The sequence below is a fragment of the Moschus berezovskii genome, chromosome 9 (genome assembly GCF_049115385.1).
Source record: "Moschus berezovskii isolate FMDL1 chromosome 9, NW_MosBer_1.0, whole genome shotgun sequence".
Lineage (NCBI taxonomy): Eukaryota > Metazoa > Chordata > Mammalia > Artiodactyla > Moschidae > Moschus > Moschus berezovskii.
The window spans coordinates 108,960,729-109,104,907 of NC_142468.1; the positions used below are offsets into that span (position 1 = coordinate 108,960,729).

Here is a 144,179-nt window from a genome sequence, read left to right on the forward strand (position 1 = left end):
AACAGCAGTTGCCAGAGTACTTGCATTTTCTTGTGTCAGCTCCCTGAGCCCTGGTTCCTGGAAGGCAATGCAAGAGAGTCGGGACACCTATACACAGCAGGGTGTGTTGCAGGAACCTTAGCTTTTTTACAAGGATAGTAAGCTTGCCTCTCGTTTGTTCCAGAGGGAGACACTGTCTCTGTCTTCCAAGGCTGTTTGCTATACAAATGTGAACAAAGAACGAAGTGTGCTGTTCACCACCCTAGTTCCATTCGGGTTAAGTGATAACCCGCTGCTGACCCACAGTGCACTCTGAGAGGAACCTGAGATAACGGGATGAGGCCTTCTGTGCTTTGGACAAGGAGGTCCCTTATACAGTTAGATGTGTATCTGACCCCAGGTTCTTGCATCTTCTCATACATAGAAAAGCACAAAAGTCATTCACTTGAGATATCTGTTTTTGGTGATTAGCAATAATCTTTTGTCAAGATGCATCCTTGACTATATGTATTCCCTAGCCAAAAGTCAGGTATAAACTGGTTTCTCCCCTACCTTCTCAGAGCAGTTTCCTCAGAGCTAAGTGATCGCCTCTTGGGCTACAGTCTTCAGGAAGACCTTGAATAAAATTTAAAATTCACAACACTTAGGCTGTGTATTTTCCTTTGGGTCAAGACAAACACTGAAAACAAAACAAAGTCACTCAGTGCCTCTGCTCACAAGAAATACAGAAGTGCTTGAGACACAAGGAGAACTGTCTGCTAACATATACAGTTTTTGTTTTTCAGGTCATTCTTCTCAAGAAGTATACTGAGTACCACTTCGGTCAGTTCAGTCGCTCAGTCATGTCCCAATCTTTGTGACCCCATGGACTGCAGCACGCCAGGCCTCCCTGTCCATCACCAACTCCCAGAGTTTACTCAAACTCATGTTCATTGAGTTGGTGATGCCAACCAACCATCTCATCTTCTGTCGTCCCCTTCTCCTTCTGCCTTCACCCTTTCCCAACATCAGGGTCTTTTCCAGTAAGTCAGTTCATATGCAACCACTCGATTCAAAACTGCTAGTCATCTGGAACTTGTTTCCCTAATTTCCCAGTGAAAAGTAAGGACCAGTATATCCACATTATATGCCATACTTAACAAGGACTCAGAAATGCCTAGAATCCTCACTGAGAAATTTGGTCCAAGACAACAGTCCCCAAATTCTAACACCTGGGAGAGGGCTTTGGATTTCACAGTGATAGCACACAGCCATTTTAAGAAATCATCTGTTTTTTACTCGTGTGTAAAGAACTGTGGTGTTGGAGAAGACTCTTGAGAGTCCCTTGGACTGCAAGGAGATCCAACCAGTCCATTCTAAAGGAGATCAATCCTGGGTGTTCATTGGAAGGACTGATGCTAAAGCTGAAGCTCCAATACTTTGGCCACCTCATGCGATGAGTTGACTCACTGGAAAAGACTCTGATGCTGGGAAAGGTTGGGGGCGGGAGGAGAAGGGGACGACAGAGAATGAGATGGCTGGATGGCGTCACTGACTCTGTGGACATGAGTTTGAGTGAACTCCGGGAGTTGGTGATGGACAGGGAGGCCTGGCGTGCTGTGATTCATGGGGTTGTGGAGAGTTGGACACGACTGAGCAACTGAACTGAACCGAACTGAACTGAACTGGAAGAACAATGTCTTCTGAACTTTGGTAAATAATCTCAGTTGCCAGTCTACTTTCAAACTAACTCATTTCAAAGATTAGTATGCATCATGAAATCAAAAACAACAGTTTCCTCATTCCTTTTGTCTGAAAACAAAGTGAAACATTTCTGTTTGAGAGAGGTGGTTTAATTACAAATAAAAGGAATTTCTACACAGTGGGGGAGAAAACTGAGGGAGCTCATCCCCTTTAAAAAAGTATGTCAGTGAATATTTTCAGATTAGAAAAACCCATGGGTAAGAAACACGAAATAAGTTATGCATGCTAATTCACTTCAGTCGTGTCTGACTCTTTGCGACCCCATGGACTGTAGCCCACCAGACTTCTCTGTCCATGGGATTCTCCAGGCAAGAACACTGGAGTGGGTTGCCATTTCCTTCTCCAGGGTATCTCCCTGACCCAGGGGTCGAACCTGGGTCTCTTATGTCTCCTGCATTGGCAGATGAGTTCTTTACCACTGTGCCACCTGGGAAGCCCAAAATAAGTTATACAGAACACTTAAATATTAAGGGAAATTATACCGAACCATGAAATGAACTCTAATGTGACATTAAATATATACATACTAAGCTAATTCGTAACTGGTTTCTAAATTCTTTTGATCATATTCTGATATCTGAAAGTGGAATTTAATATGATGAAACACAATGGAATTCTTCTTAATGAACTACTCATATTATAGTATTTTTTTCTGCTGTTTTTTAACCAGGTAAAAGAATGACTCACTATCAACTAAAGAATTTGAAGATTTAGAATAAATCTTGCTTTATTTAAACTTTATTTAAACTTGCTTTATTTAAACTTTAAAATAAAGTTACTGCCAAATATACAGACTCGGGACACTCAAAGGTATGCCCCACGGAGAAGCTCCCCTAGCAAGACCTCTATGATTTATTTACTCCTAGACAGTTCTCAAGTTTGTTTTCACATAAGGCAATAGAGAGTCACATTTTTAATGAAAGTGAATATTTATGAGCCCTTATTGTGCATGCAAGTACGCTCGGTCACGTCCGACTCCTTGCGACCCCATGGACTATAGCCCACCAGGCTCTTCTATCCATGAAATTTCTCAGGCAAGAATATTGGAGTGGGTTGTCATTTCCTACTCCAGGGGATCTTCCTGACTCAAGGATCGAACTCACATCTCTTGCGTCTCCAGCATTGGCAGGTGGATTCTTTACCACTGCGCCACTTACTGAAGTGCAGCACCTATTAACTATCACACATATTAACCCATGTGTCTTCAAGCCACCCTTTGAAGATGTTTGATCCTTCCCATGTTCAGACAGGGACACAGATGTAACCTGGCCAAGTTCCAGTGCAGGGAATGGTGCAGTCTGGATTTGAGCCCAAAGCCTACAGTCTCACCTCTACACCCACTGCTCTTAGGAACAGTAGCCCATATTCCCTACCGAGTAGACAGCAGTCAGAATCAACCCCCAAGGTGTTCAGCATTTTCACAAAACATTTCTAGAATTTAAAAATGTCAAGGGTTTTCTCACTTCAATTTGTTGTGGCTGTTATTTGTCATACTATATAGTTAAAGAGTTTTTATTGATTTATTAAGGCTGCCAATTTCTCACCCTTGGTTGAGATGGGCAGGAAAAATGTACATTTCTAAAATCCTGCCTATAACTATTCTAAACTGCTGAAACACCTACTAGCTAGTAGCAGAAGGAAGGCATTTACATTTCAGTCCAATCTCGTAATCTGTCTCTCTGAGATCATACTCTGAAGTATCTCTTGAAGAAACTCATTGATCCCTCCTGGGATCATACTGGAGATACAGCCAAACGTCTACAGGGACTCAGGCTCAGACCAAGGCGAGGCTTTCAGAACTCCTCCCCCACCACCCTTGTCCTCAGATGGGGCGCTGCTCATGGCAATGGACGAAAGGATCTAATAATCTGAGTGGTGTCCTCTTGCTTCTCTGACCTCTAGATCAACTGAACTAGTCAGACTGGTTACTTCTCCCTCTGCCAACACTTACAACACAAACACACACCTGGTATAGTTTGTAGCTTGGTCTCTTTGGCTTGTTCTGGGCTTAGCATTAGTTGTTGGCTTACTTGGCCCCTGGAAGTGTGTGTCTCTTGTATGATCTTGGCCCACAGGTTCTGCCTTGCAGCCTTCAGCTACATGTTAACTTCCCCCCACTCTCCCCTATTCAAACCTAGAGCAAATGGCAAAATTTTCCGTCATCCCTAAAGAATATTGGAAGCGTCTGATTTTTGTCTAGGCCATGAACCAAAGGTGAGTGAGAAAACTAAGCTTAGCCCCTCTTTTACAACTAAAACCACTAAGTCACCAAGTTTAATTTGATGTTGTCTCTCCCACAAACTGGGGCTTCCCAGGTGGCACAGTGGTAAAGAATCCACCTGCCAATGCAGGAGATGTGGGTTTGACCCCTGGGTTGGGAAGATCCCCTGGAGAAGGAAATGGAAACCCACTCCAGTATTCTTGCCTGGGAAATCCCATAGACAGAGGAGCCTGGCTGGCTACAGTCCATGGGATCAGAAATGAGTCAGACACAACTTAGAGACTAAACAACAACAACTTCCATAAATTAAGTTGTAACTTACAAAATTTAATCACCTACTCCCACATCAAAATGTCAGTCAGGGACATAGGTCCCTGATCTTGTCATTTCCTTTAGATTATTTAACATATTTTAGCCCAGAGAGGAGAGACGGGGATGTCTCTCATTCTCTACTGTCAACTTAAAAAATATTCACAACCTAAAAGTTGAGGGTTATCTTTCATTTGGTAGGAATTTTTAGGATGTCAAGCCTGGAAGGTAGCATCTCAAGTAACACTGAGAGAACTGCTCTGAGGAGTTGAAGGGGGAGCTACGATATATATGAGTTTCGCAACAAAGGGCAGGTAATCAGACATCAACAGATTACTGTTAAAGAAAACCAGAAACTGCAAGTTAAAGAATGTAGTGCTTTTCTATGTACGGGAAGATGCAAGGGTCTGGGTTTACTGAAATCATCCCTCTGATATGCACCTCAGCTATTGTGACCAGTATCCTGTTTTCGTATCCTGAGGCTCCTCAGGGTTCAGCTGTTGGGAGTGGTTGCAGTCTGATGTCTGCTAGATGGCAAGTATTCCTTCTTTGCTGAGTTCTCTCAGGCTCACTAGCTCACCACAGGCTGTGGCTGCAGCCACTAATGACTATGATATCTTTTGTTTACTGATATGGCAGGAAATGCTCCATTTCTCACTATTTACTCTACCTCTCTCCTCCATCTTTATTCCATAATCCCTCATGACAGGAGGATTTCATTTCATCCTTGAGGCCATAAACCTCATAGAATAACCACAGATGGACATTTATTTTTGTTTACCTTTATTGAAGAAACTCTGATACTCTAATCTAAGCTCCCCCTGTTTTGCTCTTGATGTGCTAAATTTCAGAAAATTGTCTCTTCCTCAATAAAGTTTGTCTTACAAGCCTGTTGCCTTAATGCAAAATCCTATTTCATATGGCAGAAATTGAATGTGAATTCCTTCTTTCTCTTTATATTTCTACTGTAACAATCCTATAAGTTCATCCCCACCATCAGCCATATCAATCCTTCAGACTATAGAAGAAAAATACATGCAAGGAGACAAAAAGGAAAAATACAACATATTTTTAAGAATACTACCCCAGTTGCATTCATATTTAACATCTATAAGTATGTGCTTATTTTCCATTATTCTTACATGCAAATATTGCTTCTACTTTTTTAAAAACATGTTTTCCACATAGCAGAAACTAACACAACAGTGTAAAGCAACTATACTCCAATACCTATGTAAAACTGTCTGATACATAAATTAACTTCATTAAAGCCCCTGAGGTTAAAAAAAATGTTTTCTTATTCAATCTTGAAGACATCCTTTTATAACATATGCCACTCATGAGCTATTAAATTGACCTTTCTCTTGATTAGTAGTGGATCTGGGTCAGAAAGATACCCTGGTGGAGGGCATGGCAACCCACTCCAGTGTTCTGGCCTGGAGAATCCCATGGACAGAGGAGCCTGGCGGGTAGAGTCCATAGGGTCACAAAGAGTCAGACACAACTGAAGTGACTGAGCACACACTGCACATATATACATCTTTACTAAGATAAAACTATGGGGAATAATTACCATAATGTCAGAAAGTGCTCTTCATTTTATTTCCATCATTTAGCAACAGTTTGCTTAGGGATCACTTCATTTCTGAGAAACCTTTACCATGGTCATTGTCATTTTACAGTGTGTTTAGTTGTGTGGATATTCAGGGTGATTAACTATCTTTCCACTTTCTCCCGGTGTCAGCAACGACAACAGCAAGCCAGAAGCAAATGCCTAAGATCTCAGCTCTCCTGAAGACAGAAAAAAAGGAATACAGCACACCGAACAGAAGCAGTGTGATCCATGTAACTAACCATCAGGGAAGTGCAAATAAAAACTACAGTGAGATCACCGCATGCTGTCAGAATGGCTAGTGGCAAAAAGACAACAAACCGTAAATGTTGGCAAAAATGCGGAGAAAAAGGGGAGCCCAGGTACACTGCTGATGGTCATGTAAACTGGCACAACCACTACGGAACCGAGTATGGAGATTCCTCTAAAAATTAAAAACAGAGCTAGCTTATGATCTAGCAGTTTCACTTCTAAGTATTTATCTGGAGAAAAATGAAAGCCCCAATTCAAAAAGATACCCACCACCCCTATACTGACTGCAGCATTATTCACAGAAACAAAGGCATAGAACCTAAGAGCCCATCAGTAGATGAATAGATAAAAGATGATGTGCTCCTGGAACCAGAGAGAGAAAATGCACAAAAATCCTTAAATTTATGTAAGGTCTCTATCACACGTTAGCCCATTGCCCAAGGAAATAGACTCACACCGCGCTCCGCTAGGAGACCACCTCTGTGAGGCCTTCCGAGTCAGCCCCTGTGCTCCCGCCCGGGAGGCTCACCAGCGAGACGGCCACTGCGCCCGGCCAGGTCTGCAACCAGATGCCAGACCTTCGCTGCATCGTGTCCACTGGAGCTGCGCCACCAGAAGCGACTACCGCTCCTGCACCCTGGTGCGGGGCTGCACTGCATCGTGCGGGCGGACATCTGCACCCCAAGCTGCCCAGCCACGGCCAGGGGCCTGGGCTAGGGTGTCCTGCATCTTCGGAAGAACACCACGCTGAAAAGAGGCTCCACATCCGGTACTATAGGTGGTGCCGGCTGCCCTGCAGCATCCGCCTCATCGTCCCCAGAAGCAGGCAATTTATCTTGATTAAACTACCCCCCGCCCAAGAAACGTCAAGAACATCGATTAGGATTCAGTTCAGTTCAGTTCAGTTCAGTCGCTCAGTCGTGTCCAACTCTCTGCGACCCCATGAATCACAGCACGCCAGGCCTCCCTGTCCATCACCAACTCCCGGAGTTCACTCAAACTCATGTCCACAGAGTCGGTGATGCCATCCAGCCATCTCATTCTCCGTCGTCCCCTTCTCCTCCCGCCCCCAACCTTTCCCAGCATCAGAGTCTTTTCCAGTGAGTCAACTCGTCGCATGAGGTGGCCAGAGTATTGCAGTTTCAGCTTTAGCATCAGTCCCTCCAATGAACACCCAGGATTGATCTCCTTTAGAATGGACTGGTTGGATCTCCTTGCAGTCCAAGGGACTCCCAAGAGTCTTCTCCAACACCACAGTTCAAAAGCATCAATTCTTCGGCGATCAGCTTTCTTCACAGTCCACCTCTCACATCCATACATGACCACGGGAAAAACCATAGCCTTGACTAGACGGACCTTTGTTGGCAAAGTAATGGAAAGCTCAAAAGCATACTACTCAGAAAGATTTTGTCATCAGAGGAACCTTTGAAACTAGCATTAATTCATGAATTCTGTGCTTCAGAGTACCAGGCCGGTCCGCTTTTCCTAGTCAAACACGAGAATATCCTCCTTTCTCGCTTGCTGGGACACTCTTCAAGGATGAAAATGCTAACCCAAATAAGAATACATAACGCTCCAACCCCAAATTGTAGAAGTGTAGTTTTTCCCAGTAACAACGCTAGGCTCTCAAACAGACTCTTGTGCGCTCATATTCATAGCCACAGTATTCACAGTAGCCAAAAGCGTGAAGCAAACCAAGTATCTATTGACAGGCGCATTAACAAATTATGGTGACGCATATATGTGTGTTTATATTATGTATATACACACATACACAAACTGGAGTATTAGCTACCCTGAAAAACAAAGAAAATTGTGACACATGCTACAACACAGATACACCTTAAAAACACGAAACAGGCCAGCCACAAAAGGACAAATATTGTATGATTCCACTTCTATGAAGTATCTAGAAGAGTCACATTCGTATAGACAGCAAGGAAAACTCTGGTTGCCAGGCACTGAGGAAAGGGAAGACCAGGAAGTCAACGTTTAATGGGTTCAGAGTTTCAGTCTGGGATGAGGAAAAGCTGTGGTAATGGTTGCACAGTATTGTGAATGTATCCAGTGCCACTGAGAAACTGTTCAAATGGAAAAGTTTATGCTATGTATCATTTTACCACAACATAAACACATGTGCACACATGCACGAGCACACAAGCAGAGCTGTCCTTGCTCTGAATATAAATGTCCCTTATCGTGGTGTTGGAGAAGACTCTTGAGAGTCCCTTATACTGCAAGGAGATCCAACCAGTCCATTCTAAAGGAGATCAATCCTGGATGTTCATTGGAGGGACTGATGCTAAAGCTGAAACTGCAATACTTTGGCCACCTCATGCGATGAGTTGACTCACTGGAAAAGACTCTAATGCTGGGAAAGGTTGGGGGCGGGAGGAGAAGGGGATGACGGAGAATGAGATGGCTGGATGGCGTCACCGACTCTGTGGACATGAGTTTGAGTGAACTCCGGGAGTTGATGATGGACAGGGAGGCCTGGCGTGCTGTGATTCATGGGGTCGCGGAGAGTCGGACACGACTGAGCGACTGAACTGAACTGAACTGAACTGATCCATACTCCTATATAGATTCTCTACTATTAAAAAACTGATTTTCTTTTTAGGAAAAGTGCAGCCTGCCTTCACCAGCTGTGAACCCCCTTCTGTGCCTCGAGGTTGTGCTCTGTGGCCATGCACACTGGGCAGCCAGACCCTCATCCTGGACTGGGGGAGGCATAGGGGACCCCAGGACCTGAGCACGTCTGACAAAAACATCCACTCTGCTGGGGCGCTCTCCCTGTTTTCCCCAGGGGATAACTTCCATTCTTGGTGCCAGCTAAACTCGGTGAACTCCTTGCCCCCTCAGAAAACATCCTGACAGTGAGATGGTATCATGTGGACTTGTATTCAACATCCAGAAGAACTTGAAGCTTTACACTGTGAAGCAGGGAGAGAGAAGAGCCAACATCTCCTGGCGCTCACCCCAACTCCTTACCGAGGAAGGGGAGCGAAGGGACCTGATGGTTATGTTAGAGACGCCTCTAGTTGTACTTTCATCTCCTGTCCTTACACCAGATCATATGCGTGCCTTCAGGCTTGGCTTCTGACCTGTCTTGGCAGTATTATATCACCTCTGGGCTCAAATGCCTTTCCAAGTGAGTTGGATTAAGGGTTAAAAACTGAGGTAGTAAGTCCTCTGACCTGCAGCCTTAAAAAGGTGTTTTGTTTTTTTAAATATGGAATTGGAATATGACTAGAGATATACATTTAGGTCCAGACATCCAGAAAGCCCCACACACCTAATCTTCCTTCTGGCTCCTCTGTCAACACCTCATCTAAATGGAGGACAAAGAGTTAAGCTTCAGAGATGAACTTCTCCAGTGTCATAAAATATTATTGTGTGCATCCTCATATCTGGCTATTCTTTCTTAAGGGTTTTATAAGCAGTTGGTAAATTTCAAAAGTCTTGAGATGCAAACTTCTTAGCTGAATCAGTGTAACAAATGGACTTTTTGACAAGTGTCAGTCCTGGTGTCTCTGCAGAGCTTGTACATTTCAAATATGCCTTCATTGTTCTAGGGCCCACAGTGACAAGGCCTCAGACCTGAAATCTTCGTGGGAGACTCAAGGAATGAGGCAAAACCAACGCAAGCTGAACTGGAATGAAAAAGCATTTGATGTAGGTTCACTTCAGTCTTGAATTAAACCTCTGAATCTCCTCTAAGCATTTGGCAGCAATTTCACCCACAAATGGCTTACAGTATCATTTAATTTCCCACTGGAACTTTAGGGAAAACAATGATACTAACAATGAATGAGCATCAGCACCTACCTCAGTGCCTAGTGCAATGTCAGTACTTGATTGAACTTGGAAAACAGTGATAACTTCTTTTATTAGACCAGTTGTGAAGCATTTTCTATACTTTATAGCAGTGTTGAATGGGGATGATCATTTGCCTGTTGGTTGCTTCATCTGCTTCAGAGCATTCGGCCTGTAAGAGTGGTTTAGTCTCAAACAGATATGACCTTCTGGATGTGGGAGGGAGGGCAGGCATGCACAAGGCTTCTACACCCAATCAGCAGAAAGTAAACTTATATGACTCAATTCAGCTCTCTTCCCTCAATTCCAAAAGTGATACTGCTTCAGAAATGGGACATATCTAAGTTTAGACAAAGGACAAAAAAAAAAAAAAGAATCTACCTTTCCTCCTCCCCAGTCTGATCCATGATAGAATTAAAAATGCTAAAGAGCACACTAGTGACCCCATGGAAACACAGCCAACTTTAGCATTATTTATTATCTTCAACTAGCTTAAGGAGAGAACTGCAGCCTCCTTACACATCATTTGCACTCTGAGTGTCATCCCAAGTGAAAGGAAATTGATCGAGCAAGGCACCTTTATTGTTAAAGGCTAGTTTTTTCAAAGGATTGAAACTTAAATGACAGGACTTGGTTTTATGAGACCTAAATGGAAAAAAAGTTCCCAAACAGATGTTGAATTCCTCCCTAGTCACAACTTGCTCAGCAAGATGATATTGCTTCTTAAATTCCTTAAACTGCCTGAAAGTTTTTAATTTAACCTTTTTGCTTTGAAAAGGGCTTCATTTACTGTGTGCCTTTGGCATTATTTATTATCTTCTATTTTATTTTCTAAAACACTGTTGTCCGAGATTTACTCTATCCTGGAGTCTATTTTTATCCTTTAAAATTGATTAAGTGGTTCATTCGTTTCCTTCTATTTCCTAATTTTAGGTTTAGCACAAATAGAGAATTGTGTTAGGGTATGCCTGATGAGATTATGGTGTCCTCTTACTATTCACATTCTTACTTCAGAAGCCCCTAGAACTATCCTAGAAATGTGCAAGCAGAGAGGAGAGAAATTGTGCAAACACTGAAAAAAAAAAGATTAAGCAAGGTATATGTCTGAAGCTGAAACTCCAATACTTTGGCCACCTCATGCGACGAGTTGACTCACTGGAAAAGACTCTGATGCTGGGAGGGATTGCGGGCAGGAGGAGAAGGGGACGACAGAGAATGAGATGGCTGGATGGCATCACCGACTCGATGGGCATGAGTTTGAGTGAACTCCGGGAGTTGGTGATGGACAGGGAGGCCTGGCGTGCTGTGGTTCATGGGGTCGCAAAGAGTCAGACACGACTGAGTGACTGAACTGAACTGAATGTCTGATAAATGTCCAATGAAAAATACCTGGTACAATAAAAGCACATAATGGGGATTTGACCAAGCATGAACTATCTGAGGAGGCTCCAGGAGGAACTTTTCCTCTGAGATCTGAAGATGTGGACTGAAGTGAGCCCTGCTGTGGGGAGGAACACCTCTCAGCTGAAGGACTTGAAGACAGCGTGCAGCCAGTGAAAAGGAGATGTCAGGCAAACCTGGACAGACAAGCAGGGGCCAGATCAGATTCACTTTGTGCCCACAGCAAAGATTTGAAATAGGTCAGTGATGTAATCCAACATGGTTTTAAAGGATCACTTGGATGGCAGAAAATGGATGGGAATGGAAAAGTGGAAATGGAGAGACCAAGTAGCCGGCTACTGAAGTGTGGGTACGATGTGAGGATGGCTTCTCAGGGAGTGGCGACGGACAGAACATCTGAAAGACATGAAGTCGGTTGTGGTTGTGGAAGGTGAAGCAGAAGGTTGTCTCCAGGTTAAGAATCACCCCCAGCTCCTGGCATATGCACCTAAATAAACTGCGGTGTCATTTGCTAAGCTGGGGAATCAAAAGTGGAAGGGATGAGGCACTGGGAAAGGGGGTGAGGCGTGGGGGAAGGGGGACTCCAAACGGTGAGCTTGGTAGTTTTAGACATGGCGACTTGTTTCCTTGGAGACATCCAGTGGAAACAGTGGGTAGGAGGCAATGTGGACCTTAAGCCTTTTACATGGCCTCTGATCACACTTAAAAGTTTATCATAGGAAAAAAAAGAAAGAAAGGTATCAAAACAACATTCTTTTCATGTACCTCTCTCACTCCTTTCTCCATTTTTCAAAAGAAATTAATGAAGCCAGAGGTACTATTCTTACTGGGATAGACTCAAGCCATGACTTTTTCTGAAGGGCACTACAACCTATAATCTCTGATAAACAAAGATTCCTGGTCCCTGAATATTAAAAATAATTATTGTAATAAAATATTTAATGCAAAACAACTTGGAGAAGACCTTTAAAAGTCACTGTATGCATTGAACTCACCATTGGGTGCATACAATTGTACTGAACATTGGATAACTTATTGAGAATGATTATGAAACTATATACAGAGATCTTCCTTACTAAAGGAGAGGGTTTATAAGAGGGTTTATAAGACTTTGCACAGCAACAATTTTTCAAAGACAATGTGAACATCACTTCTCCTTAAAATGCTGCAGATGTATTCTGTATGAATTTAATACTTAAGCACTAATCATTAATACGGAGAAGGCAATGGCACCCCATTCCAGTACTCTTGCCTGGAAAATCCCATGGGCGGAGGAGCCTGGTGGGCTGCAGTCCACGGGGTCGTGAAGAGTCAAACACGACTGAGCGACTTCACTTTCACTTTTCACTATCCTGCATTGGAGAAGGAAATGGCAACCCACCCCAGTGTTCTTGCCTGGAGAATCCCAGGGATGGGGGAGCCTGGTGGGCTGCCGTCTATGGGGTCGCACAGAGTCAGACACAACTGAAGCGACTTAGCAGCAATCATTAATAATTCAGGAGTTCCCATAATACCGTTCCCATAATACCACTAGCCTAATGAACCAAGATAACTTCCATAGCATCAGTGATCAGTGGTTAAATGAAGGAGATTCATTTGATCATCACAAAGGAGTGGGAATAATCAATCTAACACGCTAGTATGTTAGCCAAGGTCAAATCACCCTTCAAACTCCCCCTTTGTTCTAATAGCATGTCCCTTGTAGCCACATGAATTTCTGACTTGCTGCTTCTGCTTCTCCTTGCATGATACATCACATTCCCTTAGTTCCAATTATTAATTTATTAATTATCACCAAGTAAAAGCTTGTTTTAAATGCCCAGAGGATGTGTGCTGTAGGTTCACAGATGTAGACCCAGCAGAGTTTATGAACTCATTACCAGTGAATTAGGAGGCTTCCATATGCTCAGAGGCCATTATATGAACCAAAAATAAAATTTCTAATTATTCCCATCCATAAAATGTCCAGCAGAATGCTATTCCAGCTAATTTTAAGAAATTAGAATAATGTAACAAATGTCATGAGTGGGCTACCACCTAGGAGGGACAAAATCCTTCAGTGAAGGAAGCATTCTTTGTGGTATGATTGTGTGACTTATGAGTTCTCATCATTGTCTTAGCAACAACAATATATTATTAGGATACCCTCTCTGTCCCAGACTCTAAATCAGATGTTTTCTGTGAAATATTATTTAATCCTTATAGCAACCTTATGAGGTATACATTATCTGCATTTTATAAGGGCAAAACCTGAAAACATTGGGAAACTTGCCCCAAGTCACACAGATAAGTAAAGGCAGAGGTTAATACTTTGTCTTTGGACAACAGACTTTTAATAGGAAATAATGGTAAGACATTATATAACTTGGGTATATTGGAAATCACAGAAGTACTAAAAGAACTCACCCAATGACGAAGATTTTCAACATGATTTTCACTTCCAGTCAACTCTTGATCATCTCAGGATACAGAAAACAGAAATTACCTAAACCATGAAAATCATGGGAAATTTCCAGATTTGCTTCACCAGCTCCTTTTCTTGTTTAGTATAACAAAGTGTTTAAGTTAGTGACATAAAGATCTAACATTTATAGGGAAAAATAATCAAACAGAATTAGAGTAAACTATGCATGTAAGAAAATGACTTCAGAAATTTTTCATTCTTCCTCTTTCTCTAAGTTCAAATCAGAAATCAGACATTTCCTCAAGATATTATAGCACTGATTAGTACCCTATTTCACTTCTTAATCATTTTATTGTCAAAACTACCTGCTTTAGAGTATCTTTGACACAAACATCACCTTCCCTTCTTGGAGATTTTGTTTTCTATTTTTTTTTTTTCTTTTGGCCTTTACATAGAAACCTAGGCTTAATATAAATTCTTTTCCTACAAAACTCTTTAACTCTCTGTTATATAAACATGTTGGTATTCTCTTAGGTGGAGAAGGCAATGGCAACCTACTCCAGTACTCTTGCCTGGAAAATCCCATGGATGGAGGAGCCTGGTAGACTGCAGTCCATGGGGTCACAAAGAGGCGGACACAACTGAGCAACTTCACTTTCCCTTTCATGCATTGGAGAAGGAAATGGCAACCCACTCCAGTGTTCTTGCCTGGAGAATCCCAGAGATGGCAGAGCCTGGTGGGCTGCCGTCTGTGGGGTCGCACAGAGTTGGACACGACTGAAGCGACTGAGCAGCAGCAGCAGCATTCTCTTAGGATCCTGGCCATTTTGAAAGTTACCCCAGCAGATCTCCAACACTACAGTTTGTAGGCACTTGGTACCTCTCAACATGACCTCCTTTGTTGTTTGTGGAATGTGTCACTTTTGGAAATGTGGCGCAGTCAACTACTTCTCCTTGACCGACTCATATGATTATTCCTTATAGCATCAAGGTTAAGTTACTGTTGGGGTTCTTTCTAATCCACTATTTTATATTTTGAAATCTGTCCCTTTCCCAATATCAGAGGACATAAGACTCAGCTCTGAGCATCCCTCTCTAATTTAGTTCAAATGATGTTGTCTCTCAAAGATATTATTTAACCTTAAATAATGTTTAAGGTTAAAGGTTAATGTTTAAAGTTAATAAATATTTTCAAACCCAGTCTAATAAAACTTGACCATTAACATTCCAACTTGAAAATTCACACATAAATCCAACATCACAAACAGACATTTATAAGGAATCTCATACTATAGAAATTGAATAGTTTCGATGAAAAGATTGAAGAGATTGAATTGAAAGGTCTGTTTACAGAGGAGAAGGCAGGGTTAGAAAAAAACAAGGGAGAAAGAAGCACCTGATGACTTGCAAGAGCAGGAGGCTACTGCCACCCCTAGACCCAAAGGAACAAGAAGTTGCTGGAAACCACAAAGTCCCAGCGACAGGAGAGACTTATCTGACAGGAGCTAACCAACTGGAGAGAGTTATCTGACAGAAAGTATGACTTCTAGATCAAGGATATAGGGAACCTACCTAGTGACCTAGCAGAGTGTGTGCGTGCTTAGTTGTGTCTGACTCTCTGTGACCCCATGTCCTGGGCCCGCCAGGCTTCTCTTTCCATGGACTTTTCCAGGTAGGAATACTGGAATGGGTTGTCACTTCTTCCTCCAGGGGATCTTCCTGACCCAGGGATCCAGCCTGTGTCTCCTGCGTCTCCTGCAAAGAAAGGCAGATTTGTTACCACTGCGCCAGCTGGAAGAAGACAGGCACAGGGAAGTAAATTCTCAGCTCTCTGTCCTCTCACCTTCCTATTTCCTGCTGTTGCCTCCCACTGGCCAAACCCAACACGAAGTCAGAGGACATAAAAGCCAGCATCCTGGGCAGAAAGGAGAGTGATCTGCAGAGTCAAGAACTATCCATCGTAATGACCTTCACAGTAGCTTACTGAAATTTAAGACACAACATTGAATTTTAGACATAGTTACATATGTTTATCAGTGCAAATAAAAAGGTTGCTCTTTTAAAAGATAATTTATTGACTCAATGTTATTAGCTTTAGTGGAAAGAGGTGTAAATGGTGAGCACTTTAGTTCCAGTCTTGGCTACAGTGTGGCTGAGGATATTACCAAAGTTAGAAAGGATCAGAGAAAAAAGAAAATAAGGAATTGGAGGGGAAAATAGCACATCTTTTGGAGACTTAGGCACTTCAAGAACTTTGGAAGGAAAGGGAAATTCCCAGGCAAATCAGTGGTTAGGACTCAGGGCTTTCATTGCCATGGGCCTGGGTTTGACCCCTGATAGGGAAATTATTAATATCCTCTAAGCCTCACAACATGGTCAGGAAAAAAAAGAATTTTGGGTGCTCAGAGGTGGGTCCTGAGCACATGCCACGGCTCCTCCCCATAATTTGTTTAGTGGTCTGTACACAAGGATTTCCAGTAGTCATGTATGGATGTGAGAGTTGGACTATAAAGAAAGCTGAGCGCCGAAGAATTGATGCTTTTGAACTGTGGTGTTGGAGAAGACTCTTGAGAGTCCCTTATACTGCAAGGAGATCCAACCAGTCCATTCTAGAGGAAAATCAGTCCTGGGTGTTCACTGGAAGGACTGATGTTGAAGCTGAAACTCCAATACTTTGGCCACCTCATGCGACGAGTTGACTCACTGGAAAAGACTGATGTTGGGAGGGATTGAGAGCAGGAGGAGAAGGGGACTACAGAGAGATGAGATGGCTGGATTTCATCGACTCAGTGGACATGCGTTTGGGTAAACTCCGGGATTTGGTGATGGACAGGGAGGCCTGGCGTGCTGCAGTCCATGGGGTCACAAAGAGTCAGGCACGACTGAGCGACTAAAATGAACTGAACACAAGGGATACTACAGAGACTCTAAACAGCCACCTTGCCCAAGTGGTCTCCCCATTTGACTTGAGTTTCTTCTCTCTCCATGTCTGAGAAAGAATCCAAACATCAGTATATAGTATGTTCCTTATGTGTCATCAATATTCCGTATACACACATTTATTGGGTTACCTTTGGCTGTGAACATAAAGCACATAACTGCAGGTATGCGAAGGCAGTAAAGAAGCTTAGTCAAAGGAAGGCTCTGGACAAGCTCCCTCCTCAACCAAAGCCTCTAAGCATTACTAGGATCCCTTCTGCCTCAGGGGAGAAAGACAGGCTTTCGTCAAAAATATAAATAAAATATACAAATGTTTCAGTGCCAAAGAGTGAAAGTCCACAACCAGTATAATTCCAGTCCCTCAGTGGCCAGAGGCACATCCGTACAGTATGTTATGACTGAAGAGCCCAAGCTTCAAGTGTTCCTTCCCATCAGGGAATTCTCTAGATTTTTCCAAAGACCTGTTTTCAGTCATACCTCTCCCTTAACCTGTGTGCAACAGGTTCTTCACCTTTGGGGGGTGGGGGGGAATCATGAACTTTGTGATTTCTTAAATTCTTTCCAACCCTAAAATCATCTTGAGAACATGTCACTTAAACGTGCCATTTAAATGCACTTTTTCTTCTGTAAAACTTGGAATTGGTTTGAAAACGCCATGCAACACCGCCGTCTAGTGGGAAAAGGAAGTAATACCAGTGACAATACAAACAAAAGGAAATTTCATTAGGAGAAAGTAATTTTATAGAAGGTTCCACGTAGTATTTTTTTTTTTTTAATACATTGTGGGCCCCTTCGAGATTTCTACCCTCGCCCAGGTGAGAAAGCCACATGTAACAAAACTCTACATACAATTTCAGGGAACATAATGGCCCTTTCCAGGCTTTCTCCAATCATGCAAGGGCCACAGTTCAATACGAGCCTGTATTGTTTGCATTATTTCAACCACTGGGAAAATGAGAAACAATCCTGTAATCATCAGGAATCAGAAGATGCTATAACAGATCTATGTCTCCCTTAAAAAAAAGAAACAAAAAACAAAACCGTAATTCAAACCTCCTTGTTATTGGGAGGAATACTTCGTTGTATTAGGGCTGGTAGGAGGCAGGGTCCCATTTTCCGTGACAGAAGAGGCCAGAACCTCCCGCTTCGTACTCTTTGACAGGAAGGGTACCCGTTTAGCCAGTCGTTTGATCCCACCAACTTTGACTCTTGAGAGGGTGTGGCAAAGATACAGAGGAGACTGGAAAAATCACAGAAGAAAGAAGTGGGATCTAGTATTGTCAGTGTCCAGTAGCAGCAAAGCCAGGAGTAAAATCCTGGACTGACCTTTCTTTGGCTGGAACTCCATCTACCCACTCCCCTGGCCATTTCCCTATCTGGTTATTCAATATCATAGTTCTCTAAACTGTTTTGACGTGGGTGTGTACGAAGTTGCTTCAGTTGTGTCTGACTCTTTGCAGCTCTGTAAACTGTAGCCCACCAGGCTCCTCTGTCCATGGGATTATCCAGGCAAGAATACTGGAGTGGGTTGCCACGCCCTCCTCCAAGGGATCTTCCCAACCTAGGGATCAAACCCACATCTCTTGTCTCCTGCATTGGTAGGCATGTTCTTTACCACTAGTGCCACCTGGGAAGTCCCTTTGTTTTGACATCTTGTAAATCCTTTTACAGTATAAGCAGACTGTGTTACTTACAATTAAGTTACACAGAAGTTTTTGATTGATACACACACAAAATTCTTAGAGGTGACACAAAAGGTAACTTTCATTCAATGCAACATATTTTATCATTTACTTACCAGCACTTCTACTTTGTACTTTTCAGTGTGTAAGTTTTTCCACATCTCTTGCAAGTTATTCCTAGGTATTATATTTTTAATGTTATTGGTATGGCATTTCTTTTAATTTACAATTGTTTTTTGTTAATAGCAATACATTTTTAATACTGACCTTGTACCCTGCAACCTCATTAAACTCACTAATTCATTCTAGTAGCTTTTGGTAGTGGATACCTAATAATTTTGCTTTCCCCAGAATCCTTACTCTGGTAACATTACTTTGATATTCCTTTAGAGAGCCATTTCTCTTCTATTCTTGGCCCATGTGTTTGGGGTGAATATTTGACACAGATTTGGCCAATTAGTATAGTAATTGGTGGAACGAGAAGCACATGACCAACTGATCCAATGAGAATCAATCCTGGAGCTTATGAGGAAGCTAGTGAGAAAACATTGTTTTTTCTAGCTGGATTAAAGTAGGATGTTAGTCATTTCTAATTTAAGTCTATTGTGGTAAGAGAACATTGCATGATTTGAATCATTTTTAAATTTATTGAGCTCTTTAAAGATAAAACTATCTTGCTGCTGCTGCTGCTGCTAAGTCACTTCAGTCGTGTCCGACTCTGTGTGACCCCATAGACGGAAGCCCACCAGGCTCCCCCGTCCCTGGGATTCTCCAGGCAAGAACACTGGAGTGGGTTGCCATTTCCTTCTCCAATGTGTCAAAGTGAAAAGTGAAAATGAAGTCGCTCAGTCGTGTCCGACCCTTAGCGACCCCATGGACTACAGCCTACCAATCTCCTCCATCCATGGGATTTTCTAGGCAATAGTACTGGAGTGGCTTGCCATTGCCTTCTCCAAAAACTATCTTATGATCCAGCAATCCCACTTCTGATATATTAAAAAAAATTAAATCAGGATCTCAAAGAGATATGTGCATTCTATGAATAACTGTATTCACAATAGCCAAGATACAGAAACAACCTATCCACAGATTTCTATCCACAGATGAATGGATAAAGAAAATGTTGTCCATCCTAGAGTGAAATATTAATCAGCCTTGAAACAGGGGGGAAACTCTGCCAAACACATCATGAATGAACCTGGAGAATATTGTGCAAAATAAACTAGTAACAGGAGGACAAATACTGCATCATTCCACTTTATATCTGCTGCTGCTGCTGCTGCTGCTGCTAAGTCGCTTCAGTCGTGTCCGACTCTGTGTGACCCCATAGACGGCAGCCCACCAGGCTCCCCTGTCCCTGGGATTCTCCAGGCAAGAACACTGGAGTGGGTTGCCATTTCCTTCTCCAATGCAGGAAAGTGAAAGTGAAGTTGCTCATCGTGTCCAACTCTTGCGACCCCATGGACTGCAGCCCACCCGGCTCCTCCGCCCATCGGCTTTTCCAGGCAAGAGTACTGGAGTGGGTTGCCATGTCTACAGTAGACAAAATCTCAGAGAATACAATGATTGCCAGGGACTAGACGGGGAATGGGAATTGCAGATCAGTTCTGCAAATATGCCATACAACACAGTGCCTGTAGCTAACATTACTGTATTGTGCATTTAACAATTTGTTGAGGGTAGACCCCAAGTCAAATGCTCTTACCACAGTTATGAAATCAATTAATAAATAAATGTGTTGAGATTTGTGTCATGACCCATAAAGTGGTCTATCATGATAACTATTCTGCGTGCACTTGAAGAGTGTATATTCTGCTGCTGTTGGGTGATGAGTTCTGTAAATACTAATTAGGCCAAGTTGGTTGATATGGCTCTTTAAGTCTACAATATATTTGCTGATTTTGTATCAGTTACTGAGAGGTATTGAAATCTAACAATACTATGAACTTACCCTTTCAGTTTTATCATCTTTCACTTAAGTATTTTGAAGCTCTTTCAATTAGGTGACTAAATATTTAGCATTATTATGTCAATTGATTCTATTGTTACTGTCTTTATCCCTTGTTTATAGTCTTTGTTCTGAATACTACTGCCCTTCTAGTTTGTCTGTTTTGTTTTTTTTAAACTAATAGTAACATGGTATAACTTCTTTCATTTTTTAAAACTTTTAACCTATTTCTGTCTTCATTTTTAAAGTACAGTTCTTATGCTGCTGCTGCTAAGTCACTTCAGTCATGTCCGACTCTGTGTGACCCCATAGACGGCAGCCCACCAGACTCCCCCGTCCCTGGGATTCTCCAGGCAAGAACACTGGAGTGGGTTGCCATTTTCTTCTCCAATGTGTGAAAGTGAAAAGTGAAAGTGAAGTCGCTCAGTCGTGTCCGACTGGTAGCGACCCCATGGACTGCAGCCCACCAGGCTCCTCTGTCCATGCGATTTTCTAGGCAAGAGTACTGGAGTGGCTTGCCATTGCCTTCTCCGAGGCATCATGTAATTGAGTCATTTTTTAATCCAGGCTTTCCCTTTAAACTGGGATTGTGAGGCAATATGATTATTGATGTTTTTAGGTCTGTTATCTCATTATTTGGTTTCTATTCATTTGGTTTCTATTTGCTATTCTTATGTGTTCTTTCTTTTTTCCTCTTTTCTGCCTTCTTTTGTACTTTGACAAGTCCGGCTAGTGGGAAGAGATACTGTTCCTGGCCAAGCACCATTTCCTTTCGTCCTTTCCGATAGTTCCTGTCCTCAGGTGATCTCTGTGTGCATGCACTGAGGAGCACTCTGATGAGGACTGCAGGGAGACTACTGGCAGCTTCTGGGCCTCACCTGCTAGCAGTTCTACCCTCTCTGCTATTCTGCTCTGGGAACTCTAGCTGCTTTGGTTTCCCCACTCTAACCTCTGTCTCCTCAACTCAGAAACTCTCAACTTCTGCTTCAGTTGCCCTCCCTAGGCCACAACTTGGAAACTCTCTGAGGCAGTTAAACTTGGGCAGTTGTAGGACTCACCTTGTTTTCTGTGTCTCAGGGATTACTGTCCTTCACCTGATGTTCAGTGTTTTGAAAACCACAACTTCATGTATTTTGTCTTTTTCTTTTTAATATTTCAGGAAAGAAAGTAAAGGTCCATGTTACTCCCAGTCTTAGAGGTGAAACTCCTCACTATCCAATTTCTAAAAATTACCCTAAATACCAATAATCAAGACTTCAGTATTGGTGATGGGACAGATACACAAACCAATGGACTGAAACTAGAACTGCCATATGATCCAGAAATCGCACTCCTGGGTGTACACACCGAGGAAACCAGAATTGAAAGAAACACATGTACTCCAATGTTCATCGCAGCACCGTTTATAATAGCGAGGACACGGAAGCAACCTAGATGTCCATCTGCAGACGAATGGATAAGAAAGCTTTGGTACATATACACAATGGAGTATTTTTCAGCCATCAAAAAGAATGCATTTGAATCAGTTCTAATGAGGTGGATGAAATTGGAGCCTATTATACAGAGTGAAGTAAGCCAGAAAGAAAAACATCAATACAGTATACTAATGCATATATATGGAATTTAGAAAGATGGTAACCTTAACCCTGTATACGAGACAGCAAAAGAGACATAGGCATATAGAACAGTCTTTGGGACTCTGTGGGAGAGGGTGAAGGTGGGATGATTTGGGAGAATGGCATTGTAGCATGTATATTATCATATGTGAAATGAATCACCAGTCCAGGTTCGACGCATGATACAGGAGCTTGGAGCTGGTGCACGGGGATGACCTGGAGGGAGGATATGGGGAAGAGGGAGGTGGGAGGGGGGTTCAGGAGGGGAGACACATGTGCATCCGGGGCAGTTTCGTGTCAATGTATGGCAAAACCAACCAATATATTAATGTAAAGTAATTTGCCTCCAATAAAAAAAAAAATTGAACATAATAGAGAGTTCTGAAATAGAGCCAAAGAAATAGGCAAACTGATTTTTGCTAAAGGCACAAAGACAATAAAGATTAAAGTCTTTAACAATAGTGTCAGAACCACCGGACATTCATATGCATTAAAGATGAACCTCAACCTAAATATCACAACTTGCCTAAAAATTAACCCAAAATGGGTCATGAATCTAAATATAAAGCTACAGAACTTTTAGAAGGAAACGGGAGAAAATCTTCATGACTAAGGATTAGGTAAAGGAATTCTGAGAAATGACACCTAAATCATGATTCATAAAAGAAGAAAAACTGGTAAGTTATAGTTCATCACAATTTAAAAATACGAAAAAAAAAAAAAAAACCCACTATTGTTAGAATTAAAAGACAAGATACAAATAAAGGAAAAAAATCACATATCTGACAAAGAACTTGTATTCTAAAAACATAATGAAAGCCTCAGACTCAACAGTAAGAAAACAAACCAATTTAATTTTTAAAAAGTCAACACACTTGGACACTCACTTCACCAAAGAGGATATATGGGTGATGGCTAGAGGCTGGATGTTTGTGTGCCCCCAAAGTTCTTTTGAAATTCTAATGTCCAATGTGATGATACTAGAAATATTTCTGGGGCTTTTGGCAGGTGGTTAGGTGATGAAGGCTGAGCCCTCATGAACAGGATTAGTGCTTTAATAAAAGAGGCCCCAGAGAGCTTGCCCATCCCCTTCTAACATGTGAGGACACAGCAAGAAGTCAGCAGCCTGCAACCAGGAAGAGGGCTTGCACACTTGGCACCTTCATCTTCACCTTCCAGCCTCCAGAACTGTGAGAAATAAATTTTGGTTGTTTACAAGCCACACAGTTTGTAGTATTTTATTTTACCAACCTGGGCAGACTGAGAGAGCACATGAAAAGATGGCAAACGTTAGCAGTCATTAGAGAGCTACAGCTTAAAATGATGATCAGATACTACTGCAGATATCATGGTAGAAATAAATGTATCAGCAACAGCAAGTGCTGTTAAGTATGTGGAGCAACCAGGAGCTCCTAAGACAGCACTGACAGGAATGCAAAATGGTATAGCCACACTGGAAGATACTTTGGCAGCTTCTTATAAAATAAAACATAAACTTACCATATGACCCAGAAATTCCAGTCCTGGGTATTTATTCAAGAAATGGAAACATATTCCACACAAAATACTGTACACAAATGTTTAGCTGTTCTACTTATAAAAATGGAAATAAAAAATGGAAAACAACCTACATACCCTTTGACAAATGAATGGTTAAAAATAAAACGTGGCACATTCTATGCAATGGAATACTATTCGCAATAAAAAGAAATAAACTTTGATATACACAACTTGAATCATTCTTAAAGGCATTGAGATGAGTGGAAAAAAAAAACAGACTCAAAAGGTTACATGTTGTATAATTTTTTAATATATTCTCAAAAGGAAAAAACTAGAATGTCAGAGAATAGACCAATGGCTGGCAGAGGTTAAAGGTGGGAGGAGTATGTAACTACCAAAGGATAGCATGAGGGACTTTTGGAGGTGATGGAACGGTATCCTCATTGTGGTATAAATTACATATATCTGTACATGTATGAAATTCATAGAGCTATATAAGAAACATTTGATTTTACTGTTTGTTAATTTTAAAAGTTAAACTGTTGTATTCAGACTCTTTGCGACCCCATGGGCTGCAGCATGCCAGGTTTCCCTGTCCTTCACTATCTCCTGGAGCTTGCTCAAACTCATGTCCCTTGAGTTGGTGATGCTATCCAATTATCTCATCCTTTGTCAACCCCTTCTCCTGTCCTCAATCTTTCATCAGGATCTTTTCCAGTGAGTTGTCTCTACATCAGGTGGCCAAAGTATTGGAGCTTCAGCTTCAGCATCAGTCCTTCCAACGCATATTCAGGGTTGATTCCTGTTAGAATTGACTCGTTGGATCTCCTTGCAGTCCAAGGGACTGGCAAGAGTCTTCTCCAAAACCACAGTTCAAAAGCAACAATTCTCCAGTGCTCAGCCTTCTTTATGGGCCAACTCTCACATCCATACAGGACTACTGGAAAAACTATAGCTTTGACTCTATGGACCTTTGTTAGCAAAGTGATATTTCTGCTTTTCTGATACACTACCTGGGTTTGTCATAACTTATTTCCCAAGGAGCAACTGTCTTTTAATTTCATGGCTGCAGTCACCATCCACAGTGATTTTGGAGCACAAGAAAATAAAGTCTGTCACTGTTTCCATTTTTCCTTCATCTATTTGCCATGAAGTGATGGGACCAGAAGCTATGATCTTAGTTTTTTGAACGTTAAGTTTTAAGCCAGTTTTTTCACTCTGCTCTTTCACCTTCATCTTTATTTAGTTCCTCCTTGCTTTCTGCCATAAGGGTGGTATCATCTGCATATCTGGTTATTGATATAGTTTCTTTAAAAAAAAAAAAACTTTACAGTAAAGCTAACACTAAATGATGACATAACTAATTGGCCAAACAGATATTCTGAGAAAGGCATTCCAGGTAGAGTGAAGAAAGAAAACTAGTCTCTGATGCCGGAAGGTACTTGATATTGAAGGAACAGTGAAGAGGCCAATGTGGCTAAAGCGGAATGAGTAGAGGAGGAGAGCTGGTCAGAGAATAGGGGACCAGACTGTAAAAGGGGACAGATCATGATGCCATTATAAGGACGCTGGCTTTGAGTGGATCAGGGAGCCACTGCAGGGTTTTGAGCAAACACAATACTACAAATTGATTCAGTGTTTTTAAAGACTGACTCTGTTGAAAATGGACTGGTAGCATGAGGAAGGGGTAGAGAAGGGAAGGCATCTTGGCAATGAAGGTGGCTCAGTCGAGCAGTTGTGACACATGTGGTGAGAAACAGCTGGAGTCTAGATATATTTTGAAGCTGAACCTAAGAAAATTTTCTGATGGATTGGATTGAGAGAAATAAAGGAATCACGTATAACTCCAAGTTTTCTGGTTTGAACAACTAAAAGAATGAAAGTGGCATTAATCAAAAACAGGACTTTAAATGGAACAGACTGTGGTGAAAAAATTGCGGCTAAATTTTGAATATGCCGAATTTGAGATTTTATTAGACAGCCAAGTAGAAATTCATATTTGGCTAGAAAGACCACGATACATCCAGTGGCGTGGCCACACCGACTGCACTGTGTAGGCCTCTGGGTAGACCGTAATCATGGAGACCTCAGCAGCACAGTGAGGATGTGTGTATGAGAAGCTCACTCAGACCAAGACGTGTGGTCACCTGTGAAGTATGTGTCCAGTTTTTCACCCTAGTGCTGATTCAGGTATAAAGTTCATTTGACTTATTTCTCAACGTTTTCTCTGTCTCGGTACATAAGATTCTAAATGGTGAAGAATGAGTCTCTGAGAACAAATTCTTAAATGAACATGTCTTTCCTTGAAGTACTCAATTGAGATTATTCTTTCCTTATTGTTTACCTTTGCTGTAATTGGTAGAGTGAGGCTGGATACAATGGCACAGTACATAATGCACTGTCTTGAGAACAGAAGGTGGACAGCTACATGTCCTATTAATAATCAGAAGATTTTATGTTAAAATATGTCTTGGAATTTTTCTCATGCCCCTATCATAATAAGGTAATTTTTTTCTAGGGAAAGGTACTGATATGAGGCCATCACCTTCTACTGCAATTTAGTATTCTTCAAAGTGTATGAAATTCATTACTATCTCAAGGGATAACTGTTATTGATAATGTCAGAAATAATAAAATCTAAATGATTTAACAGAATTTCATTTAATAAGTATATTTAAAGTTCATCTCTCAAAAAAACAGCATTTTAATTACATTTAAATTGTGTTCATCTTAAATATCAACAAACTCATTATTTACATACAGGGATAGATATTAGAAAACAGGTGAAAATTGAAACAAGTTCTATTTTTTAGAAGTTCTTACTTCCAGATTAGAATACTGTGACTTGCTAAATATATACCTAAATAAATGTATACATTATCAGAAAACCACAACTTGCTCTAGTAGGAAAAGAACTGTAATATACATATAGTGAAACATAATTCACACTGGCTCAATTTACAGGGATGTTTCAAAGTATAAAACAAACAGAATCCCAGTAACTACAAGTATAGGCAAAAGTTACAGCCGGCATTTTAAACTAATGCACCAACATACAATGCTTTCCCAGAGAAAGTAGAGAAGAGTGATGTCGATGAATGAATTTTCACTTCTTTAGTCTTAAATAAAGAAGCAGAGCACTTACTCTTTTTGTGTTTAAATTAGATTCATGTTAGTTTTTTGTTACATAGCAATGACCCTAATGCATCATGAGAAGTGCTATCAAACCTGTTTCACTTAGAACTCAGTAATCAAGACATTTCTTCCATTTCCCTTCAGAAAGCCTCTAAGGAAATTTTACAGACAACTATGGTAAAGAGATCAAACCAAATAATTCTGAGATGGCAAAGAAATGTAAGAGTTGGCACTAACATGGGTTTACAAACAGTTACTCTCTGTTTATTAAATCACAAATGCAAAAAAAAAAAAAAAAAGAATAAAAAGGAGTAAGAGAGAAATCTTACCTGGAAACATAAGTGGGATAAAAAGTACTAGAAAACATTGTGTGTTGTTTGGGAGCTTCAGTTTGGAAAACATACAGAAACCAAGTTACCATTAACTGTTACAAGCATTTTTTCCCCCAACTTGTATAACTTCCTTAAATTTTTAACTTGTCTAAATAAAGTTTCTCTAGCCAAAACGAAGAGTTCATAATCACTGTTTTTATATCAGAGATAAGTGAAGATTGTCATGTAGGAGAAAGGATGGTTTGGACACATCAGGTTAATAGAGGTAGCACCTCTATTAAGCACTTAATCTGATCTGATTCAAGTCAAGAAGGAATTCTGCCTTTCTTCAGTTTTTACTGTATTTCATATAGCTGCAGAAAAAGAAGATTCTTTCTTCTTTTTTTTTTCCTTAATGTACTTTAGGTTTAATTAGCACACACTTTTTTAAAGAGACACTTTTAGATTTTGGTCATTTGCTTTTCTTTGCTTGTTTTTAATGATAAATCTTTAGAGTCGACTCTTCTATAAAGGTGATCAGGTGGACAGATAAAATCAGACCTTTCTTAAAAGTAAACAATTTATCTTGCATTAAAACAAATCACCAATGAGAGATCTAAGTCAGTGTTTCAAACAAATGTTTAACTTCAAATTAAATATGTTAACTGCTGCTGTGTTAAATAAAGAAACAACTATTTCATTCAATTATAAACATATTAACAAACATATGTTCATTCCCTATGATCACTATAAAAATTAAATTATCCTTTTCTCTTTTATATGAAGATGGTGGTCCTCAAGCAACACTTTCAACCAGAAAATCTCATTCATAACACAACCCCATCTCAGTTTTTGGATGTCAGTGCATTCAATGCTTATAAGGAGGCATGATGTTCTTCTGAAGCTAACAGTTCTGGAAGGGTTAAAAACAAAAAAAGAAGAAGAAAAGAAAATATAAATAATCTGAAAGATTTCCTTAATGATAACAAATAATGCCTGTACTCAAAGTTAAGTATGGTATAACCTGAATATTAATCAGTTGTGGTTTTTTCTCCCAATGGAAGGCGTTCCCATAACTGGAGCAACTGTTCACCAACCTGAGGTTCTAGTTCCTAGATAAACCAAAAGTCACAATAAACATAAAAACAACTAGATTGAAACCTATACTGATAAAAATGTAAGAAAGTCAAATTTCATATTTCTACTAAAATCATGTGTTATGCCTTCACTGCTCTAACGCTTTTCATGAAGATTTAGAATTGACTTCCCGACGTCCAAGATTGCAGTTAACCTGCAAATATTACAACTACCCATGACAAAATGGTGAAAAATTTCTGGGGAGTTCTGGAATTTTTTCTCTCAGGAAACAGTGAATTTTGTTTTCATGAAGATTTAGTAAAAGTACTCAGCTTTTGTACTTACAAAAGTTTATGTTAATACTTAGCATATTAGATGTTAGAGTTTTTTCCCACAAGAAACCATCTTAGATACTATATAATATTCTTATGGAATGAAATTTATTTCAAAATTATTATCAAATAAAAATTAAAATATTCTTACATAATTGAAAAGAATGTCATTTATTGTCCTCTTGTGACATCATGTGCACTTAAAAAGAACCTTAACAGTTTTCATGTGGTTATTTGAACAGTCACACTTGCTCAGATGAAGTATTAGATGCAGCCTTAGCAAGACTAGATAACTCTCTAAATAGATTCTCTGAATCTATTTTCTCCTACAAAAAACTTGGTCAGTAACTTATTTTAGGCTTAAGAATTGAACTACCTCATATAAAGAAGCTAGTACAGTCAACAATATATATGTTAATTCCCATCACCTTAACTAGTTTAAAATGCCTATCAGCAGTATCATGAAGACAAAGCATAACAGAAATAAAACAAGCCACAAAAATATAAAATTGCTATTTATATCATTAGTTAAATCCATAAAGAACTTAGATACTGTTCTTATCCTTAGACTTTAGTGAAATTACTTCAGAATTACACTAGATTTTGATCATATCAAGTTAGTTAGACAATAGGGACCTCCAGGAACTGACATGAAAGATTATATATACAATGACAGAGCAAAGTCAGGTTTGCAAACTGCTAAAAAAAAACACAAGAGCTCTGTCAGGCACATTTGCAAGCAAGTTTTAACTAACTCTTCCACAAATGTGAACCATTATCCCCCATGTACACATGGAATATACAATTTGTATTCTTGCATTTGTTCCTCAAACAAATCACTGAATAGCAGCCAAACAAAACAAACAGTGGAAGAAAAATATTAAATGCCATCGTATACCTGCCCATCTCTGCTTATCTGGACTTTCTTGTTGTCATTCCAAGGATTGAGTAAATGGTGTGCAAACTGAAAGGGAAGACTTTCTTTCCGTATCCACTCCACCTTAAACACTCCTCCTAGTCCAGCTGAGCCCCAATCCTGACTCTTCTCCCTTCCTATCTCAGAAGACATTCTAGAAAATCCCTGTGAGTAAAATGAGGGAAAAGGGGAGGATGATATTAAGACCTCTGAATTCAATTTATCTGAGAAAGCCCTTAGGTTTTGTACTTTTAAGGTAACAGTGTAATATGAAAATAATAAGATATCTAACAAAATTCCAGAAAGCTACTCATTAAGCATTTCTTATAAAAAGATGAATTAGAAAATTTTAGAGGAAAGACCAATTTCAGCTTTCTAATGTAGTTTTAAATACAAACACATATTTTCTAAATAATGTATCATAGTTCTAAACCCACATTTATTCCATTACCATATGAATATAATCTAACTTCTAGGTTTTTAGTTCAAAAAATGATAATTATATCAAATAATGAATCCATTATTTTATAAATTCAGATATACATCAAGTCAAGCTGAGTTAAGAAACAGTTTCTTGATGGTCAGACTAATCTCTTTGGCACTATTTAAATAAACATTTTATCAAAGTCACGCTTCTCATTACTTTTAATCCACCAAAAATCTTAAGTTGTCCTCAGAAGGAAAAATTGTTTATCTGGAGAGATTCTGGGAAAACAAGATGAAAACTATATATATATATATATATCATTTCTATATATAATTTCTTTGAAGAGGTGCAATATATTCTTCATCCTCAGTCAAGCACAGTGCATTCTTACATTCAAATGCAATAAAAACCCAGCTTCTTTTTAACCTCTATGATTCTAATCCACAGCCAGAATAATGCCCTTTACTGTTTCAGGATGACTCACCTGGAAATGTCCAGATCCTTGAACAGAAAATACCAAGTAAACCACGCTGCTTTCCCAAAAGGCTCGATTTAGCTTCCGCTCATTACTAGGAGTTGTAGACCAGATACCCTTCTGTTGAGAAATTTCAAGGTTTCTCAGATTGCTACTCTTCATTATGAAGTATCGAATAGGCATGTTTGGTTTTGGTGAAGGAGATTTTGAGCCCTAAAAATGAATGCATAAATTCTTGAAACATGACCTTTCAAAATCAATAGGCTCAATTAAATAGCATCTTATAAATATATAAATCAAAATATTTTACCAAATATGCAACAAATATAAGTAGCTCTATCATGGCTGAAAACTTACATAATGCTCAATCAAAGTGAGGTGAAAGAACCAAAACCAAGTACCGATTTTCAGAGCATTCAGAATAGTCAACTCTGATTTATACTCCAAATGTACTTTCAGAAAATATCTTAATAAATTTGCAAAGACAAAATAAAACAAAAACTGCTCCAGTTTACTGCCTGGAGACAGTTTCCAGATGACAATGCAGGAAGGGAAACACAAACGGAATCCAACGGTCTCACTGAACTTACAGTTTAGAGGCCACGTTAACTAGGTTTTGCATGGCAGTGTACCAGATAGAAAGGAGCTGCATGGGAAGAGAACAGGGGACTACAGAAGGCGTCCTCACAAGGTTCTGGCTAAGTAAAGACCTGAACATAGTAAGAAACAATGACCTGAAGCAAGGAAAAATTCAAAGAAAAAAGTTCATAGAGCTCACACATGGTTGGGAATATTTCATCTTTTTCCCAGACAGAATGGAAAGAACGTGAAATATCTAGCACATCAGCACATGGAAATCATACAGTTCAGTTCAGTTCAGTTCAGTCGCTCAGTCGTGTCCGACTCTCCGCGACCCCATGAATCACAGCACGCCAGGCCTCCCTGTCCATCACCAACTCCCGGAGTTCACTCAAACTCATGTCCACAGAGTCGGTGATGCCATCCAGCCATCTCATTCTCTGTCGTCCCCTTCTCCTCCCTCCCCCAACCTTTCCTAGCATCAGAGTCTTTTCCAGTGAGTCAACTCGTCGCATGAGGTGGCCAAAGTATTGCAGTTTCAGCTTTAGCATCAGTCCTTCCAATGAACACCTAGGATTGATATCCGTTAGAATGGACTGGTGGTACTGGAAATAAATTAGAACCAGAATAAAAACGTCCCTGTGCCCAGACCTACCCTAACACAGCTTAAAAGTAAGTCCTGGAAGGATTACACTGCTTGTAACTAACTTAACTGTGTATCAGAACAATGTCTAACACTATTTAAATGAATAAAACAAAAATCTCGCAGCCAAACAAAATTTTAAGGAATGCAAACAAACAGGACTATGACCACAACCAGGAAAAGAATTAATCAACAGGAACAAATTGAGACATGACAAATGATGAAATTAGGAGACAAAAATTTAAAGAAGCTATTCTCAATACATGGCACTATGTTTAAGAAGGTAGAAGAAACATAAATATGATGAGAGGAGAAACAGAAGGTGTTTTTTTTAGAGACTCAAAGGAAGGTCTGGAGATGAAAATAAAGTATTTGAAGCAAAAATACACTAGAAAGAATCCCTATCAGATTAGACACTACAAACAAAAAATCAATGAACTTAAAGATGCAGTAATGGAAACAATCTTAAATGAAGCAAAGAGACAAAAAGAACTGAAAAAAATGAAGACAGTATCAGTGACTTGTGGAATAATATCCAATAGTCTTACATTTGTATATCTAGAATTCTAGAAAAGAAGTGGGGAAGAGGTAAAATATAAAAAATACATGGTGTTAAATGTCCCAAAATCAATGGCAACTATATGTGGCTCAGCTGGTAAAGAATCTGCCTGCAATGCAGGAGACCTGAGTTCAATCCCTGGGTTGGGAAGATCCCCTGGAGAAGGGAAAGGCTACCCACTCCAGTATTCTGGCCTGGAGAATTCCATGGACCGTACAGTCCACGGGGTCGCAAAGAGTCGGACACGACTGAGCGACTTTCACTTTCACTTCACATACATACACAGATTAAGGAAGAAATATAAAGAGGATCAGGCCAAGTCCTATAAAAATCAAATTGCCAAAAACCAGTGATAAAAAGAAAATCTTAAAAGCAGCTAGGCAAAAAAAGAAAAATTATATATGGAGAATGAAAGATAAGAATGATCGTAGATGTCCCATCAGAAACTATAAAACTATAAAAGTGAAAGTCAGTCACTCAGTCCTGTCTAACTCTGCAACCCCCATGCTGGAGCGGGTAGCCTTTCCCTTCTCCAGGGGATCTTCCCAACCCAGGGATTGAACCCAGGTCTCCCGCATTGCAGGCGGATTCTTTACCAGATGAGCCACAAGGGAAGCCCAAGAATACTGGAGTAGGTAGCAGATCCCTCCTCCAGTGGATCTTCCTGATCCACAAATCAAAGCAGGGTCTCCTGCAATGCAGGCGGATTCTTTACTAACTGAGCTATCAGGGAAGTACATGTGATAGTATTATAGTAATGAAAGAAAATCATCTGTCAATCTAGAATTGTATACACAGTAAAAATATCTTTCAAAAACAAAAGTGAAAAAGAATTTTTACACAAAAGCTAAAATAATTCATTTCACGCAGATCTGTACTGAAAGAAATGTTAAAAGGTTTTTAGGCAGCAGTATATGATCCAAGATAGAAATTCATGTCAACACAAAAGAATAAAAACCACAGGAAATGGTAGACATTGAGTAAATATAAAAGACATTTTCTTGACTTCTGATAAAAAGGTAACTGACTGTGTAAAATAAAAACTAATATATTCTGACATTTGTAACATGTAGAAATAAAATGTAAGAAACCAACATCAACAAAGGACTGAAGGGTAATAGAAGCAAGGTTCATGAATGGTGAATAGATAAACATACTGTGATATATCTGGAATCAAGATTGCCAGGAAAAATATCAATAACCTCAGATATGCAGATGACACCACCCTTTTGGCAGAAAGCGAAGATCTTAAGAGCCTCTTGATGAAAGCAGAAGAGGAGAGTGAAAAGTTGGCCTAAAACTCAACATTCAGAAAACTAAGATCATGGCATGCAGTCTCATCTCTTCACGGTAAATAGATGGGGAAACAATGGAAACAGTGACAGACTTTATTTTGGGGGGCTCCAAAATCACTGTAGATGGTGACTGCAGGCATGAAATTAAAAGATGCTTACTCCTTGGAAGAAAATTTATGACCAACCTAGACAGCATATTAAAAAGCAGAAACATTACTTTGCCGACAGAGGTCCGTCTCGTCAAGGCTACGGTTTTTCCAATACTCATGTATGGATGTGAGAGTTGGACTGTAAAGAAAGCTGAGCGCCGAAGAATTGATGCTTTTGAACTGTGGTGTTGGAGAAGACTCTTGAGAATCCCTTGGACTGCAAGGAGATCCAACCAGTCCATCCTAAAGGAAATCAGTCGTGGGTGTTCATTGGAAGGACTGATGCTGAAGCTGAAATCCAATACTTTGGCCACCTGATGTAAAGAACTGACTCATTTGAAAAGACCCTGATGCTGGGAAAGATTGAGGACAGGAAGAGAAGGGGACGACAGAGGATGAGATGGTTGGATAGCATTGACTCAGGGGATATGAGTTTGGGTAAACTTTGGGATTTGGTGATGGACAGGGAGGCCTGGTGTGCTGCAGTCCATGGGGTCGCAAAGAGTCAGACACAACTGAGCAACTGAACTGAACTGAACAGGATATATCCACACAATGGAATACTTACTATCCAGCAATAACAAGTAATAAACTAATAATATAATAACTATAAAATAATAATAATATAATCTATATACTATTAATTAATCTTCCAATTATAGTATCTTCCACTTGCATAATTAATATTATTAATATACATAAATATTATTACTTATGTGTATTTATATATATCAGTTCAGTTCAGTCGCTCAGTCGATTCCGACTCTTTGAGATCCCATGAATCACAGCACGCCAGGCCTCCCTGTCCATCACCAACTCCCGGAGTGCACTCAAACTCATGTCCATTGAGTCGATGATGCCATCCAGCCATCTCATTCTCTGTCGTCCCCTTCTCCTCCTGCCCGCAATCCCTCCCAGCATCAGAGTCTTTTCCAGTGAGTCAACTCTTCGCATGAGGTGGCCAAAGTACTGGAGTTTCAGCTTCAACATCAGTCCTTCCAATGAACACCCAGGACTGATCTCCTTTAGAATGGACTGGTTGGATCTCCTTGCAGTCCAAGGGACTCTCAAGAGTCTTCTCCAACACCACAGTTCAAAAGCATCAATTTTTTGGTGCTCAGCTTTCTTCGAAGTCCAACTCTTACATCCATAAATGACCACTGGAAAAATCATAGCCTTGACGAGACGGACCTTGGCTGGCAAAGTAATGTCTCTGCTTTTTAATGTGTTTCTAGGTTGGTCATAACTTTCCTTCCAAGGAGTAAGCATCTTTTAATTTCCTGGCTGCAATCAGCATCCTCAGTGATTCTGGAGCCCCAAAAAATAAAGTCTGAAACTGCTTCCACTGTTTCCCCATCTATTTCCCATGAAGTGATGGGACCAGATGCCATGATCTTCGTTTTCTGAATGTTGAGCTTTAAGCCAACTTTTTCACTCTCCTCTTTCACTTTCATCAAGAGGCTTTTTAGTTCCTCTTCACTTTCTGCCATAAGGGTGGTGTCATCTGCATATCAGAGGTTATTGATATTTCTCTCAGCAATCTTGATTCCAGCTTGTGCTTCTTCCAGCCCAGCATTCCTCATGATGTACTCTGCATATATGTTAAATAAGCAGGATGACAATATACAGCCTTGACGTACTCCTTTTCCTATTTGGAACCAGTCTGTTGTCCCATGTACAGTTCTGATTGTTGCTTCCTGACCTGCATATAGGTTTCTCAAGAGGCAGGTCAGGTGGTCTGGTATTCCCATCTCTTTCAGAATTTTCCACAGTTTATTGTGATTCACACAGTCAAAGGCTTTGGCACAGTCAATAATAATAATATATTATTATCATTTATAAAATATATATTTTATATTACATATTATATATAATTACATTATTTATAATACAATATAATAAATATAATTATTTTAATATCATATAACATATATTATATGATATATTATATAATATTAATATCATAATATGATAATATAAACAATGTATAATATTTATAATTTAAAATATTATTAATATAATTGAACATAATTGAATTAAATGTTTTAATATAAATTCATATATAATTTATAGATATATAATTTTATATAATTATATATATAACTTTTATATAATTATATATATTATATATAAATTATTATTTATATATAATTTATATGTAAATAATTTAGATATAATTTATATGTATATTTTTATGTAATAATTTATATATAAATATAATTTAATATAAGTTAAATAGAATTACATATAATGTGTATATATTTATAATAATATTAATATTATATTATATTAATATATATCATTATATTATATTATGTTATATAATTATACTATATAATTAATATTATATAATAACATATGTTATATATATTATATAAAATACGATATATTATATATTAATGTATATATAATGTATAACTAATAATATAATAATAGTATAATAAACTCAATAATTTTCAAATCAATTTCAAAAGTCAAATAAGCCAGTCACAAAAAGTTATATACGTTTCATTTACAGGAAGTTCCAAAAAAGGCAAAACTTTAAGAACAAAGAGCAGTTTAGTGGTTGCCAGAATCCGGGAATAATGGGAATGCTCTCCATGAGACTATAGTACAGTTCATGGTTGCATACACTTGTCAAAATTCACTGAATTGAACAGTTTAAATTGCTGAATCTTACCATGTAAATTAAGACTCTGATGCTGGGAAGGATTGGGGGCAGGAGGAGAAGGAGACGACAGAGAATGAGATGGCTGGATGGCATCACCGACTCGATGGACAGGAGTTTGAGAGAACTCCGGGAGTTGGTGATAGACAGGGAGGCCTGGCGTGCTGTGATTCATGGGGTCACAAAGAGTCGGTCATGACTGAGCGACTGAACTGAACTGAACTGAACTGAATGCCTTAATAAAGGCACTTAAATTTAAAAACAAAAATACTCTTAAAACCTAAGAGTATAAATCTGCAAAAACATTTCTTTTCCTCTTATTTAATAGTAGTATTTTAGCAGATATTTTCACCAGAACTATATCACATAGCTAAAAAACACTAACTACTTATTCAGGTATTAAAATTATTCTAAATAGTTGAAATCATTCATATCACAAACTTTTTAAAAGATACATAGTTCTCAATTCTTTATCAACATTTCCTTATCTTCCTAATCCCATCTAGTGTTGTATTTTTAATATAACCACTGAATTGAAGAAATCAATTAAGAATGAAAGAAATCATTGTTTTCAATTCTGAAAGTATGAATAAAATTTATTTAAGAAATTCCTCTTGTCATTTGTATTTAACAAAAGAAAGGTTCTAAAGATACAGAAAGGGAATCATGAACTGCTTAGCCACATGCCATCAGGGAATGGTTTACTAGTGTTAAAACTTCCCTGGATGATACCGACCAAAAATACCCGGCAAGCAGGAAAAACTAAAAAATTTACTGTTCGCAATTTTATTTGTATCTAGAACAGAGGCCATGATTAGTGATTTAAAAGCAGAATTATTTATAATTTTGTTTAAATATGTAACACCAGATGTGGTACAAATCCCTGATACTCTACCTTTCCTGAGGATGGAGGAGAAGGACTAGCACAAGGACTTGGATAATTACTGCTGTCTGTAGATTTCACAGAAGATTGATCTGACCGGTCCTCAGTGCTTCGTTTAGGATGCAAAATTCCTCTATCTTTATACTTCTGAGGTTGGTGTAGTGCTGGAGCTGGAGATTTCACCAGTACTCTTGAGTGAAAAGGAGGAAGCAAAAATCAGTTACACATAAGATCATAATACAAAGCAGACTCCATTCAAACCAAAGTTCAATGATTCTGTGATTTATGGAATAGTATTTTAAAAGGCAATTTCATTCTTCTATTACATTTAGAAGAAAGGGTTGTACTAATAGGGTACACTTACAAAGATAACATTTTTTTTAAACAATACAAAAATACATTAAAAACAACCTATAAAAAATTTTAATTTAGATACCCAAGTATTATTTCCCTTACAAAACTCCTAACTTCTTTTATGACAGTCTAGAAGAAATCCTAAACAATTATAATGTCATATATTGATGCCTAATGTCTTTTAACATTTTAAAATTATTTAAATACATCTATGCTAATGGCCGTTACTAGAAAATCACCTATTCCACCTCTCTTCCACTTGCATATATCTTAAAACCAAACAGATTTCAAAAGCATACTAAAAATTACAGCATGGCAAAATGGAAATAATACTGGACTGGAGTCAGGAGAGAGGATTTTCAGACAGAACTAAATTTACAACTAATGAGGTAGGTGATCCTGGTGTAAGTTTTTTAATTTAAATGAGCTTTAATATCCTTAGCTGTTAAATAAAGGGATTAAACTAGATAAATGCTAAGATTCTTCTGTTTTCAAATTCTATGAATAAATGAAGCAAAAATGGCAGTCAATAATTTCATTTTTTTTAAAGTATACATCTCAGTGGAAAACCAGACATTAAAAAACAAAGAAAACATTAAGTACTTCCTAAATGTGATTCATGGGGTCGCAAAGAGTCGGACACAACTGAGCGACTGAACTGAACTGAACTGAAAGCAGTATAATATAAAGTTCATAGCATTACCTATAAAATATTCTTGCCAAAAGAAAAAAATAACGTTCTTGCCAAAATACTGGATCTTATCAAGCCTTGAGAGCTAACCACATCCATGAAATATGCAGGGTATAGCAATAAAAAGAGACATATCCAGAATGTGGTACATCTCATAATACCACTGACCAAGGTTCCTAAGAAAAGTCAACAAAGGATCTAACTGCTCTAGATCACAAGAGATTCAAGAAACAAGACACCCTAATACAGTGCATGGGTGAGTCCTCCCTGAATGCTGTTTCAAATAAATATAGTTTGAGAATTGGGGAAATGATTATTTTATTGGGACTGATTATTAGATTTTGATTGTGTAGGAGAAATGCCTCTATTTTTTAAGAGATGCAAATCTAAATACAGAGGAGTAAAATGACATGATGTGAGAGAATGATTTTGAAATACATGAACAAAAAAAGAAAGGAAGCAAGAAAAAAATAATTGTGTAGGTACAGCAAATAGGTGAAAATCGTCAGAGGATAAGCTAGCTGGATGGCATCACCGATGCAATGGACATGAACTTGGGCAAACTTTAGGAGATGGCGGGGGACAGAGAGGCACGGAGTGCTGCAGTCCATGGGGTCACGAAGAGTTGGACACAACTAGAAGACTGAACAGCAATCATTTACTTTGCTGTGTTTATATATAATAAATAAAAACATAAAAAGAATAAGTCACAAACAGTTCATAAACTTCCACTGAGTCTTGCAATTATAATTACTCTGCCTTCAAAATAAGTTAAAATAGCTTATCCCCACATTTTGCTTCTCTTTCAATAAATATCTTAGATTCAATATTTCTTTCACAAATGAAATAAAATAGCTAAAGCCTAAAAATGCTAACAAAATATATAATGAATAAACATGAATAATTATTAAGAATTTGATGAATATAAAAAACCAACTTTTCAGGGCTTTTGTCTTTGAGAATTGAAGTTCAATGAATTATCAAGTTATACCTCTAAAATTCCATCATTCTTACCCTGGCAGATTATTTACCTGAAAACTAGGTAACAGAACTTAATTGAGGGTAATATCTTATTAAAATAAAAATGATGCTTCCAATAGAACTAAATGCCTACTTTTGCAATTTCCAATTTGATCTTTGATTCTGTGCTCTATTCTAGCATTTCTCTTCCTCCCCAAATTTTGGCTCCCCCTCAAATTTCATGCATGTAGAAACAAAGCATTTGTATAAACCCTTCCACCTACATTTTCATTTAAGAGAAACAAAGAATTCAGATAACTCAGTTATATCTCATTTTTCTTATAGAAAAGATGTTTATTCTTTGTAAGCAAATTATTATGTAAAAAACGACAATTTAAAACTACTGGTTTAATTTTAAAATGGGATATGGGCAATTTCTATGTTTTAATAGTTTCTTAAACTTTTAAAAATAACTTTAATAAAATGTTTTTATTTTCTTGCAAATAATATTTGTTTATTTTTTTTAGCCTTTTATTTATTTTATTTATTTATTTTTTGATTTATTTTTTTTTATTTTACAATATTATATTGGTTGGTTTTGCTATACATTGACATGAATTCGCCCCAGGTGTACATGAGTTCCCCCTCCTGAACCCCCCTCTCACCTCCCTCCTCCCTTTATTCTCCCTCTGGGTCATCCCCGCACACCAGCCCCGAGTATCCTGTAACATGCATTGACCCTGAACTGCTGATTCGTTTCACATATGACAACACACATGTTTCAATGTCATTCTCTCAAATCATCCCACCCTCATTAATAAAATGTTTTTATTAAAAGAAACTGTCTGATCTATATTTTGTCATCCTAGTGTGAAAACTCTAAATACCTTTTCTTCAAGAAGCAATTCCAGAAAGATTATAAAGAAAGATTATCCTCCATTCCAAAATACATCTTCAGAAGAGTCCTTAGTCTACTCCTCACCAAGCTACATCAGTTTCAGGCCTTGTCTAGTAAAACTACAAAGCCTAAAAGTATATGAAATTCTTTATCTCACTGTTCAACAGATAAGAGAATAAACAAAGCAAGGCTACAACCTATAAGGAAAGGAAAAGGGCAGATACTGGTGTCACAGGAGAAAAAATGAATTTATAAGATAATCAGTTTCTAAAGCGTAACCAATATTACACTTTATTATAATTATGATTTCTCCTGTATTTCTAATTTTTATTAAACGAGTATATGTTACTTTTATAAAGAAAATAGGAAAATCTTCCTCATAAGTGTATGTGTATAGTATGTATGTATATGTATATAAACACATGTGTGTATAAATAGTTTCTCTGAACATATATATATATATTTTTTTTTTACAGAGAAGTCTATAAATAAGTCTACCACATAATTTCTATGCAAATGTATTCACGTATTCGAAATAACCCTTGTTCAAGGAAATTTTTAGAAAAATCTTTTTAAAAAGTGAGGAGTATCTAAGTAGAAAATGTATTTTTTACTATTTTCTTTTTGCTTGGCAGTATCTACATCAGAGAAAAAGGTTTAGAGACACATATTATTATAAGCAACTTGTTGAATTATTCCTAAAATGTTATATATGAAAAACTTGGAAACCATCATGTATTATTTTTACTGAAGTCTTAACTGATAACATGCCTTTATGCTTCATTCAAATAAGTAAAACATGATCAAAAGATGGTAGGTACTAAATATTCCATCTGATCCTTGAAAAACAATAAGCATCATATATCTTTTATACTTCCATTATTTCTATTTTCAATTTTTAACAATGAAATAATATTCTCAGCACAGAGATAATATCTACTATATTGTTCAAACTAGCATTCCAGGCAAGAATGTTGTCTCTGTTATCCATTCTATCAGGGTAAAAAAAAAATTTAACTGATATAAAGAAATACAAATTGGGTTCTAACAAACATTTTTACAACCAGAAATATTTCTAAACCATGGCCAACCATTCACTATAAATACTATTATATCACCAAATACATTTTGGAAAAATGATTCAATATAACAGCTCTCAATAATCGTATAATAAAAAATTCACATCTAATTGCCAAATGATAGAAAGGATAAAAGAATTTAGCTAAATTCTAAGAAATTTTGCCAAGACAGTAAATTTACTTTTTTAATGTATGTATTCCTCTCTTCAACAAAATGTAACCTTTCTGAAGAGATTTGTTTTTTGTTATACATTGCTATATGCCTCACACCAAGAACACTAACTAAGCATTTAATATGTCCATATATGAACAAATGAATAAAGTACTTTTCTGTGCAAAAACCAGTCAGTTTTATTAATATCTAGGTAAGAGTTGGGAGGAGACAGTTCTTCTAAATGGCCATAGCCAACACTTTTTGCTGTGAGGTATCTAGGAAAGATTATGACTTGACATATATAAACTAAAATGCATAATAAAAAATGCTATTATCTTTTTCATAGACCCTAAATTTGTAAATTCTGAAAATTAAACATTTTGAGCTTTTCCTGACCAAAAAAAAAATTCCTTTTTAAATAATTCAAGATCCCAGGAGCTTGAAATTCTTCATATTATCTAACACTTAAAAGAATTATGTTTTAAAAGTAATAAATTTTTCCCATTTTATTGCAACCTTTTTGCATATCTCAGATTATAAGTAATTTTTAAATATTATAAAAGCATGTGATTCTATGATAAATAACTATTTCCTAGAGAAAATATCTCATTTTAATAAAATGCTGTAAATTTACCTTTCTGCAGTAGTAGACTCATCAGAAAATTCAGTATCTGCTGAACTTTTCCTACTATTATTTGACCTCCAAGATGATGCCAAAGGAAGTTCTTCTGAAGACATAGGTCTTGGCCTTTGGCCAATCCCAGATGGCTGTTGTAAGCCTGCAGATTGTTCTTCAGTGCTTAAAACAGCTATAATTGCTCTTATAGTAGCTTCATCAACTTGAGACCAAGGTTTGGATGGAGCTCTCATTCGACGTAAAAATAAGCTGTGCCACTTCTGTCTAAGTTGCAGCAATAAACTGGCTGCCTGTAAAAAAAAACAGCTTTTTTTCAGTTCAAATGAAAGTGAAAGTGAAAGTCGCTCAGTCATGTTCAACTCTTTGCGACCCCATAGACTATACAGTTCATGGAATTCTCCAGGCCAGAATACAGGAGTGGGTGCCTTTCTCTTCTCCAGGTGATCTTCCCAACCCAGGGACTGAACCCAGGTCTCCCGCATTGTGGGTGGATTCTTTACCAGCTGAGCCACAAGGGAAGCCCAAGAATACTGGAATGGGTGGCCTATCCCTTCTCCAGTGGATCTTCCCGACACAGGAATCGAACTGGGGTCTCCTGCATTGCAGGCAGATTCTTTACCAACTGAGCTATCAAGGAAGTCCTCAGTTCAAATAGGTAACAGCAAAATATGTACCACACTTGCAAGAACAATTATTTATTGGTCTGAAATTGTTTCCAAAGGACACATTTCACATTTCATATATTTTATTATCAATTTCATTCCTTCTGCTGCATGAAAAAAATGAAATTTCTTCTTTACCATTTTGAGGCACTAGAAACACAAAATCAAGTTACACAGTCCAATGAGAGAGAAAGAAAAACAATGTGTGGTAAAGTGTGATTAATACTGGAAAAGTAACAGCAGGGTAAATAAAGAAAAAATACATTTAATTTCATTAAAATACTTTATTTTACTGCCAAATGATGATGTCCAGAAAGCAGCTGAATAAATACAGAGAAAATCCTAAGTTAGAGATACAGATAAGATGTACCTGGAAGTTATCAATGTATAAATGATTACTAAGTCTACACACAGAGGTAAGGCCCCTAGAAACTGTGCAGAGACAGTGTAAAGAACAGAGTAAAGAACATACTACTGGTGAACATCTAACATTTAAGGTACAAGCACATACAAAAGGGTACATGAAAGAACCTAAGAAGGAACAGCCTCTCTAGATAGAAGAAGAATCAGGGAAGAGGAGTATTTTAGAAACTAGTGACAAAGAAGTTGGACAGGGGTGAGGAAGGAAAATAGGGAAGGGTGTGGGCAATAGTGTTAACTATGAGAGAAAGGCCACATTTATCAAGAACAGCAATCTGGCTTTGACAACATGGAGGAGACACCATCGAAAACGGCAAGTACAGTTTCAGTGAAGGGAAAAATCAACGGGAATGGAAATGAGACTGCAGTAGGTTGAGTGATGAAGGAATGCATGTAATAAAGTAGCTCTAGCCAGTATCAACTTTTGACAGTTCGTATTGTCCCCCAAAAGGATATAAAATGATCTTTAAAAGTAAAGATAGAATTAAGGGAAGGCTTTGTCAAGAAAAATTTTAATTTGATAACAAACATTCATCTTCCTATTTGAGAGATACATGTAAAGAGAAAACAGAATGACCTAGTATCTTTCCCTTTAAACAGAGTTATATAAAATAAAAGAATTTCTTGTGTACCCAATACTCAGTATTTTCCTATATGTACAAACATATTCAAATATCACCATGCTCAAATACTGAGTGACACCTAGGTTTTTCAAATCCTCTATAGGAATAAACTGCAACATGTCAAAGAATGTAATAGGGCCCTATGAAAACTGAAAAACAAGGTGTATTCTATTCTCTCACACTAAGGGCTCAATTTTTAAGAGACAATTTTCTTCCATTCACTGTTAAGAGACAATTTTCATCACACCGTGTATAATTCATACAACTGAATGAAAAAAATCTATCACATTACTAGAAAGCAACTTACCTCTGGCTCTAGTTTGAAATTGAGCCACTCATCAAGTTTTAAAGTTGCCAAATTAGCAGTAGTCCTGTCTTCCATTTCACTATCACTACTGTCATTAGGAATACCATCCACTGTTCAAACACGTAAGGAAAGGAAAAGAAATTCACTTTTACTATCTAACATCACAGCAAAAAAAGTAAGCCAATACAGATACTCTGCATTTACACAAATCCTCCTGATATACTAACAACTTGTGTGGAGAGTTCTCTAAACACAGTAGGTCACAAATTAAAACTCAGCATCTGGCCATTCTTTATTTCTCTACTCAAATTCTAAATATCAGAATTTCTCAAATCTTTTCCTCAAATTTTTACATCCTCAATGCCTAGCACAATAACTGACATAAATAAATATTTGCTGAAACACCAAATAACAAAAAATTGAAAACAATCAGCATATCCAACTATAAAGAAATATTTTAAATGCATTGTCACTTTAATGCGACAAAATATTTTCCAAACATTTATATGACATATTAAAAATGTTTTCTATATTTTATATTTTGTGAAACAAAAATAGAATATAAAAATAACAGGAAATATTTTAGGGTGAAATACCTAAAATATTTAAACACACAGAAAAAGTATATAATATTAAAAAGTGTCTGTATAAAGGTAGTAGAATTATGGGTAACATTTCTTTTAAACAATTACCTTTATTTATGTTAAACTATCATTTAAATTCAAGTGGAAGAGAAAACTAAACTTCCTATCAGCAAGATTAATCAAAAATGCACAAATCAGTATCAAACTACCTTAGAAATCAATTTCAAGAATAGTAGTATATTTTAGTATTTTTTAATTAGTCTTAACACATCAAAAGGGAGCTGCTACCACATAAATTTCTATAATTTCAAATTCTGTTTGGTTTAATGAGAAGAAAAAACCAGACTTTTCTCTCAAATAGATTTGTATTTCCATCATAATATATTTACCACGAAAAGATGAAGGTTCCTGAAGAGCATTACTTGCCAACCTAGCTGGTCCACAAAATACCAACACAGTGACAGGTGTCACTGCTGAACAGCATCTAATATTAGCTATCCTATGAGCTCTGGTCATTTCATCATAAATAAGCCAATCTGTGGGCAGTGCCTGGATTGCTGCAGTTTGACCATTAGCTGGAGGAATCTATTAGAAAAATAAATTTTAAAACTGTTAACTGAATTTATCACTTAACTTACTGGTAATTCTTTTAAACTGTACAAAGTCCCTCAGCAAAATAGATGATGCATATATTACTACTCAAACAAAAATTAAAGCAAATCATTGCTCACGTAGTTTGTACAAAAGTCCCTTAATACTTAACACATTACTTTCGATTCTATCAAAATTTTGTTCTAGTGTTGATTGTACATTTATAACTAATTAATTTTGCAAAGTATGTTGGTATTGGGAACATTCTTCATTGATTTTCAACTATTTAAATTAGACAAGTTTTACCTCAAGGCCAAAAAGCATTCAAAAAGTTTTACCTTTTTATATTGAGGCTGACTGAGAACTGAAGTGGGATGAAACCGTACTTTTTTCTCCTTTGGCCCTGCCAACACTACATTCTCTCGGTCCACATGAACTAAATGAGGATACATGCCTGCAACCAATGCAGCTTTAACAACAGCCCAATTCTCAGAATTTGTGTTAACATCTCGAATGTCACCACCACCTCTTGCTCTCACAAAACCTAGAAAGATGAAAGAAACCACACCAACTTTTTCTACTTCACAAGATATACTTTTAAATTTGTGGTTTTCACAAAAAAAATAATGTATAACAGATATAAGTTTAATGATTCAAATTTCTCAATAATTCATAAAATTTCTTCTGAGAAGTTTAACATATAGAAGCAATGTTATAAGAAAGTTCAGGTTTACTTAGACTAAAGTAAGCAGTAGATACACTAGGAAGTTGTGGACTTAAAAAAAAAATACATACTCTTGCAACAAAGTTCTCCATAAACAGCTATCAGAAGCATCCTAAAATCATACCTAAAAACCTAAAATATTCTGCTGAATGGTATTAATATCATGTTGGTTGTAATAGACACTAATCCTGGAAGTGAAGTCAAATAAATATAAAGTATTCTTGCTTGAATTTCAATAGTCCTTCATATCTCCCCATATTTGAAACAACTCTAAATCCTCTGGGTCATGCCTTATTTCACTTTGGCACTTGAGCTATTCTAGGAATCCAGGCTCAGGTAGTTTTCTTCTATTTCCTCAAGATAAAATGCCACTCAAAAAGAAGTTCAAAGAAACAATTCTAAAATGATATAGCAAAACTGGCATTCTCTTAAAAAAAAAAAATCAAGTGCCTTCATGTGCTTACTAGTTGCTTTATGTTCCAAAAATATAAAGGACAACATTCATATCAATCTACTTAATTTTTAGCAATTTCTCTTCCATAAAACTAATTATTTATTAATAGCAATAAAACATAACAAGCACCATTCCTAAATCTATTTTCCCCAAAAATATATTATAAATTGTTTATTGCCAACATTATAAAATTCATTTATCACCCACAGCTTCTACAATATCATTTTTTTAATCAACAAACAAAAGTTAATATCATGCAGAAGTCTACAAAGTTAATACAAAGTAGTTCATGAACAAAAGATATACAACATGATAATGTTATAAAGATAATGCAAGATGGCATTAGTTAACGTAAGAATGTTATACTATACTATACTATACTATACTATAAGGTATAGGCAGGGTACTCTCAGTAGTTGAAATAGGTTCTTTGGAGGAAAACTTTACCTGATGCTCTAAGTTGACCAAGCAACTGAGTTCTCATGCCTATGATTATTTCCATGGTAGCTTGTGAAAGAAAATTCTTTTCACAAAAGGCTCGTTCCCACCCATCACTTCGAGCTTTCTGCCATGCCTATAAAAATAAAATTACACAAAAGACACATCACTTCTCAGTTAGGCAGCAAAGTAATTGAAGATCATTATATTAACCACTCAAAGTCAATTCTTCTTTTTCTAATTCTCTTACAAATAAAGAAAACAAGCAAACAAAAACATACTCATAGATATAGAGAACAGATTGATGACTGCAAGAGCGGGGAGGTTAGAGGAGTGGAGGGTGGGTGAAACAAGCGAAGGGGATAAAAGGTACAGACTTAAAGTTATAAAATAAATAAGTCCTGGGGATGTAATATACAGCATGGTCTATAGTTAATAACACTGTATGGTATATTTTAAAGTTTCTAAGAGAGTAATTTTTTTCATTTTTGACATGAACACTTATTTTTTAAGTAATTTTTACTGGAATATAGTTGATTTAAAATTTGTGTTAGTTTCTGTGCACAGCAAAGTGAACCAGTTATACGCACACATATATCCACTCTTCTTTAGATTCTTTTCCCCTATCAGTCATTACAGAGTACCGAGTAGAGTTCCCTGTGCTGTACAGTAAGCTCTCAATAGCTACCTATTTTATTTATAGTAGTGTATACATGTCAATCTCAATCTCTCAATTTATCCCTCCCTCCTCCTTTTCCCTTCAGTAACCACAAGCTTGTTTTCAACATCTGTGATTCTATTTCTGTTTTGTAAATAAGTTCATCTGAGAGTAATTTTTGTTTTTTGGCTGCACCACACAGCATGTAGGATCTCAGTTCCCTGATGAGGGGTCAAATTGCAGCCCCTGCACTAGAAGCACAGAGTCTTAACCACTGGACCACCAGGAAGGCCCAAAAGTAACTTTTTCTATTAAGACATAATTGACTTAACATTAGCTTTAGGTGCGTAATATAGTGATTCAATATGTGTATATATTGTGAAATGATCACAATTTTAGTTAATAGACTAGAGAGTAGATTAAGTTATCACAAGAAAAAAATATTTAGCAAGGAAAGATAAGAAAGCCTTCTTAAGGGAACAATGCAAAGAAATAAAGGAAAACAACAGAATGGGAAGACTAGAGATCTCTTCACGAAAATTGGAGATACCAAGGGAACATTTTATGCAAAGATAGGCACAATAAAGGACAAAAACTGCAAGGACCTAAAAGAATCAGAAGAGATTAAGAAAAGGTGACAAGAATACACAGAACTGTACAGTAAAGCTCTTAATGACCCAATAACCACAATGGTGTGGTCACTCATCTAGAGCCAGACATCCTAGAGTGTGAAGGCAAGTGGGCCTTAGGAAGCATTACCACGAACAAAGCTAGGGGAGGTGACGGTATTCCAGCTGAGCTATTTAAAATCCTCAAAGATGATGCCGTGAAAATGCTGCACTCATTATGTCAGCAAATTTGGATAACTCAGCAGTGGCCACAGGACTGGAAAAGGTCAGTTTTCATTCCAATCCAAAAGAAAGGCAATGCCAAAGAATGTTCAAACTACTGTACAACTGCACTCATTTCACATGCCAACAAGGTAATGCTCAAAATTCTTCAAGCTAGGCTTCAGCAGTATGTGAAATAAGAACTTCCAGAGGTACAAACTGGATTTAGAAAAGGCAGAGGAACCAGAGATCAAATTGCCAACATATATCGGATCATAGAAAAAGCAAGCAAATTCCCATAAAACGTCTACTTCTGCTTCATTGACTACGGTAAAACCTTCGTGTGGATCACAACAAACTGTGGAATATTCTTACTGAGATGGAAATACAAGACCCCATTACCTGCCTCCTGAGAAACCTGTATGCAGGTCAAGAAGCAACAGTTAGAACTGGATAAGGAACAACTGACTGGTTCAAAACTGGGAAGAAGACTGTATATTGTCGCCCTGCTTATTTAACTTATATGCAGAGCACATCATTTGAAATGCTGGGCTGGAGGAAGCACAAGCTGGAATCAAGATTGCTGGGAGAAATACCAACAACCTCAGATATGCAGATGATACCACTTCAATAGCAGAAAGTGAAGAGGAACTAAAGAGCATCTTGATGAAGGTAAAAGGAAAAAGCTGGCTTAAAACTCAGTATTCAAAAAACAAAGATAATGGCATCCGGTCCTATCACTTCATGGCATATAGATGGGGAAAGAGTGTCAGATTTCATTTTCTTGGGCTCCAAAATCACTGTGGATGGTGACTGCAACCACGAAATTAAAAGATGCTTGCTCCTTGGAAGAATAGCTATGACAAACCTAGACAATGTATTAAAAAGAAGAGACATAACTTTACCAACAAAGGTCCATCTAGTCAAAGCTATGGTTTTTCCAGTAGTCATGTATGGATGTGAGATTTGGACTATAAAGAAGGCTGAGTGCTGAAGAATTGATGCTTTTGAACTGTGGTGTTGGAGAAGACTCTTGAGAGTCCCTTGGACTGCAAGGAGATCCAACCAGTCAGTCCTAAAGGAAATCAGTCCTGGGTGTTCATTGGAAGGTCTGCTGTTGAAGCTGAAGCACTAATAGTTTGGCCACCTGATGTGAAGAACTGACTCTAGAAAAGACCCTGATGCTGGGAAAGACTGAGGGCAAGAGAAGAAGGGGTAACAGAGAATGAGATGGTTGGATGGCATCACTAACTCAATCGACATGAGTTTGCGCAGACTCCAGGAGACAGTGAAGGACAGAGAGGTCTGGCATGCTGCAGTTCATGGGATCACAAAAAGTCAGACATGACTTAGCAACTGAACAACCACAACATAGTGATGGATGTTAACTAGGCTTATTGTGGTGATCATTTCTCAATATATACAAATACTGTCAATTAGGCTCTACACCTAAAACTAATATAATGTTATATCTCAATTATATCTAATTTTTTAAGAATAAATAGTTTTAAAATAAAATCTAAGACTTTATAATCAAATAGAATTATCATTAGATAATTTATACTCAAATGCTATGATGCTATGAAAGCCACTGAGTATAAAGTCCCAATAAGAATGAAGTATCCGGTAAACTAAATACCTGGCTATATAAAAATATTCACCTTTATAGATGTGCCTGCTAATTTTCCTCCACTAAAGTATGAGAGATTTCCAACTAAGCCATCATAATACCGTTATATCTAAGAATCCTGTCACTCCAGGCCTCTAAAAATAACCTTTATATCAACTTCCTACTCTCTGTGAGAATGGAAAGTGAGATTCCTAGAAATTACCTATATGTAGTATAGTAAAGCTTCTCTTTGAAAATGAGTTCTCTTGCTTCAGAATATAACGGAAAAGCTGGGGAAAAAACAGACTAGATAGGAATTCTACTCCAAATCTTCCTCTGATTACAATATTATCACTTAATATTATAATATATAGTAGCTAATATACCCAATTAATAACAATGCATCAACTTCTGTTCCATAATGCCCACAAAAGAGCTTACATTTATTATTTTTTTAATTGCAATATCATTTCTTTTACTCAGGCTCCCTATTCTTATCCTTTTTTTTTTTTAACATTTTATTTTATTTTTTAATTTTTTTTTACTTTACATTATATTGGTTGGTTTTGCCATACATTGACATGAATCCGCCCCGGGTGTACATGAGTTCCCCTTCTTTTTTTTTTTTTTTTTTTAATTGTGTGCCAGATATTGTTAATTTTAACTTGTTTATTTTTTTTTTCGTTTTAATTTTATTTATTTATTTATTTTTTTGCATTACAATAGTTTAATATGAACAATCAGAACTAATTAACAGTATAACAATATTTTACAACTGAAATAATTAAAATAAACTATAAAATTACTACCTAAAACAGGTCTGATCTAGCTTATTTACTTTCTATAATTTCTTCAGTGCTGCAAAACCATTTATTTCTTTTTTTTTTCATGTTTTAATAAACACTTCATCTTTTTGTATTGCTTTTTTTTTATCACAATAATAGAAATTTAACATCATATATCACTGTAAAACACATTTCCACATAAATGCTGATAAGCACAAAATATTTTTCATCATTTACATTTTAACTGTAATAATATATGGCAGAATTAAAGCTGCATCCATCATGTGTCTAACTCACCTTGCTGTAATGAATTTTTAAATGTAATGGTTTCTGTTGCAAAGTAAAATCGTACATAATGTCTAGTGACACAGTACGCTGGTGGATGGGTGGATTTGGAAAATGGAAATGCAACTTCATTTTTAATTAGATTTATAAACTTCACCACCTCCACCTCCAGCCAGCTTCCCAACCCTCCCTCCCACCACCATTATTTATTTATTTTTTTAAAATGAGGCTTTTAATTAATGTTTGACAGAGCTGATTCAGGTTGAATAGACTAAATTTCTTTAAACAAACTTACTTATACTCCAGAGTCCTTTAAAAACTTAATAGCATTTATACATTGAAGGTATTTGATTTTCTTGTAACTAGCACTTCAAATGCAACAAGCATTTGACCCAACAAGCATTTGACCCAACAAGTAAAACTTTCTACAGTTCATAACTTTTATAAATAAAATAAATTAAATGTACAGTGAATAAGTTCTCTGAAATATTTCAATATTTCTGCAGGTTTAGTAACATCGTAAAATACATTTCAACTAAAATTCACAAATCTAAAAATCTGTTAGGCATTTTTAGGCGTTTTAAGTTGGAAATGAAGACCAATGTTACATCGTAATATGCCAATTACAAATAGTACTTCAAATAGCAAATACTACAGTTTGTCCCAAACTTTAAAAACTATTCATGAACTCAACACTGAACTATTGATGGCTATGAGAATTGTTTCCTAGCCTTTTTGAAAATTTCAACCCATTTACGTTTAAGGTAATTATTGATAAGTACGATCCCGTAGCCATTTTCTTTATTACTTTGGGTTCAAGTTTATACACTCTTTCTGTGTATCCTGTCTAGAGAAGATCCTTTAGCATTTGTTGGAGAGCTGGTTTGGTGATGCTGAATTCCCTCAGCTTTTGCTTGTCTGTAAAGCTTTTGATTTCTCCTTCATATTTGAAGGAGATCCTTGCTGGGTATAGTAATCTGGGCTGTAGGGTATTTTCTTTCATCACTTTAAGTATGTCTTGCCACTCCCTTCTGGCCTGAAGAGTTTCTGTTGAAAGATCAGCTGTTATCCTTATGGGAATCCCCTTATGTGTTATTTGCTGCTTTTCCCTTGCTGCTTTTAATATTTGTTCTCTGTGTTTGATCTTTGTTAATTTGATTAATATGTGTCTTGGAGTATTTCGCCTTGGGTTTATCCTGTTGGGGACTCTCTGGGTTTCTTGGACTTGGGTGATTATTTCTTTCCCTATTTTAGGGAAGTTTTCAACTATTATCTCCTCAAGTATTCTCTCATGGTCTTTCTTTTTGTCTTCTTCTTCTGGGACTCCTATGATTCGAATGTTGGAGCGTTTAACATTGTCCCAGAGGTCTCTAATATTGTCCTCATTTCTTTTAATTCGTTTTTCTTTTTTCCTCTCTGTTTCATTTATTTCTACAATTTTATCTTCTAGTTCGCTAATCCTGTCTTCTGCCTCTGTTATTCTATTGTTTGTCCCCTCCAGAGTGTTTCTGATCTCATCTATTGCATTATTCATTGTATATTGACTCTTTTTTATTTCTTCTAAGTCCTTATTAAATCTTTCTTCCATCTTCTCAATCCTTTTCTCCAGGTTATTTATCTGTAACTCCATTTTGCTTTCAAGATTTTGAATCATTTTCACCATCAAAATTTGAAATTCTTTATCAGGTAGAGTCCCTATATCTTCTTCTTTTGTTTGTGTTGGTGGGCAATTATCTTGTTCCTTTACTTGCTGGGTATTTCTCTGCCTCTTCATCTTGTTTATATTGCTTTGCTTGGGGTGGCCTTTTCCTCTTCTTGCAGTTTGTGGAGTTCTCTTTATTATGTAGTTTCTTCGCTGTGTGTGGGGTTGGACGGGTGACTTGTCCGGGTTCCCTGGTTAGGGAGGCATGTGTCAGTGTTCTGGTGGGTGGAGCTTGATTTCTTCTCTTTCCTTTAGAAGACAATGGCTGCTTTTCTGGGAGCCTGATGTCCTCTGCCAGTATTCAGAAGTTGTTTTGTGGACTTTACTCCGCATTCAAATGTTCTTTTGATGAATTTGCGGGGAAGAAAGTGGTCTCGCCGTCTTATCCCTCCGCCATCTTGTTCCTTCCTCCCCAGAACACTGGATTCTTATATTCCACTTGATCGTGGAGTACCTCTTCCCAGCTGCTCCAGCAAGGCGCAGCCGCTGTACCTTACCTCGGACGAGGGGTATCTCCTCAAGGCTGCCCCTCTGCTTTGAATGTGGATCAGCTCCTCTTGGCCCTCCGGTGCTCAAGCAGCCACCGCCTCCTGGACGTGGTACAGCTCCTCTCGGCCACCGCCCTAACCCTGGGCGCGGGGCAGCTCCTCTCAGCCACGATTCTGCACGTGGTCGGTTGCGCCGGGAGCCGGGCGTCTCTCGCGTCTGCGCCACCGGGAGCCGGGCGTCTCTCGCGTCTGCGCCGCCGGGAGCCGGGCGTCTCTCGCGTCTGCGCCGCCGGGAGCCGGGCGTCTCTCGCCTGAGTTCCCCTTCTTGAACACCCCTCCCGCCTTCCTCCTCCCCTTATCCTCCCTCTGGCTCATCCCCGTGCACCAGCCCCAAGCATCCTGTATCATGCGTCGAACCTGGACTGGTGATTCATTTCACATATGATAATATATAGGTTTCAATGCCACTCTCCCAAATCATCCCACCCTCACCCTCTCCCACAGAGTCCCAAAGACTGTCCTATACACCTGTGTCTCTTTTGCTGTCTCGTATACAGGGTTATCATTACCATCTTTCTAAATTCCACATATATGCGTTAGTATACTGTATTAGTGTTTTTCTTTCTGGCTTACTTCACTCTGTATAATAGGTTCCAGTTTCATCCACTTCATTAGAACTGATTCAAATGCATTCTTTTTAATGGCTGAGTAATACTCCATTGTGTACATGTACCATGGCTTTCTTATCCATTCGTCTGCAGATGGAAATCTAGGTTGCTTCCATGTCCTTGCTATTATAAACAGTGCTGCAATGAACATTGGAGTACATGTGTGTCTTTCAATTCTGGTTTCCTCGGTGTGTATGCCCAGGAGTGTGATTGCTGGGTCGTATGGCAGTTCTATTTCCAGTTTTTTGAGGAATCTCCACACTGTTCTCCATAGTGGCTGTACTAGTTTGCATTCCCACCAACAGTGTAAGAGGGTTCCCTTCTCTCCACACCCTCTCCAGCATTTATTGCATGTAGACTTTTGGATAGCAGCCATTCTGACTGGTGTGTAATGGTATCTCATTGTGGTTTTGATTTGCATTTCTCTGATTATGAGGGATGTTGAGCATTTTTTCATGTGTTTGTTAGCCATCTGTATATCTTCTTTGGAGAAATGTCTGTTTAGTTCTTTGGCCCATTTTTTGATTGGGTCGTTTATTTTTCTGGTTTCCCATTTATCACTTTCCTCAGTTTCTCACATTATCTTAAAATTTTTAAGAGATTTTTGGATTTTGCTTTATAAAATTAAATTCTTAGTATACCGTCCTGAGTACACAAGAAAGAGATATACTCTTAAAAAATCAATAAATAGATATTAAATTCAAAATAATTTTCTTCTACGTTTTGTTCTATACACTTTGAATAACATACAGTTGTTTCTTAACTAAAATTTTATAGCACTCCTGAATAACATATGATTAAAGATCAGGAATTTGAGCTTATAAAATACAAATATACATAAAAGTGAAAAGTATATATATACACATATTTCTACAAGGAGAAAATTGAGAAAATGAAAGAAACTAGAGAAAGATATGATAATTTTAACATAGTAGTAGTATTAAGATATTCTTCTGAGCTATTAATAAAATGTGACTTTATAATGAAATAAAATTAATGGAATCATATCTATTTTTTTTAATTTGTTACACTTACTCTAGAAATGTGTTTAGCAACATTTCAAAAATAAAATGACAATAATATTACCTGGAATGCTCTGAGAAGTGCCATGTGGTCACTGAAAGTTCCTGCGGTGAAACGTTTCCTACAAAGCATAGCTGCACGTTTCTGAGAGGCCTGAGTTGGCAGGACAAAAGGGTCTCGATAAGCTAGTGTGCAGGCAATTGTAAGGATGGGATCCAGACACTTCAAAACAACAGCACACAGGACCATTTTACCAAGATGTGGCTCTACTGGCAAGTCAGCCAAATGATATCCAAGTTCAGTGAGATCTTCCCATGCATCCATTGCATCTATTGTCTAAATAGAAGGATATAAAACAGAACTTGACATGATCAAAACTGTTTAATCAAATTCTATCCTTAAAAATCCATAAGCAAGATATAAGAACATAAATTTTCTTTTGCTATTACATCTCGGAGAAGGCAATGGCAAGCCACTCCAGTACTCTTGCCTAGAAAATCCCATGGAGGAAGGAGCCTGGTAGGCTGCAGTCCGTGGGGTCGCTAAGAGTCGGACACGATTGAGCAACTTCACTTTCACTTTTCACTTTCACACATTGGAGAAGGAAATGGCAACTCACTCCAGTGTTCTTGCCTGGAGAATCCCAGGGATGGGGGAGCCTGGTGGGCTTCCATCTATGGGGTCACAGAGAGTCAGACACGACTGAAGTGACTTAGCAGTAGCTATTACATCTCATTAAAAAATTTCTGCTTCAAATATATCATGAAAAAATGAACTATACCTACTGTTTTACTATAATTACCACGAAAGCATTATTCAAAATACATGATTATTAAGATAATTTTTTAAGGTACAAAATTAGTTAAGACGTAGTATTAATTGGTTTAAATTTCAAGTAAAACAGCCAGGTAAAATAAGTCTATAAAGATACCAACCTTAAGCATTTGTACAGCATTTCTTACAATTAAAGCTGGTGGAGGTTCGGGAGCTTTCATAAGGAAATCAGCAATAGCACAATTAACTGGGGCTAACAGCTTGGTATGTAAACACAGTTCCTGTAAATAAAAAGAGCAAATAATTTTGAAATGTTGACATTTATAGCTGATTTTCATTTTTTAAAAAATCATAGAAATTATATATCCTCAACAGAGACTAGCAGAGTCCCTGATTAAAATGAACAGCAAAGGAAACAATGTCATTCCATGAAAGATCTTTCTATGAAAGATGGGATCATACTTTAGTGTGAGAATCTTAATAATCATCTTCTATCAACTCCTATCAAGCTTACTACTGTCCCTGCTGGCAATGTCTTCTCACATAGTCCTTATATATAACAATAATAATCACTGTCCAAAAATCTTTTTTCCCCCTTTATGCTGCATTCTACAACCTCTTATCCATTCGACAAATATTTAAGTGCTTGCTAGATGCTAGGCACTACACATCAAGCTGGAGAAAAAGAAGAGCATAGGCAGAGACTGCCCTCATGGATTTTCATTGTGTGTGAAAAACAGAATAATTATATAATTAACTACTTAATTACAGTTGTGAAAATGAAGGATAACAGGAACTAAAGATGTAAACACGAGGTTCAAGAAACGGCAAGAGGAGGTGGCCATGGGAAGTCAAAGACAATTCTCTAAAGAAATGACACAAATTAAGATGTAAAGATTGTGCATGCTAAGTAGCTTCAGTCGTGCCTGACTCTGCGACCCTATGTACTCTAGCCCTCCAGGGTCCTCTATCCAAGGGATTCTCCAGTCAAAGATATTGGAGTGGTTTTCCATACCCTCCTCCACAGGATCTTCCTGATCTAGGGATCAAACCTGCATCTCTTAAGTCTCCTGCATTAACTCCCATGTAAAGATTAATTAATCAGAAAAGGAATAATGGGGTGGATTCTATGGAAAGGGGATGGCACATGTGAAGGCCCTGAGATACAAAGAAACAAAATGTGCTTGAAAACTTGAAGCTACTAGTTTGAGTAGAGAGAAGAAGAAAGGTATGAATTAAAAATTAAAACCAGAGACACAAGCAGGAGAGATGGTTTAGGCTCTTGTTAAGAATTCTGCATTTTCTCATAAGAAGAACAGAAAATGGCACATAGGAATGGAGAAGTGGGAAGTAATCTAGGTATATGGATGCCAATAGTATGATCCAGTGTCTCTTTAAGATCTGGAAGCCAGCATGTAGCTTGGCACACCATATAATCAAATTAATGTACTTCTGATAGTTTTCCCAACAAACTACACAGTGTTTGATTGTTCCATTAAGTCAGAAAACTGAAAGGAAAATAATTGATATAGACTAGGAAATCTCAGTGAACTCAGTTCCAAAACTAACAAGGTAAGCTCAGCAACTTGTACTGAGATTTTGGTATTATTTTTTGGACCTTAAATGATTTATTTTCTACTTCTCATTGAGAATTTAAAAGGTGAATACGGATGTGGCTGACAGAATCCTAAAATGTTACAGTAAAAAACAGTATATTTACAAACCATACCATAACTGAAATGCACTCAAGCAGCTCTTTAAAATTTTGGAGGTTTCTGAATTAAATTTTCTGATAGAAAAAATATTAGTTTTATATAATCACCCTCCATAATATATATTTTAGAATTTTATTTTATAAATTGATTTGTTTTTAAGTCCAATTGGTCTAAGTTGAAATGCTCCCTCTCCTCCCTCACCCACAAAATAGCATTTTAGAACTTAGTAAATTTCCACCTGTAATGGCATTCTCAAAAGTTCTGGAGTCTGAAATTCCAACATATTCTGGAATCGAAGTCTACTGAACAGTCGGAAACAAATTCCAGGTCTGCATCGCCCTGCCCTTAAAATTAAAACACAAAATTAAGGCTCAAACAAGGAATAAAAACCGTTAACAGGGAAACTATAAAAGCAATGTGATTTAGAAGACAGTAAACCAGTATCAGGACATCTGAGTTTGAATCTGTACTCTGATACTGATCCCCTAACCTTTGAAAAGACACTTCATAGGTGTGAAATTTAATTATTTCATTTACAAGTGAGATTCATGAATGATATCTACCTGACAAGTAATATTTCTAGAAAATTGTAAAAAATTGAATAAATATACATATATATACACACAAATAAAAGTGAATAAAAAATAAAGTATGAATAAATATATAGAAATTTAAATTTAATCAGTTTTATGAAGCTGATACCAAGCACTGTGTTTAGGTCCACTGATTAGAGTTGTGGAAGTTATGCATTTATACACCTCTAAAGGAATGTCATTTACCCCATCATCAGAGACTTGCATAATTTTCTGGAAAGTACCAGAAATAAACCTTGAAGAAAAGCAGTGACTTTTAATTTCATTTAATGTCCTTGTATCAGCTAATAGCAAGGCTAATACCAAGCGACAGAGATACAGAAATATCTCTATTCCCACAAAGCTCACAATCCAGAGAGACAAACATAACTATAACACAGCATGATACAAGTTAGAAAATCTGACATTGTTGGACCATTCCTTCCTTCACCATTTCCCTGACTACATACACATTAGTTTTCCCACCTATCTAGCCTCCTCTAAGAAACTCCTATGCTTCCACAGTCCTTAAATGCTGATGCTCCTCTGAGGTCAGACCTCAGATCTCTGCTCTCCTTACTCTACTCTCTCTCCCAAGTAATATTAATAATCCTCCTAACTTCAAACTTCATCCATCTAGGTCTCATTATCCTAATCTGGACCCGTATCCTAATCTGGAGCCTCTTAGCTCCCCCTGGATTTTCCACAGTCAACTCAAACTCAACACAACCAAAAATTAACTGTCCTCATATCACCACTTTTCACATTTCACCTGACAATAGCACCACAACCCACAAAATTTTCTTAGAAACCTTCATTCCACTCTATTCCCTACCCTTCACCTCCTGAACATACAATCACCAATATTACTCTCCTGAGTACCTCCTGAATTATTTACAGGCATACCTCAGAGGTATTTCAGGTTCAGTTCCAGACTATGGCAATAAAGCACATATAATAAACATAATAACAAACAACAATAAACAACATCACACACACACAATAAAGCAAGTCACAAGAATGTTTTGGTTTCCAAGTACACCGAAGAGTTGTTTTACACTTTACTGTAGTACATTAAGCATGCAATAGCATTACATCTAAATAAACAATGTTTATATCTTAATTTTAAAAATACTTTAAAAAAATGCTAGCCACCATTTGGGCCTTCAAAGTCATAATCTATTTGCTGGTGGAGGGTCATGCCTCAATGTTGACAGCTGCTGATCAGCTGAAGGATGGAAGTTATGGCAATTTGTTAAAATAAGACAACAATGAAGTTTGCCTCATTTATGGACTCTTCCTTTCATAAACGATTTCTCTGAAGCATGCCATGCTATTTGATAGCATTTTACCCACAAAACTTCTTTCAAAATTGGAGTCAATTTTCTCAAACTCTGCTGCTGCTTTATCAACTAAGTTTAGATAATATAATCTTTTGTTTTGTCCTCCTTCTCAGTCAACAACCACTGTTTTATAATATTGTTCTCTGCCTTGACAATGTATGTCTAAATACATATGTAGACATATACAGATACGTTTTGTCACAAGAAAATACCTTACTTTTTCAATTAATACAAGCTTCTGAAAACTTATCCACATAAGACACATATATCTACATATTTCCTTTTAACAGTTACTTAGTAAGTATGTGGCAATAATATAATTTGCTTAACCACTTCACTATTTATGGACATTACAGTGTTCCCAGATTTTTCACTACTAATAATATACTGCTAAAAGCATTCTTAAACATATATCTTTGCACACATGTGCAAGTACACTCAGGATAAATTATGAGAAATGGAATCCCCTGCAAAAAGGGAGATCTGGATAAACAATTTCAAATCATCCTGTGAAGAAGTCACACCAACTTACACTTCCAATAACAAACTATGAAAGCCTACTGATCTATGCTTTTTCCAACTTAAAAATTTTCATTGATATCAATCTGATAAGCAAAAACTAGTACCTCATTAGTTTGCCTTTCTTCACATATATGTGACATACACGTGGTATACATGAGGTTAATGTAGTGATCTTTATTTAACTGATTTGTTCCGAGCTTTTCTGTATAGTACAGAAATTAGTCTTATCTTACATTGCTTTATTTTCATTTTTTAAACTTTTTACATGTTCTGAGTATAGGTTATACAAGGCAAAAATTTTTACTTTTAAAATAACCTAAAATTTGACTTTAAAATAAGTATTAAAATTGTCTGCTTTGAAAAAATAATATAAAAATTAAGACAAACATGAAGATTTTAACATTTTATAGAAAGTAGAATATACATTAAATATGTTCCCATTTGAATGGGAATTGAATGAATGTTCATTAAATATACATTACCTGCCTTTTCGCTGTATGGCGCTAGCTTTGGAAATCCATACCATTTTTAACATTGTAACAAAATTCAGTGCATCAAAGGATTTCTGTAATAAACGAGAATGAGATGGCTGGATGGCATCACCGACTCTGTGGACATGAGTCTGAGTGAACTCCGGGAGTTGGTGATGGACAGGGAGGCCTGGCGTGCTGTGGTTCATGGGGTCGCGAAGAGTCGGACACGACTGAGCGACTGAACTGAACTGAATATTTAAATCACTTTCATGTTAATACATTAAAGGTATTTAAGAAGAAATAGAAAACATCATGAATATATTTTAACATGCCAAGTTTAATTCAGAGTCCCTTTTGACTAATTAGCACAGGGTACTGATTTTTTAAAAAATCCAGATTTCTGGTTATAATCATTCTAAGGGAAAAAAAGGAAAACTAAACTCTGAAGAGCTGTAAAACTTCCTCATGCTGTGCCTTTGCTAAGCCATTTGTTTTACTCTACTACACTTGAATAATGGCAGTCAGTTCTCATAAAGCATCAAGATTGGAGAGAACTGATCTCTTAAGGTCATTTTCTATCAGATTTACATCATTGTGGGGAATAGAAGTCATCAGGGAAAGACATTTTCTGAAATACTTTTCAGGAAGCTGATCGGAGAGAACAGTAATAATCACTAAAGTAATCCTATTCCCAAATGAAGAATTTTCAACCCCATCCATTTTATCTCCTGCTCAACTACTAATGTATTAGCCTATCCAGAATGTTACAAAAGAGAAAGTAAAAAAGAACCACTACTGACCCCATATTTCATTACTAAAGTGAAAATTTACTATAGAGAAATATTTTAAAAGAATTAATTGTTAACTTTTAAATATTCAAATTCTTTTAAATATTTAAATATTTTAAAAGAATTCATTGTTAACTACTGACTTTATACCCTCCTTTTCATAAATTAACTACATAGATAAATATAAATGGGTTCTCTTAATAGTTTATTATGACATTTTTAGAAAAGATGCTACTTATTTTGCTTTTAATACTACATTTATCAATTTTGTGTATAAAATAACTTTTGACATTACCGTCAGTTTTCTTAATAACACACAAAGATAACTTATTTTCACATTAAAAATGATCATTTATATCCACTAGAGCAGACATGATTTGTTTTCCCAACATGGATAGCATTTATTTCTTTGAAAAACCAAAAATTTTCTATTCTTTCATGAAAGGACTGACCAAAATTAGGAATACTGAGAATTGGTGGGCACTGCAATACTACACGGAGAAGGCAATGGCACCCTACTTCAGTACTCGCGCCTGGAAAATCCCATGAACAGAGGAGACTGGCGGGTTGCAGTCCATGGGGTCAGACACAACTGAGCGACTTCACTTTCACTTTTCACTTTCATGCAATGGAGAAGGAAATGGCAACCCACTCCAGTGTTCTTGCCTGGAAAATCCCAGGGGCGGGGGAGCCTGGTGAGCTGCCGTCTATGGGGTCGCACAGAGTCGGACATGACTGAAGCGACTTAGCAGCAGCAGCAGCAATACTACAAGGAAATAAACACTGACTTTTATTTATGTCAGGTGTTACCAGAAATTTTTTAGCCTGTGCAGAGGGGCTCTGTTGCAACTACTCAAATCTGCCATTGCAGTGTGAAAGCAGTCAGACAATGGGTAAAAGTGGACAAGAGCATGGCATTATTCCAATAAAATTTATTTTTACGAAAGCAGTTGATGGGCCCAATTCTTCTGGTAGCCATCATTTGCTTAAGCCTGGTTTTACGTTAGTTTGTTTTACGTTAGTTTTCTTGAACTAAAGAAGGCTTTTTTGAACTAAACATTTTTGGAATACCCATTAATACTACAAGCAGAGCATTGGAAATGTAACAATGAACAAGAAGGACACAATCCATGCCCATAAGTAGAAAGAAAACATACGAAGTATGTAATCAAATTTCCACATTGACAAAACTTTCAGTTACTAGCCAAATGCTTCATTTTCTTTCTAATATTCAGTGTGTGAGTGTGTTAGTCACTCAGTCGTGTCTAACTCTTTGCAACCCCATGGACTCCTCTGTCCATAGGATTCTCAAGGCAAGAATACAGGAGTGGGTTGTCATTTCCTTCTCCAGGGGATCTTCCCAACCCAGGGATCAAACCTGGTTCTCCTGCATTGCAGGCGGATTCTTTACCAGCGGAGCCACAGGGAAGCTGCAGAAGCTAAACTGTTAGAATAACAAGACAAACCCTACAAACTGAATTGTTTAAGGCAGAATATTCACTTCAGTGAAACCAACACTTACTATGTCAAATTCATCCTAGAACCAGAAGTTTCCCCATTAAGATGAATTCTGCTCATAAAAATATTTATTGATATGGAACTTAACCTTCTTCATTTAAGTAAAAATGCAACTTATTCATACATACCTCTTTCACCTTACCAGAATCAATAACAAAGACAACATCATTGACTGTGATGCTGGTTTCGGCAATATTGGTAGAAAGGATCTGCAATAGAATATTATATCATAGTTAATATGAATACAAAACCAATAACTAAGAAAACGGAAAAATGAAGATTTTATGAAGCTTACTATTTTTCGAACACCTGCAGGTGGGTTTTTTAATACCTTCTTTTGATCAGATGTTTGCATATTTGAATGAAGCATAAAGACTTGATATCTGTTGACAATTAAGAGAAAATATACTGTGGTACCTAACTGTTATTAAAAGTAACAAATGCAAAGTGTTAGCTTTTACCTATGTGCATTATCAGCAAAACGCTTGTCATCAAACAGGATGCGATCCCTCAGACCAACAATTTCATCATATCCAGGTAGAAAAATCAATATTGCACCTTGAAGAAGAATGATTTTTTTAACATTCAAAATCTTTGTAAAACAAAAATCAATCAAAACAAATAGATAAAATGAACTGGATATGTGTTTTCAAGTACTGATAAGCTCTAATACTTATGACATTTAAAGAGATTGTGCAATATTATAAATGGAATTATATAAAAATTTATATACACAAAATATTAATTTCTAAATCAAAGAATATATTTTTGTTCCAGTTCTTTTAGACAATATTCATTTACCAGCTTCACAACTATGGCAGATATTGTATAGAAGATGCATAATCAAATCCAAGTCTACTTTTTCATCATCAAAACTATGGTGATAAGCTTTCAGAAGCTCTCTGTCTTCTGCACTGAGATCACTCCCATTTGTTTGAACCAAAGAGCTTTCATCCAGATTTCCAAATTCCAAAGAAGCACTAGGGAAAAAAAAAAATAGATCAAGTCAAATTCCATTAAAAAAAGCAACCCTTGCCAATTATTCCCACTATGTCCACCTTCACATTTTCAATATACTCTAAAAGGTCAGGCGACAATTAATGCTCCAGTTATAATATAATTCATATTTTGGTTTCAAGTGTATTATTCAAAACTTGGCAACAGGTGCTTTTTAAAAAGCTCAACCTGAAGACATTTCTTCAAAGAAAATATACAAACAGCCAACTAGCACATGACATCATTAGTCATCAGAAAAATGAAATTCAAAACCACAATGAGATACCACTTCATACCCACTAGAATGACTATCATCAAACGACAAATAATAATAAATGTGACAGAGGATGTGAAGAAATTGGAACCGGAGTGGAAATGTAAAATGATATAACCATTTTGGACAACAATGCGGACGTTTCTCAAAATTATAAACACAGTGTTACCATGTGCCAGCAGTTAGACTCCTAGGAATATAGATAAGAAGAAATTAAAATATCTGTCCACATAAAAATCTGTACACAAATATTTATACCAGTAGTTATTCATAACATCCCCAAAGTGGAAACAATTGAACTGTTCATCATTTAATGAATGAATAAACAAACTGTAGTCTACCCAGAAAATAGAATATTACTCAGTCATTAAAAGGATGTTACAACATGGATGACCTTTGAAAACATTATGCTAAGTGAAAGAAGCCAATTATAGAAGACCACAGATTATATGATTCCATTTATATGAATTGTCCAGAATATTAATCTATAGAAAATGGAAGTAGATTAGTGGTTGCCAAGGGCTGGGAAAGTTTAGGGAAATAAGAAGAGACTTCTAATGAGCATAGGTTTCTTTTGGGGTTGATGCAAATGTTATCAAAACTGACTGGTGATGATTGCATAACTCTTTGAACATACTAAAAGCTACTGGAATACACACTAAAGTAGGTGAATTATATGAAATGTGAATTGAATATAAATAAAACTTAAAAAACAAACTTTTGGTCATCATTTATATTTTAATAGGTTGTTTCTAACTACTCATTATTATAAACAATATTCTGAAAAATAGTTCTCATTAAAAATAAAAGAACTGCACAAGTACCAGCTTAACATGACTGTTAATTTGGTTCTCCTACACTAAAAGTTGGCTTCCCTGATAGCTCAGTTGGTAAAGAATCTGCCTGTAATGCAGGAAACCCTGGTTCGATTCCTGGGTCAGGAAGATCTGCTAGAGAAGGGATAGGCTACCCACTAAAGTATTCTGGCCTGGAGAATGCCATGGACTGTATAGTCCATGGGGTTGCAAAGAGTCAGACACGACTGAGCGACATTCACTTCACTTCAAACTAAAAAAAAGTAGGTTGATTGTGCTATTTCCCAAAAGCCAGCATCAGCAGAAATTACTGGAATAACCCACTTGTTTCTTCATGCTGTATGTAAAAATATAGACTTGCCATCACTAGAAATTATCAATAAGATTTCTACAAAGTTCAGTTCAGCTCAATGTCTCTTAAAGAGCTTAGGAGAAAAATAAGACTGCTTTCAATAGAAAAAATATGAATCTTTTTCAGATTTAAAACTGCAGTATTTAAAATTTTAAAGTCCAACTTAAACCATTTCAAATTTATTGTTTTACTTTTGTGTTGTTTAAAGTTATAAACTTTATCAATCCAGCAAACATAATGAATTTAAATATTTTAAATTTATAATTGATAATATCAAGATCTATGGAACAAAAAGAAAGCTGACTTAGCAGGGATAACTAAAATATTATCCAGATAATTGCTTTACGTGGTAATCTGTAGTATCCAGTAAGCTGTACTGTAAGAATGGAACTTTCAAAGTGTTAGCACTAAAAGGACTGCAAGTTCTGGGTGCAATTAATGAAATGACAACAAAACCCACCACACCAGAACTAGCATTTGGATCTGCCAAGAATTTTGAGACACTACATTATCATTTAATGAAATTAAAATGACAAAACTAATTTCATACATCAAATGTTTACTTCATCTAATAAATAAATATTCAAGACTAAATCTATAGATGTTCAGTTCAGTTCAGTTCAGTCACTCAGTCACGTCCGATTCTTTGCGACTCCATGAACTGCAGCACGCCAGGCCTCCCTATCCATCACCAACTCGCAGAGTCCACCCAAACCCATGTCCATTGAGTTGGTGATGCCATCCAACCATCTCATCCTCTGTAAACCCCTTCTCATCCTGCCCTCAATCTTTCCCAGCACCAGAGTCTTCTCAAATGAGTCAGCTCTTCACATCAGGTGGCCAAAGTATTGGAGTTTCAGCTTCAGCATCAGTCCTTCCAAAAAACACCCAGGACTGATCTCCTTTAGGATGGACTGGTTGGATCTCCTTGCAGTCCAAGGGACTCTCAAGAGTCTTCACCAACACCACAGTTCAAAAGAATCAATTCCTTGGCACTCAGCTTTCTTTATAGTCCAACTCTCACATCCATACATGACCACTGGAAAAACCATAGCCTTGATTAGACGAATCTTTGTTGGCAAAGTAATGTATGCCTCTGCTTTTTAATATGCTGTCTAGGTTGGTCATAACTTTCCTTCCAAGGAGTAAGCGTCTTTTAATTTCATGGCTGCAATCACCATCTGCAGTGATTTTGGCCCCCCCCAAAAAAAATTCGGCCACTGTTTCCAGTTTTCCCATCTATCTCCCATGAAGTGATGGGACCGGATGCCATGATCTTAGTTTTCTGAATGTTGACCTGAAAGCCAACTTTTTCACTCTCCTCTTTCAGTTTCATCAAGAGGCTCTTTAGTTCTTCACTTTCTGCCATAAGGGTGGTGTCATCTGCATATCTGAGGTTATTGATATTTCTTGCAGCAATCTTGATTCCAGCTTGTGCTTCCTCCAGCCCAGTGTTTCTCATGGTGTACTCTGCATACAAGTTAAATAAGCAGGGTGACAATATAAAGCCTTGACGTACTCCTTTTCCTACTTGGAAGAAGTCTGTTGTTCCATTTACAGTTCTAACTGTTGCTTCCTGACCTGCATACAGGTTACACAAGAGGCAGGTCAGGTGGTCTGGTATTCCCAACAAATATTCAAGACTAAATTTATAGATGTAATATAATGCAAAAACCCAAGTCAAATAAATATTTTGTTTTCCTGAATAATAGACATTTTAATATATTTTAACTTCATGTTCTGGCATTCTCATCTCCTTCAAGAATTTTCCACAGGTTGTGGTGATCCACACAATCAAAGGCTTTGGCACAGTCAATAAAGCAGAAATATATGTTTTTCTGGAACTCTCTTGCTTTTCTGATGATCCAATGGATGTTGGCTATTTGATCTCTGGTTCCTCTGCCTCTTCTAAAACAAGCTTGAACATCTGGAAGTTCCCAGTTCACATACTGTTGAAGCCTGGCTTGGAGAATTTTGAGCATAACTTTCCTAGCGAAGGAGATAAGCGCAATTGTGTGGTAGTTTGAGCATTCTTTGGCATTGCCTTTCTTAGGGATTGGAATGAAAACTGACCTTTTCAACCTGTGACAGCTGCTGAGTTTTCCAAATGTGCTGGTATACTGAGTGCAGCACTTTCACAGCATCATCTTTTAGGATTTGAAATAGCTCAACTGGAATTCCATCATCTCCCCTAGCTTTGTTCGTAGGGATATTTCCTAAGGCCTACTCGACTTCACATTCCAGGATGTCTGGCTCTAGGTGAGTGATCACACCATCGTGGTATTCTGGGTCGTGAAAATCTTTTTTGTACAGTTCTTCTGTGTATTCTTACCATCTCTTCTTAGTATCTTCCACTTCTGTTAGGGCCATTCCATTTCTGTCCTTTATTGAGCCCATCTTTGCATGAAATGTTCCGTTGGTATCTCTAATTATTTTTAAGAGATTTCTAGTTTTTCCCATTCTAATGTTTTCCTCTATTTGTTTGCACTGATCACCGAGGAAGGCTTTTTTATCTCTCCTTGCTATTCTTTGGAACTCTGCATTCAGATGTTTATATCTTTCCTTTTCTCGTTTGCTTTAGCTTCTCTTCTTTTCTCAGCTATTTGAAAGACCTCCTCAAACAACCATTTTGCCTTTTTGCATTACTTTTCCTTGGGAGGGGTCTTGATTACTGCCTCCTGTACAATGTCACAAACCTCTGTCTATAGTTCTTCAGGTAATCTATCATCTAATCCCCTGAATCTATTTGCCACTTCCACTGTATAATCATAAGGGATTTGATTTAGGTCATACCTGAATGCTCTAGTGGTTTTCCCTCAATTTAAGTCTGAATTTGGCAAGAAGGAAATCGTGATCTGAGCCACTGTCAGCTCCCGGTCTTGTTTTTGCTGACTGTATAAAGATTCTCCATCTTTTGCTCCAAAGAATATAATCAATCTGATTTTGGTACTGACCATCTGGTGATGTCCATCATGTAGAATCATCTCTTGTGTTGCTGGAAGAGGGTGTTTGCTATGACCAGTGTGTTCTCTTGGCAAATTCTGTTAGCCCTTGCCTTGCTTCATTTTGTATTCCAAGGCCAAATATGGCTATTACTCCAGGTATCTCTTGACTTCCTATTTTTGCATTCCAGTCCCTTATAATGAAAAGGACATCTTTTTTGGGTGTTAGTTCTAGAAGGTCTTGTAGGTCTTCATAAACCATTCAACTTCAGTTTCTTCATCATTACTGGTTGGGGCATAGACTTGGATTACTGTGATATTGAATGGTTTGCCTTGGAAATCTTACTAGCAACCTACAAAGTAACTGAAAATTGTTATTAGAAAAAGTTCTTAGAACTACTAATATATATATATAGCTGGATAAGAGACTATAAATAGCTTTTATAGGTCACATTCTATGATTTATATGCCTGAACTTTTTCATAAGGAGTTAGAATTAAAAATAGCAAAAAGTTTTACCTGTAAGATTCTAGAAGATCCACAATTTCAGTCTGGCCAAAGTGTTTAGCCCAATCTAAAGCCATCCTGACAAAATTCAAAGGTAACAAATTTAAAAAAAGAAATAATGTTCTCAAAATTAGGAAACTAGTTACTCGAAGTTATTCATTCATCAATTAAAGTAGAGATGTATGAGCAATTTTACACAACAGCTTTCTTTTTTTTTTTTTAAGTTTTTCTTTTTTTTTAAGCAACTTTATTTATTTACTGGCTGTGTTGCATGGTCTGTGGGATCTTAGTTGCCAACCAGGTATTAAGCCCATGTGCCCTGCAGTGGAAGCTCAGAGTCTTAACCACTAGACCACCAGGGAAGTCCCCTCACAATAGCTTTTAACATAAAGGCAAATATAAGAAATCAAAAAAGATATATGTAGCTATATAAAGGTATACAAAGAATGGATGCAGTTAAAAATTACCAGCCATTTGATGCTTTACTATGAACATTGGCTCCCATACTAATTAACTGTTCTACTTGACTTGAGAAACCTCGTCCTGCAGCAACCATCAGAGCTGTTGCACTGGTTTCACTATGTCTATAATCAACTAAAAGAAAGAAAAGATATGTAAATGTTAAATTTTCAAATTATTTAAATACATTTTAATTTCTTTGAATATTAGGAGAATTAACCTAGGACACAGTCATTTACCTAAATATATAACAGCACTGTATAACCCTCAACTCAGATCATCTAAGATCTGATACTGATGTGTCATTAGTATAAGCAGGATAAAATAAGTACCACAAGTTGGAAGGCAGGAGAAGGAAAGATACTGTTAATCAAAGCAGAAAGGAAAGCTACTAACTTTGTTGAACTCTTAAGTAACCTTCTTAAATCTAGATTCTGCCTTAATCAAATGACAAGATATAATTAAAAATTTGTCATCAGAATCTAGTAGTGAAAGTTTAAAAGGGCAAATGAAAAACTTTAAATGATTTTTTGACATCCTTTCATTTTGTGTTTATTCCCCCATCAATTTCAGGGTCTTATTATAAGAGGCTTAAAGAGAGTAACACTGGCAGAAAGTTTACTTCCCATAAAACCCCTCAATGAGAAAAAAAAATAAACTTTTATTGAATTTAAATTTCATCTTAAAATATATTTCAAGCAATGCAATATAATTACTTAGAACTAATGTTCATAAAGTACAAAATTGGTAATTTCAGAAAGAAATCACTACTGAGAAAAACCCTCTATAGTAAAACAGGTTCAGTTCAGTTCAGTTCAGTTTAGTCGCTCAGTCATGTCCGACTCTTTGCGATCCCATGAATCACAGCACGCCAGGCCTCCCTGTCCATCACCAACTCCCAGAGTTCACTCAAACTCATGTCCATCGAGTCGGTGATGCCATCCAGCCATCTCATTCTCTGTCGTCCCCGTCTCCTCCCACCCCCAATCCCTCCCCAAAGCATCAGAGTCTTTTCCAGTGAGTCAACTCGTCACATGAGGTTCAGTTCAGTTCAGTTCAGTCGCTCAGTCATGTCCCCCTCTAAAACATGGTATCAAATATTAATATAAACCAATGGTTCTTAAGGTAGACAGGGGGACTTAGAATTACCTCAGGCTTTTTATTTCTGAAAGCACAGATAGCTATATGCCTTACTTCTAGATTCAGATTCAGTAGTCTCAGGTGGGAAAGCACATGCATTATTAAAAAGGTCTGCAAAGATTATGATTTATGTTCACTATATGAGAATTACTACTTCAATGGAATATTCAATTAGGGGTATAGATAAGTGTTAGAGTTTGAAAACAACCAAAAATTCACTAATACTCTTTCCTTCAAGGGGTGTAGCCTAATTCCCCTCTCCTTGAGTGTGAGCTGGACTAAGTGACTCATTCTAGCAAACAGAATAAAGTGGAAAAAATGGTGTGCAACTTTGGAGACTAGGACATGAAAGGTACCTACAATTTCTTGCTTGCTTTTCCTTTTCCCCTTTTGAATCACACACTCTGGGAGAAGCCGGCTGTCACATTCTGAGAACAAGGCAATCCTATGGATGGTCCAGATGGCAAAGAACAGAGGCCTTCTGCCAACAGCAGAGACAAATTGAGTTCTCTGACCAACAGCCATGAGAGTGAGCCATCTTATAAGCAGATCCTCAGTCTCAGTAAACTTTCAGATGACTTCAATCCCTGCCAACAGCTTAACTATCAGTCTACAAGTGACTAGGAGTCAGAACCACTCAGTTAAGCCACTCCCAGATTCTTGACTCTCAATAACTATGTAAAATAATAAATGTCTTAGGTTGGTAAGTTTGGGAATCATTTCATACGCAGCAATAAATGACTAGCATCCAGTATTCTATAGAATGCCTAGTCCTACTAAACCAGCTAATTACTACCTGGCTACACAAGATCACACAGGAAAATTGATACAATTAAAAAGAAATCTATGAAGCCAAAGGTTTCCTGGATCACATGAAGTATTTTCAACTTCTGGTGCCTTAAAATTAAGCATTGAGATTTTAGAAGAGAAATAAAAATATGGAAAGTAAACTACTGTTCATAGCGATACGCTAACATTTTAGTTCACTACACCTGGCTTAAGACATTAGAATACTGGGCTCTGGAAAATGTCCAATAAAACTATAAAGGAGAGATGACCATTATCAAAGTAATAGCCTAGTAGTCACAAAAGAAATAGCTAAAAAGAGGGTCAAAGATAATACAAAAATACTTTAAAATGTTTCATAAATGTTTTAAAGCAATGTGTTCCAGAATTCAAATTTCCTAACTTATGGATAGAAATTTAAATGAAGTAGGCATTGGACTATATTAGATCATTTCAAGCATAAAAAACAACAAAAACAAAGGCCCAAAGATGGGAATGAGACAGCATATATGAAGAGCAAGAAGATAAGAGTGGCTAAATTACAGTGAACAAGGCAAACAGTAGAAAATGAGATTTAAAAAGACTATCAGAGACTAAATCAGGGGAAAAGACTTTGATTTTTATTCAAAGTGTAATTGAAAGCCATCAGAGGATTGAGAGAAGAGAAGTGGCATGATCCAATTTCCTTTTAGGAAGGATCAATCCAATTGTTCTCTGGAGAACAGACTATAAGTAATGTAAGAACAGAAGCTATTAATAGGTCAGTGTAACAGTCCAGGAAAAAAAATTTCAGCTTGGGCTAGGATGGCAGCAGTACAGGCAGTAAAATATGGTGAGATTCAGGATTTATTTATAAGGTAAAACTAACAAGATTTGCTAATGGATTACATGTGAGGTATGAGAGCAAAGTCAAGGATGATTTTATATTTTGTTACCTTAGCAACAAGGTGAATGGTAGTACCCTAAGGTTAGATTCAGTGTGCCTGGGATGGCCAGGTACTTGCATTTTTAATGGGGTCTAAAACTGATAACGCTCACTAGAGGAACATTCACGAAATAGCAGGTTGAGAGAGAGGTTGCTGCTGCTGCTGCTAAGTCACTTCAGTCATGTCCGACTCTGTGTGACCCCATAGACGGAAGCCCACCAGGCTCCCCCATCCCTGGGATTCTCCAAGCAAGAACACTGGAGTGGGTTGCCATTTCCTTCTCCAGTGTGTGAAAGTGAAAAGTGAGGAGACAGAAAATCATGTTGTTTGGCGTAAAACTATTTTTATTCCCCTACTCCTTGGAAGGAAAGTTATGACCAAACTAGATAGCATATTAAAAAGCAGAGACATTACTTTGCCAACAAAGGTCTGTCTAGTCAAGGCTATGGTTTTTCCCGTGGTCATGTATGGATGTGAGAGTTGGACTGTGAAGAAAGCTGAGCGCCAAAGAATTGATGCTTTTGAACTGTGGTGTTGGAGAAGACTCTTGAGAGTCCCTTAGTCTGCAAGGAGATCCAACCAGTCCATTCGAAAGATCAGTCCTGGGTGTTCACTGGAAGGACTGATGCTAAAGCTGAAACTCCAATACTTTGGCCACCTCATGAGACAAGTTGACTCACTGGAAAAGACTCTGATGCTGGGAGGGATTGGGGGCAGAAGGAGAAGGGGACAACAGAGAATGAGATGGCTGGATGGCATCACTGACTCGATGGACATGAGTTTGAGTGAACTCCGGGAGTTGGTGATAGACAGGGAGGCTTGGCATGCTATGATTCTTGGGGTTGCAAAGAGTCGGACATGACTGAGTGACTGAACTGAACTGAACAGACTTCCAACTGGAGATGTCAAGCAGTGAGGTATATTGAAGTGAGTGGAGAGCTCAGGATTGGAGACAACATAAAGTTAGGAGTCATTTTAAATAAATATTTAAATCTATGACTAGATGAGATTCAACTCAGGAGTAAGCGTAAAGAGTAGTTTAAGGATTGAGGGTCGGGACATTCCATATTTGGAGGTCAAGAAAAAGAAAAAAATCCTGCCAAGGAAACCAAGACCTACCAGTCAGGGAGATGAGAAGAAAATAAATCAAGTATGGAATATAAAAAGTAAACTGAAGAACATGTTTCAAAAAGGGAGTGGTCAATTATAATAATGCGGAGAAGTTCAAGTGAGGGGATAAACTATTTGACCTAAGTCCCTTTCAGTACTGACCTTCCATTACCATCATTCTACCTTTTGCCTAAAAGCCTTTAGGGTTCTAAAACTCACCTCTGATTATTAATATCCACTATAATCAACTAATGAAATCAGAATAAATCATTAGTGAAAATATGTCACACGATATAATGCAGGTACATGTGATTCAAAACTTGAGCCTAAATAACTAAAGGTAATACTAAAATTTTTCACTTATTGAATGAATAATCTAGAGCAAAAGATATTAACATTTTTCCCTGTTTTGAAATCATAAATCTCTTTGAAAATCCAAGATATTTGGATTTTCAAGGAGGAAGAGGAGTGATTTGGGGGTGAGTATATTTATATCACAAATCTTATACATATAAAAACACTTTTGCATGTAACTATCATATATTCACAGACCCCATAAAACTGTTCTGGAGACATTAGGTTAAGAATCCTTGATTTAATACAATACTATTCTATTGTACAATATCTATTCTACTATGCTAATAAGAAAAATCCTCACTTGTACATTTGAAATAAGTACTGCAAAAGAACAAATTATTGGTCATGAACAAAAAGTGAATCTCGAATTTTATGAATTAAACTATATCTCTATCATAATAAATAACTGCAAGAGTAATTTAAAAAACTGAAATAATTTACACTTACCACTAACATTTTCAGTTAAAATAAGGTGAAAGACCTGAGCAAAGGCATCAACATCTTTATGCAGCCATATGTCAGAAAGACAAGCATCCATTTCCTTTATTAACCATGGTTCAAGGCAATTCACATCTTTTTCTGTCTTCAAAAAGAAGCAAATATTATAAATTACTTAACCTTTGCTGTCAAAGAACACAAGATGGCCATAATGACCATAAGAACTATTAGTCATACAGTGTTATATCAAAGGATTTGACATAAAAGTTTGTCATTTCATCATAAACATTATCATTCCCAATACTGTATCTTGTTTTCATATTCACCTTTTATCTGAGAATGAGCTTGTCAACAAAGCAGTATGATCCAGTCACAATATTAACTGTGCTTCTGACACAATGTTGCTAAATATACCTGCAGATCAGTGGTCTTCTCTCCCAACTGTACCACAGAGGAAACGTCACCTGGAGCTTGTCAACACTGAAGCCAAGTCCCACCTCAGAGCAAGTACATCAGAATCTCTGATGGAGGCCAGATTCCACAGGACTTTAAATGTTCCTCGGGAGATGCTAATATGTAGCCAGGCTTAAGAATCACTAATTTACAGGATCAAAACACTATTCACTGAACCAAATGGATGGTCCCAACATTCAATAACAATTTTTAAACATTCTTTAAAAGTATACATTCTTTACAAGAATAGTTCATTTGGCTGCATTAGAACTTTAAACAATGGGAGAAAACTGCCAAGCATATTTGGATTCTCATGCTCAATACAGTTTAATTCCTTTTCTAAAAAGTACACAGTCCCAGCCATTGCTCTAATCATCAATGCCTTTTTAAGAACTCTGACTGCAAGTCACTCAGTTGTGTCCGACTCTTGCAACCTGTGAGGATCCTCTGTCCATGGGGATTCTCCAGGCAAGAATACTAGAGTGAGTTGTCACGCCCTCCTCCAGGGGATCTTCCCAACCCAGGGATCGAATCCAGGTCTCCCACACTGCCGGCAGATTCTTTACCATCTGAACCACTAGGGAAGTCCTTAAGAATTCTAAACCACAATCAAAGACCAGAAGGAACCTAGGAAATTAATTAGTTTGTTTTCAAATAGACTCCATGTAACCCAAAGTAGCAGAAGCCCCACTTAGGGGAGAGAGGTGGAAAGTGAGAGATGAGCAGGCAGGATGTTTACAAAAAAGATTTTGTAGTAAGATTTTGTGGCAAAATAAAAGGGAGAAAAGAAGATGAAACTGAGGTCTATGATGGGTAACTGACTTTACAGTCATATAGCTTTGTGGTGGAAACACTGGTCTTGATTATACTTGCCTTAATACCAATAGCCCTTTCTCAATTTTTTCCTAACTTAGCTAATCTTACATTGCTTAGATCATAGGTCCTTAAATTTTTGACATGATAAAATATCAAGCAATAATAATGTATATACATAATAACTATAACTATTTTCTCGAAACAATTTATAGAAAATATTAAAATAATTTTAACTCAGAATGAAACAATAAAAGATGTTGCATTAGTTGAAACAAAGAATTTATAGAAAGTTATTCTGAAAAATGTGTTGTAGTCTAAGATAAAGTAAGGGAATTATGCTTTAATAATGCAATAAAAATTATAATCTCATAAAATATTGTTTAAAGTACACAATTTTCACTCAAACTATCAGTGTAAAACCACTGAGGTCTTACCAGCTGACTGAAGACAGCATCACCACCATCATCCAATAAATCATACTCTTCAGTCACATTTGGGATAGCTCTCTGTCTCTGAGATTGAGGCTTGAAAGTATTCTCTTGAGCTGAGTACCATTCTGTAAGTGTGGTTTGTTGTTTTTCCTCTAAATTAATTACCAAAGAAAATAAGTAGATACATTCTTTGTTTTATGAAATACATTTCTTTAAAAAAATTAAGTGAATTTGAAAATACCTAAAAGTTGGCCTTATTTTAAAGTTACTTTTTAAAAAGTTAATCAATTAAAAACACTCAATAAAACATGGTATGTTGAACCAAAAGGAGACATGAAACTGCTTTAAAAAACTTCATCTATTCATCTACTGGTAAGAAGTTTACTTCTATATAAGTACATAATTTAATGAACAATATTTTATCCATGTAACAAATACTGTTTAAACCAATGACTAATATCCATACAGCACTTTGAAGGAAATCATTTACTGAACTTCTACCACCATGCTAGTTGCCTGAGATACAAGTCATAATCAGAGCCAGAAATTTTATAATGTACAGATTAGTGATTCAACATTGCACTGTGAAACAGGCATTGTTAATTGCTTTTTTCAAGCAAAGAATCCAAAGAATTTAAGATTATTTGTCCAAAGTTATACTAACTAAAAAAAGGAATCAAAACTTGAAGTCAAGTCTTCCATCATGAATAATGTAGTTAGAGGTAACCAGAAGGAACTTAACCTTAATTCAAAAGTGGACATATAGCATAAATCATAAGAGATGTATTAATAGACAGGTCATGCTACATTCAAAATTCAGATGCAATTCATAACAATATCAAGATTTGAAGAACTTGACAATTATAACAAAAATGAGCCTTTCATCACTCACATACAACTCTTTACACTTCCTCACTTGCCTCTCGCTCCCACTCTGTAACATATGCTGGGGGACAGCCAACATATCATCTTCTCCCGCCTTAAAAACAGTGGCTGAATCTGTGGATGCAGACACTCAGCCTATCCAGCTCTGGCATTCCCTTTCAATTCCTCTTCATAGATTATAACTTTTGGACATAAACCACAATATAAAAGGTCCATTTGGGACAGTAGTCTAATATAATATTCTACAACTATACACAGAGAGAAATACTTTCAAGTATCCTTGTAACTGCACAGTATAAGACTGGAGTACTCTAAAAAGTCAGTATCAATAGTAATTTTCTATTTGTTTGATAAAGAGCTTACCTCGTTGTTTTTCCTTTTTGTATTTTAACATTTCTTTGTTTGTATATCCAGTAGTTCTTAAAATGTCTTCCAAAAACATTTCTTTTACTTCAAATGGTCTTCCCTGTACTAAGTAATAGTATTTTAAACAGTCAACTTGCATTTTAGAGGTAATTTGCATAAAAACATGAGATTCTCAAATTAATAAATCTGAGTATTAATCCAAAGGCAATTCCATAGATCAAGTAATCCTCATATTGCCCTTTAAATATAACTCTGATAGACAACTGTTTATTTGCATGTTTTTTCCAGTGTTTGCTATTCACTTGTGTGTTTGGCATTATACTAGGTACTAGGAATATAAATAGCAAGTAGAAACAGAGTTCCTCCTGTTTTCCTGAAGCTTAAAGATTGCAATCTAGCAGGAGAGTCAGACCTTAATCCAGTAATTCAGAACGACAATGTAAACATAAAGTTGTGAAAAGTCCTATTAGAGAGAAGTACAAGATACCATGACAGTACACAATAGGAGAACTTGAATGAGACAAGAAAAACATCTTCACTGAGAAAAATGAGAACCAAGAGAAGAAGGTAAATAAAATAATTAAGCTACACAGAGAGGAAAGAATGCAATACGAAGAAAAAGCAAAAACACAAAACAGTATGCACAAAGGCCCTATGGTGTGAAGGAGTATGATGTTCTCAAGGAACTAAAAAGCCAAGTTATTTGGAACATGATGTGAGGAGTGGTGTGGAGAGGGGGCTATAGTTCAAGATGAGGGCGAAGAAACAGGTCTTATTAAGGGTTTAGGTCTTTATTCTGAGTCAAAGTTTTAAGCTCATGAGAGTGTTTAAATCATCAAAATTCCACTTCAGAAAACAAACACTCTGGCTGAAACCTGGGGAATGGATTTAAAAGAGAGCAGAGTAGATGGAAGAGACCAGGTGGGGGCAATTACAATTGTTCAGGCTGAAGAGGATAATTCCCTGAATAAGACTGGTGACAGTAAAAATGGAAGGAGACAGACAAACTCCAGATAGACAGGAAGCAAAATCCACAGAACTCAGCATTAGATTAAATATGGAGGAATGATAAGGAAGTGTCAACCAAAGCTCTTAAAAGTCTAGCTTAAAAAACTGGATAGAGGAAGATGTCATTCTCTGAGGTTGACAAGGAAAGCTAAAGAAAAACAAGTTGGCTTATGGGAGTTGAGGTTTGGTTTTATACATGTCAAATGTTAGTTGCCAAAATGAGCTTCCATTAGCAGATGCATAAATTTTATGTGCCTTCAGTTCCGTTGCTCAGTCGTGTATGACTCTTTACGATGCCATGGACTGCAGCATGCCAGGCTTCCCTGTCAATCACCAACTCCCGGAGCTTGCTCAAACTCATGTCCATCGAATTGGTGATGCCATCCAACCATCTCATCCTCTGTCGTCCCCTTTTCCTACTGGTTCTAATCTTTCCCAGCATCAGGGTCTTTTCCAAAGAGTTAATTCTTCACATCAGACGGCAAAAGTATTGGAGTTGCAGCTTCAGCATCAGTCCTTCCAATAAACATTCAGGACTGATTTCCTTTAGGATGCACTGGCTGGATTTCCTTCCTGTCCAAGGGACTCTCAAGAGTCTTCTCCAACTCTTCAGTGGAGAAGCATCAATTCTTCAGTGCTCAGCTTTCTTTATAATCCAACTCTCACATCCATACATGACTACTAGAAAAGCCATAGCCTTGACTAGACAGACCTTTGTTGGCAAAGTAATGTCTCTGCTTTTTAATATGCTGTCTAGGTTGGTCTTATGAACAAAAGTCCTACAGGTTGTGACTTAGGTGATTTGGTCAATGGTATGATTAACTAAAACAGGCAACACAAAAGAAGCAGATTTTTTAATTTATTTTTTAATATATTCTTCTTTTATTTTTATTTTTTTTAATTTATTTATTTAAGTTCGAGGTTAACCACTTTACAATACTGTAGTGGTGTTTGCCATACATTGACATGAATCCGCCCCGGGTGTACATGTGTTCCCCATCTTGAACCCCCATCCCACCTCCCTCCCCATCCCATCCCTCAGGGTCATCCCAGTGCACCAGCACTGAGCACCCTGCCTCATGCATCGAACCTGGACTGGCAATCTGTTTCACATATGATAATATACATGTTTCAATGCTATTCTCTCAGATCATCCCACCCTCGCCTTCTCCCACAGAGTCCAAAAGACTGTTCTTTACATCTGTGTCTCTTGCTGTCTCGCATATAGGGTCATCATTACCATCTTTCTAAATTCCATATATATGCGTTAGTACACTGTATTTGTATTTTTCTCTCTGGCTTACTTCACTCTGTATAATAGGCTCCAGTTTCATCCACCTCATTAGAACTGATTCAAACGGATTCTTTTTAATGGCTGAGTAATATTCCACTGTGTATATGTACCATGGCTTTCTTATCCATTCGTCTGCAGATGGAAATCTAGGTTGCTTCCATGTCCTTGCTATTATAAACAGTGCTGCGATGAACATTGGGGTACATGTGTCTCTTTCAATTCTGGTTTCCTCAGTGTGTATGCCCAGCAGTGGGACTGCTGAGTCGTATGGCAGTTCTATCTCCAGTTTTTTAAGGAATCTCCACACTGTTCTCCATAGTGGCTGTACTAGTTTGAATTCCCACCAACAGTGTAAGGGGGTTCCCTTTTCTCCACACCCTCTCCAGCATTTATTGCTTGTAGACTTTTGGATAGCAGCCATTCTGACCAGCGTGAGATGTTACCTCATTGTGGTTTTGATTTGCATTTCTCTGATGAGTGATGTTGAGCATCTTTTCATGTGTTTGTTAGCCATCTGTATATCTTCTTTGGAGAACTGTCTGTTTAGTTCCTTGGCCCATTTTTGATTGGGTCATTTACTTTTCTGGAATTGAGCTGAAGGAGTTGCTTGTATATATTTTAGAAAGGATTAGTATTCAGTTAGGGAATACTAGATGTGAACTGCTTATAAACTTCCTAAGTCCAAAGCTCTGGAGAACAGGTTGAATTGGGAAATAAAGATTCAGGAGTCATCCATATAAGAGGAAGTAGAAGCCAAGGGCAAGAACGAGATCTTCTAGGGAAACAAACTGCATTCCCAGTATCAAGTAGAGAGCAGAATAGAGCAGAAAAGAGAAAAAGCAAAGAAGTCAAAAAGGGAAGGGAAAGAAGGGGAAGGGAAGGGAAAAGAAGAGAGGAAGAGAAAGAAAGAATGGATCATGAGAATAATCCTCAAAAATACCAATATTTAAGCACCATGCAAAATAAGCCCACAGAGGAGACCATGAAAGTATAAGCTATAATACAGAATGAGACTTAGGAAGCAGTGCTGGCAAACAGATGATGGGGATATGAGCATTTCACAAAAAAAGGGGGAATGATTATAAGAAATACTATGGCAATTTTAAGTAAGATTTTTATATAAGATTGGAATAACAGGCTTGGTAATTAAATCAGTTTCAAAACAATACTGTTAAGAACGCATAAATGAATAGCCCCATAAACTTCAGAAATGTGAATCATTTCAGCCTTTTGGAAAAGTAAAATGGCAAAACCATATTATTGTTAAAATTAAAAATAGACATTCTTTTTTACTCAACAATTTCACTTTTAAGAATCTATTCTCAAATAAGAGCAGCTATAGCACAAGCTGGAATCAAGATTGCTGGGAGAAATATCAATAACCTCAGATATGCAGATGACACTACCCTTATGGCAGAAAGTGAAGAGGAACTCAAAAGCCTCTTGATGAAAGTGAAAGAGGAGAGTGAAAAGGTTGGCTTGAAGCTCAACATTCAGAAAACAAAGATCATGGCATCTGGTCCCATCACTTCATGGGAAATAGATGGAAAAACAGTGGAAACAGTGTCAGACTTTGTTTTTTTGGGCTCCAAAATCACTGCAGATGCTGATTGCAGCCATGAAATTAAAAGACGCTTGCTCCTTGGAAGGAAAGTTATGACCAACCTTGATAGTATATTAAAAAGCAGAGACATTACTTTGCCGACCAAGGTCCGTCTAGTCAAGGCAATGGTTTTTCCCGTGGTCATGTATGGATGTGAGAGTTGGACTGTGAAGAAAGCTGATCGCCGAAGAATCGATGCTTTTGAACTGTGGTGTTGGAGAAGACTCTTGAGAGTCCCTTATACTGCAAGGAGATCCAACCAGTCCATTCTAAAGGAGATCAATCCTGGATGTTCATTGGAGGGACTGATGCTAAAGCTGAAACTCCAATACTTTGGCCACCTCATGAGACGAGTTGACTCACTGGAAAAGACTCTGATGCTGGGAAAGGTTGGGGGCGGGAGGAGAAGGGGACGACGGAGAATGAGATGGCTGGATGGCATCACCGACTCTGTGGACATGAGTTTGAGTGTACTCCGGGAGTTGGTGATGGACAGGGAGGCCTGGCGTGCTGTGATTCATGGGGTCGCGGAGAGTCGGACACGACTGAGCGACTGAACTGAACTGAACTGATATATATATAAATATATATATATATGAGAATATATGTATAAGGATGTTCATAACAACAAAGTTTATAGTTGGCAGAAGGAAGGATCCAGGACAAATGTGAATGTTTAAAAATTAAGAAATGGTTAAATAAATCATGGTACATTCATATCAGGAAATATAAAAGCAGCTGTTCAATATAATGAACTACATCTTACATGTTTGAACTGAGGTAAAAACACTGAGGTAAACACAACTTTTTCAATTTTTGAGAAGAAAATTAATAATTTTTTTAAACATTGGTGGAAAATTCAGGTATGATTAAAGGATAAGGACAAAAGTTCAGTGGCAGCATATTCAGAAGTACATGGGAAGTAAACATGGGAATATGACTACTCTGTGAAAGAGTCTAGCAATAAAGGTGAAGTTGTAAGAGAGAATTTAAAGAGGAATACAAAATTAAAACATATCCCCTTTTAAGTTTAGAAAACTGGCTCACTACACAATACCAAAGAGTGAAAAAGGAGAGGATGAAAATATATAGATATGACTGATTAAGCACATCTCAGAGAAAACAGAAAAGGATGCCCTATATATCAGAATATTCCTTAATATTTCTATTTCAATAAATAAAATCAAACCAAAAAAGAATTCTTTTGTAAAATCCTAGAAGAAATCTAACGATTTTACTTACTATATATCACTGGACAGCTCCCAAAATATCTTACAAAAAGATTTACATCTAAGGCAGCACTAGAAAGAATTAGTTTCAAAGTTGGGTGCTTCTGCAGTAAATCTCTTAACTTTGTAAGTAAAAAATCACTAAATCGATCCCTTTCATGTACTTCATCCTGCAGTAAACAAAAACAAACCATGGAACAGTTAAAATATAAAATAAGTGACGTCTTTAAAACTATGGAGCTGCTGAGTTTCACACTAAATCAAGTTAAATGCGGAAACAGTCAATCAGTGAAAATTCTGTTTTACAGACAATTTAGAAATACTCAGATATTAACAATCTTCTGTTGTTAACATATTGCCCTTTTTCCCACAGAATGTAAAACTACAGTAACTAAAACAAATAAACAAATTCTGAATTAGTACAGTCTAATTTAATATACTTTTAATACATATAAAATCTATTTAAATATGCTTCTGTTAGCATCAGGACCAGGTGCATATTGTGGTTTGAATGCAGAGAACTAATAACTTTCCAAAAGGTGCTTATCACAAGCTTATAAAACTTAATGTAAGTTTTCTGACACAAACTGGATAAAAGCTAAGAATTCTTTAATAAGGTGCTAATTCATCTGCTTATTTCATCAGCAACTAGTTAATTTAGCAGCATAACCAGGAAGTTAAATGACTTTAAGTATTCTCCTAAGATATGGAAGAGAAAATAGATGACTAGGCACAGAGAAAAAAGAAAACTTTCACTATTCTGGAGACTCCTGAAATACACGTATCATTTTTATATATAAAAAGCACTTTTTACAAAGTTATCTATTTTCACTCATGAAAACTGATGGCAAGAATATCTTTATTTAATATAAATACTTATTACTAATAATTAAGGAAAATAAAAAGTAACTTGATTAGAACAGCCTGTTTTAAAAAGAATTGGTTCTCACTTATATCCTATTCTAAAATCTTAAATTAGCTATTTAAATTTAAATATTCTTACCACAATAACATGTGTCACAGTTGACAATGTACTATCTCCTGCCATCAGTGTACGAAGCAGTACCCCATTGGTGCAAAATGTCAGAAGTGTCTTTGGAGAAACCCTTTAAAAAAAAAAATGCACAATTACAAATCTTTTATACAATTAAAGCATGGCCATATTAAAATGCTAGTATCCTTAGTATTTTAGTAAATATTACTAACATAACAGTGTACTGGTTCAGTTCAGTTCAGTCCAGTTGCTCAGTTGAGTCCGACTCTTCGAGATCCCATGGACCACAGCATGCCAGGCTTCCCTGTCCATCACCAAATCCCAGAGTTTACTCAAATACATCTCCACTGAGTCAGTGATGCCATCCAACCATCTAACCATTTGTCGTCCCCTTCTCCTCCTGCCCTCAATCTTTCCCAGCATCAGGGTTTTTGCAAATGACTCAGCTCTTCACATCAGGTGGCCAAAGTATTGGAGTTTCAGCCTCAACATCAGTCCTTGCAATGAACACCAAAGACTGATCTCTTTTAGAATCGACTGGTTGGATCTCCTTACAGTCCAGGGACTCTCAAGAGTCTTCTCCAACACCACAGTTCAAAAGCATCAATTCTTTGGCACTCAGCTTTCTTTAGAGTCCAACTCTCACATCCATACATGACTACTGGAAACCACAGCCTTGACCAAATGGACCTTTGTTGGCAAAGTAATGTCTCTGCTTTTTAATATGCTGTCTAGGTTGGTCATAACTTTCCTTCCAAGGAGTAAGCATCTTTTAATTTCATGGCTGCAGTCACCATCTGCAGTGATTTTGGAGCCCAAAAAAGTAAAGTCAGCCACCGTTTCCACTGTTCCCCCATCTATTTGCCAAGAGATAGGACAGGATGCGGTGGTCTTAGTTTTTTGAATGTTGAGCATTTGGCCAACTTTTTCACTCTCCCCTTTCACTTTCATCCAGAGGTTCTTTAGTTCTTCTTCGCTTTCTGCCATAAGGGTGGTGTCATCTGCATATCTGAGGTTATTGATATTTCTCCTGGCAATCTTGATTCCAGCTTGTGCTTCCTCCAGCCCAGCGTTCCTCATGATGTACTCTGCATGTAAGTTAAATAAGCAGGGTGACAATATACAACCTTGACGTACTCCTTTTCCTGTTTTGAACTAGTCTGTTGTTAAATGACCTGCATACAAGTTTCTCAAGAGGCAGGTCAGGTGGTCTGGTATTCCCATCTCTTTCAGAATTTTCCACAGTTTATTGTGATCCACATAGTCAAAGGCTTTGGCATAGTCAATGAAGCAGAAATAGATGTTCTTGAACTCTCTTGCTTTTTCCATGATCCAGCAGATGTTGGCAATTTGATCTCTGGTTCCTCTGCCATTTCTAAATCCAGCTTGAACATCTGGAAGTTCACGGTTCACGTATTGCTGAAGCCTGGCTTGGAGAATTTTCAGCATTACTTTACTAGCGTTGTGAGATGAGTGCATTGTGTGGTAGTTTGAGCATTCTTTGGCATTGCCTTTCTTTGATTGGAATGAAAACTGACCTTTTCAGTCTTGTGTCCACTGCTGAGTTTTCCAAATTTCTGGCATATTGAATGCACGACTTTCACAGCATCATCTTTTAGGATTTGAAATAGCTCAAGTGGAATTTCATCACTTCCACAAGGTTTGTCCAGAGGGATGTTTCCTAAAGCCCACTTGACTTCACATTCCAGGATGTCTGGCTCTAGGTGAGTGATCACACCATTGTGATTATCTGGGTCGTGAAGATCTTTTTTGTATAGTTCTTCTGTGTATTCTTGCCACCTCTTCTTAGTATCTTCTGCTTCTGTTAGGTCCATAACATTTCTGTCCCTTATTGAGCTCATCTTTGCCTGAAATGTTCCCTTGGTATCTCTAATTTTTTTGAAGAGATCTCTAGTCTTTCCCATTCTATTGTTTTCCTCTATTCTTTGCACTGATCACTGAGAAAGGTTTTCTTATCTCTCTTTGCTATTCTTTGGAACTCTGCATTCAAATGGGTATATCTTTCCTTTTCCCCTTTGCCTTTCACTTCTCTTCTATTCACAGCTATTTGTAAGGCCTCCTCAGACAGCCATTTTGTTTTTTTGCATTTCTTTTTCTTGGGGATGGTCTTGATCCCTGTCTACTGTACAATGTCACAAACCTTTGTCCATAGTTCTTCAGGCACTCTATCAGATCTAGCCCCTTAAATCTATTTATCACTTCCACTGTATAATTCTAAGTGATTTTATTTAGATCAATCTGAATGGTCTAGGGTTTTCCCTACTTTCTTCAATTTACGTCTGAATTTGGCAATAAGAAGTTCATGATCTGAGCCACAATCAGCTCCCAGTCTTGTTTTTGCTGACTGTATTGAACTTCTCCATCTTTGGCTGCAAAGAATATAATCAATCTGATTTCAGTGTTGGCCACCTAGTGATGCCCATGTGTAGAGTCTTCTCTTGTGTTGTTGGAAGAGGGTGTTTGCTGTGATCAGTGCGTTCTCTTGGCAAAACTCTATTAGCCTTTGCCCTGCTTCATTCCATACTCCAAGGCCAAATCTGCCTGTTACTCCAGGTGTTTCTTGACTTCCTACTTTTGCATTCCAGTCTCCTATAATGTAAAGGACATTTTTTTGGACTGTTAGTTCTAGAAGGTCTTGTAGGTCTTCATAGAACTATTCAACTTCAGTTTCTTCAGCATTACTGGTCAGGTCATAGTCTTGGATTACCGTGATACTGAATGGTTTGCCTTGGAAACGAACAAAGATCATTCTGTCATTTTTGAGATTGCATCCAAGTACTGCATTTTGGACTCTTTTGTTGACTATGATGGCTACTCCATTTCTTCTAAGGGATTCTTTCCCACAGTAGTATATGTAATGGTCATCTGAATTAAATTCACCCATTCCAGTCCATTTTAGTTCGCTGGTATACATGTAGTGTACTGGTATACATATACATTTAGTGTACTGATATACATTTAGTGTACTGGTATACATGCTTTATAAGCAAAGTTATATGAAATACATATTTTATGTTTGATGAGTTGACTCACTGGAAAAGACTCTGATGCTGGGAAGGGTTGGGGGTGGGAGGAGAAGGGGACGACGGAGAATGAGATGGCTGGATGGCATCACCGACTCTGTGGACATGAGTTTGAGTGAACTCCGGGAGTTGGTGATGGACAGGGAGGCCTGGCGTGCTGTGATTCATGGGGTCGCGGAGAGTCGGACACGACTGAGCGACTGAACTGAACTGAACTGAATATGACAAAAATATTATTACTAACAGCCTTTTATTATTTTGTTCAAGAGTCCGAAGAGATTGTTTTTAAGATCTTAAACATTTTTAACTTGAGGACAAGAGTATATCATAAATGAGATCAGCTTTTTGAATCATTATACCCAAATAATTATGAGCAAATAAATGGTACTACTTGTCAAGCAGGCACAACTAAGTACTACTAATATCAATAACAATAATTCAGTCACTAGCACTTATCGAGTGCTTACTGTAAACGTCACATCAAACCTGTGCTCTAAATGCTTTCATTAACCACATAATACAGATGAGGAAACTAAGACTCAAAGAGGTGATACAACCTTCACTTTATCATGAAACAATGAAACAGGATTTCTTTTCAAACTATTTATTTACTCAGAACCTCAATAAGTTTGGACATGACCTCAATGTTCCATTCACAAACTTTCTTGAAGCAAAATGACTACCTCATTTTTCAACTAACACATTCTCTATGTTTCAGTTCAGTTCAGTCGCTCAGTCGTGTCCGACTCTCCGCGACCCCATGAATCACAGCCAGGCCTCCCTGTCCATCACCAACTCCCGGAGTTCACTCAAACTCATGTCCATTGAGTCGGTGATGCCATCCAGCCGTCCCCTTCTCCTCCTGCCCCCAATCCCTCCTAGCATCAGAGTCTTTTCCAGTGAGTCAACTCATCACATGAGGTGGCCAAAGTATTGCAGTTTCAGCTTTAGCATTAGTCCTTCCAATGAACACCCAGGACTGATCTCCTTTAGAATGGACTGGTTGGATCTCCTTGCAGTCCAAGGGACTCTCAAGATTCTTCTCCAACACCACAGTTCAAAAGCATGAATTCTTCGGTGCTCAGCTTTCTTCACAGTCCAACTCTCACATCCATACATGACCACTGGAAAAACCATAGCCCTGACTAGACAGACCTTGGTTGACAAAGTAATGTCTCTGCTTTTTATGCTATCTAGGTTGGTCATAACTTTCCTTCCAAGGAGTGAAATACAAATATTTAGTCTTTTCTAAGAATGATAAAAGGTTACAGGTGAATTGTTTTTACCTGCTTTCTAAACGGATCTGATACCCAATTGTTTGACCAATCCTTTCTCTTCTCTCTGCAGCAACTCTTTCAGCCACAGCAATAGCTGCTAATCGTCTTGGTTGAGTACAGAATATACGGCAGGGAATACCATTTTTAAAGCAATCATCTAAAAGGAACTGAGGAATCTGAAACAAATTTTAAAGTACTATAAGATGACACAACTGTATATCCAGAAAATCCATGTCAACTGAAAAATCATTAGAAACAAAAAAGTTATGTAACATGTCCAAACATAAAAAAAAAAACTTTCATGTTAACTGCTAATAATCAGCTAACAAGTGTAATTTAGAAAGATTTTGTTCACAATAGAAACTAAAACACTTACAAACAAAAGTATAAAGAAACAGTTAAGATTTATATGAAAAAGATTGTAAAACACTACTGAAAAACATAGAAGATGGGAATATTCTAAAAAAATATGACATATTCCTGGGCAGGAATAATCAATATTGCAAAAATGTCAATTCTCTCCAAAATATCCTATAAAGTCAATGAAATAAAATTCTGTTGGAATCTTTTAAATAGTGAAAAGTATAAAGAAATCAGAAATAGCCTAATACCAGGACTGCAAACATTCTTCTATAATTAAATTCAAACAGGTCAAAACGATTTAAAATATAAGGTAAAAGTCTTGCCAACCCCTACCATTACCAACAGTCCTCTCCACAAAAGTAACTACTGTTAAGTCTCTCATAAATTCTTTTGGGGGAAAAATATGTTTATACAACTTAAAATATTTGTGTATATAAACAGGTTTTTATTCACACAAAGTCATTATTATACTTAATGCTTGTAATCTGCTGATGTCACTTAACAACATATCAGATCTACCTAATCCATTTTAATAGCTGCACATCCCATCTAATGGATGTGCTATAATTTAAAAAATATGACTACATATAAAGTAATGTCCAGCTTTTTTAGGTTTGTTATTCTTGATGTTGTTGCTTGCTATAAAGAACACTGTAGTGAGCATCTATCCTCAAATACTTTTGCAAAGACAAATATATGCTGAGTCAGAGTATATAAATTTAATTTTCATAAAAATGATCAATCAGCCCTTCAAAACAATATATACTTTTATCAAAAGAGCAGAAGATGCTGTTTTATCAATACCTATGCAAATATTGGATTTCATGAATTTTTACATTTCAGCCAAACTACTAGTTGAAAAACTCTAATTATGTTTACTTTGTATATGTAGTATAGATGTGATGCAAAACGATCACATGAAGTAAAATATTTTTTCTTCTATAAACAACAAAGTAGAAACAAACCTGTGTAGTCTTTCCAGATCCAGTTTCTCCTACAATCAAAACTACTTTATTTTCTTTAATTATTTTAACAATTTCCTCTTGTTTTTCAAACACTGGCAGAGATTGTCTGAAAGAATCAAATTCAGATTCTCCTCTTTTTACTGGAATCTGAGGTATGCCATTGTTGAGACGCCCACTTGTCTTGCTCATTTCCCGATTTTCTTTGAAAATGAATAAGAGAAAAAAAAATTTATATCAACAATACAGTTAAAAACATAAGTAATTAATACCTTCTAAATGTTTCTTCTCTACTCAGTCAACATAAAATTACCAAGCAATGCCTCAGCTGCTTTACTCCTACACAATATTCTTAGAGAACATTTTACACATTTTGATATCAATTAGAAGGCAAATTTCTCAGAAGTATTCCTAGTATATGATGTTTTAAAATGAACAAATATCATTAAAAATAAAATCCAATTTTGATATCCTAAAACGATTCTCAAACTTGTTTCTATCAATTAGAACAAAATTTTAGAGTAGGAAACAATACACATTATACTTGTAAAGTCTATTACATGCAGTATGAAAACACATATGAAAAAGAAAAAAACCCTCTTGAAGTTAGCATGTAAGATTATGTGATCAAACAGAATAACGTGTAAATTTAAGGCCTTAATGCTTAACAAATCTCCTAATTGTGCATTTTAGCCAACATCTATATTTAAGCAGATAGGAATATAAAAGGCATGATGTGTTTTATATTCTTCACATAACTTAAAATATTTTTGTGTGAATGTAATTTTATTAATAAAACTTCTTGATAGCTAGGACCATGCATTTTCTACATTCTGCAAACCTACTTCACCAATAGAAACTCTGTCACTGGAGATAATAAAAGAAACAAACTTCTCATTAGGAAAATTATATTTCCAAACAGTAAAATTACAACTTCACTTTATAACCTAAATATATATATTTATCTACCTCTGAGCAAGTTAATATACTGAAGAGTCTATCCTATCTCTTCCCAGAAGCTGAAGCCCTAATTCAAAATTCCACTCACAGTGTATCATGGCGGCATAATATATAATAGTAAAGTCCAGACCTTGGAGTCAAACCCCAGCTCTGCAGTTTACTAGCTGATTGAGCGGCCTTGAACAAATTATTAAACTTCTCTGAGCCCAGTTTCTTCACGTGTGAAATAGGGTAAATTCTTACCTTGGAAGGGTTGCCATGAGGCTCTATATCAAGTTTACTATGCTGTCCAGCACACAATAAGTGCTCAGTAAATGGTTAGCTATTACTGCAACATACAAAAAAAGAAACAAAAACCCTATCTAACTTAATGACATGCCTTAACACTGCATTTCATTACACAATTTTTACAAATTCTAATCATTTCAAGCAAACTTATTCACAATGAGAAATCTTATTTAATGTTGTTTCAAAATGTTAAAAAATTTTTAATGTTAAGTGGGAAAAGAATAGTCATTCAATAAAAGGATAAACAAGGAATCTCGCCAGAAAATACATACCAGCTTCAACAGCAAACACATTTCCTCTTTCTGTTTTAGGCAGAAGTTCAGTACGCTCTTTATTGGTGACAGGAAATCTCTGAATTAGGCTCCTAACAGCATGTTTTGTATTATGAGTCAAATTACAGGTCATCATTGCATGAGCTGTTTCTGATCCATCTTTCTTCTTCACAGTTAGGTATCTATTTGCTCCCTTTCTGAATATTAATAAAAATCATTTATTTACTATATAAGTCAATTTGTTCACATATGATGTATGGCTACTTAGAAAACATGTCTCAAGCAAAACATTGAAAAAGATCAAAAAGATTTGCGATAAGATGCTGAAAATCTCCAAAAAATTCAGTAAAGAGGAATTGAGTGCTAAAGCGGCCACAAGACCATTTTCAATTAAAATTTCAAAATGCTGCAAATCCAATTTTAATCAGCAAAAAAGGCTCACTTACCCCTAAAGTTTGTCTTAGCAGGCTTCATGGTGGATGAAACATCACCATCTAATACATGCTGGGAAATATACAGAGGGAGAAAATCAATTTGAACAACAGAATCTAAAAATGATAATGAAAATGCCATGGTGATCCAGTTATGACAGTGATTCAGACTAATATATCCCACTAAGTGTTTTCCCAGTATGCTGGTAATGTCACACTCCCATGAAAAACCTGTTAAGAAAGCCAAGTTTAGTGGCTGAACAAAAAAAGTCAGCATTATTGATAAGCATTTTCAGATGTATACTGGGAAAAAAATAAGAAGAAATCTTTCAAAGTTTCCGACTCCAGCTTTTGATTATAAAGTAATGATGATTTATAACTGTTCTCAAGTTACTAGATTCTTCGAGTCCTAATTATATCTTTGATGGCTTCTGTAGCTTCAAGAGTACTAAGTACAATATCACACACAAAGGAAGTCCTCAGATGTATCTTGAAGGATTTAATAATACATGTCTATAATCTAGTACAATGTAGTACTGGTAAAGAGCTCAGGCTCTGAAAGCATATGGGCTTGGATTTGAATTCTACCTCTACCACTTATTAGCTGTGGGACCACAAGCAAATTATGTAATAGCTCTGAGCCTAAGATGATGATGATGATGATGATGATGATGATACCTGCCTCAAAGAACTATTAACATGATTAAATAAGATAATGCATAAAGGGCAGTATCTGTTACTGTGTACATACTCAATATAATAAATGAAAGCTATTATTATAGCCAGGAAAAAATATCATTTCTTATACCAAAAAAGTTAACCAAAACTTTATAATAAAATTTTTACAATTTGTTAATGCCACTATCACCTTACAAAAATAAGCAACAAAGCCACAAATACAATGAAAAGTACATGCATAATTCTTCCAATTCTCATTAGATTTAATTTTTTTCAACAACACCTTCACTCTAAAATGACATGAAACCGAAGATTAACCTATACAGTTTTAGCTATCTAAAAGTCTTCTAAGTCGGGGTCTTCAATTTACCAAGATTTTTAATTTCTGAAAATTCCTCATTGACTTATAACCTTTCTATGCCATCATCTACTCCTGAACAAATGCTTAGTGATGCTTAAATGATGACATAAAGATGAACTTATTAAAATTTAACCTTATCTAGAAACTGTAGTCAATTCCATGGTAAATCAGAATTATTGGACTCTAGAGATGTTCTCCGTAGTAGGTTATTTTCCCATCAGTCGCTCATTCACCTTCTCTCCCATTTACTTCATAAAATTTTAACTACAGGAGGCCAGAAGTGTGCTGAAATGAGCACTAAAGTAAGAGTCAGGAGGCCTGTGTTCACCTAGTAATAATCTTTCAAGTAACAATGCGATCACAAATAAATCAATTTACTTCTCTGACACAGTAGAACCATTAATTTTAAAATCTCGAATATGTCTATCAGTTCCAAGATGTTTTTTCTCAAAAATCATCTCAGGAAAGTTTTCCTAGATTTTACTTTTAATTCTCTTTTATTCAATCATTCATCATATATTGAATACCTACTATATGCCAGGCACTATGTTAGAGGCCAGGATTACAAAGTTGAGGAAAATACACTCTTTTCTCAGTAAGCTCACAACTAAATTAACAGGTTAGATTGAAACTTTCCTAACATAGATTGCCTAATAATCATATAGAATTAATGTATAAGAATGAGCTTCCCTGGTGGCTCAGTGATAAAGAGGAGATGCAGGAGACGCCACTCTGATCCCTGGGTCAGAAAGATACCCTGGAGAAGAAAATGGCAACCTCCTCCAGCATTCTTGCCTTGAAAATTCCATGGACAGAGGAGCCTGGTGGGCTACAGTCCATGGGGTTGCAAAAGACAACAAAACAATGTATAAAAATAACTCATACTAAGCAATGGGAGTACTTAGCCACTACCATTTAAAATTTACTAAATTCGGTTTGGACACAGATGGTGGACAGAAAAATAATACCAACTTGCTAGTTTTTATGTTTTAGTAAAAAATTCTACTTGTCAATATTAGTGCTGTTCCTATACCATTCAACACCACTGTGGCACTGATATATAATTCAAAAATTAGTGAAATTTTGGCAAAATATTCACTTTGTTATTGTGCAGATGAAAACATTCTATACAGCAGTTGTTGTAGGTAAATTAATACAATGAAATCTCACTATGATTTCATTCCAACATAATACACTACATGAAAATCTAGCAGTCCCTTTACAAAGCAAAATTAACTAGAAACTACCTGCAAAATGTGGAAAAGATGCTAGATAAGTGAAGTTCACAAGAAGTTTTAAAAATATAGTAACATGCAAGCCACATATGCCCCATTTAAGTTTAAATGGACTAAAAGTACAGGTAAGAACATTGTAACTTCTAACTTTCAAAGGGAAAAGTAATCATAGTTATAATGAAGTTCTGATATTTCAATGGCTTCTTCCTTTTAAAGAAATGATGACATAGCTAATCAAATTTGATGCAATTTTAATATTAATTGTGGTGACCCAAGGATGAAAGAGCAGATAAAACCAAGGAGGGCCTGGAATGTAGGAACAGAAAAACCAGACCCTTATTGTCCTTCCCTCACACACCCATGTTGTAACTATTAACGAATTTCAGGTCCTCCTGAGCAGTATAACCTGTCTCCCCCTCTACCCCATAGGGAGAAAGTATTTGCCTTACTCTTCCCCCACTAAGTATACGGGCCTCATCCAATCAGCTAATGACCTACAAGACCCCTATTCTGCTCCTTGTGCCCTGGCTATAAAAATAGACCAAGGACCTGTTCAATGTCCATTCTCCCTTGGGCCAGCCCGCTGTTCTAACGGCGTACCCCACTCTAATAGACTTTATTTCCCTCTCATTCTGTCCCATGTCTGGAAATTCTTTTCCAACCCGCACATGGCCCATGACATAAATGTTGCATTTACACAGTATGTTACTGAATAATTTACCTCAAATACAACCATACAGCTATTCCCCACTTTACAAACCTGAGAACAGTTTAAAAATCTGCTGAAGAGCCAAAATCTGAAATCACTACTTAAAAGTTCTCAGCCACCAAGGAATTAATGTCTCTATACAAAGATACAAAGTCTTCCCTCATAGCTCAGTTGGTAAAGAACCCGCCTGCAATGCAGGAGACCTTGGTTCGATTTCCGGGTTGGGATGATCCCCCAGAGAAGGGATAGGCTACCCACTCCAGTATTCTGGCCTGGAGAATTTCATGGACTGTATAGTCCACGGAGTCACAAAGAATAGGGCATGACTGAGCAATTTTCACTTCACTTCACAAAGATAATACACATTTGTTTACTATCTAGCAAATACTTAATTTCATTTCCCTTTAATCTGTACTTCCACTAGGCAGATACTTCCCCAATGGCTCAGCAGGTCAAGAATCCACCTGCAGTGCAGGAGACACGGGAGATGCCAGTTCAATCCCTATGTCAGGAAGATCCCCTGGAGTAGGAAATGGCAACCCACTACAGTATTCTTGCCTGGAAAATCCCATGGGCAGAGGAGCCTGGTGGGCTACTGTCCAGGGGGTGGCAAAGAGTCAGACACCACTGAGCGACTAAGCACAGGCAGACAGATGCAAAGACCTAACTCCAAACCATTTTATCTACAATACTGCAATACAAATATACAAATTTATTGAAGTTTACACCACATAAATCTGTGCTTTTTTATGATTAGTTCAGAAATAATAAACCGAGTTAATTTTGTCACTAAACACAATTATTTCCATGTCATGCTCAGTTTGTGACAATTTTTTTTTCTTTTTGTGACTTAATAGACTATAAACAACTTAGAAATGAGCATTATCTAATATTTCTCTCTTAACTACTCATAGTTCCTAAAACATTGCTATGAATTCACTACAAACAACAAAAATTAATTAGCTAAACGCTAACTATGTTTGATTGTTGGCTCTGCCACTTGCTAGCTATGTGAACTTGGGAAAACTAATATCTCCAAGCTTGACTTGCCTCATCTGTTATATAGGAACCAGGTATTAAAAAAGTAGAACCTACCATACAAGACTGTTGTGAGGATCAAATGATAATTTACTTAAAGCACCTAGCACAATGCCTGTCGCACAAGAGCACTTAATAAGTGTTAGCTACTGTTACTATTATTTCTGTACATCACAGGGTTTTAATGGATTTCCAAAACTTCACTAACAGCGTTCATCACTTTTAACCCATTTTTCTTATTTTAGCTAGGGGAAGAGAGGGGGAGTGCAGCATTCAGTCTTCTATGGCAGAAGGTAAGGGAGGCAATAATTCAAATCTGAAAGCGAGGTCTTGCAGGGTACAGCATCTTGGTCAGGGTGAGGAAAATACTTCCATGTGCATGTGTGTGTGCTCAGAGGTTAAATCATGTTGGACTATTGTGACTCCATATCCCAACAGGCTCCACTGTCTAGGGGATTTCTCAGGCAAGAATACTGGAGTGGGTTGTCATTTCCTCCAAGCCAGGGATCGAAACAGCGTCTCCTGTATAATATGCATTGGCAGGCAGATTCTTTACCATGAGCCATCTGGGAAGCCCAACTGAAATACTTGGATACCTATTAAGCAGCACCTTCAGCAATCACAAGATTAAAAACCTGTACTTGGAAAATCTGCTTTCATATACTTTATATCTATTCTCTCTACAAGTTTTTAACAAGTTCACTTTGTAAGTTTCATTTTGTCTAATTTGGACTAAGAAGAATAGGAAACAATTTTGTTTTATTCATGAACAAATTAAAGACTCAGAAAAGTGTGCTCTTAGAACCAAAACATAGTGATACCAGTTCAGGAAAAATGAAACAAATTATAAGGAGGTAAAATCTGGGGTATGGGAATACTTGACTGGAATTTCTAAGAAAACATAAGAATATAATAAAGAACACAAAACAAGTGCTATTCTAACAAGAGTATTTTCACCAAAAGGTGAACAGTTAAAAAAAAAAAAATCAATTCAAAGTAAATTCAACTCTCTAAAAGGAGATGAAAAACAAAATTCAACACACATAGCTTCATTTCAAAAGAAAGGATATTAAAAAAAAGTGATCAGAAAAACAACCATAAACTATCACACAGTAATTCTGCAATCTGTTTTTAAAACTCAAGTAAGACGCTCAAAATAAACTGCAGGATCACAGGATCTCAACTAGCACAAAGAGATTAACGTTTTCGTTTTTTTACATTAAAAAAAAAAACTGGCATTTAAAGTTAAGGGACATGATCAAACTAAAGAATGAAGCACTGAGAGACTGGGAGTAGAATCCAGGTTTCTTGCCCTTTTCTCGGTACCTCTCAAATAGGTATAATGGAACCATGATACCAGGCACAAAAGGAAAAAAAAAAAAAAGAGAAAGACTAATTTGCTAAAAAATAAAATTAATTCTAGGAGATTAAAAATAAAAGATCTTTACTTAGGAATGAATATAAGTTCCATTTTATTTAATCATTTCTAATCATCAGCTTTGTGACTTGGTATGAAAGAAAACAATAAGCATGTGTTCTAAAGTATACCATTATAGTACAGCAGCTCTTAAACAGATAAGTTCTGCTAATAATTGTATTTATTATTTTAAGGCTATCCATTCTTCAAGAAAAACAAAGAAGTTTTGGTTTCTATAAAAAAAGAAAATATCTTTCTGAATGCAATTAACTTCAACTTTTAAACCATTTTGCTAACATCTTAAAATTTACCTTCTTCTCCCACCCTCTCCCAACCAGGGAAATCAAAAAAAGGGAGATAGGAAGAAAAGCAAAGAGCTGAGTTTGGTACAAACATAAATCAGATCTTCTATATATGATATAATTAAGGATGTGAATCTAAAATGGTATTAACTATTTAGTCAAAAACATTTCTCTTTTTCAGTAAAATTTTTTTACTTAAGAAAAGTTATCAGCTTACCCTTTACTTTTAGAAACCAAACCAAGAGACTGACTCAATCGATGAATAAAGGCTCTTTCTGTACTGGTCAAAGAAGAAGGAAATTCCATTTCTACATGGGAGAAAAAAAAAAAAAACCCACAAAGCATCATTTGCTGATAGGCAAATTTCTTTCAAGGTATTTCAGTACACATATATTTGTAAAATTTGAAAGAAATCATATAAGCATATATCACATTTACCATATTTTATGTGAAAAAGATACAGGTATACTTCAGTGAGATTGTGGGTTTGGTTCCATACACTTGTAATAAAACAAATATCAGTTCAGTTCAGTCACTCAGTCGTGTCCGACCCTTTGTGACCCCATGAATCACAGCACACCAGGCCTCCCTTTCCATCACCAACTCCCAGAGTTCACTCAAACTCATGTCCATCGAGTCAGTGATGCCATCCAGCCACCTCATTCTCTGTTGTCCCCTACTCCTCCCGCCCCCAATCCTTCCCACAAATATAACAAATAATAATAAAAAATAATAAAGCAAGTCATACAAATTTTTTTGGTTTCCAGGGCCTATGCTGGTTTGTTCCTAGGCCTATTTATGGTTACACTACACTGTAGTCTATTAAATGTACAATAGCATTATGTATTAAAAAACAATGTATATACAGTAATTTAAAAATACTTTATTGATAAAATATGCTAACCATCATCTGACAACAGAGAATTGCCACAAACCTTCAACTGTTTAAAAGAGAAAAAACAACTATTTAAAAAATCTGCAAAGTACAACAAAGTGTAATAATCAGATGTACCTGTACTAATTAACCACTTAATGTCTACCAGAATTCTGATATCAGTAACACTTAAACCTAAATGTGATAAAGGACTCAGATGTTCACCAAAGACTACTCTTACTTGTGCTGAAACTGACGAAGTTTACTATCTTAACTTTCAGTTCAGTTCAGTTGCTTAGTCGTGTCTGACTCCTTGCGACCCCATGAATCACAGCACACCAGGCCTCCCTGTCCATCACCAACTGCCGGAGTTCACTCAAACTCATGTCCATCGAGTCGGTGATGCCATCCAGCCATCTCATTCTCTGTCGTCCCCGTCTCCTCCCACCCCCAATCCGTCCCAGCATCAGACTCTTTTCCAGTGAGCCAACTCGTTGCAAGAGGTGGCCAAAGTATTGGAGTTTCCAGCTTTAGCATCAGTCCTTCCGAACACCCAGGATTGATCTCCTTTAGAATGGACTGGTTGAATCTCCTTGTTCAAAAGCATCAATTCTTCGGCGATCAGCTTTCTTCACAATCCAACTCTCACATCCATACATGACCAGGGGAAAACCATAGCCTTGACTATACGGACTTTTCTTGTTTAATTAACAAAATGCTTATTTCTCTCAGTGATGAGGTATGCTCAAGAATTATGAACGCTCAGCATCAGCTTCCATTGTCTTTGCCTTCAAAACTGCAGAGAATTCATATTATACTATCTCAGACTGGAAATGTTGTGTATTTCTGGGGTTTCACATCTGTTTTCTTCTTCTTTTCTTTTTTTTAAGAAGCTTTAAGGGGGTCTTGTATTTAGACCAGCAAATCAGAATGAGCACTTAATATATACCGTACTGGCCACAGGTCGCCTGCTGTTATGCACTGTGTGACTCAAGTCGCTTTCTAACCTTAAGAGGTGTGGAAGGTGTTTTTTCTACCAGGAGTTTAACTCCTTTTTTTTTTTTTTTAACTGTTCAATAGAGTGATGCTTCCAGGATTTAAGCAAACGACTACATGTTGCCACTTCATTTATCTCTACGATTTCCTAAACAATACCTAAAAGTTGTGGCAAAGCTACCGGAAGACCTCTCCCTAGGGAAAGAAATGCCTCCTGCTACGGAGCAACCTGATAGTTTCGCTTTCGGACGCCACGAAGGGTCCCGAAACTTGGCTGGCCCGCAGGACTCCGCGGCTCCTCACAACCCGGGAGACGGCGACCGCGCCGGCCCCCGCCCTCCTCGCCTGGGCCGGGCCCCGTCTTCCCTCCCACGCATGCGGCAGCCCCTGCCCACCGAGGGGCCGGGCTTCCGGGAGGTGGGGCAGCCGGCGGGGTCCCGGCCGGGAACCTCACCTCTCTGGTCCCCATAGCGGAAGCGCTCCAGAGCGATATTGACTGCGATCTTCACCTCCTCGTCTATACGAATGTCCTTCAGCCCCTTGGCGCGACCGCCTCCCCCAGGGCAACAGGGCGCGGGGCCGCCCCCGGCCCCACCGGGAGCCGGCGGCCGCGGGGAGACGCTGCTCGGCCTAGACATGGCCCTGAGGAGACGTTCTCCCCGCGACAGGGCGGCCAGGCCTGCCGGCTGACAGCCGACGGCCACGAGACTGGGCCTCTGGGGCCCTGGCCGGGGCCGGACGGCCTCACAGGCGGCCTGCACTGCGCAGGGCGCACCAGAAAGCCCTCGCTCGCCACAACAGCCGGCGAGCTGCCGGCGCCAGTGACGCTCCAGCCCGGCGGACCGCGCGGCCGTGATGACGTCGCCGCAGCCGGCGCCCGTGACCTCAGCGCGCAGGCCGCCCAGGCCTGGGGGAGCTGCGCCCGAGGCTCCGGCTCGACAGCTGTTTCTGCGCGTGGTCTCGGGTCTTCACCGACGGGCTCTTATTCGCTCGCTATGTGGTTAAATCCTTTGTTAATTCTTTCAATAAGCATATGTGGGCTCCTACCCTGCGTCCTAGTTATACATTGGGAAACCAGACAGGAGGAGTTCCTGCACTCAAGGAGTTTGCGTCCTATTGGGGGTAGTGTTGCCATATTTGCTGCTGCTAAGTCACTTCAGTTGTGTCCGACTCTGTGTGACCCCATAGACGGAAGCCCACCAGGCTCCCCCATCCCTGGGATTCTCTAGGCAAGAACACTGGAGTGGGTTGCCATTTCCTTCTCCAATAAGTGAAAAGTGAAAGTGAAGTCGCTCAGTCATGTCCGACCCTCAGTGACCCCACGGACTGCAGCCCACCAGGCTCCTCCATCCATGGGATTTTCTAGGCAATAGTACTGGAGTGGCTTGCCATTGACTTCTCCATATTTCAGTTCAGTTCAGTTCAGTTCAGTCGCTCAGTCGTGTCTGACTCTCCGCGACCCCATGAATCACAGCACGCCAGGCCTCCCTGTCCATCACCAACTCCCGGAGTACACTCAAACTCATGTCCACAGAGTCGGTGATGCCATCCAGCCATCTCATTCTCCGTCGTCCCCTTCTCCTCCCGCCCCCAACCTTTCCCAGCATCAGAGTCTTTTCCAGTGAGTCAACTCGTCGCATGAGGTGGCCAAAGTATTGCAGTTTCAGCTTTAGCATCAGTCCCTCCAATGAACATCCAGGATTGATCTCCTTTAGAATGGACTGGTTGGATCTCCTTGCAGTATAAGGGACTCTCAAGAGTCTTCTCCAACACCACAGTTCAAAAGCATCGATTCTTCGGCGATCAGCCTTCTTCACAGTCCAACTCTCACAACCATACATGACCACGGGAAAAACCATTGCCTTGACTAGACGGACCTTGGATGGCAAAGTAATGTCTCTGCTTTTTAATATACTATCAAGGTTGGTCATAACTTTCCTTCCAAGGAGCAAGCGTCTTTTAATTTCATGGCTGCAATCAGCATCTGCAGTGATTTTGGAGCCCAAAAAAACAAAGTCTGACACTGTTTCCACTGTTTTTCCATCTATTTCCCATGAAGTGATGGGACCAGATGCCAGGATCTTTGTTTTCTGAATGTTGAGCTTCAAACCAACCTTTTCACTCTCCTCTTTCACTTTCATCAAGAGGCTTTTGAGTTCCTCTTCACTTTCTGCCATAAGGGTAGTGTCATCTGCATATCTGAGGTTATTGATATTTCTCCCAGCAATCTTGACTCCAGCTTGTGCTTCTTCCAGCCCAGCGTTCCTCATGATGTACTCTGCATATAAGTTAAATAAGCAAGGTGACAATATACAACCTTGACGTACACCTTTTCCTATTTGGAACCAGTCTGTTGTTCCATGTCCAGTTCTAACTGTTGCTTCCTGACCTGCATACAGGTTTCTCAAGAGGCAGGTCAGGTGGTCTGGTATGCCCATCTCTTTCAGAATGTTCCACAGTTTATTGTGATCCACACAGTCAAAGGCTTTGGCATAGTCAATGAAGCAGAAATAGATGTTTTTCTGAAACTCTCTTGCTTTCTCCATGATCCAGCGGATGTTGGCAATTTGATCTCTGGTGCCTCTGCCTTTTCTAAAACCTGCTTGAACATCTGGGAGTTCACGGTTTACATATTGCTGAAGCCTTGGAGAATTTTGAGCATGACTTTGCTAGCGTGTGAGATGAGGGCAATTGTCCGGTAGTTTGAGCATTCTTTGGCATTGCCTTTCTTTGGGATTGGAATGAAGACTGACCTCTTCCAGTCCTGTGGCCACTGCTGAGTTTTCCAAATCTGCTGGCATATTGAGTGCAGCACTTTCACAGCATCATCTTTCAAGACTTGTAATAGCTCAACTGGAATTCCATCACCTCCACTAGCTTTGTTCGTAGTGATGCTTTCTAAGGCCCACTTGACTTCACATTCCAAGATGTCTGGCTCTAGGTCAGTGATCACGTTATCGTGACTATCTTGGTCGGGAAGATCTTTTTTGTACAGTTCTTCTGTGTATTCTTGCCACCTCTTCTTAATATCTTCTGCTTCTGTTAGGTCCATACCATTTCTGTCCTTTATCGAGCCCATCTTTGCATGAAATGTTCCCTTGGAATCTCTAATTTTCTTGAAGAGGTCTCTTGTTTTTCCTATTCTGTTGTTTTCCTCTATTTCTTTGCATTGATCACTGAGGAAGTCTTTCTTATCTCTCCTTGCTATTCTTTGGAACTCTGCATTCAGATGCTTATATCTTTCCTTTTCTCCTTTGCTTTTCGCTTCTCTTCTTTTCACAGCTATTTGTAAGGCCTCCTCAGACAGCCATTTCGCTCTTTTGCATTTCTTTTCCATGGGGATGGTCTTGTTCCCTGTCTCCTGTACAATGTCACGAACCTCCATCCAGAGTTCATCAGGCACTCTATCTATCAGATCTAGTCCCTTAAATCTATTTCTCACTTCCACTGTATAATCATAAGGGATTTGATTGAGGTCATATCTGAATGGTCTAGTGGTTTTCCCTACTTTCTTCAATTTCAGTCTGAACTTCGCAATAAGGAGTTCATGATCTGAGCCACAGTCAGCTCCTGGTCTTGTTTTTGCTAACTGTATACAGCTTCTCCATCTTTGGCTACAAAGAATATAATCAATCTGATTTCGGTGTTGACCATCTGGTGATGTCCATGTGTAGAGTCTTCTCTTGTGTTGTTGGAAGAGGGTGTTTGCTATGACCAGTGAATTCTCTTGACAAAACTCTATTAGCCTTTGCCCTGCTTCATTCCGTGCTCCAAGGCCAAATTTGCCAGTTACTCCAGGTGTTTCTTGACTTCCTACTTTTGCATTCCAGTCCCCTAGAATGAAAAGGACATCTTTTTTGGGTGTTAGTTCTAAAAGGTCTTGTAGGTCTTCATAGAACCGATTAACTTCAGCTTCTTCAGCATTACTGGTTGGGGCATAGGCCTGGATTACTGTAATATTGAATGGTTTGCCTTGGAAACGAACAGAAATCATCCTGTCATTTTTAAGATTGCATCCAAGTACTGCATTTCGGACTCTTTTGTTCACCATGATGGCTACTCCATTTCTTCTAAGAGATTCCTGCCCACAGTAGTAGATATAATGGTCATCTGAGTTAAATTCACCCATTCCAGTCCATTTTAGTTCACTGATTCCTAGAATGTCGACGTTCACTCTTACCATCTCCTGTTTGACCACTTCCAATTTGCCTTGATTCATGGACCTAACATTCCAGGTTCCTATGCAATATTGCTCTTTACAGCACCGGACCTTGCTTCTATCACTGGTCACATCCACAACTGGGTATTGGTTTTGCTTTTGCTCCATCCCTTTATTCCTTCTATAGTTATTTCTCCACTGAGCTCCAGTATCATACTGGGCACCTACCAACCTGGGGAATTCCTCATTCAGTATCCTATCATTTTGCCCTTTGTCACTGTTCATGGGGTTCTCAAGGCAAGTATACTGAAGTGGTTTGCCATTCCCTTCTCCAGTGGACCACATTCGGCTGTGGTCCATGTGATCAGATCGGCTAGTTTCCTGTGATCAGATCGGCTAGTTTCCTGTGATTATGATTTCAGTTTGTCTGCCCTCTGGTGCCCCCTAGCAATACCTACCGTCTTATTTGGGTTTCTCTTACCTTGGTCGTGGAAAATCTCTTCACAGCCGCCCCAGCAAAGTGCAGCTGCTGTACCTTACCTTGGACGAGGGGTATCTCCTCAAGGCCGCCCCTCCTGACCTTGAACGTGGAGTAGCTCCTCTCGGCCCTCCTGCGCCAGCGCAGCCACCGCCTGTTGGACGTGGGGTAGCTCCTCTCGGCCGCCGGCCCTGGCCTCAGGCATGGGGTAGCTCCTCACGGCCGCACCTCTTTGTGTGGTTCGTTGCGCCGGGGCCGGCGTCTCTCGCGTCGCGTCTGCGCCGCCGGGGCCGGCGTCTCTCGCGTCGCGTCGTAAAAATACAAGATGCCCCGTTTATTTGAATGTCAGATAAAGAACAAAATTTTAGTATAGGGCTTTCCCATGCAATATTTGGGAGCACACAGACTAAAGAATTCCCTGGGCTTCCCTGGTCGCTCAGACAGTAAAGAATCTACCTGGGATGCAGGGGGTTTGATTTCTGGCTTGGGAAGACACCCTGGGGAAGGGAATGACTACCCACTCCAGTATTCTTGCCTGTAGAATTCCAGGGACAAAGGAGCCTGGCCAGCAACACAGTCTTTCAGTTCAGTTCAGTTCAGTTCAGTCGCTCAGTCGTGTCCGACTCTTTGCGACCCCATGAATCACAGCACACCAGGCCTCCCTGTCCATCACCAACTCCCGGAGTTCACTCAAACTCATATCCATTGAGTGGGTGATGCCATGCAGCCATCTCATTCTCTGTCGTCCCCTTCTTCTCCCACCCCCAATCACTCCCAGCATCAGAGTCTTTTCCAGTGAGTCAACTCGTCGCATGAGGTGGCCAAAGTATTGGCGTTTCAGCGTTAGTGGTTGGTTGAAAAAGTGGATAAGGAATTCAAAGATACTGAGAACCAAGATCTTTTTAATATGTTTTTAAAAAGATCATTCTAGTTGCTTTCTGGAGAATGCATAGTAGGAAGGCCGGAGTGGAAGCAGTGTGGCTGGGTTTAGCTTTGTGTTAGTGTAACTGTATAAATGTAAATGGACATTGTCATAATCTTCCTTGACTTCGCAGACTAAAGGTTCCATCTTCCTTTTCCATTATCTCACATAACACTTACAGCTACCATTTAATCATTTTTTTTGTTGATTGCCTTGTTTTTCCCGTCTAGGGTTGCCAAATAAGGCCGCTCAGTTGAATTTGCACTTCAGATATTGAGTAATTCTTTACTCGTAGTATTCTCTTGTTATCGATAACAGGAAATAAATCCATAGGATACAAATACTGTGTACATAGTTGCAATGCATAGTAAATTCAAGTTTTGCTCTTTGGAACTTTCTGAATTGAAAAGAAATTTTTGGTTTAGTGGTTGGTTGAAAAAGTGGATAAGGAGCTCAAAGATACTGAGAACCAAGATCTTTTTAATATGTTTTAAAAAAGATCATTCTAGTTGCTTTCTGGAGAATGCATAATAGGAAGGCCAGAGTGGAAGCAGTGTGGCTGGGTTAGTGTAACTGTATAAATGTAAATGGACATTGACTTCGCAGACTAAAGGTTCCATCTTCCATACTTTGGCCACCTCGTGTGACGAGTTGACTCACTGGAAAAGACTCTGATGCTGGGAAAGGTTGGGGGCGGGAGGAGAAGGAGACGACAGAGAATGAGATGGCTGGATGGCATCACCGACTCTGTGGTCTTCCATACTTTGGCCACCTCATGCGACGAGTTGACTCACTGGAAAAGACTCATGCTGGGAAAGGTTGGGGGCGGGAGGAGAAGAGGACGACGGAGAATGAGATGGCTGGATGGCATCACCGACTCTGTGGACATGAGTTTGAGTGAACTCCGGGAGTTGGTGATGGACAGGGAGGCCTGGCATGCTGTGATTCATGGGGTCGCGGAGAGTCGGACACGACTGAGCGACTGAACTGGAACTGGAACTGGATAAGTATACAACAGGATGTTTATAGGTTATATGTAAACTTCCCTGGTGGCTCAGATGGTAAAGCGTCTGCCTACAATGAGGGAGACCCAGGTTCAATCCCTGGGTTGGAAAGATCTCCTGGAGAAGGAAATGGCAACCTACTCCAGTATTCTTGCCTGGAAAATCCCATGGACAGTGAAGCCTGGACTACAGTCCATGGGGTAGCAAAGAATAGGACAGGACTGAGCAACTTCACTTTCACTATTATTTTAAGGGCTTCCCTGATAGTTCAAGTTGGTAAAGAATCTGCCTGCAATGTAGGAAACCCTGGTTGGATTCCTGGGTCTGGAAGATCCCCTGGAGAAGGGATAGGCTACCCTCTCCAGTATTGTTGGGCATCCCTTTTGGCTCACCTGGTAAAGAATATGCCTGTAATGCAAGAGACCTGGATTGGATCCCTGGATTGGGGAGATCCCCTGGAGAAGGGAAAGGCTACCCACTCTAGTATTCTGACCTGGAGAATTCCAGGACTGTATAGTCCATGGGGTCACAAAGAGTCGGACAAGACTGAGCAACTTTCACTCACTGCCATTTTATATAAGGGACTTGGATTTTTGTATCCTCAAGGGGTCCTGGAACCAACTGTACAAGCCAAGTAGGATACCATCCCTACACAAAGCACTCCTATCATTCCCCACAGCAACTCTAAAATACCCTCATTTCCTTACTAAGACCCTTAAGACTCTGCATGATCTGGCATCTGTCTACCTCCATACGGCTCATCTGTGACCATTCTCATCCTCACAGTGCTCAAATGCTCTGATTCATTCCTGTCCCTTGAACATATCAAGCTCATTACTATCAGGGAAACTTTCCCCTTGAACAGTTTCCTCCTGCACATGACAGTCTCCCTCCCAATACTTCATAGGGATGCTTCTTTCTCATCACTGAAGCCTGGATTCCATCCCTTACCTAGATAGGCTCAACACAGTAATCCATTATCATTTACTATTGTTTGAAATTACTTTATTTATGTATTTATTATTTGCTCTTCCCACTACAACATAAGACTTTTAAGAGCAGGAACCTTGTTTGTCAATATTTCATCAGCAGCAAGAACTGTATGGTCATACAATAAATATTTATTGATTTTCCATATTATATAATATAATCTGTAATTAAGATTTGTCATCTCTATCCTTTACAAATTTTCTTCATAATTCTTGGAATCCTAATCAATTTGATTGATTAGGCGGGGTTCAGCGGTAGCCTGCTGCAGGGTCAGGGGCAATGAGTGTAGCAATGCATGCATGGGACCTTTTGAAGGAGGTGGCCATTATCTTCATTACCTCTATCATACTTTGCTGCTGCTGCTGCTGCTAAGTCGCTTCAGTCGTGTCCGACTCTGTGTGACCCCATAGATGGCAGCCCACCAGGCTCCCCCATCCCTGGGATTCTCCAGGCAAGAACACTGGAGTGGGTTGCCATTTCCTTCTCCAATGCATGAAAGTGAAAAGTGAAAGTGAAATAGCTCAGTCGTGTCTGACTCTTAGCGACCCCATGAACTGCAGCCTACCGGGCTCCTCCATCCACGGGATTTTCCAGGCAAGAGTACTGGAGTGGGTTGCCATTGTCTTCTTCCTATCAGACGCGAGAGACGCCGGCCCCAGCGCAACCGACCATGCAAAGAGGCGCGGCCGAGAGGCGCTACCCCACGTCCAATAGGCGGTGGCTGTGCGGGCGCAGGAGGGCCGAGAGGATCTACTCCACGTTCAAGGTCAGGGGGGCGGCCTTGAGGAGATACCCCTCATCCAAGGTAAGGTGCAGCGGCTGCACTTTCTTGGAGCAGCTGTGAAGAGATATTCCACGCCCAAGGTAAGAGAAAACCAAATAAGATGGTAGGTATTGCGAGGGGGCATCAGAGGGCAGACACACTGAAATCATAATCACGGGAAACTAGTCGATCTGATCACATGGACCACAGCCGAATGTGGTCCACTGGAGAAGGGAATGGCAAACCACTTCACTATACTTGCCTTGAGAACCCCATGAACAGTATCAAAGGGCAAAATGATAGGATTTTGAATGAGGAATTCCCCAGGTCGGTAGGTGCCCAGTATGCTAATGGAGATCAGTGGAAAAATAACTCTAGAAGGAATGAAGGGATGGAGCAAAACCAAAACCAATACCCAGTTGTGGATGTGACCGGTGATAGAAGCAACGTCCGGTGCTGTAAAGAGCAATATTGCATAGGAACCTGGAATGTTAGGTCCATGAATCAAGGCAAATTGGAAGTGGTCAAACAGGAGATGGCAAGAGTGAACATAGACATTCTAGGAATCAGTGAATTAAAATGGACTGGAATGGGTGAATTTAACTCAGATGACCATTATATCTACTACTGTGGGCAGGAATCCCTTGGAAGAAATGGAGTAGCCATCATGGTCAATAAAAGAGTCCGAAATGCAGTACTTGGATGCAATCTTAAAAAGGACAGAATGATTTCTGTTCATTTCCAAGGCAAACCGTTCAATATTACAGTAATCCAGGCCTATGCCCCAACCAGTAACACTGAAGAAGCCGAAGTTGAATGGTTCTATGAAGACCTACAAGACCTTCTAGAACTAACACCCAAGAAATATGTCCTTTTCATCATAGGGGACTGGAATGCAAAAGTAGGAAGTCAAGAAACACCTGGAGTAACAGGCAAATTTGGCCTTGGAGCACGAAATGAAGCAGGGCAAAAGCTAATAGAGTTTTGTCAAGAGAACGCACGGGTCATAGCAAACACCCTCTTCCAACAACACAAGAGAAGACTCTACACATGGACATCACCAGGTGGTCAACAGCGAAATCAGATTGATTATATTCTTTGCAGCCAAAGATGGAGAAGCTGTATACAGTTAGCAAAAACAAGACCAGGAGCTGACTGTGGCTCAGATCATGAACTCCTTATTGCCAAATTCAGACTTAAATTGAAGAAAGTAGGGAAAACCACTAGACCATTCAGATATGACCTCAATCAAATCCCTTATGATTATACAGTGGAAGTGAGAAATAGATTTAAGGGACTAGATCTGATAGATAGAGTGCCTGATGAACTCTGGATGGAGGTTCGTGACATTGTACAGGAGACAGGGACCAAGACCATCCCCATGGAAAAGAAATGCAAAAGAGCGAATTGGCTGTCTGAGGAGGCCTTACAAATAGCTGTGAAAAGAAGAGAAGCGAAAAGCAAAAGAGAAAGGGAAAGATATAAGCATCTGAATGCAGAGTTACAAAGAATAGCAAGGAGAGATAAGAAAGCCTTCCTCAGCGATCAATGCAAAGAAATAGAGGAAAACAACAGAATAGGAAAAACAAGAGATCTCTTCAAGAAGATTAGAGATTCCAAGGGAACATTTCATGCAAAGATGGGCTCGATAAAGGACAGAAATGGTATGGACCTAACAGAAGCAGAAGATATTAAGAAGAGGTGGCAAGAATACAGAAGAACTGTACAAAAAAGATCTTCATGACCAAGATAGTCACGATAACGTGATCACTGACCTAGAGCCAGACATCTTGGAATGTGAAGTCAAGTGGGCCTTAGAAAGCATCACTACGAACAAAGCTAGTGGAGATGATGGAATTCCAGTTGAGCTATTTCAAATCTTGAAAGATGATGCTGTGAAAGTGCTGCACTCAATATGCCAGCAAATTTGGAAAACTCAGCAGTGGCCACAGGACTGGAAAAGGTCAGTCTTCATTCCAATCCCAAAGAAAGGCAATGCCAAAGAATGCTCAAACTACCGCACAATTGCACTCATCTCACATGCTAGTAAAGTCATGCTCAAAATTATCCAAGCCAGGCTTCAGCAATATGTGAACCATGAACTCCCAGATGTTCAAGCAGGTTTTAGAAAAGACAGAGGCACCAGAGATCAAATTGCCAACATCCGCTGGATCATGGAGAAAGCAAGAGAGTTTCAGAAAAACATCTATTTCTGCTTCATTGACTATGCCAAAGCCTTTGACTGTGTGGATCACAATAAACTGTGGAATATTCTGAAAGAGATGGGAATACCAGACCACCTGACCTGCCTCTTGAGAAACCTGTATGCAGGTCAGGAAGCAACAGTCAGAACTGGACATGGAAAAACAGACTGGTTCCAAATAGGAAAAGGAGTGCGTCAAGGCTGTATATTGTCACCTTGCTTATTTAACTTATATACAGAGTACATCATGAGGAACGCTGGGCTGGAAGAAGAACAAGCTGGAATCAAGATTGCTGGGAGAAATATTAATAACCTCAGATATACAGATGACACTACCCTTATGGCAGAAAGTGAAGAGGAACTCAAATCCTCTTGCTGAAAGTGAAAGAGGAGAGTGAAAATGTTGGCTTGAAGCTCAACATTCAGAAAACAAAGATCATGGCATCTGGTCCCATCACTTCATGTGAAATAGATGGAAAAACAGTGGAAACAGTGTCAGACTTTATTTTTTTGGGCTCCAAAATCACTGCAGATGCTGATTTCAGCCATGAAATTAAAAGACGCTTACTCCTTGGAAGGAAAGTTATGACCAACCTTGATAGTATATTAAAAAGCAGAGACATTACTTTGCCAACCAAGGTCCGTCTAGTCAAGGCTATGGTTTTTCCCATGGTCATGTATGGATGTGAGAGTTGGACTGTGAAGAAAGCTGATCGCCGAAGAATTGATGCTTTTGAACTGTGGTATTGGAGAAGACTCTTGAGAGTCCTTTGTACTGCAAGGAGATCCAACCAGTCCATTCTAAAGGAGATCAATCCTGGGTGTTCATTGGAAGGACTGATGCTGAAGCTGAAACTGCAATACTTTGGCCACCTCATGCGAAGAGTTGACTCACTGGAAAAGACTCTGATGCTGGGAGGGATTTGGGGCAGGGGGAGAAGGGGACGACAGACAATGAGATGGCTGGATGGCATCACCGACTCGATGGACATGAGTTTGAGTGGACTCCGTGAGTTGGTGATGGACAGGGAGGCCTGGTGTGCTGTGATTCATAGGGTCGCAGTGAGTCAGACATGACTGAGGGACTGAAATGAACTGAACTGAACTGAAATAACAGGGAGGGAACACAGCCCCACCCATCAACAGAAAATTGGATTAAAGATTTACTGAACATGGCCCCAGCCATCAGAACAAGACTCAATTTTCCCCTCAGTCAGTCTTTCCCATCAGGAAGCTCCTGTAAGCCGCTTATCCTTTTCCAACAGAGGGCAGATAGACAGAAAACCATAATCACAGGAAACTGACCAATCTGATCACAAGGACCACAGTCTTGTCTAACTCAATGTAACTGTGATCCATGCCCTGTAGGGCCACCCAAGATGGGCAGGTCATGGTGGAGAGTTATAACAAAACGTAGTTCAAACCACTTCAGTATGCTTGCCTTGAGAACCCCATGAATAGTGTGAAAAGACAAAAAGATAGGACACAGAAAGATGAGCTCCCCAGATCAGTAGGTGCCCGATATGGTACTGGAGATCAGTGGAGAAATAACTCCAGAAAGAATGAAGACACAATGTCAAGGAAAAAAACACCACCCAGTTGTGAATGTGACTGGTGATGGAAGTAAAGTCCAATGCTGTGAAGAGGAATATTGCATAGGAACCTGGAATGTTAGGTCCATGAATCAAGGCAAATTGGAAGTGGTCAAACAGGAGATGGCAAGAGTGAACAACAACATTTTAGGAATAAGTGAATTAAAATGGACTGGAATGGGTGAATTTAACTCAGATGGCCATTACATATACTACTGTGGGCAGGAATCCCTTCAAAGAAATGGAGTAGCCATCATGGTTAGCAAAAGAGTCTGAAATGCAGTACTTGGATGCAATTTCTCAAAAACGACAGAATGATTGCTGTTCATTTACAAGCAAACCATTCAGTGTCACACTAATCCAAGTCTATGACCCGACCAGTAATGAAGAAGCTGAAGTTGAACGGTTCTATGAAGACCTACAAGACCTTCTAGAACTAACACCCAAAAAATATGTCCTTTTCATTACAGGTGACTGGAATGCAAAAGTAGGAAGTCAAGAAACACCTGGAGTAACAGGCAGATTTGGCCTTGGAGTACAGAATGAAGCAGGGTAAAGGCTAATAGAGTTTTGCCAAAAGAAAGCACTGGTCATAGCAAACACCCTCTTCCAACAACACAAGAGAAGACTCTACACATGGACATCACCAGATGGTCAACACCAAAATCAGAGTGATTATATTCTTTGCAGTCAAAGATGGGGAAGTTCAATACAGTCAGCAATAACAAGACTGGGAGCTGACTGTGGCTCAGATCATAGACTCTTTATTGCCAAATTCAGACATAAATTGAAGAAAGTAGAGTAAACCACTAGACCATTCAGGTATGGCCTAAATCAAATCCCTTACAGTTGTACAGTGCAAGTGATAAATAGATTCAAGGTATTAGATCTGATAGAGTGCCTGAAGAACTATGGACAGAGGTACATGACATTGTATAGGAGGCAAGATGATCCCCAAGGAAAAGAAATACAAAAGGGCAAAATGGTTGTGTGAGGAGGCCTTACAAATAGCTGTGAATAGAAGAGAAGCAAAAGTCAAAGGAGAAAAAGAAAGATATACCCATTTAAATGCAGAGTTCCAAAGAATAGCAAGGACAGATAAGAAAGTTTTCCTTAGCAATCAATGCAAAGAAATAGAGGAAAACAATAGGGAAAACAGATAGAGGAAAACAAATGGGAAAAACTAGAGATGTCTTCAAGAAAATTAGGGATATCAAGGGAACATTTCATGCAAAGATGGGTACAATAAAGGACAGAAATGCTGTGAACCTAACAGAAGAAGAAGATATTAAGAAGAGGTGGCAAGAATACACAGAAGAAATACAAAAAAAAAGATTTTTATGACCCAGATAATCACTATGGTGTGATCACTCACCTAGAGCCAGATATTCTGGAATGCAAAATCAAGTGAGTCTTAGGAAGCATTATGATGAACAAAGCTAGTGGAGGTGATGGAATTCCTGTTGAGCTATTTCAAATCCTAAAAGATGATGCTATGAAAGTGCTGCACTCAATATGCCAGCAAATTTGGAAAACTCAGCAGCGGCCACAGGACTGGAAAAGGTCAGTTTTCATTCTAATCCCTAAGAAAAGCAATGCCAAAGAATGCTCAAACTACCACACAGTTGCACTCATCTCACACGCTAGTAAAGCAACTTGAGAAATCTGTATGCAGGTCAAGAAGCAACAGTTAGAACTGGACATGGAACAGCAGACTGGTTCCAAATAGGAAAAGGAGTATGTCAAGACTGTATATTGTCACCCTGCTTATTTAAGTTATATGCAGAGTACATCCTGAGAAACCCTGGGCTGGATGAAACACAAGCTGGAAACAAGACTGCCAGGAGAAATATCAATAACCTCAGATATGCATATGACACCACCCTTATGGCAGAAAGCGAAGAAGAAATAAAGAGCCTCTTGATGAAAGTGAAAGAGGAGAGTGAAAAAATTGGCTTAAAGCTCAACATTCAGAAAACTAAGATCATGGCATCTGGGCCCATCACTTCATGGCAAATAGATGGGGAAACAGGGGAAACAGTGGCTGACTTTTTTTTTTGGGCTCCAAAATCACTGCAGATGGTGACTGCAGCCATGAAATTAAAAGACACTTACTCCTTGGAAGGAAAATTATGACCAACCTAGACAGCATGTTAAAAAGCAGAGACATTACTTTGCCAACAAATGTCCGTCTCGTCAACGCTATGGTTTTCCAGTGGTCATGTATGGATGTGAGAGTTGGACTATAAAGAAAGTTGAGCACTGAAGAATTGATGCTTTTGAACTGTGGTGTTGGAGAAAACTCTTTAAAGTCCCTTGAAGTGTGAAGAGATCCAACCAGTCTATCCTAAAGGAAATCAGTCCTGAATATTCTTTGGAAGGACTGATGCTGAGGCTGAAACTCCAATACTTTGGCCACCTGATGCAAAGCACTGACTCATTTGAAAAGATCCTGATGCTGGGAAAGATTGAAGGTAGGAGGAGAAGGAGATGACAGAGGATGAGATGATTGGATGGCATCACCGATTTGATGGACATGAATTTGAGTAAACTCTGGGAGTTTGTGTTGGACAGGGAGGCCTGGAGTGCTGCAGTCCACAGGGTCGCAAAGAGTTGGATACGGCTGAGCAATTGAACTGAACTGAACTGAATCAGTTTGACTGGCTGCTAGAAAGAGTTCTTGATGAGCAAGAATGGGTCCTGTACCCTGGTCCTGGCATGGTTACCAGTGAATTGTGTGGACATTTTCTACTAATACAATGTTGATTTCTGTGTATCCTAATTTCCTTAGCTGTGCAATAATAATGTCCACAGTTTATTAAGTGCACAGGGACACTGTCTTTATTTTTCCAATCCTTATGAAACCATATGAGGTAGTTACATTACCTCAGATACAAATGAGGAAACTGGCTGGATGAGGTTAAAACTAGTCCAAGGTAATGCTAGCAATAATTAATGAGGTAATGGAAACTAGGCCCAGCTGATAATGAGACCTAGCATCATTCCAGGACAAATCATAAATAGAAGGTAATATCTGAATTCACCAAATATATTGTGATGAAACTGAAAACACTTTATGTGGGGTCAGACACATATATAATCTCCCTCCATGACTTCTTTGCTACTGCTGCTAAGTCATGTCAGTCGTGTCCAACTCTGTGTGACCCCATAGACGGCAGCCCACCAGGTTCCCCCGTCCCTGGGATTCTCCAGGCGAGAACACCATAGTGGGTTGCCATTTTCTTCTCCAATGCATGAACGTGAAAAGTGAAGGTGAAGTTGCTCAGTTGTGTCCAACTCTTCACGACCCCATGGACCGCAGCTCACCAGGCTCCTCCATCCATGGGATTTTCCAGGCAAGGGTACTGGAGTGGGGTGCCATTGCCTTCTCCGCCATAACTTCTTTATTCCACTAATTATTGGCTCCATCATTTATAAACTTTGTGACTTGACTAGTTACTTTGTGTCGGGGAATGTTTAACAGGAGGATTCCTATGTGCTGTTTCTCACAAGTCCTTTGTTTCTTTTCAAGCAGAGCAGCACGCTGCTCCCAGGAACTGAGGTCATTGTGTGAGACAGGCCACCTCTAGTAAACATTCTCTTTATTACAAAACTGCTTAGTCTTGATCCTCTTTCTTGAGATATGGATTGTCTCCTAACCTTGTGACCATTACTAACCCCTGGTTCCCTTGGTAACAGTTACTGTACGTTCGGTTTTCTGATCTTTATCATTGTTGAAAGAAATTTCTTGTACCACAGCATTTATATACTCACAGAGAAATCATTAAAGCACCTTTGCTCCATCAGAGCTTGGGTCCTGTGTCTTTCTTTCTTTCTCTCTTTCACTTTCTTATTGTCATCTCCAGACTGCCAGGTCCCAGTCCATTAAAGGACCCCAACAACTTTGCCTTCCTAGCTTCATGTTCCCATCCATAAAATGGGTATGTTTAATATTCATTTTATAGGATTGCTGTGAGTTTGACATAAGATGTAAATAATCAAGCATTGATCTGTTGTGTGTTTTTTTTTTCCTTCTTTCTTTTCTTTTGGAATAAATGTCAAAATATTCATAGTCCTACTTGGAGAAGGAAAGAGCAACCCACTCCAGTATTCTTGTCTGGAGAATCCCATGGACAGAGAAGACTGGTGGGCTATAGTTATGGGGTTGCAAATAGTCAAACACGACTGAAGCAACTTGGCGGCAGCAGCAGTACCTAGTAAGAGTATGGAAGATGTTTGTTGAAATAAAAGAGAATATTTACCTATATCATATATCAATAAATTATAAGGTTAATCAGATTCTTCATTATTTAACATTTTTGTATACTCCTAGACGTTTTTGTTGCTTAGGGTGAAACACTGCAATTCTACTTTATACATATGCTTTGGGAAAAAAATTAAAATTAGAGAAGATATGGAATATTTACAAATGATTTCAAGTTGAACTTAGTGTCAGATAGACCTAAAGTTTTAATGTTTGTTTTTACCACTGTGTAGTTATGGTCTGTGGAAGGACTTAACTTCCATATGTGTGTGCGTGCGCTCAGCCATGTCCAATTTTTGGTGACCCTATGGATTATAGCACACCAGGCTCCTCTGTCCATGGGATTTTCCAGGCAAGAATACTAGCATGGGTTGCCATTTCCTTCTCCAGGGGATCTTCCTGACCCACATTGTTATTAATATTATAGGAATTAAGGTAGACTATATTAAGTGAAGTGAAAGTGAATTCGCTCAATCGTGTCTGACTCTTTGCGACACCTTAGACTTGTAGCCCACCAGGCTCCTCTGTCCATGGGATTTTCCAGGCAAGAATATTGGAGTGGGTTGCCACAAATGAAGTACTTAGTACAATTCTTGGATCATCCTTAACAGTCAGCACTAACAGCTAGATGCTTTTAACTTCAAGTAACAGGAAACCCAAATTTAAAAATAAAAAGGTCCCAAATAAGGACATTTCTTACCTAACATAGCACAAAGTCAGAGGATAGGGTGGTTCCAGGACTGACTGTTTCAACATTGTATACTAATGTTGTCAGTCATGCAGAATCTGTTCACCTTACCAGCCTGCCTCCTTAGGGCTTGACACTACTCTTTTGGTTGTAGGTCCAAGTAAGCAAATCATTACAAAGCCCGAGATAAAGACAAGATAAGTGCCTCCTGTCTGATGTTTCTTTTTAAGATAAACTTTCCTAGAAGTTCCAGAAATACATATGCTTATGTATCCTAGTCAGAACATGGCTAACCCAATAATCAGCAAAGAAAAATGGGATTACCATGGCAAAGGATAAGATGTTTGGATGGCATCACCTATCAACAGACATGAGTTTGAGCAACCTCTGGGAGATAATGAAGGACAGGGAAGCCTGGCGTGCTGCCCTCATAGGGTCACAAGAGCAGGACACAACTGAGCAACTGAACAACAAACATGAAAGGTCTGGTCTATGTTGAACAAGGTGGTCACCTAGAAGGAAATGGACTAAATTTATGTTCACATAGCAAGTTGTGTAGGCAACAAAAGATATTATGTCAGTCAACGATGATTTCATCAAATATTTCTGGTTTCCTTCCTTTCCAGGGATGTCTCAGAATTGTCCTCCCTGGCCCTGTTGCAGTTGGGTGGGAACATTTGATTAGTTCTGGCCAGTGAGGGGTGAGTTGAAGTGCTATGTTTCACTTTCATTTTGACCTTACTTTTCACTGCAATTAGCTGCAAACAACCAACAAAACACATCTAAGAAAGAAAGAAAATTATCCTACTCCAAATTGTTTAAAAACCCTAACATGACAAGAGAGTATTTCTGAGAAAAATTAAACATTTAAACAAATGAGAACACATACTGTGTACAGGGATGAGAAAACGCAGTAGAAATAAGATAGCAATTCTCCTCTTATCAGCATCAGTTCAGTTCAGTTCAATTGTTCAGTCGTGTCTGACTCTTTGTGACACCATGGACTGCTGCACCCCAGGCCTCCTTGTCCATCATCAACTCCCGGAGTTTACTCAAACTCATGTCCATCAAATCGGTGAGGCCATCCAATCATCTCATCCTCTGTCATCTCCTTCTCCTCCTGCCTTCAATCTTCCCCAGCATCAGGGTCTTTTCAAATGAGTCAGTGCTTCGCATCAGGTGGCCAAAGTATTGGAGTTTCAGTTTCAACATCAGTCCTTCCAATGAATATTCAGGACTGATTGCCTTTAGAATGGACTGGTTGGATCTCCTCGCAGTCCAAAGGACTCTCAAGAATCTTCTCCAACACCACAGTTCAAAAGCATCAATTCTTCAGTGCTCAGCTTTCTTTATAGTCCAACTCTCACATCCATACATGACTACTGGAAAAACCATAGCCTTGACTAGACGGACCTTTGTTGGCAAAGTAATGTCTCTGCTTTTTAATATGCTATCTAGGTTGGTCATAACTTTCCTTGCAAGGAGTAAGCGTCTTTTAATTTCATGGATGCAATCACCATCTGCAGTGATTTTGGAGCCCCAAAAAAATAAACTCAGCCACGTTTCCCCATCTATTTGCCATGAAGTGATGGGATCAGATGCCATGATCTTAGTTTTCTGAATGTTGAACTTTAAGCCAACTTTTTCACTCTCCTCTTTCACTTTCATCAAGAGGCTTTTTAGTTCCTCTTCACTTTCTGCCATAAGGGTGGTGTCATCTGCATATCTGAGGTTATTGATATTTCTCCCGGCAATCTTGATTCCAGCTTGTGCTTCATCCAGCCCAGCGTTTCTCATGATGTACTCCACATATAAGTTGAATAAGCAGGGTGACAAGATACAGCCTTGATGTACTCTTTTCCCTCTTTGGAACCAGTCTGTTGTTCCATGTCCAGTTCTAATTGTTGCTTCCTGACCTACATACAGATTTCTCAGGAGGCAGGTCAGGTGGTCTGGTATTCTCATCTCTCTCAAAATTTTCCAGAGTTTGTTGTGATCCACATAGTCAAAGGTTTTGGCACAGTCAATAAAGCAGAAATAAACGTTTTTCTGGAACCCAGCACAATTTTTTATAAAACAGTAACAAGCTGATGCTTCATATAGGAATGCACTAAAATATCCAAAACAACTTTAAGTAGAAAAAAGTGTTTGAGGGCTACCACAATCTGATTTACAGACTTATTAAAAAGCTACATTTCACAAGATAGTGTGGTGCTGACATAAATGTGAACAAATAGATCATTGCTACAAAATAGAGTTTAAAAATAAACCCATATATATTTGGACAACTGATTTTTGACAAAGGTAAAAGCTAACACACTGGAGGAAAGCTGAGCTTTGCAACAAATGGTGCTGAAACTGAATGACTAAATGCAAATAATTCCAAACCTTATCTCACCCCATATAAAAAATAAACTCAAAATGGATTATAGGCATTGCCTAAGTATAAGAACTAATACTATAGAACTTCTCTAAGGATACATCAAAGAAATCTTTGTGACCTTGGGTTAGACAAAGATTTTTTAAGGTACAACACCAAAAAGCACAGATCATTAAAGAAAAAAACTGCTAAATTGGATTTCATCCAAGTTAAGAACTTTTGTTCTTCCAAACATTGTTAAAAGATAAAACACAGACTGGGGGAAAATATTTGCAAGTCATATATCTGATAAAAGATATGTCCAGAATATATGGTGCTGCTGCTGCTGCTAAGTCACTTCAGTCGTGTCCGACTGTGTGTGACCTCATAGACGGAAGCCCACCAGGCTCCCCCATCCCTGGGATTCTCCAGGCAAGAACACTGGAGTGGGTTGCCATTTCCTTCTCCAATGTGTGGAAGTGAAAAGTGAAAGTGAAGTCGCTCAGTCCGACCCCTAGCAACCCCACGGACTGCAGCCTACCAGGCTCCTCCATCCATGGGATTTTCTAGGCAGAATATATGAATAACCCTCAAATACCATAATAAGAAAACAAACAACCAAATTTTTTAAACTGGGCAAAGTTGAACAGACACTTGACCAAAGAAGATATATGAGTGGCAAATAAATACATTAAAAATGCTAAATATCATTCATCATTAGAAAAATGCATCTTAAATCCACCAAAGGATGCCACTACAAACTGATCAGTATGTCTAAATCTAAAATTAACTGATTTTACAAGTTATCAGAAAGCAAGTTGAGGAATTGGAATTTTCATATTCTAAGATGGGAAACAAACCACTTTGGAACAGTTTCTTTAAAAAGTAAAACACAGGGTTTCCCTGGTGGCTCAGTGGTAAAGAATATGCCTGCCAATGCAGGAGGCATGAGTTTGAGCCCTGATCCAGGAAGATCCCACATGCTGCCCAGCAGCTAAGCCCATGTGCCACAGCTGTTGAGCCTGTGCTCTAGAGCCTGACAGCCATAACTACTGAAGTACCACAATGAGAATCCTGCATAGAGAGGAAGCCCCACTCTCTGCAACTAGAGAAAACCCATGCATAGCAACAAAGATTGAACATAGTCAAAAGTTAATTAATTAGAGCACAAAACATATAGCTACCACAAAATCCAGCCATTCTATTCCTAGGTACTTACCCAAGAAAAACAGAAGCATGTATCTGCTGGGAGCCAGCGAGGGAAATCCTACCCATGGCAAAGGTCAATTGGGGAAGAGGCCTGACGGGCAAAGGCTAATCAGGACTCGAGGAACCCCCTGGACTTACCCGAGCATCTACCCCAAAGAAAACCGGAGTCTGCCTTACTATCTTACGCCTCTTATCAAGTCCTCTCATACTTATGGGGGCTTCCCCCCAACCACCTTTCTCTGAAAACATTAATTCAGAGCTGCAGTTAAAAAGTTCTCCTTGGCTTAATAGGAGTGTTCCAATCCAAGCCCCTCTGATAGCTTTCTAACTTGCATGACAAGTTTGTCCAGGCTCTTACAACTATGAATGTGACTGTTTATAGCCTCCCAGCCATGCAAGGACAGAAAGCCTGTATTCTAAAATACAGGAATCTGTTGAAGAAGTTAAAATCATTAGAATAGTACTAAAAAAGATTTCATTGTTGAATCAATGCTTGCTGCAAAGTTTCCTCTATCTATTGTATCCTTGGAAATATATTAATCACATATAGAGAATATAAGTAGTAGCCTTTGATTTAACCACATCAGATCTTAAGTTAATAAATTCCTTTCTTGTAGCTCACTACACCTGTGCCTTATAGGAATGTAACTTTGTCATGGGTCTAGCACCTGACTTTAGGAAAATCATCTTAAAAGAATATAAGACTTTTTCTAGCTATCTAACCTTTGTTAGGAGAGAGGGCCATAAACTGTTAGCAGGCCACCTGGCCAGAAGATGATGTAAACCACCTAAAATTTTGTATATCACGAGACATACAAAAATGATCCCTGATCCTGATAAGGGTCAAGACCGCTGACCCCGCGTGATTTTGGCGTGACTCTATACCTCTCTTTCTCTATTTTTTATGTGCACAGCTTAGGGTACAAAAGCAGCACTGGAAAATAAAGTTTTGGGCCTTGCTCACTGAAGCTTGGTTTCCCCATGTCATTCTTTCTCTTTTTCCGCCCTTTTCTCTATTCTCCTTTTTCTGGTTGAGATCCTTGGAGCGCTGGGCCCTCTGCGTTTACTTATCTGCCTGGGCTTCTAAGACCCACTCGAGGGGGTGCCCTGGTGGGGTGCCTCCAGTGATTCGAGAGGGCGCCTGCGGCCTACGTAAACAGAGCAAACCCCGTGCTGGGGTTTTATTGGTTTCCTGCGTAAACCAAGGAATCATCAGCCCCGCCCCCCCTCTCTCTCTGACACCGACGCCGTTCATCCCGAGGATACCCTGGGCCATATCGAGGCCGGTCCCCGATATGTATCTGTACAAAGACAAGAGCACAAATGTTCATAGCAGCTTTGTTCATAATAGCCCAAACACTGGAAAGATTACAAACATTCATCAGCAGGTGAATGGATAAAGAAATGGTGATACAGGCACACGGTGCAATACTGCCCAACTATAAAAAGAATGAGCCATTGTTACACACAGCAACGTGGATGAACATCAAAATAAATATACCAAATAAAAGAAGTCAGACAAAAAGAGTACAGCTCTATAATTTCATTCATGCAGCACTCTAGAAAGTGCAAACTAATCTACAGTGACAGAAAGCCCATCAGTTGTTGCCTAGGGATAGCGTAGAGAGGAAGGAATTTCAAAGGGACATGAGGAAACTCTGGGGTGATGGATATATCCATTACCTTGATTTGAGTGACGGTTTCATTTATGTATACATATATCTAAACTTTTGAAAGTATACACTGTCAATATATGTACTATTGTATGTCAGTTATACCTCGGTAAATTTGTTTTTTTAAAAAATAACCTACAAGACTTTGAATCTAATACTATTTTTTCCTACATAATAACAGAAGGCATAGGTATACTGGTTTTCCTTCTTCATAAAAGTCATTCTTGGACCTCCAGATAAACAGAGTTGTTATGTGATTTTTTTATGTTTTAAAATGAAATATAATTTCAGTTCAAATTGAATGATCAAATATTCTTTATTAATTAAATAGTCCCTTATACCAGGTACTAACTTGCAGGTCTGTTTAGTTTAGATAATTAATCTCAAGTAAACATGTCTAATTTTCCACGAGCAAATAACAGAGATATGGTTACACTAAAAGGGGAAGAACAGCTATCTTTGAGGGTAGAATATTTTAATTCCCAGAAGGTGCATTAAGACTTCATAAGAAATTAGGGAGTAAGCCACAGAAAGTAACTGTCTCCTTCACTAAAGTAGAAAAAGACCACAGAACTCCTAATACATCCACACAGAATTTGAATTGGCAACGCAGTATCTGTTAAAGCGTAATTATTATTCTACCATGTTAGTCACTTTCTTACAAATTTCACAGGATGTCACAGAGTCACAAATAATGATAGTTTAGAAAATAAACCCAAAAGCCCAACACAACAAACAGATTTATATACATAAACACTCAGATTTCTATTTGTCTTAGAGATTAAAGTAAAAATATATGTTTTGAATTGAAACCTTGAGCTACTTATTACACTTAAGTTTTGATGTTTTTCCACTAACTCCATTATTTACTTTTCAAAAATATTCCCTAATAATAATAATAGTAAAATTGTTGTGCTCAGCCCTAATTAGATAACATTTAATTGAAAGAAATCTAGTGGATCCTTAATTTTTACAAATCATTGAGTCTGTCTAGATTAGTACTTCTCAAACTTTCCCACTTCATAGCACACTTTGAAAATTACAATATTTGTGCAGCAGCATGCATATGGCAAAGAATGTTCATGCTCATAAATTTTCTTGTTTCTCCTCTTCTTTCTAAGAACACTAGACCGCATTTCTCCCACATCCTCTCATGTGTCTGCCTCTATTTTTGCCTTGAAATTGTGAAGCCAAATGGCTAAGTTTTAGCCAATGGAATGTTTACAGAAGTGACTTACCTTCCCTCTCCTGTGATTTTCCCTCTTCCCTAGTCTGCAACTGAATTTTGGAAGAAGGAATTACAAATAAGAGGGATAATCAGAACGAGGTCTGTGGTATTGGATTGGAATTAGCAGTATCTGGCTCTTAATATACACACACAGAGGGATAGATAGACAAAATAAGTGTGTATGTGTGAGTATAAACACTGAGATGGCCTAGAAGCAATAACATCCCAATACCTTTGAGTGCAACAAGTTGACTCACTGGAAAAGAGTCTGATGCTAGGAGGGATTGGGGGTTGGAGGAGACGGGGACGACAGAGAATGAGATGGCTGGATGGCATCACCGACTTGATGGACATGAGTTTGAGTGAACTCCAGGAGTTGGTGATGGAAAGGGAGGCCTGGCGTGCTGTGATTCATGGGGTTGCAAAGAGTCGGACATGACTGAGCGACTGAACTGAACTGAACCTTTGAGTGCACCTAGCACTCAGATCCTAGTTTCTAAATACCACTCTTCAATAAAAGGAACCAAGGCTCCCTAAAAAATGGTTGATTCTAGGGCTTCAAAAGGACAGAACAAGATGCACCTGAAACATCATTATGTATCAGAAAGCAAGGAATTGCTCAAAACAGGGGTCTTATCAAAAGAACACAGGAGACAACCTCAGGAGACAACCTCAAGGAGCTCCTTCTTAAGACTTAGTGCTGGTATAATTTGACAGATAAAATAATGATGGTATTATAATATAATCCATAAAATAAATATCCATGAGCCCAAAGAAATATTAATATATAACTGAATATATAAATAAATGAGGGAAAGGACAGCTCTTTCTTACAGAAGTATTCTAATTATAAATGGTGTTGAGAAAACTGGACAACCATGAACAAAACAAAGAAATTGAATTCCTATCTTACACTGTACAGAAAAATCAATTCAAAATGGATTAAAGATTTAAACATAAGACATAAAACTACAAAACTCCTGGAATAAAACACATGGACTCATCTCTGTGACAATGGCCTTGGCAATGATTTTTTGAATTAGGCAACAAAAGCAAAAATAATTAAAATAAGTGTGACTACATCAATCTAAAAATCTTTTCTGCAAAGAAAACAATCAATAAAATGAAAAGACAACCTATGAAATGGAAGAAAATATTTGCAAATCACATATCCTATAAGGGGTTCATATTCAAAATATATAAGAAGCTCACATAACTTAATAGCAAAACAATAAATAACCTAACTAAAAATGGGCAAAAGACCTGAAAAAGCATTTCTTCATTTGTATGAAGACATACAAATGGCAAGCAGGTACATGAATTATGGAAATATAAACTGGTACAACCATGAAATTAAAAGACGCTTACTCCTTGGAAGGAAAGTTATGACCAACTTAGATAGCATATTAAAAAGCAGAGACATTACTTTGCCAACAAAGATCCGTCTAGTCAAGGGTATGGTTTTTCCAGTAGTCAGGTATGGATGTGAGAGTTGGACTGTGAAGAAAGCTGATCGCCGAAGAATTGATGTTTTTGAACTGTAGTGTTGGAGAAGACTCTTGAGAGTCCATTGGACTGCGAGGAGATCCAACCAGTCCATCCTAAAGGAGACCAGTATTGGGTGTTCATTGGAAGGACTGATACTGAAGTTGAAGTTCCAATACTTTGGCCACTTCATGCGAAGAGTTGACTCATTGGAAAAGACCCTGATGCTGGGAGGGATTGTGGGCAGGAGGAGAAGGGGATGAAAGAGGATGAGATGGCTGGATGGCATCACCGACTCGATGGACATGAGTTTGGGTAAACTCCGGGAGTTGGTGATGGACAGGGAGGCCTGGCGTGCTGTGATTTATGGGGTCACAAAGAGTCGGACACGACTGAGTGGCTGAACTGAACTGAATAGCCACTGTGGACAAGAGAATTGTTGCCTCTCAAAAATTAAAAATAGAAATACCATTTGGCTTCCCTCATGGCTCAGATGGTAAAGAATCTGCCTGCAATGCAGGAGACCCAGGTTCAGTCGCTGGGTTGGGAAGTTCTCCTGGAGAAGCGAATGGCTACCCACCTCAGTATTCTTGGCTGGACAATTCCATGGACACAGGAGCCTGGCGGGCTACAGCCCATGGGGTTGCAGTCAGACACAAATGAGCAACTAACACTTTCACACACTTTTCACACCATATGATCCAGCAATCCTACTTATAAGTATAAATGCAAAGGAAACAAAACTATTACCTGAAAAAGGTATCTGTACTCCCGTGTTCACTGTAATATCCTTCATTATAGGAGACAACCTAAATGTTTGTCAATGGATGGATGGATTAAGAAAATATGTACATATATCTATATACACACATATACATATACAAAATGGGATGTCATTCACATTTTTTAAAAAGGAAATATTTTTTTAAAAAATAAGGAAATTCTATCATTTGCAACAACATGGATGAACATGGAGGACATTATGCTAAGTGAAATAAGCCAGACAGAGAAAGACAAACATTGCATGTGGAATTGTAAGCACTTAAAGGTGATTTATATTTTAAGATATAAAAGAATAAGGTCAAACTCAGTGAAACTTTCCACTCAGAGAGTGGAAAGGTGGTTGTTAGGGGCTGGGAGGTGGAAGAAATGGGGAGACTTGGGGGAGGAAGCAGTCATGTACTAACATGCTGCTGCTGCTGCTAAGTCACTTCAGTCGTGTCCGACTCTGTGTGACCCCACAGACGGAAGCCCACCAGGCTCCCCTGTCCCTGGGATTCTCCAGGCAAGAACACTCCAGTTGAGTCACTAAAAAGGATCCTGAAGGAATCCCCTGGAGTGCCAGTGGTTAGGACTACACGCTTCCACTGCAGCGGGCACAGGCTCAATCCTTGGTCTGGGAAGTAAGATCTTGCATGCTGCACAACACGGACAAAAGTTGTGTGTGTTTTTTTTTTTTAATTTTAAAAATTAAGAAAGTAAGAAATAAAAAGGATCTTGAGCTCTGTCCTCCTACAGGAAGACAAAACAGAAACTCCACATGGTCTGGGAGACCCTAGACAAGCCTGACCTGTGCTCCTTTCTCAGGTGGAGCCCCAGGGAGGCAGCCTGGAAAAGAGTGGTGGTACAGAGTATCTGGGCAGGTGGGACTCAATGTGGCATAGAACACCAGATTCCTGGTGTCCAAAAGGAGCCCGGAATTGGCAGAGATATACACCAGACCTGCAGGTGTTGTGCAGCTCAGAACAAGTAATAAGATGACAAAAGATCAGAAACCGTTCCCACATTTTCTAATGTCATGACACCCCTTAAGTCCTCCAGAGTTTAAAAGCAAGCCTAGGGGTGGAATAGGGGCCACTGAATTAACTGAGATTAAGTTAATTACAAAGAAATTAAGTCCTGCATGTCAAAATCTATGTAGTGAAATCTGTCCCCACTACCTAAGTGTTCGGTAATTGTGAAATTTCTTCTAGCTTTATCATTTATTACAAGTATAATTGTACATGCATCAAAAATATTTTGCTAATTCTCTCTATATGTATGTACCTTCCTGCCTATATAGTAATCAGCTTAAAATGTATTTTAATAAGTTGGCCACAAGGTGGTAGTAGAAAACTATCTTTTGCCCTAGCCCCTCCTTGACTGTCATTAGTTTTAATATATCAATACAACTGTGAACAACTGTGATTGCAGTAATCAGAGCAGAGGTTGAGATAGCAGCCACTGGGTTCATGTGAGACAATGTTCATACTTAAAAATTAAAAAATAGACTCTATGAAAGCTGCTATCAATTATTTTATATTCTTGTTCTTTTTTTTATAAAGTTGACAGCAATTATTTTATATTCTTCCTCTTTTTCTTATCTATCATATCACTGTAGAATATCCCAACTATATCAAACACTATATATTTAGCACTTGGAGGAAAATTGAAATATGCATGGCATTTTAGGTCTTAGAGTGTAAATTTTAAATGAATATTTTATAGGATATTCCTCCAAAATATCTAGGACACCCTTAAACCTCTCCCAAACACTAAAACTCAGCACCAAAATGTGAACACATTAGGCCAGCAAATGCACTGTATAACTCACATAGCATAGGCTATCTCATGCTGAGGATGACTGAGGAGAAGAGGAAGTTCACCTCTTCCAGGCTGTCTTACTAGTTTTTTCAGGTCATTTCAGTTGCTCAGTCATGTTCAACTCTTTGCAACCCCATGGACTGCAGCATGCCAGGCTTCCCTGTCCATCACCAACTCCCAGAGCTTGCTCAAACTCATGTCCAAGTCTGTGATGTCATCTAACCATCTCATCCTCTGTCGGCGCCTTCTCCTCCTGCCTTCAATCTTTCCCAGCATCAGGGTCTTTTCTAAAGAGTCAGTTCTTCACATCAGGTGACCAAAGTATTGGAGCTTCAGCATCAGCCCTTCCGATGAATATTCAGGACTGATTTCCTTTAGGATAGACTGGTTGGATCTCTTTGCAGTCAAAGGGACTCTTGAGAGTCTTCTTCAATACCAGAGTTCAAAAGCATCAATTCTTCAGTGCTAAGCTTTCTTTATAGTCCAACTCTCACATCCATATATGACTACTAGTTTTTTAAGTAGTTGTAATTTTAAAGAGACACACAGTAAAAGGGGAAGAAGAGGTATGGAAAAGCTCACAGGGAAGAACTTTCTAAGCAAAGGAGTGTTGAAGATAAAGTACCATGTCACGACCCTGAAGACTGCCCTCTGGAAACAAAGCAAGGCAGGTTGAAGGAAGCAAGGAAGAAAGCAGTGACCCAAGGGGAGACATATGAGTCCAATCTGTGGTCTTGAAGCAGAGGAAATTGAGTTTACTGGGAAGTAGAACCCCTATACTGTTTGGAAGATAGGAGTGATAAAAATATGTGCCTTGGCACACATCTTTGTTGAATTTTAAGGAAATGGTGCTGTTGGGGGGCCAGTAAGAGTAGGATGTAAAAATCAAGTTAGGATTTAGTTGTGATTATAAAAAGAATCAGGTAGAATCTATGAGAGAATGCAGTAGGCTGGGGAGAATGAGACTTCCCTGGTGGCTCAGATGGTAAAGCATTGCCCACAATGTGGGAGACCCAGGTTCAATCCCTGGGTCAGGAAGATCTCCTGGAGAAGGAAATGGCAACCGACTCCATTATTTTTGCCTGGAAAATCCCATGGACAGAGGAGCCTGGTAGGCTACAGTGCACGGGGTCACAAAGAGTCAGAGAATGAGTGCCCCTAGCTTTCTCCCTCAGAAGAGTGTTCAGATGAACTCAGATATGAAGAGAAAGAACCTATCTCTTTGTGGAACACTCTCCTGGAAACCCTCTCCTAGGATCTTCTAAAGATAAAAAAACATCAAGGACCTACTGAGGGAGAAAAGATTTCTTGGGCATTTCCTGGTGACCCAGTGCTTATGCTTCCACACTTTCATTGCTGAGGGTAGGGGACTAAGATCCCTCAAGCTAGAGAGTGCAGTTAAAAAAAAAAAAAGATTTATCACTGAATTTTAATGTTTGCATTTTATTAAACAATCTAAGTTTTTAAAGCTTAGGCCAAATTTACCCTTGCATATAGTTGAAGAAGAATTAAATATATGCTTTTTTCTCTAATTTGATAGTATATTCACATCCCACAAAATACTGAGCTTACTTTCCCCATATCATGCTTAAATATAATATAAATAAATACAATCCTTTGTCACTCATTGGTATTTTTCTTTAAAATCTTCAGCAGCTAAATCCTGGTAATCACTGAAATTGGGTAATGGGTATATAGGTGCTCTTTGTACTATTCTCTTTACTTTGGAACATGTTTGAAAATGCTGATATTTAAAAAACAAAAATTATAAGTATTTTCAGCTCCAACAGATATCAAGTTAATAAACCTATTTCACATGTGGGTTAAGAGAGAAAAGTTTCTTTAAGAAATGTAACCACCATGTTTGAATAGACTATCTGAAAGTAGTTAATGTCAGCAACAGTACCACAAGAAAACTAGCCTGGTAACCTCTGCTTGAGGAATAACATTAAAGAATAATCCTGGACAGATGTCTTAAGGACATTTCTTTCATGTTTACTCTGGCAGATTGGTTCATGGCTAAGGGGGCGGGAGGAGAAGGGGACGACGGAGAATGAGATGGCTGGATGGCATCACTGACTCTGTGGACATGAGTTTGAGTGAACTCCGGGAGTTGGTGATGGACAGGGAGGCCTGGCGTGCTGTGATTCATGGGGTCGCGGAGAGTCAGACACGACTGAGCGACTGAACTGAACTGAACTGAACATTGGAAGGGAAAGGGACTACATGATTAAACGGAGATTGTATTAGTTGGCTTTTGCTGACAAGACTGAGGCTTTAACTAGAAATTTATTTTCTCATAGTGCTGGAGTCTGGAAAGCCTAGAATCTACATCAGTAGGATCCAGTTCTGGTGAGAGCTGTCTTTGCAGTTTGTAGACATCCACCTTCTCACTGTATGCTCACGTGGCCTTTCCTTGGTATGTATGGAAAAAGAGAGAGAGTAAACTGTGTATATGGAGGGAGAGAGTAAACTCTTTCAAGTATCCTCTTATAAGGGCACTAATTTCATCATGAGGACCCCATCCTACATGGCCTCATTGAACCCAAATTACCTCCCAAAGGCCCCATCCCCAGATACTATAGCATTAGAAGTTAGAGTTTCAACATGTGAATTTCAGGGGACACCAATATTCAGTCCATAACAGAGATGAAAGGAATTTGAGAGTCAGGTGCTAAAATTCATGTTGACTCCAACTGGTTCAAGTCTCCCCAAACAACTGTCTCACCTTAATTCCCCTATATTCCCTTTCCTATAACAACTAATCCATCCTTCAGGGTAGTGGAGTGCAGGAAGTGTACTGGATTCACACTGGTGTTACTCTTCTTCACCCCTTCCTCTCCTCCTGCCCAAAAGACCTACCTAATAGACTACTCTCATAAAGTTTTAAATCAGTGTTAAGGGCTGAATATTCTTCCAAGTGCATATCTGTTCAATAACGGAGTCTTGATGAATCTCCAAAGTATAAAGAGACAAATCTAATGTAATATCAGGAAATGCTAGAGCTAGTGAGGATTTACAAACGTCAGATTCCATCTCATTATGCCCTAAATCACCACATAGAAGTAATTATTATTCTCTCTCCTTGTGAGATTGACTCTTATCTGAAATTAACAAGTAGTATAAATCAACTATACTTCAACAAAAAAAATTAGGTCACACATGAACAGAGGATAATTTTGCCTTATTGATAGTTCACCCACGTAATGGGTGAGTGAAACTTTAACTATGGCAAATGAATCATGGAATTTTAGAAATAAAAGGGACTGTTAAAATACAACCAAATTTCCTCATGAAAGCATAACTTAACTGAATGGGTTGTCCAACACTGTACAGTTACTTGAAGGCTCACGACTAGAACGCCTTTCTACTACATCATTTCACATCAGTGCTCCAGTTCTGCTTCATGTCATTAGACTCGGGATCAGCCTCTGGCAGCACACCCTCACTCTGGGCCTGTTAATGAGGAGGTAGATGACGGGGACCACTTCCTCACTAGCAAGGCTTTATATTCTTAGCTCTGAGAAAGCAATTCTGCAAGTTTCATGCTGTGTAGGATTAGTTTGTGGCTTCCTGTTAGAGCAAACCACATGTGTTGAATTTCCAGCTGTTGCCATCCCACCTTCTCTGTCATCATTTACAACATCAGGTCCTTGCTAGGTAGCTACAGGTCTTATTGCCTCCTTAATTATCAAGGCACAACAGATATAACAAGCACAAGTCTCTTCTTACCTCCACAGACTTCTGGAAAGGTCTGACATTAAAGAGGCCAGTCCAGGTTCTATGCATGAGACAGGGTACTCAGGGTGGGTACACTGGGATGACCCTGAGGGATGGGATGGGGAGGGAGGTGGGAGGGGGGTTCAGGATGGGGAACACATGTACACCCATGGCTGATTCATGTCAATGTATGGCAAAACCAATAAATGTTGTAAAGTAATTAGCCTCCAATTAAAATAAATAAAAAAATAAAGAGGAATGCTGGATGTAACAAATTTTTCAGACACAAATCTATTGTCTCTTTTAGATTTCTTCTGATTGTCCAGTGTAAATGTGGTAGCTATGCCTCTCCTGGAGAGCTTTGTCTATCTTGACTTCAGGTCTTGGCTGTTGGAAGCAGTGAAGAATGTGGAAAAGTGTAGCCCATTCATTGCTTCCATGTTGGTTAGAGGTTATGGAGAAAAACAAAATATCATCCCTTGGATGGATTAATAACAAGGAAGACTGCTAACAGCTTTCAAGATATTGTGGAAATTTTCAAACACAAAGTAAACAGAATAATATCATGAATCCCCATGGACCCATCACCCAGCCTTTATAATCAGCCATTCTTGACCCGTATGTACTGCCATACACTTCCCAGGTCTCCTGATTGCAGGCAGATTCTTTATCATCTGAGCCACCAGGGAAGCCCCATACACTTCCCACTCTTATTCAATTTTACATATATATTTCTGTTGTCATATATATATATATATACGAAGGAGGTCTTTACCAGAAGACCTCAAGGTGTAAATTGATCAAGAGGACCTCTTGATGTCTAATTTATTTCTCATGGTCCTCTCCAGAATCATGAGAAATAAATTTCTGTTGCTCTCTCTCTCTCTCTCTACATATATATATATATATATATATATATATATATACATAAATTTGACATATATGACCACAGAAATTTATTTCTCATGGTTCTGGAGGCTGAAGGTTGAAGATCAAGGTAGCAGCATGGTCTCCTTCTCTGGTGAAGGTATCCTTCCTGGTTCATAGCTGGAGCCTTCTCACTCTACCTTCATGTGGTGGGAGGGATCTATTTTTTTTTTTTAAGTAAAATGTATATGCACTGAAATGCACAATTAGCTACATAATTTGAAAATGGATATGTCCATGTAACACACACCTCCATCATCTCCTTCTGGTCATATTTAAAATATGTAAATATGTAGATAAGGAAAGAGCTTACAGATTTTTAGTTTTTCTCATTTTCAGATCACGAAGCTTTACTATGGCTGTTTCTCATTTTTGGAATTCTTCCTCTTAACCTCCCGTCTTCCCATTTCAACACTGCAAGATCAACCTTTCCTCCCCTACTTTTTTTAAACACTGTTTGTCTCTGTACATTGGCTCCAGATTTCTGCCTAGCAACCTAGGTTTGAGGATCCAAAGGAGATTTTCTGTAATTTTTTCACTGATGTCACCTATCTCGGGTAAGAAGGCTACTCCAACCCCTTCCCAGAACCCAGCAGCCCAGCTCACTCTTGACTGCTTTGCCCCAGGGGAGAGAGAAATGGAGCAGTCCAGCCTTCTAGACCTACCTGAGCACTGCCTGACATTGAGAAGGGGCATAGGAGGAACAGAAGAAAATGTTTTCTTCCTTGATTATCCCAAGTAGGATGAACAGAAGATGAATGAAAAGGACAGGATTAAGAGAAACATCTCAAACCCTTCCTCAAAAAAAAAGGAAAGAAATGTAAGGCTTCTAGATTAAGAGTGTCAGGGTAATTTTTCTTATTATAAGTCTCTCCTCCCTAAGGTTGTGCATTTCAACCAGACACACAACCAAATACACACCCTTTCTACATTGTATTCCAGAAAAAAACAGTACATGAACAAATGAAAAAGTTTTCTTGAAACAGTAAGATTATGTAGGAATAATATTATAATATTAATAATTTTATTAAGTTAAATATTCATATATTCAGATATTTTATATTTCTTTAGCTCATTCAAAGGGAAAAAAAGCTGGTCACACCCACTTAAATAAATAAAATGATTTTGCATTTTGTGGGTTGCAGTCCAAAGCTGCAGCGCTAGGGGCTTTACCTAAGATGCTGGATCGGAGTGCTCCTCTCTGGGGTCGTTGGCCTCACTGTTTCCTTCACTAGGGGCCAGTCTGATCCCTCAACAAATTATGGTTACTCAGCTTAAATCCAAGGTGCCTAGGCTCCTTACAAAAGATGATATTTAGCTAGGAATAATCTACAATCAACCAACATTGAGTACATACCAGATAGAAGGCTTCTCTTCACATATAGCTGAGGTGGAGTTCACTGGAAAGCCAGTCACCATCAGATTCCATACTGTTTCCAATACCCTTTAGCTGCAAGAAGAAATGCAAGCCTCCTGCATATAAGAGATGCCATGTGTGCAAGGAAAATACCAGACTACTCCAGAGATGTGACTCTAAATATTGTATAGCTAACTCCTTATTGTAAAATTCAGACTTAAATTGAGAATGTAGGGAAAACCACTAGGCCACTGAAGTATGACCTAAATCAAATCCCTTATGATTATACAGTGGAAGTGACAAATAGATTCAAGGGATTAGATCTCTTAGAGTGCCTGAAGAACTATGGACAGAAGTTCATAACATCGTACAGGAGGTGGTGATCAAAATCATCCCAAGAAAAAGAACTGCAAAAAAGGCAAAATGCTTCTCTGAGGAGGCCTTCCCAATAGCTGAGAAAAGGAGAGAAGTGAAAGGCAAAGGAGAAAAGGAAAGATATGTCCATTTGAATGCAGAGTTCCAAAGAACAGCAAGGAGAAATAAGAACGCCTTTTTAAGTGAACAATGCAAAGAAATGGAGGAAAAAAACAGAATGGGGAAGACTAGAGATCTCTTCAAGAAAATCAGAGATATCAAGAGAAAATTTCATGCAAAGATGGGCACAATAAAGGACAGAAATGGTATGTACCTAACAGAAGCAGAAGATATTAAGAAGAGGTGGCAAGAATACATGGAAGAACTGTACAAAAAAGATCCTCATAACCCAGATAACCATGATGGTGTGACCACTCGCCTAGAGCCAGACAACCTGAAGTGTGAGCTTAAGTGGGCTTTAGGAAGCATCACTGTGAACAACACTAGTGGAGGTGATGGAATCCCAGCTGAGCTATTTCAAATCCTAAAAGATGCTGTTAAAGTGCTGCACTCAATATGCCAGCAAATTTGGAAAGCTCAGCTGTGGCCAAAGGACTGGAAAAGGTCAGTTTTCATTTCAGTACCAAAAATGTTCAAACTACTGTACAATTGCACTCATCTCACATACTATCAAAGTAATCTTCAAAATTCTCCAAGCTAGGCTTCAATAGTACAGGAACCGAGAACTTCCAGATGTTCAAACTGGATTTAAAAAAGGCAGAGGAACCGGAGATCAAATTGTCAACATCTGTTGGATCATCAATAAGCAAGAGAGTTCCAGAAAAACATCTATTTCAGCTTCCTTGACTATACTAAAGACTTTGACTGTGTCAGTTCAGTCGCTCAGTCGTGTACGACTCTTTGCGACCCCATGGTCTGCAGCACGTCAGGCCTCGCTGTCCATCACCAACTCCCGAGGTTTACCCAAACTCATGTCCATTGAGTCGGTGATGCCATCCAACCATCTCATCTCTGTCATCCCCTTCTCCTCCTGCCTTCAGTCTTTCCCAACATAAGGGTCTTTTCAAATGAGTCAGCTCTTCGCATCAGGTGGCCAAAATATTGGAGTTTCATCTTCAACATCAGTCCTTCCAATAAACACCCAGGACTGATTTTCTTTAGGATGGACTGGTTGGATCTCCTTGCAGTCCAGGAGACTCTCAAGAGTCTTCTCCAACACCGCAGCTCAAAACCATCAATTCTTCTGTGCTCAGCTTTCTTCATAGTCCAACTCTCACATCCATACATGACCACTGGAAAAACCATAGCCTTGACTAGATGGCCCTTTGTTGACAAAGTAATGTCTCTGCTTTTTAATGCGCTGTCTAGGTTGGTCATAACTTTCCTTACAAGGAGTAAGCATCTTTTAATTTCATGGCTGCAGTCACCATCTGCAGTGATTTTGGAGCCCCCCAAAATAAAGTCAGTCACTGTTTCCACTGCTTCCCCATCTATTTTACATGAAGAGATGGGACCGGATGCCATGATCTTAGTTTTCTGAATGTTGAGCTTTAAGCCAACTTTTTCACTCTCCTCTTTCACTTTCATCAGGAGGCTCTTTAGTTCCTCTTCACTTTCTACCATAGGGTGGTGTCATCTGTATATCTGAGGTTATTGATATTTCTCCTGGCAATTTTGATTCCAGCTTGTGCTTCATCCAGCCCAGCGTTTCTCATGATGTACTCTGCATACAAGTTAAATAAGCAGGGTGACAATATACAGCCTTGACATACTCCTTTTCCTGTTTGGAACCAGTCTGTTGTTCCATGTCCAGTTCTAACTGTTGCTTCCTGACCTGCATACAGATTTCTCAAGAGGCAGGTCAGCTGGTCTGGTATTCCCATCTCTTTCAGAATTTTCCACAGTTTACTGTGATCCACACAGTCAAAGGCTTTGGAATAGTCAATAAAGCAGAAATAGATGTTTTTCTGAAACTCTCTTGCTTTTTCGATGATCCAGTGGTTGTTGGCAATTTCATCTCTAGTTCCTCTGCCTTTTCTAAAACCAGCTTGGACATCTGGAAGTTCACGGTTCATGTATTGCTGAAGCCTGGCTTGGAGAATTTTAAGCACTGTGTGGATAAAAACAAATGTGGAAAATTCTGGAAAAGATGGGAATACCAGACCACCTGACCTGCCTCTTGAGAAATATGTATGCAGATCAGGAAGCAACAGTTAGAACCAGACATGCAACAACAGACTGGTTGAGAATTGGGAAAAGTATGTCAAGGCTACATACTGTCACTTTGCTTATTTGATGAATATGCAGAATACATCTTGCAAAATGTTGGGCTGGATAAAGCACAAGCTGAAATCAAGATTCCCGGGAGAAATATCAATAACCTCAGATATGCAGAAGACACCTCCCTTATGGCAGAAAATGAAGAGGAACTAAGGAGCCTCTGTAAAGTGAAAGAGGAGAGTGAAACAGCTGACTTAAAACTCAACATTCAAAAAACTAAGATCACAGCATCCAGTCCCATAACTTCATGGCAAATAGATGGGGAAACAATGGAAGCAGGGACAGACTTTATATTTTGGGGCTCCAAAATCATTGCAGATGATGACTGCAGCTGTGGAATTAAAAGATTCTTGCTCTTTGGAAGAAAAGCTATGACCAACCTAGACAGCATATTAAAAAGCAGAGACATTACTTTGCTGACAAAAGTCCATCTAGTCAAAGCTATGGTTTTTCTAGTAGTGAAATACAGATGTGAGAACAGACAATTAAAAAAGCTGAGTGACAAAGAATTGATGCCTTCAAACTATGGTGCTGGAGAAGACCCTTGAGAGTTCCTTGGACAGCAAGAAGATCAAATCAGTCAGTCCTAAAGGAAATCAACCCTGAATATTCATTGAAAGGACTGATTCTGAAGTTGAAGCTCCAATACTTTGGCCACCTGTTGTGAAGAGCTGACTCATTGGAAAAGACCCTGATGCTGGGAAAGATTGAAGGCGGGAGGAGAAGGGGACGACAGAGGATGAGATGGTTGTATGACGTCACTGATTCATGAGTTTGAGCAAACTCCAGGAAATGGTGAAGGACAGGAAAGCCTGGCATGCTGCAGTCCATGTGGTTGCAAAGAGTCGGACATGACTGAGAAACTGAACAAAAATAACAACTTCCTACATCTAAACTCAGAAAGAAAAATAGAACACATTTCAAAAGGAGAAGGTCTGATGATAGCTATCCAACAATAAAGGTTCTGGAAGCACTATGATGCATAGCCTGATCTAGTTTTCTAGTAAAAAAAAAAAAAAAAAAAAAAAAAAATATATATATATATATATATATATATATATATTTGAGTTTCACTGGACTGTTCCTAATGATCCATTTAACGTTCTTTACCTGAATTATGTCCTAGAATTTCACAATATCCCTAGGAAATAAGTAACACTGTGACTCCCAGTTTACAGATGAGGAAATTGAAATACAGAACAGTTAACTAATTTACCCAAGATCATCAGGAACTCATAAGACAGATGGGATTTGAGTTCCAGCTCTCTGATTCTATGTGGACACGGAAACTTGCCACCCAGTCCCCTACAAAAGAAGCCTTGTTGTCCAGATTCTGGGAGTGTCAGCAGTTGCAGCCTTCAGCTGTCAAACTGTTCAGGGTTTGACTCAGCCTCACAGAAACTCCTTGACAGAATCACGCCTTTCTCAGAGCAGCCTAGACCCGGTGACTAATTGAGATGGAGATATGAAGCCTCAGCCATGACAAAACAGCATAGCACAACTCAAAAAGATCATTTAGCTCCAGAGTTTCCTATCAGATTGCCATCAGGCCCATAACAAGGTGTCCTTCTCCCCCTACCTAATCTTGCTTCCATTCTCTTTTTCCGACAGTCCTTGCAAGGAAATCAAGGAAACTCCCTAATAGATATCCTGCACACCTTCCCTGAGAACCAAAACTGTAGCAAGGAAAAATCTTTCCAATAAGCAAAGTTTCAAGGGGTCATCCACTTTGTATAGAGAGAAACGGCCCAAGTTAGAATATATGTACAGCTCGTAGGTAGAGACAAATGGCCTAGCCAGATGGTCAGAGCATGAAAGCAGGAAGATTAGAAAAACAAGGAGGAGTAGGTGGAGATACATGAAAGCACATAAGGGAGTGGGCAAAAACAGACCATTCTATCACATTGTAAAGTCTACCAAAGGGCATCAACTACACAGAAGAGGCACTCAGCCACAATGTAGACAAAATGACTCAACCAGATAACCCCAGCAAGGCTGTGTCATCAGCCACTCCACTGGAACACAACGGACATATGCATGAAGCAGCCATGAAGACAGACATGGAGGCTATGCCCGGGCCCAGCCAGCCAGGCACCCCCTTAACAAAGGCTGGTGTTGCTTCCACTGCTGCTTGATGTCCAGCCTGCTGTGAATAGGGACTAATGCTTGGACTCCAATATGGCACCATTCTTTGAGGAGATGAACTGACCATCTGATGGCAAGTTGACTACATTGGGCCACTTTTAGTCTGAAAGAGCCAGTGATTCAAGATCATACTAGACACATATTGCTGGTATGGGTTTGCCTTTGCAACCTGCAGGGCTTCAACCAGTGTGATTAACCAAGAGTTGCAGAGTATTTGTTCTATGGACCCAGGAGCCCCATAAAACATTATGGCAAATCAGAGAACTCACATTACCTGAAGCACAGGAAGGGGCCCATGACCACGGGATTCACTGGTCCCATCTCATACTCCACACTAAGAAGCTTCTGGGAACAAAGTAGGATAGCCTCCTGAAAGTACGGCTGAAATGCCAGCTTGAGGGTGATACTTTATGAGCATGGTGGACCACCCTCCAGGACACAGGACATAGCTTGAATCAAAGACTTCATTTAGTGCTGCATCTTCATTAAGAAGACTAAAGAGATCTAGCAGCCAAGGGGTAGAAGCCAAAGTGACCACACTTACCTTGACTTCCATGACCCATTTGAGAAATGGGTGCCTCCTATTCATAAGGCTCTTGGCTTTGCAGGGTTAGAAATCTTGATCTTCAGTGGAAGAACTCTTCCACCAAGGGATATACAGATACCAGCAGGAAAGAAGAGAAATCACCATCTTGGCTAAAGTAATTGATCACAGTTATTCAGAAGAGGCAGGGCTATAAGTATACACCAGGGGCAAAGAATGCACTGAGTGATTCATGTGGGCACCACTTTCATACTCCCTTGTTCAGCTGTAACATTAAATGAACAAGTACTTTGATCAAAAAACAGGATCTACACTGTGCCATGAGGTGAGCCAGGGCTGACAGGGGTCTAGACTTGCTAGACTTGCTAGTGGGGAGGGAGAAGATGAGTGTCAGTTGGGATCTGCAGCAGTGGTCAGAACTGTGCTTTTTCCCACCACTTATTCTGAAACTCTCCCAGGCAGAAAGACTCACCAGAATCCAAGAGGAGTTGTTCCCAAAACAGTTGTGAAGAAGTGAATCCAAATGGCTCAAAGAGTGAACTTTGATGAACTTGGAGATACAACATACAGTTCTTCCTTCAAGAAAGGAGCTTGTTGCCCCAGCTTCTAAGAGTACTGTCAGCAGACAACCCTGAGAGATCAGCCTGTCTGGAACTAACTCTGTTGCAGAGAGCTCACCCAGGTCACAATCTTCCAATACTTCCAATAGGTTGGATACATTGGGATGATTGAGACAAATGTAGGAAGACATAACCACTTCATTTTAGTAAAGATAAGCTGATGGATCATGTGGTAATCTGAATGATGGCCCTCAAGATATCCATATACTAATCCCCAGAACCTGTGAATATGTCATGGACATGGTATTGGGGCTTATAGAAAATGGGAAGTGAGGGGCAGAGGGAGGCAAGGATTCTAGGGTTTTTGGCTTGGAAGACTAAGTAAATGATGGACATGGTAAGAGGAGCCACCCATGAAGAAAGAGAATAAATTCAGTTTTAGATATTTGTGTATTCAAGTGCAGATGTGAAGCTATCCAGTGGGAGGCTAGATATATAGATCTAGAACTCCACAGAAAGATATGAGTTGCTCATATAGATCTGAGGAGTATTCGTATATGAAGATACCCAGGGATAATGGGGAAAGAGATCAGAAGGAAGTAGAAAAGAGGATCCCGGGAAGCATCAACATTAAAGAGAAAGGCAAAGCGAAAGGAAGAGTTGGAAACCAGGAGAGAAATGTTCTCAAGTCATGGGATGAAATGATTTGAAGAAAGGAGTGATTGTCTATGTTGAAAGGAATGGTTCTCATTTCTACGAGAAACCTAAACAGCTTTGGAAATTTACCACAGATTATAGAGTAGAATACTGGGGAAGCCCATTTGCTTCATGTTTTATTCAACTCAGTACACGTTCTTTAGACCACTCCTCTGTTCCTAACAGTGTCTTGAGAAAAATATAATCTAGATACAGTTTGTGCTCAAGAAGTTTAAGATCAAAGAGCAGACCCTGAAATCAAACATAAAAATGACTGCAAGAAAAGCCAGATATGTTGGACTGAATTCTTCAATTTTCACATGAGTATTTATATTTTTAAATAGAGACTTTGCCTCTATTTTGTCAAAAATGTGACCAATGAATGGAAAAAATTAGGCTCTGCAATGTCATTTTCTAAAACGGTTATTTTGGAGTTATTTAGATACCATCATTCAGTTCAGTTCAGTCAGTTCAGTCGCTCAGTCGTATCCGACTCTCCGCGACCCCATGAATCACAGCACGCCAGGCCTCCCTGTCCATCACCAACTCCCGGAGTTCACTCAAACTCATGTCCACAGAGTCGGTGATGCCATCCAGCCATCTCATTCTCTGTCGTCCCCTTCTCCTCCCGCCCCCAACCTTTCCCAGCATCAGAGTCTTTTCTAGTGAGTCAACTCATCGCATGAGGTGGCCAAAGTATTGCAGTTTCAGCTTTAGCATCATAATATATTCCTATTTGAGATTATACCACAGTTTGATTTGTCACTTTATTATATAGTAGCAGATCTTGCCAACATTTAAATGCTTCCTAATTATGTTTATTAAAAAGCTATACATCATGTTACAATTTTGTAAAGCGGCTTTGAAAAATTCTATAAATCAGTCTGGTTCTGCAGGGCCTATTTCTCTAGTACTTAGATTTATCATATTCCTACATTGTACAATGAAGAGCATTCAAACAGAAATCAAAGAACCCCATTTTAACTCAATTACCTCTTTGAAGAAATTGCTGAGGACATTTATCAATATTAGTGTAGTGGGGGAAGGATTGTCGAATCATGGTTTTTCAGTCCCAATTCAATCATTACTATTTGGGTAACTTTGGGCAAGACACTCAACTGCACTGACTCTAAGTATCTTTATCTATAAAATGGTAATCATAGTAGGGTTTCCCTGGTGGTTCAGACAGTAAAGAATCCACCTGCAATGCAGGAGACCTGGGTTCGACCCCTGGGTTGGGAAGATCTCCTGGAGAAGGGCATGGCAACCCACTCCAGTATTCTTGCCTGGATAATCCTCATGGACAGAGGAGCCTGGCGGGCAACAGTTCATGCGGTTGCAAAGAGTCAGACATGGCTAAGCACACATATACACACAATCACAGTAGGATTGTATTCAGGCTGTAACAAGGTATGCTGCTGCTGCTGCTGCTAAGTCACTTCAGTCGTGTCCGACTCTGTGTGACCCCATAGACGGAAGCCCACCAGGCTCCCCCGTCCCTAGGATTCTTCAGGCAAGAACACTAGAGTGGTTTGCCATTTCCTCCTCCAACGCATGAAAGTGAAAAGTGAAAGTGAAGTCGCTCAGTCGTGTCCGACCCTTAGAGACCCCAGGGACTGCAGCCTACCAGGCTCCTCCATCCATGGGATTTTCCAGGCAAGAGTACTGGAGTGGCTTGCCATTGCCTTCTCCGGTAACAAGGTATAAAATGCACTATATCAAATATGTATGTAGAATTTCTTTAAAAACTCTAAATTCCTTTACAAATATTTATCATATTATCATTATTATTTCCTTGAGAGAAAGGCTAATGTGAAAAAAAGTTCAAATATGAAATCTACTTGAGGCTTATAGATGCATATTTACATAAGTTTAAAAGGCGGCTAGAATCATTGCCAAGTTGTAGACAGAATCACCAAATAATCAGTCCCTTATGGTAGTAAATGGAATAAGAGAAAGTCACTTAGGGCATTTTGCTGATATTAATGACCACATATGAAAGAAATCAATTGATACCTAAATCAACTGATTATGTAATTGAGATCTTAGAGTTTCTAAAATCACTTCATATGTAGGAGTACATGAATATATGTGATATATATATGAATATTTATCCTAGCTTAGATAGATAGATCGGAGAAGGCAATGGCACCCCACTCCAGTACTCTTGCCTGGAAAATCCCATGGACAGAGGAGCCTGGTGGGCTGCAGTCCATGGGGTCAGGAAGAGTCGGACACGACTGAGCGACTTCACTTTCATGCATTGGAGAAGGAAATCGCAACCCACTCCAGTGTTCTTGCCTGAAGAATCGCAGGGACGGGGGGGTGGGGGGGTGAGCCTGGTGGGCTGCCGTCTATGGGGTCTCACAGAGTTGGACACTACTGAAGCGACTTAGCAGCAGCAGCAGCAGACAAATAGAAATAAGATAGATATATATCATATAGCATAACTACATCAATTTCACCAATATTTTTATGAAATCTTTTTATTTAAGAAAGATAGAAATTGAAGACATAAATCGAGTTTTGAACAAGAGAGTAAATTTCGAATAATTTTAAATATGTGAGACAATATAAGATAACATATTTCCCAGAGAATCTTTGAATCTTAGAGTTGGAAGGGACCCTAGATTTTGTATATTCATACCACCTACTAGATTCCTTATCAGTGCTTTTCTGGCCTCTGTTTGCACAGGAATACAAGAGTAAATATGCTGCAAGGTACATCATTCTTTTTTTAAAAAAAAGTTTTCCTTTTCCACTTTTAAACAAGACTGTTTTAAGAAAATTCTTCTTTATACTGAAATGAGATATCACTCAATACTCTTAAAAGTTTTTGTTGACATTTTATAGGGCAAGAATATCATTCATTCACTGAACATTAACTGCCAGTTCCCATCTGGCATTCATACAAGTAGAGCCCATTCACAAGCCAAGGTACAGCCAAGTTAGAGATCAGTTCAGTTCAGTTCAGTCGCTCAGTCGTGTCCGACTCTCCGCGACCCCATGGCCTCCCTGTCCATCACCAACTCCCGGAGTACACTCAAACTCATGTCCACAGAGTCGGTGATGCCATCCAGCCATCTCATTCTCCGTCGTCCCTTCTCCTCCCGCCCCCAACCTTTCCCAGCATCAGAGTCTTTTCCAGTGAGTCAACTCGTCGCATGAGGTGGCCAAAGTATTGCAGTTTCAGCTTTAGCATCAGTCCCTCCAATGAACATCCAGGATTGATCTCCTTTAGAATGGACTGGTTGGATCTCCTTGCAGTATAAGGGACTCTCAAGAGTCTTCTCCAACACCACAGTTCAAAAGCATCGATTCTTCGGCAATCAGCTTTCTTCACAGTCCAACTCTCACATCCATACATGACCACGGGAAAAACCATTGCCTTGACTAGACGGACCTTGGTTGGCAAAGTAATGTCTCTGCTTTTTAATATACTATCAAGGTTGGTCATAACTTTCCTTCCAAGGAGCAAGCGTCTTTTAATTTCATGGCTGCAATCAGCATCTGCAGTGATTTTGGAGCCCAAAAAAACAAAGTCTGACACTGTTTCCACTGTTTTTCCATCTATTTCCCATGAAGTGATGGGACCAGATGCCATGATCTTTGTTTTCTGAATGTTGAGCTTCAAGCCAACTTTTTCACTCTCCTCTTTCACTTTCATCAAGAGGCTTTTGAGTTCCTCTTCACTTTCTGCCATAAGGGTAGTGTCATCTGCATATCTGAGGTTATTGCAAAGGAGAAAAGGAAAGATATAAGCACCTGAATGCAGAGTTCCAAAGAATAGCAAGGAGAGATAAGAAAGCCTTCCTCAGTGATCAATGCAAAGAAATAGAGGAAAACAACAGAATAGGAAAAACAAGAGACCTCTTCAAGAAAATTAGAGATTCCAAGGGAACATTTCATGCAAAGATGGGCTCGATAAAGGACAGAAATGGTATGGACCTAACAGAAGTTAGAGATAGGAGTAACTCAATTATGATTGATTTCTTCCAACATCAAACCCCTTACCTCATTGGAAAACTTCTTTCCCTACAACAAATCTATTTGCCTCTTCTGAAATACTTCCCTCAGTTGATTTTAGAATTTAGTCATTATCACATTTTGAGGTAAAATGGGGGTATCCAGAGTGTAGCTGGCCAACAAAGCAACTCTTACCTTTTCCCTTCTAGATTTTCTCTAGCTCTATATACAATAAAAAGTAAAATGGATAAGCCTGTGGTAATTTTACTTTTCTCTCAAGACATAGTGCTCTGAAAATTTAGGAAGTATATCGTCTCTTCGTTTTCAGTCCATGTTACCAGAAGGCTATCTGACCAATTGGAAATTCACCCAACCAGTCAGAAAAAAATTCTACAATTTTAGGGGCCAGGGAGGAGAGCCACTCAAGAGCAGAGGGAAGAGGAGGGAGGCAGGATTTTTGGCAGACAAACTAGCTGTGAGATGCTTCTTGCTTTAGTCTTCTCATTGGTAAGTGTGGTAAGTAATAAGGAATATTTCAAGAGCCTTACAGTTTTAAAAATCTATTATTTCAACTCTTATTTGAATATAATTAAATAAATTCGGGAAAAAATGCACTTTTAACATTCCAAGTTACAGCAAAGCTTATTAAGAACTTTTCAGCTAGTTAATATCTTGGAGCAGATTTCTTGACACATATTCAAACTAGATATTACTGGAGGGTGTCATCAAGTGGACGTGACTGATTGTTGACCTGTAAACTGAAGCCAGGCAACTGGAGGCTCCCCATCCCTTTCCCCTCCTTGGAATGTGCATTCTGCCCACCCACTGTTCCCACAGCTGGAGCCATTTTGAAGGATGCAGCCCTGAGAGGTTAAGTGGAAGGTATATGTGACTGTAAGACCTCCGGGTTGGGAAGTCCACTGGTCTTACAGGCGCCCAAGACCAGCCTCTTCTGTAAGTCTCCTTGCTTATGAAAACTGCCACCGCCAATCTGGGGTAGTCTGCCTCTTTTTTTTCATTCTTCCTTTGTGCTTTTGAGACCAGCTTCTCTCACTCAGCGTAACGCTTTCAAAATTTTTCCAAGTTTTAGAGTACATCAATAGTTATTTGTTTTCCCTTTTGACTATTTAGGTGTGTTCCATTGTATGGATATACCACAATTTGCTTATGCTTTCATTCACAGCTACTAGTTATTACAAACAAATCTACTGTGAACACTTGTGTAGAGGCTTTTGTGAGAACAATATGAATATTCATTTCTCTAGGGTAAATACTCAGGAGTGGAGTTTCAGGGTCAGTGGTTAGAGTCTGTTTAACTTCATACAAAATCAGAAAACTATTTTTCAGAGTGGCTACACCGTTTTGCATTCTTATCAGCGATGTATGCGAGTTCCAGTTCCTTGTCAGCATTTTTTCTTTCAACCAGTCTAACAGGCAGATATTGATATCTAATTGATGTTTGTATTGGCATTTGCCTAATGGTAATAATGTTGAGCATTTTTCATGTGTTTACATCTGCTATTCTTATATCCTTTCTGGGAAAGATTCTGTTCAAGTCTTTTGCCCACTTTTTAATGGGTTGTTTGTTATTGTTGAGTTTTGTTCTTTTTAAAAATATATCCTGAACACATGACTTTTGTCAGAAAAGTGATTTGCAAGCATTTTCTCCCCATTTACAGCTTGTCTTTTTATTTTCTTGGTGGTATCTTAAGCCGAGCAAGTTTTTTAATTGCTGAGGCCGAATTACTAATTTTTTCTTTTACAGGCCCCATGTTGGTGACATTTTTAAGAACCCTTTGTCCAGCCCTAGGTCATAAAAGTTTTCCCAAGAAAATAATTTTAAAGAAAGAAAATGTTATATGCCTAAGGACATTCTTTATGGCACTATTAGTAAATGGTGAGAAACTGGAAAAAATATCATGGTGCCGTCATAAAATAATGGGTACATAAACTATGACCCTGTCATACTATGGCCATAAAAAGTATTTATGGAGAGTATATAACAACATTACAGGGAAACAGTTAAGACTTAAAGTCAGATACAAATGCTGTGTGCCATATGCCACAATTATAGAAAAAACCAAAAATTGCATAGAAAAACAGATAAAGAAATATGTTAAAAAATATTATCAAAGGCTACAGTGATTCTGGGTAACTTTTTCAGTTGTGTTTACTTTTCTATATTTGTTTTTCTAGGTAAGATTATAAAATAAACCAAACAATATAATTTTATGCTTAATAATCCATTCTTGACATTTTTGTCTCTGCTGTGAGACTTAGTACTGTCCTATATCGGACTCGACTGCTCTGTCCTGGAGGGCTGCCCGGCTGACTGGGGGTTGGACACCCGCACAGAAGGCTCTTCCTGCCTGGCTGGACTAGTTGGGAGCTTCCCCAGATCTGGGGCAGGGCTGAGTGGG

The 144,179-nt window shown here is 38.6% G+C and overlaps 1 protein-coding gene and 1 long non-coding RNA gene across 3 annotated transcripts; both read right to left on the reverse strand.

Annotated features, from left to right (window-relative positions):
• Nucleotides 1–13,698: 13,698 nt before the first annotated feature.
• LOC129562850 (uncharacterized) lies at nucleotides 13,699–19,153 on the reverse strand. Its single transcript, XR_008687270.2, has 4 exons — nucleotides 18,476–19,153; nucleotides 15,581–15,720; nucleotides 15,310–15,492; nucleotides 13,699–13,818 (listed from the first exon to the last, which is right to left on the reverse strand). It is a non-coding gene; the product is annotated as an uncharacterized LOC129562850 (long non-coding RNA).
• A 5,584-nt stretch (nucleotides 19,154–24,737) lies between these two features.
• Nucleotides 24,738–98,448, reverse strand: YTHDC2 (YTH N6-methyladenosine RNA binding protein C2). Of its 2 annotated transcripts, XM_055435697.2 has the most exons (30): nucleotides 98,044–98,448; nucleotides 95,937–96,027; nucleotides 89,549–89,745; nucleotides 88,032–88,231; nucleotides 86,713–86,879; nucleotides 82,392–82,494; nucleotides 81,402–81,558; nucleotides 76,252–76,359; nucleotides 75,007–75,155; nucleotides 73,313–73,448; nucleotides 68,555–68,681; nucleotides 68,100–68,165; nucleotides 63,003–63,181; nucleotides 62,663–62,759; nucleotides 62,497–62,584; nucleotides 62,330–62,410; nucleotides 59,905–59,987; nucleotides 57,224–57,329; nucleotides 55,432–55,551; nucleotides 54,560–54,832; nucleotides 46,458–46,584; nucleotides 45,171–45,376; nucleotides 44,631–44,826; nucleotides 43,658–43,767; nucleotides 41,643–41,935; nucleotides 36,885–37,062; nucleotides 30,106–30,309; nucleotides 29,177–29,359; nucleotides 27,894–27,981; nucleotides 24,738–27,782 (listed from the first exon to the last, which is right to left on the reverse strand). In XM_055435697.2, the coding sequence occupies exons 1-29, from the start codon at nucleotides 98,225–98,227 to the stop codon at nucleotides 27,901–27,903; spliced, it is 4,290 nt and encodes a 1,429-aa protein (XP_055291672.1). In that variant the 5' UTR covers nucleotides 98,228–98,448; the 3' UTR covers nucleotides 24,738–27,782; nucleotides 27,894–27,900. The 2 variants fall into 2 exon arrangements, with proteins under 2 accessions (XP_055291672.1, XP_088696265.1); XM_088840139.1 differs by lacking the exon at nucleotides 27,894–27,981.
• Between the last annotated feature and the right edge of the window lie 45,731 nt (nucleotides 98,449–144,179).

Coding starts and splice junctions, on each gene's coding strand:
- YTHDC2 (XM_055435697.2), bottom strand. CDS start 98,227: ATGTCTAGGCCGAGCAGCGTCTCCCCGCGGCCGCCGGCTCCCGGTGGG. Junction 82,495..86,712: donor CAGATCCGTTTAGAAAGCAG/GTAAAAACAATT, acceptor TTTTTTTTAAAG/GGTTTCTCCAAAGACACTTC. Junction 44,827..45,170: donor GTCAGCCTCAATATAAAAAG/GTAAAACTTTTT, acceptor TTTTTCTAATAG/ATTCCTCCAGCTAATGGTCA.